This window comes from Nycticebus coucang, chromosome 9 (assembly GCF_027406575.1).
Source record: "Nycticebus coucang isolate mNycCou1 chromosome 9, mNycCou1.pri, whole genome shotgun sequence".
Taxonomy (NCBI): Eukaryota; Metazoa; Chordata; class Mammalia; order Primates; family Lorisidae; genus Nycticebus; species Nycticebus coucang.
The window spans coordinates 84,635,430-84,779,608 of record NC_069788.1 but is presented as its reverse complement, the minus strand read 5'-3'; the positions used below and the strand labels follow the sequence as shown (position 1 = coordinate 84,779,608).

Here is a 144,179-nt window from a genome sequence, read left to right as displayed (position 1 = left end):
TTCTCTTGCCTCAGCCTACTGAGTAGCTGGGACTATAGGTACCTGCCACAAGGCCCAGCTAGTTTTTGTTGCAGTTTGGCCGGGGACAGGTTTGAAGTCTCCATTTTTTATAGCTACATATGTGTACATATACCACAATTTGTTAATCCATTCTTGGCATATTAAGTCTTGAAATTAGGTCATATGAGTACTCTGATTTTGAAAAACTATTACCAGGTCCTTAGTATTTCTGTATAAATTTTAGAAACAACTTGTCATTTTCTATTTTAAAATCCTGTTGGAATTTCAATTTCATTGCTTTGAATTTACAGTTAAATGTAGGAAGGCTGAATAGTGAGTCCCAGAATCAATGAACATAGTATATTTATTTATGTGGGTAATATTTAATTTCTCTCAGCAACATTTCAAAGTGTTCTGTGTGCAAATATGCATTTTTGGGTGAAATTTATTTCTTAAAATTTATCTTTCATATAATTGTAAATGATATACTTTTTTTAAACTTTCAAATGAAAATTTATTGCTAGATATAGAAATATAGTTGACTTGCACACCAACCTCTTATTCTGCAACCTTACTAGACTCACTTATCAATCCCTGTAGCTTATTTCTATATTCTTTGGTATTTGGTAGAAGATTATATTATCTGGGAAGAAAGACAAGTTTAAAACCATTTTATTAAAAAAAAAAGGAAGAGCAGCGCCTGCAGCTCAAAGGGGTAGGGTTCTGGTCCCATATGCCAGAGGTGGCGGGTTCAAACCCAGCCCCGGCCACAAACTGCAAAAAAAAAAAAAAAAAAAAAAAAACCACACACACACACACACACACACCATTTTATCGTTTCTTTTCTAATCTGAATGCCTTTTATTTCTGTTTTCATTTTATGACATTATCTGGAACCTCACAATTATGAAGAATAGAACGGTAAGTGCAGACACCATTGCCTTGTTCCTGATCTTAGAGAAAGCAATTACTCTTTTGCCATGAGTCTGATGTTGTCTGTAAGCACATGTAGATTTAGGAAGTTCCTTTCTATAACTTGAAAGTTTCTTAGAGTTTTTAATCATTACTAGGTGCTGAATTTTGTCAAGTACATTTTATGCATGTATTGAGGTGACTGTACGGTTTTTCTTTTAAGTCTGCCAACACAGTGTATTACATTAATTGACTTCTTAAATTCTTGAGATAAAACCCACTTGATCATGATGCATTATCATTTCATGTTAATATATTACTAGATTCAATTAGCTAGAATTTTGTTAAGGACTTATGTCCAAAAGGGTTATTAGTCTATAGTCTTCTTTTCTTATAATATCTTTGTATGATTTGGGTACCAGGGTAATGCCAACCTCATAAAATAACTTATATTATTCCTTCCTCTTCTATTTTTAATTACTATTATTTCTTTCTTAAATGGGTGGCAGTGAAGATGACTAGCCCTTGAGAGATTTTTGTTTGATTGATTTTTGTGAAGAAGTTTTTAACTACAAATTTAATCACTTTAATACATATAGAGCTATTCAGTCTGTTTTTTCTTGAGTGAACTTTGATAGTTTGTGTATTTCAACGAACTTGTCCATTTCATCCGAGCATAAAGGTGTTTGTGGTATTCTCATATTATTTTAATATCTGTAGGACAGGTGGCAATGTCCCTTCTTGATAATTGACATTTTTTGTCTTCATTCTTTTGTCCTGATCAGTCCAGCTAGAGATCTATTCATTTTATTTCAATAAACTAGATTTTGATTTTTATTCAGTCTCTTCATTGTTTTTCTGTTATCTATTTCGGTACTTTCTTCCCTTCTCATTATTTCTTCTCTCTGATTATTTTTGGTTTAGTTGGCTTCATTTTTTCTAGTTTCTTAAAATGGAAGATTAGATTACCAATTTGAGACTTTCTTTTCTAATATAAGCATTTAATGCTCTAAATTTCTCTTTAAGTCATGTCCCACAGATTTTGATATGTTTTGTTTACATTCTCGTTCAGCTCAAAATATTTCTTAATTTCCCTTGTGATTTTTTCTTTCATCCATGAGTTATTAAGATGTCTGAATTTACTTACCAAATATTTTGAGAATTTTTCACATAATCTTTTTGTTACTTCTACTTTAACTCTATTAGTGTCAGGAAACACATTTGTATGACTTCTGGCCATTGGAATGTACTAATATTTGTTGTATAGCCCAAAATATGATCTCTGAATGTTAGTTATCTTTAAAAGAATGTGTATTTTGCCTCTTTTTAAATCAAAGTTAAGATTTTTTTTTTATTTCGATTAATATAAAGGTAATGAGAGAACCAGACCAATGCCATCTTGGGCAGCTGATGCCATCTTAGGAGTTAAGTTTCATTTTCTCCACCATTCTGTTGTGAAAGTTTCACTTTCCTGTAAAAGCAGGCGTTTCCCCGAAATCATGAGACAACCACCTCCCAATCAGGAACCGCCCTCTGGATCAGGCCATATGGCAGGCCCAATGGCAGCCAATCCAGAGGCAGCCCCTTTGTTTGAGTTGTACATGCCCCACTTGCTGCGCCGCATTGTAAAAATCCCCTGCTCCAGAGCTCGGGGCTCCTGGCTTGGATCTGTTGCAGCAGAGCCCCTGGGAGCCCAAGCTCAAGCTTGCAATAAAAAGGCTCTTTTGCTTTTGTATCGGAATTGGCTCCTTGGTGGTCTTTGGGGACTTCATGATCTGGGCGTAACATTTGGGGGCTCGTCCGGAATCCCCAAGACCCCCTGAGTACCCCCGACCCGAAGAGCTGTTGAGTGGTAAGTGTTTGTCTTGTTTATCGTGGTTATTTTTGCAATTGAAAATCTGTAAAAAGAGTGGTCAGCATGAAGTCAAAGTAGACGCGTTGGAGGCTGCCGGCCAAGAGTGCCCAGGAGATGTCCTGGCCTCTTCTGATAGAGAAATCCCAATCCCTCCAATCTGGGACATGGAATCCCCAGGGTGTGGAGGGAACTCAGATTCCGTGTTTATTGGGGAGATTGCCCCACCGGACTGGGACATGGAATCCCCAGGGCGCCATGTGGACACAGATCCCTTTGTGGTCCTTTTGCCTGGGCATAGTGGGTCGCTCCTGCAGCACAGTCAGAGACAGTCGGTTTACTGTCAGTTTAGTTTCCGCAGACCATCAGTCTTGTGTGTTCTTACCGTGTTGTGTGCTGTGTGTTTTATTGGTGTTTTAGTGTGGTTAACTTTTACGGGGTGACTTTGATTGTAAATATGGGACAGACTCAGACAACCCCTCTTTCTCTTTTCCTTGATCATTTTTCAGATTTTAAGTCTAGAGCTCAAGACTTGGGACTTGTGGTAAAGAGAACTAAACTAATTACATTTTGCAGGAGCGAGTGGCCGACCTTCGATGTTGACTGGCCTCCCAAGGGGACCTTTCACCTTCCCATTATCTTCCAGGTTAAAGACATTGTCTATCGCCCACGGACCAGTCACCCCAACCAGGTTCCATACATCACCACCTGGATGGACTTGGTGGAAGATCCCCCTCCTTGGCTGAAGGTGATTCTGCCTCCGGCAGACAATGTCCAAAACAGTGTGGCGGTTCTTGCAGTGTGCAAGAAGCCCCTCAATGAGAAACCCACTAAACATACTAGACCCAAACCCTCTGCACCACTTTACCCTGTTTTCCAGGACAGTACCGATCAGGATCTCCTTTGTCCTTCCCTGTATCGTCCTCCTCTCCCTCCACAGGTTGAGCCCATGCCTCCTGGGGAAGACAGCAGGGGAACCCGCTGCTGAAGCCAAGACTGCAGCAAGACCTGCCGCTTGAAGTCTGCCATACACCAAACAGCAAGCCCAGTGAGAGGCAAATTCCGACTCTACTGTCCTTCCCCTGAGGGCCACGAGCACCCCTGATGCGCACGGGGTGCAGGACCTTTACTATTGGCCCTTTGCCACTAGCAATCTGTATAACTGGAAAATGCAGAACCCTAAATTTTCTGAAAAATCCAGTGCCTTAATTGATCTCTTAGATTCTGTTCTTTTCACTCATCAGCCCACTTGGGATGATTGTCAGCAGCTTTTACAGGTACTGTTCACCATGGAAGAAAGGGAGAGAACTCTGTCAGAGGCCCAGAAATCAGTCATGGGCAAAAATAGAACTTTGACCACCAACTCTGCTGAGATTGATGCTGTTGTTCCCCTTACCCACCCTAATTGGGACTTTCATACAGATGGTCAGGTGAGTTTCCAAGCCTACCACCAGACTCTAATGAGGGGTCTCCAGAAAGCGGCCCACAAACCAACAAATTTAGCTAAGGTAGGAAACATGCAGCAGGAAAAGAATGAGTCTCCCGCTGCTTTCCTAGAAAGGATCATGGAAGCATTTCGTACTTACACGCCCATGAATCCTGAGGCAGAAGGTAGCAAAGCCGTGGTTATCATGGCCTTTGTTAACCAATCTGCCCCTGACATAAGAAAGAAACTCCAGAGAGTAGATAGGCTGGCTGAAAAATCTTTATAGGATTTGCTTGCAGTGGCTGAAAAAGTATATAATAATAGAGAGACACCAGAGGAAAAGCAGACTTGGGCTCGGGCCAAGAAAACTCAAGACCTGGCTAAAATCCTGTTGGCCACCACTGCTACCAAGCCTCAGGATTGGCAGACTAGGCTATGGAGACTAACAGATGAAGGTGAGAAAAAACCTTGGGAAGGGGGGTGCCAACATCTACAGAAGGATCAGTGTGCCTATGTAAGGAGATGGGGCACTGGGCCAGAGAATGTTCTAAAAGAAGGACTGGCAGGCCCACCTCCCATGATAAGGCCCACATCTTAGAACTAGGAGAATTGAGTCAGGGTTCAGCACCCCTCCCTGAACCCAGGGTAACCCTCAAAGTGGAGGGGACACCAATATATTTCCTGGTGGACACAGGCACCCAGCCTTCAGTACTTTTAAAGGATCAGGGTAAATTAGATACAAGAAAATCTTGGGTCCAGGGGGCAACTGGGATGAAACAGTACTCGTGGATTACCCAAAGAATTGTACACCTAGGCACGGGCCAGGTATCCCACACATTTATGGTCATCCCAGACTGTCCATACCCATTACTAGGTAGAAACCTATTGAATAAAATCAGAGCCCAGATATCCTTCAAGCAGGACGGACCTCAGGTCACAGATAATCAAGGATGCCCTATACAAGTTCTAACTATCCAGCTAGAAGATGAGTATAAGCTTCATCAACAACCACCACAAGTCCATGCTGACATTAGTGATTGGCTACACTCCTATCCTCTAGCATGGGCCAAAACAGGAGGAATAGGGCTAGCTATTCATCAGCCTCCAGTTTTAGTAGAACTTAAACCGGGAGCAGAACCCATAAAAATGAAGCAGTACCCCCTGGCCGCGGAGGTGAAGAAAGGCATACTTTCACACATTAGACACCTCCTACGGGCAGGAATTTTAATTCCTTGCCAATCAGCATGGAATACCCCCTTGTTGCCTGTCAAGAAACCTCTCACAAATGACTATCCTCCAGTACAGGACTTACGGGAGGTCAACGAGCGGGTAATGGATATTCACCCAACTGTACCTAACCTGTATACCCTCCTAAGTGCCTTGGCCCCAACTCAAACATGGTACACAGTTTTAGATTTAAAAAATGCCTTCTTCAGTCTGCCTCTAGCTCCATAAAACCAGGCTATACTTGCCTTTGAGTGGAGCGACCCGGAGGAGGGCATCAGCGGACAACTAACCTGGACCTGCCTACCGCAAGGCTTCTAGAACTCTCTGACTATTTTTGATGAGGCTCTACATGCAGACTTAGGTGAGTTCCATAAGTTACACCCTGACCCTTCTCCAATATGGAGAAGGCCTGACCCTTCTCCAATATGTAGATGATATATTAATAGTGGCAGCCGCTGAACAAGATTGCCTACAAGGAACACGGGATCTGCTCACCACCTTGGGAGACCTAGGGTACCAGGCATCGGTGAAGAAAGCTCAGATTTGTCAACAAACTGTAAGTTATTTAGGATATGTGCTTAAAGATGGTCAAAGGTGGCTGAGCGAAGCCAGAAAGCAAACTGTACTCAGAATTCCAAATCCCACTACTCCCAGGCAGGTGTGGGAATTTTGGGGAACAGTTGGATTCTGCAGACTGTGGATGCCGGGGTTTGCCAAAATCGCCAAGCCCCTTTATGAAGCCACCAAAGAGGGGCAGCCCTTCCAGTGGTCAGCAGACAGAGACCAAGCATTTAAAGATCTCAAGGCGGCCCTGTTAACCTCTCCTGCACTAAGCCTCCCCAATGTCACGAAACCTTTCCATCTATAAGTGGATGAACATAAGGGGGTGGCCAAGGGAGTACTAACCCAAGCTTTGGGACCTTGGACTTGTCCAGTTGCCTACCTATCCAAAAGACTCAATCCAGTAGCCTTGGGATGGCCTCCTTGTTTACGTATTATTGCGGCCACTGCCCTCTGAGTAAAGGATGCAGATAAACTCACCCTGGGACAAGAACTGTTAATAACAACCCCCCACAATATCGAGGGAGTCTTGAAGCAGTCCCCAGACCGGTGGATGAGTAATGCGCGGCTGACTTCATTATCAGGGCCTACTACTGAATCCATCGAGGATTCGGTTCCTACCCAGTGCAGCCCTGAATCCTGCCACTCTCTTACCCCACCCGCCAGTTCACAGCCTTCACCAAGACCTGACTTATGGGCCACTGCCTGACGCTGAGGAAACATGGTTCACGGACGGCAGTAGCTTCATGAGAAATGGACACAGGTATGCAAGGGCAACGGTGGTTTCAGAAACGGAAACACTGTGGGCCAAGCCCCTCCCAAGCAGTACTTCCGCCCAACAGGCAGGGCTCATTTCCCTCACCAAGGCCTTAGTACTGGGAACGGGAAAGAAAGTTAACATCTATACTGACAGCCGTTATGCATTTGCCATGGCCCACATTCATGGTGCCATCTACCAGGAGAGGGGATTGTTGACAACAGAAGGAAAAACAATAAAGAACAAGCAAGAGATACTGGACCTCCTGACGGCCATTTGGTTGCCGAAGAAGCTAGCCATTATTCACTGCCCGGGCCACCAGAAAGGGAATTCCCCAGTGACCAGGGGCAATTGCCAAGCAGACGAAGTAGCCAAGGACGTGGCCCTCAGTGGAGCTGGCCCTCAGTTTACCAGACCCAGGAGCACTAGTGTTGCCATAGAAACCCAAGTATTCCCCAGAGGACCTGGCTTGGCTCCGCACCATCCCTCAAGCACCCTGCCCAGCAAAATACAACCGTTGGTGGCGCACCGCGGATGGCAGAACCATCCTCCCAGCTCAATTAGGGATGGAAGTGCTCCAGCGTATGCACCAAGCCACCCACATGGGCAACAGAAAATTAAAGGACCTGGTCCTTTATGCAAAAATCAAAATAGAGCGACTACACACCAAAGTGGACCAAGTCATCGGGGCCACTCCTTGACCTGCTGCCCAAGGAACTCGGGAGTGGAAAAGTGGAAAACTTGGGAGCCTGGTGCATATTAGGAAGTGGATTTCACAGAAATTAAGCCAGGAAAGTATGGATATAAATACCTCTTAGTTTTTATAGATACCTTTTCCAGGTGGGTTGAAGCATTCCCAACGAAGCACAAGACTGCCCAGACAGTGGCAAAGAAATTGTTGGAAGATATCCTCCCCAGGTATGGATTGCCAGCCCTGATTGGCTCAGACAATGGCCCTGCATTTGTGTCTTAGTAACACAGGGGGTAGCTATGGTTCTGGGAACAACCTGGAAATTACATTGTGCTTACAGGCAAGTCCCCAGATATTCCCAAGAACAATGACCTGAGCCCCTGTAACTTCCCTGCCACCCAATTCTAGTAAGAGTCAATTCGAATACCTGGATCCCACCTGGGAACTGCTCACAAGCATGTATCAGGTATTGAATTTGACCAGGCCAGATCTGATGTCAGCTTGTTGGCTCTGTCTTAAAAAGTGTAAAACCCCCTTTTTATGAAGCTGTTGCCATCCTAGGACAATATACCACTGGGGACGCATCAGCTTACCAATGGCACCAGAACCACCCTAGACTTTCTGTTCAGACAGTAGTAGGGAAGGGCATATGCATCAGGAGGGTGCCTATCTCTCACCAGCACCTATGCAATGCCACTGTCCCTTGGAATGGGACTGGATATCTGATACCCTCAAGCAATGGCTGGTGGGCCTGTTCCACAGGTTTAGCTCCATGCATACATGCGGGAGTCTTAGATCAGAACCATGATTACTGTGTCCTAGTGCAGCTTATACCAAAAATAATTTATCATGAAGAAAGTACGATACTTCAGAAATTCTCAGACACCTTGAACCCAGCCCCATGCAGAAAGTGGAAGATAATCACTGCTCTCACCATTGCAGCCTTATTGGGGCTAGCTCGGGCTGGAACTGGAGTGTCTGCCCTGGTCCTCCAAGATAAGAACTATGGTGCCCTCTGGGACACGATTAATCTGGACATAAAAGAATTAGAAAAATCTATTAGTCTCCTCCAAGAATCTTTAACTTCCCTTTCCGAAGTAGTTTTGCAGAACCGGAGGGGACTGGACATACTATTTCTCCAACAAGGAGGACTGAGCACAGCCTTAGGAGAGGAATGCTGTTTCTACGCTGATCGTTCAGGTGTTGTAAAAGAATCAATGGCCCTTGTGCGTGAAAACCTGCGCAAGCACAAAATAGAAAAAGAAAATAATCAGAGCTGGTATGAGTCCCTTTTCAATTGGTCCCCCTGGTTAATAACCCTAATATCAGCCTTGGCTGGACCCCTGGTAATATTACTCCTACTCTTAACTGTAGGCCCCTGCATCATCAATAGGCTCATTGCATTTGTACAAGAACTTATAGAAGCTGTACAACTGTTAGTCCTCAAAGGCCAGTATTGGCCCCTGTCTGCACAAGAAACAGTACCGGGCCCATGATTGGGCCCTTGAATTCAGAAATAGAGGAGGGAATGAGAGAACCAGACCGACGCCATCTTGGGTGGCTGATGCCATCTTAGGAGTTAAGTTTCGTTTTCTCCACCATTTTGTTGTGAAAGTTTCACTTTTCTGTAAAAGCAGGCATTTCCCTGAAATCATGAGACAACCACCTCCCAATCAGGAACTGCCCTCTGGATCAGGCCATATGGCAGATCCAATGGCAGCCAATCCAGAGGCGGCCTCTTTGTTCAAGTTGTATACACCCCACTTGCTGCGCTGCATTGTAAAAATCCCCTGCTCCAGAGCTCGGGGCTCCTGGCTTGGATCTGTTGCAGTGGAGCCCCCAGAAGCCCAAGCTCGAGCTTGCAATAAAAAGGCTCTTTTGCTTTTGCATCAGAATCGGCTCCTTGGTGGTCTTTGGGGACTTCGTGATATGGGCATAACAGTACAAATGGTTAGGTTACATTGCTTGTGTATCTCAGGTAAAGTTCAAGTTGTGGTTGCTGTATACCCTCACACTGTGAGCTCTCACCTAAGGTGCACCATGTGAGGGTATGTATTTTGCTTTCAATTGAAGTGTTCTCTAAAGGTCAAGTTGATAATGTTAGTTGAAAACAATGTCTTCTACATCCATATTCACTATCTGTTTCATCAAGTATCAAGGGAGGAGTATTGGAATCTCCACCTGTAATTGTAGATTTGTTTATTTCTGTTTAATTTTATCAGCTTCTGCTACATATAAAGTTCTGTTTTTAGGTGCATGTGCATTTAGGATTATCATGTTCTCTTCATGAAGCACATTGCCATAGGTATGCTGTCACCGCTTATCAGGGTTCCTTTTGTAAGTGATGCTCACCTTTTTTGCCTGAGGTCCCCTTAAGTCAGCGGTTCTCAACCTGTGGGTCGACTGTATTAAAGGGTCACAGCATTAGGAAGGTTGAGAACCACTGACTTAGGTGGAGCAGATGCTCTTGCATTTCTTTATCTTACCCATTTCCATTTTCCAAAGCGATTACTGAGAAAATGATAAGATTCATAAAATTAAACCTAAAAGCTATTTTACCAATATATTTTCCAATATGAAGCTAGAAATACTTGAAATCCATGTGAATTCAAGATCATACTGATAATTCAGTGAGCATAAAGCATAATTACCCGAAATTAAAGAAATTTCACTCTTTGCTGAGGTATTTGGCAAAAAATAGATGATAAAATAACATCCTTAGTATACTCTAGTAATGTGCTAAATTTAATTTATGAGAGCTATATTTGAGTAACCTTTAATAACTCAGTGAGTTATTAATAAGTAGATATCAGTCATATATAACAACCAAAATAAATGGGATTGTGGATCATCCACAGTTAAGAACTGGATTCTGAATTATAGTTTTAATCAGTTTATGACTGTCCAGGAGTCTTGCACCTCCCACCAGTGGGCCATGGACCACACATAGAGAAACACAACTCCATATGAGGATATCCAAAAGAAAAAGTGATTTCAGATTAAAGTGCCAGGAAACACTTTGCTTCCTCTGAAGAACTACTCCTTTCCCCCGATGACTATACTCATTATATCCCTTTTCCCATTAATAGCCAGGAAGCTCAGAGCCAAACTTACAAATCAAGCTATAAAATCCAGTGCCTTGGGTGTCTGCATTTCAGTTCTATTCAAATTGACATTTGCTCTAATCATATTGTTCATATTCTTTTAATTTATTAAACATATTTCCTTTTTTTCATTATACAGATATTTTTATTGTACACATATCAGGATACACTTCTTATCAAACATTTCTCTTTTTCGTATGTATGTGTGTGTGGAACAAGTCACGGGCATGAATAAATAAATAAATGCATGTCTCTATCTAATGTCACTTTGGATGTTTCTACTGTCCACACTTGCTAAATTCCTGACCACAGATTTTCATTCTGTTAGTCCACTCAGACCCTTTTCAAATGGCTGAAAAATTACAGTTGCATATTTACAAGCCTAAACCTTTTAAATTAGGGGAAAAACAAAGTCAGCTTCTTGCCAGCCTCCAGATATAACAACACTAGGGGATTTCAGACACGATCTTCAGGGTCTGGTGGGCATGAGGGAACCATCCTGACTGCACCGCATCTCAGGGAACCCAGCTGCCATGGGACATTTTGTGCATTCTCCTAGAGCAGTTGCAGGGTCTGACGTCCCAGTGAACATGACATTGTAATCCCAGTTATGTTTTATTTATGGAGAGTGGTGCCGCAGCTAGGGTGTGTTAACAAACAAAGATGATTGCTTCTGAGCCCCTCTCTCGTCCTGAGGTAATTAACACAAAGTAATGCACCAGTTGGGGGATTCAAAGAGTCGACAACCTTTCCATAGGAATGGTCTACAATACTCAGGTCAAAGGGGGAAATCAAGGAAAGTGAAGATGTGTTTTATCTTTGGTTAAAGGTACATCATTAAAAGGCACTGGCATAATTATTCTTCCCTTAAAACAATCCGTATAACATTAAGAAAACTACAAAGTATAAAATGTCAGGGGCAGAGATGTGTGGATTTGCAGCTGTTAGCAAAGTGGGCCAGGGGGCTCCCTGCGTATCTTGAACAGCATAAATTAAAAATATTGACTGCAACCAAAATAGCATTTGCAATCAGCTCAATGTTGCAATGTGTTATACAGACCATTTGCTTTTAAAAAAATTAAAATATGAATCAAACTTGGATGACAAAGAAGTTCAACTTCTCGGGAAAAATCAAATACATCATCAAAAGGTCACAATTCGTAGACAAATTGCTGTTAAAATTTATTACTTGTTTGCAAAATGTACTGCTGATCATTGGTAACTGCTACATGCTTGGGCGCTTCTGACAAAGTAAGTAAGTAAATAAATAAATAAATAAATAGAGCATTCTGCATTCATTATGAGGGGGAAATGTGAAAAAGGTACCTGGAATGTTAACACCCAATAGGGGCAGATTCGGAAAAGTGTGGGAGGATGGCTGGGTGAAGCAAGGAAGAAAGAGCCTGGGAGCTCAGAATGAAAAAAACAAAAAAACAGAGAAACAAGCATTAGCACAACACACTCATTCCTTCTCCTTTGGAAAATCTGAGATGACCAATAAACTACAAAGCACAAAATCAGAGCACCTAAACCTTAAACATTAAGGTTCATGAAGTCACATGGGACAGTGCTGAGAGATTTTGTGTAATGTGGCCAACTGTCCTGAGGGCTCTGCCACTGATCCTCATGTGTGCCAGAGTCCTAAACCTGCTCATTTACAGGTAGGGCCCCCAGTAGGGCTCTGAATGCCCTGGCAGCAGAAACCGTGCTGCAGTCATATTTGCACCTCCAGGGCCCAGCAGAGCCTCCAACACAAAGCAGGGCACTCTGGGAGACTTTGTGATTTGCTCCCCAACATTCCTTCCACCCTTCCCACATGGGGCCACAACCACAGCCAATTTGCACAAGGCATTCTTCTGGCCAAGGAACTGCTTCAGGAGTAGCCCCGTGGTGCATTTCAGACCAAGACCTGTGAAGAGAAGTTGGCTAGAAATTCTAGAAAGGAGGTTTCACTGTCTTCTGAGAGGTATTCCAGCAACCAGGGCCCTCTCCCCTCGAGGACCACCCACCAGGGTGAGGGTGTAAACAGTGAACATGTGAAATGGACAGAAGGAAATCTGGATCCATGTGTAAAGGGTCTGAATGCCAAACTCAAACACTCTGCAGTTTCCCCTGAGTAGGCTGGGGCCACGTTACCACATCTTGGCCAAGTAGATGGGGGCAAAAGTGATACTTACCCCTCCAGGGCCTGGCCCATGAGGATCCCTGCATGTGCCCCTCCACATCCTCCATTGCCAATGGCTCTAAGCAGAGGACCCAGCAGAAACCCCCAAGGACACTCTAGAGCACCCCTATCTAAGACAGTGGCTGTCAACCTTCCTAATGCCGTGACCCTTTAATACAGTTCCTCATGTTATGAATCGTAATGTAAATATCTGATATGCAGGAGACCCCCCAAAGGGGTCGTAACTCACAGGTTGAGAACCTCTGATCTAAAAGAACTTTCTGCCGTCCAGTGTGGCCATCAAGTACTTGAAATGTGGAGAGTGCAACTGAGGAACTGAATTTTTAATTATGTTGATTTTTAACTAACTTAAATTAAAATAGTTCCTGGCAGCTACCATATTGGACAGCACAGCTATAGACAATAGCATCTAAATAAGACAGAAAGAGCCGGAATCCCTAAATCACCACATTATGGGACTGTGGCATTAGCAACAAACAAAGCTTTACTATGTCAAGTCATCAGAATTTTGAGATCGTTAAGCCCCTGGTGTGAATTACCCTACTACACTGATGCTTACTGGGTATTTACAGTGTACACTGTGCTCAGCACTTTACATACCATTGCTTATTTAATCATCTTAACAACTGGAGGAGGTAGGTACTGCTACTATCTACATTTCAAAGATGAGGAAACCGAGGCACAGAGTGGTCACACAGATGAGTAGAGGCTGAATGAGGCTCCAGGCCAGGGTGGTCTGGTTCTAGAGCCCCTCTGAGACTAAAACCAAAACCCATGAAGAACTCAGAGTGCAGGTGGTGACCAGATTGGAGATGAACCACAGAGAATCCCAGAATCTACGGGGCTCAAAGAAAGTAGGTGCCACATCAAAAGAGATGCCAAGCCTCCTGTGCAGCCCACAAGTGAATCCTTGGTGCTCTCATTTCCTGGCATGAAACCCTTTCCTGCCACACTACTCCGACTGTGCTGTCGGGGAGAAGGGCTGATTCTCCAGGTCTCCAGACAACCCACAGGAGGGTGTTCCCTCCACTTGGCAAATCTCCTCCTGCTTCCGAGCTTAAGCCCTCAGGACCCATCCTGCTGAAACTCACAGGGCTCAAGTGGGGATGGGGCCTTCCACCTGGGGGGGGGGGGCAGGAGCAGGGATAGAGCTGGAATTTGACGTGCGGCTGAAGATGCCAAGCCCCAGGCTTGCTCACTGCACCACCACAGGCTGCCCCTGCCTCTCAGCCTGTCTCCCTGGGAGTGAGGCCTCAAAAGAACAGGGAATGTGAGGCTCAGAGGCTGTCACAGCAAGGTGAGGGCTGAGTAGATGCAGCCCCAAGATGAACATTCAGCAACCGCCCCCCCAACACACACACACACAGGGGGCTTCCTGGGTGTGTCCTAGAACTTCTCAGGAGTCGTGTTGAAAATACACACTCTGGGCTGCCCCAGGCCTACTGAATCTAGTAAGGTTTTCTAGTGCTACATCTTCAGGGAGCCTGTATGGCTTTTTCTAAGAGATAGTCAGGTCTCTGCACAGGGTCAGTCCTTCCCTGGAGCCCCAGGAATGACCCGGGGAGGGTGCAAGGCAGGGGGATCGAGGTCTCAGTCAGAGAGTTGCTCCTGGCATATGTGCCCTGGATGCATCTTGCAAGAGAGAGAGGAGACAGGCAGGCAGGAGAGGACAGGTGCCAGCAAAAGAAGACCCTGAGAAGGTGGCCAGAGGCCAAGCTCGAGAAAGAGGTAGAAAGAGACTCAGAGAGAGAAAGAGACAGCCAGACAGGGTGAGAGAGTGAGGGTGAGCAAGGCAGTGAGCATGAGAAAGAGAGGAGAAAGCAGAGGGAGCCAAGGCCATGTAAGTTCCCCACTTCTGCCAGGTCTTCCCTCCCATTCCAGGCTGGCAGCCCCCTGGCAACCCTCCTCCAGAGCAGGCCCCCTCCCCACATGACACCCACCCCCTGCTCAGCTGCCAGATGCTCAGGACTGTGCCAAGTGGGTATCTCCATGCCTGAGTCAGGTGAGGTCCCCCCACCCCCAGCCAGGCACACACACAGTGGGAGAATGTGGGAAGGAGTGAGCCTTCACCAACTGTGGGCACACAGCCGCCAGGAGGTTTTGGCTCCCCTGCAAAGGGTAGGGGTGCATGGGAAGTGGGAGGCAGAGAGCAAAGAGGCTGGAGTGGCATAGGATAGGGTAAGGAACTTTCTAGGAACATGGAGGCTATAACTGGAAAAGGAAAAGAAAGGCAAATGGAATTTGGGGGGGCATCTTCCATGTTCCAGGTGCCTTATCTACATTTTCTTATCCTTCCTTCTGTGCTGGAAGGATCCTTGTCCCCATGCCATGTCACAGATAAGGAAACTGAAGCTGAGACATTGCACAAGAGGCAGAGTTGACTATGATGAATTAAAACATTCTGGTGCAAATGTCTTTGTTGTAAAATGATTTTTGTTCGGGCGGTGCCTGTGGCTCAGTAGGTAAGGCACCGGCCCCATATACCGAGGGTGGTGGGTTCAAACCCGGCCCCGGCCAAACTGCAACCAAAAAATAGCCGGGCATTGTGGTGGGCGCCTGTAGTCCCAGCTACTCAGGAGGCTGAGGCAAGAGAATCGCTTAAGCCCAGGAGTTGGAGGTTGCTGTGAGCTGTGTGAGGCCACAGCACTCTACCAAGGGCCATAAAGTGAGACTCTGTCTCTACAAAAAAAAAAAAAAAAATGATTTTTGTTCATCTGGGTAGATACCTAGTAATGATATTGCAGAATTAAATGGTAGGTCAACTTTTAGTTCCTTGAGAATTCTCCATACTCCCTTCCAAAAAGGCAGTATTAGTTTGCAATCCCACCAGTGGTGTAGAAGTGTTCCCTTCTCTCCATGTCCACACCAACATCTACAGTTCTGGGATTTGGTGAAGTGGGCTACTCTTACTAGAATTAGGTGATACCTCAAAGTAGTTTTGATTTGCATTTCTCTGAGGATATAAGATGATGAGCATTTTTTCACATGTTTATTGGCCATGCACCTGTCATCATCAGAGAAGTTTCTGTTCAAATCTCTTGCCTACAAAGAAATGGTACTGTCTGTTTTAAAGTTGTGGAAGCAGCCTAAATGCTAATCAACCCATGAATGGATAAATAAATTGTGGTATATGTATACCATGGAATACTATGCAGCCATTAAAAAAAAGACAGAGACTTTACATCTTTTATGTATACTTAGATGGAACTGGAACATTCTTCTTAGTAAAGTATCTCAAGAATGGGGAAAAAAGTATCCAATGTACTCAATACTATTACAAAACCAATATATAAACACACATTCATAGGAATGACAAAACACAAATATGGTCCAGAAAGAAAGAAGGGAGAGAAGAGGGGAGGGAGAAGGGCAAGTGGAGGGAGGGTATTTGGCGGAATCTCACCTAATGTGCACAACGCAAGGGTACATTTCAAAACAACTAAGAGTATATTATAAATGTCTTACCACAAAAAATAAGTAAGTGAGGTGATGGTTATGTTAATTAGTTTGATTTAAGCATTTCACATTGTATGTCAAATCATCACATTGTACCCCATAAATGTACACAGTTATGATTTAATAAAAAACAAGTAAAAAAAAAAGAGGCAGACTTGAGATTCCTACTCAGCCTCTGTGTGTCCACATCTAAAGCTCATCAGAAGACAAAGAACAATATACAAGATTCTTCAAAGCAGTATAATCTAGCAGACCAGAGCTGTCATGAGGCAGTTGTGACCACTAACAGCCAGGTAAGTTCAGCAGCATGGGCAGTGTCCTGGGATGGCTTTGTTTACTAATCATTCTCTACCTTAGCATCTTCTAAGACATATTCAGGAGGTTACTATAAGATTACATATACACTAAGGCTTTCAAAATAGTAAATCAAATATAATAAAGAAAAAAATTAATAAAACAGAAAAACTTTTTCTAAAAAAATTTTAAATGAATAAAGCTGCTATGATACCAACAATATTCCAAGTCTGAAACAGGAAGAAATAGAAACCCCAAATGGACCAATAATGAGCAACAAGATTGAAACATAATAAAAAAATCTCCCCCACACCAAAAAAAAAAAAAAAACCCAGACCAGATGGATTCACAGTCAAATTCTACCAGATATACAAAGAAGCACTGGCCAACCTACCTTACATAAACTGTTCCATGACGTTGAGAAGAAGGGGATCCTCCTCAATTCATTCTATGAAGCTAGTATCACTGTGATTGATAAAAGAACACACGAAAAAAGAAAATTACAGACCAATATCCCTTATGAACATAGGTATGAAAATCCTCAGCAAGATACTAGCAAATCAAATCCAATAACACCTCAAAAAACACATGATCTAGTGGGTTTCAACTCAGGGATGCAAGGATGGTTTAATATATGCAAATCAATAAATGTGAATCACCATGCAATCAGAAACAAAAACAAAGACCACATAGTCTTCTCAATAGATGCAGAACATCAAATTTAGCACTGAGCTTCCTGGCAGTCTCAGTCAAGAAAAAAGAGAGAGAAATGCAACAAATTATGTGATTCAAATGCAAAATTAAACATACTGACTTATCAAGAAAGTTATTCATAGGCCAGGCATGGTGGCTCACGCCTCTAATCCTAACACTCTGGGAGGCTGAGGCAGGTGGATTTCTTGAGCTCAGGAGTTCAAGACCAGCCTGAGAAAGAGCAAGACCCCATCTCTAAAAATAGCCAGGCATTGTGGTGGGTGCCTGTAGTCCCAGCTACTCAGGAGGCTAAAGCAAGAGAATCGCTTGAGCCCAGAGTTTGCTGTGAGCTCTACTAAAGGCAACAGAGTAAGACTCTTTCTCAAAAAAAAAAAAAAAAAGACATTCATTTCCCAGTGCTAAGTCCTATGAATCAGTGACAAGAGTCTAGTTGGATAAAATATCACAAACACTTGTTATCATGTTTTACATATAAATACACACACATGCATGCATGCACACATATATAAAAATTCATGTGTGCCTATAAATCCATACTCAAAAGAAAGAATCCCTAAAAACTAGAGAAATCAAAGTCTGAGTAGTAGAACTTACTCCCCAGTTAATGCGTTTCAGACTTAGAAATGGAACTCATAATTAGAGTTCCAATGATTATATGGGCACAAGCCCGTGTGTTCATGCACCTGGAATGGAATCTCTTGCACAAAACCTAAATTTATTTTATTTTATTTTTTTATTATTAAATCATAGCTGTGTACATTTTTTTTTTATTGTTGGGGATTCATTGAGGGTACAGTAAGCCAGGTTACACTGGGGCACCATACACTGGCTTTATAGACCACTTGACACATTTTCATCACACTGGTTAACATAGCCTTCCTGGCATTTTCTTAGTTATTGCGTTAAGACATTTACATTCTACATTTACTAAATTTCACATGTACCCTTGTAAGATGCACTGCAGGTGTAATCCCACCAATCACCCTCCCTCTTTTAACAGTTGCTGTATCAGCAAAACAGGACAAGGAAAGCTACACTCAACAGGACATGGTAAAGGAAGAGGATTCTCTCCAGGACGGGGCCAAGATGTGTGGGGTCCACATTTACACTCCCTTTCCAGACCAACCAGACGCCTGAGGCCCCGACAGAAGGAGTCATGAGAGTGCTCTGAAGGACATTTTTATAACCAGGACCCATCAGACACACTCCGATAGAAACCAACAAAGATGAGCTCACAACTTGAATTCACAAACCACCAAGGAATCAGATGCATGAGAGTCCTCAAAGAAAAAACATAAGAGAACTTGGACTAATGAAATGAGGTAAGCCAGACTCTAAAATGACTGGTTCAACATGTGCCAAACAATGCAATGGAAAGCATCTTTGACAAATTCTCTACTTATTTTCATTGGGCATAGTTGACAGACCTGCTAGATGACAATGATTCTTTTTGTAGCCAGTCCCATCAACAGCCATCAAAGGCAGATGAAAATAGAACATTGCAGTGAACCTTGTTCTAGATGTTGATATGGGGGCTAATGTACCCCTCCAGGGCAGCCTTATGATGTTCTTCCTGGAAATAAGGGTTAGAACTGAAATTCAGAAAGAACTGAAAGGTCCCCCAGACTATCTTTTTTTTTTTTTTTTTTTGTAGACAGAGTCTCACTTTATCGCCCTCGGTAGAGTGCCGTGGCATCACACAGCTCACAGCAACCTCCAACTCCTGGGCTTAAGCGATTCTCTTGCCTCAGCCTCCTGAGTAGCTGGGACTACAGGCGCCCGCCACAACGCCCAGCTATTTTTTTTGGTTTGCAGTTCAGCAGGGGCCGGGTTTGAACCCGCCACCCTCGGTATATGGGGCCGGCGCCTTACCGACTGAGCCACAGGCGCCGCCCCCCCAAGACTATCTTACTAAGAAACATAGGCAGACTCTGGTGAGACCCTGAGATTTGGTCCCCTTAAGAAGACAGAGTCTTACTAAGAAACATAGGCCGACTCTGGTGAGACCCTGAGATTTGGTCCTCTTAAGAAGACAGAGTTTAAGCCTAGTTATGGGTACTCAGAGTTTGCCAAGCGTTTTATTCACCAGATACAAAGGCACATCTACCAACAGGAATTAACTGAATCTTTATCGCTATGAGGTAGGAATTATTATTTTCCCATTTTTACAGATGAGGAAACTGAAGGATGACCAGATTGCCTGACTGGATCAAAATCTTACAGTTTGTAAGTGGCAGAGCCAAGTTATAAACCCAAGTAATCTGCATTGAGAGTGGTTCTGTTGGTGACTGCACTGTGCTGTTGCTTTGTGGATATTAATTCTTAAGTTCTCTTAACAATCTAAGGAGGTAGGTATTGCCAGCCTTAACTAGTGTCTCTAGCTTCCCATGCCAGAGAGAACTTTTGTTCCTCTTCCCTACACCCCTCACTCATCTCTAGTTTTCCACCGGCTCTATAAATGACCATTCATCCTAGTGCTCAGGAGGAAAGACCTGTAGTCATCCTTGATGGGTCTCTTCATATCCCCACCCAAGGACTATCAGCTCTTCTTTGCGCCCAAAGCAGATAGTGAATCACAGTTCTTCTTACCACCTCCTTCTTACCTCTTTCCATCTAAGTTCAAGCCACCACTCTCTCTCCTTGGGTAACTCCTACTTTAGCTCCGGTTATGACAGTTTGTCCTCATGCAGCCCAATGGGTCTTGCAATGCTGTCACCCAGAAACAGCTTCCACTATCCTTCCCCTGCATTTGATTCATATGTGTCTTCACGAGCTCCAAGGGCCTAACAGACCCTATATCATGCTTGTTTTGAAACCTAATATTCCATCATAAGCAGCTCTTCGATACCATTTGAATTGTTCTAGCAACATTTTTGATGACTGCCTAATATTACATAGCATCCGTACCCTTTGACTTGCTTATTTGATCGTATGGTGCTAGGCATCTTCTTTATCTCTAGCTTTTGCTGTTCTAAATACAGCTGCAGTGAACATCTCTGTGGCTCAATATTTTGTTGAATGACAGCCTCCTTAGGATGATTTTCTAGAACAAATTATTTCAGAGATTAAACAAAAGATAAAATGGCTTATTTTGCTGTTAGTGCTAGGTCATGAGGTAAGCAAGGTATTTCTTCATTGTCCAGGGGTGATTCTGTGCAGACCTTTATGGACCTTGGAAAGTCATCATTGGCCAGAGAAAATGGCTCCAAGAGATGACAGGTCTGGTGAGACATTTGTGAGAGTGCTTCTGGCTCACATCATTCACTTGAATTTCATCTCCAATTGAAAAGACAAAGACTAACTTCCTGAAAATGTGGACAAGGTAGGAGGAATACCTTTCTGGAGATAGTTTCCCTAAGCACTTAGTCTTCAGCACCCTCATTTTAGATAAATGTAAATATTCCATAATGAGTAAGCTCTCTTTCACTCATTTACTTGTGTATCGTTGAACAAGAGGCTGCTTCCAAAATGTTCCTAGTATGCATGTCATTCTCTGCCATGTTTTCTCTGTGTGAATAATACACAGTGTGTCTGTTTCCTTTCCCCCTTTGGATACCGAGAAGCTTAGATTCAAATTTAGGACTTCAACATAGCAATGGATGGCCCTCTCTAGTCTATATTTTTATCTAAGCGTATACATCTTACTCTTTTAATCTCTCTGACTCTGAGATTGCACTCCTTATTTATATCATATGAAGTTTCCTATTGTTTGCTCAGAATCTTGTGGAATGAGAAAGAATGCAAATTATTAATAAAGTAGTTAAGGAAATGCTGAAGTGACCAACTATAGGCACGCAGCTCTTCCTTTCCTAGGAATCACTAATTAGTTAGTATACTTAGTACAGATTCCAGTAATGACATCACCAGTTCAAATAGTCAGCATATCATTTGGGCCCTTGATTCACAATGCCCCAGAGCTTCCCAAAGGGAAGAGGGAAATGTGGTTGAAACATTATACAGGTAACAAAATTGAACCTTCAATTACATTTTACACACAGGGAAAGAGCTTATTTGTGCCAAGTGCCAAAGGTGGTTGGGGATCGGGGATGTCACCTGTGGTCTACCTCTTAATTTTTTCTTTAATTAACCAACCTACTGGCACTGCACAATTGCTTCCACCATAGGACTTGGAGTGGATACTTGGGACAATCTTGCTGAAAGGAAGGAGGAAGGAGGAAGGAGGAAGGAGGGCTGGGAAAAGACAAGATGAGATGAGGGCACTTTCTACCCTCAGTAGCTTGTTTTGCTGGAAGCCGGCTCACCTTTGCAAACTGCAGCCTGCAGTGCATTTTCAGCCAAAAAAGCCTTACAGGGCCTGGCCCAGGAGTGAGATACCAGCATCACTTTTATCTCTTGGCATTTTGACAGATAAAGGACCACTCGCATCCTCTGGGCAGGATCCTGGGCTCACATCCTGGGATGTGTCCTAAACTGGACATTTTTTATTCTTGATTTTTTTTTTTTTTGTAGAGACAGAGTCTCACTTTATGGCCCTCGGTAGAGTGCCGTGGCCTCACAGAGCTCACAGCAACCTCCAACTCCTGGGCTTCAAGCGATTCTCTCGCCTCAGCCTCCCGAGTAGCTGGGACTACAGGCGCCCGCCACAACGCCCGGCTATCTTGATTTTTTTTTAATATAAAAGATCCCAGAAACGCAATTCATTTTCTTTATGATCTGGGAGGAATAAACCACAGTACAGGGAAGAAGTTGGGCTATGGCTGGGCACAGTGGAACAAGGACTGGGTTTCCTCCTCTGTAAGGAAGAACATGGATGTTTTCCTCCAGCCTCCAGCTGGACCCTTGCTCCTGCCCAAAAGACTGAGCCCAGATATTCTGTTTACTCACCACCTACCCAGCTACTCAGGAGAGACTGTATCCCCAGGCCTTCCACTCAGGAAGAACCCCAGGGGACTTAGGGAACAAATGAATGGACAGACAGATGGCTATCCCATCTTGACCACTGAAAGGTAAACTCCTAGAAGGCAGAGGCAAGTCTCATTTTTTCTCTAGCTTCCCAGCAAGGTCTGTGACAGAGCACAGGCCTTTTATAAATGTTTACTAAATTAACAACCTTGTGGATGGATGGGTAAATAGGTAGCTGTGTTTAGGATTTGGGAAATGATTACATAAATAAATATAAAAAAAAATTTAAGGTGCCAGCCAACTCTAGGATTCTGTATCTCCAAGGGCTTGACTGGGCTTCTCCAACCTCCATGCACTTTCCAGTGTCACCTCCTCTGCAAGACACACACCTGCTCCCTTACTACTCGTCATCCTCCTGGCAAATCTTCATTCATCATTCTAGAAACAGCACGATTTCACTCATGCTCCCTATTCCTGGCCTCACAGCCCATATGACTCTGTTCTAAGGTCTTGCTTCACAGCATCTCTCTCCATAAATAGAGCCTCCTGAGGGCAAGACCAGGCCAGAGACCTTCCTATATGCCCATTCCTGGCATCTGGCTCAGTCTTCGCTTTGGGTATTAAATTGACTTCTGAGCACACCCTGTTATATTTTGAATTCTTTAGCGCATCTTAGATGGTCTGTAACCAGAATCCTACAAAATTGTTTTGAAGATTATTCAGGGCAGGCAATTAGTGACTAAGACTTTACCTATACACAAGAAAATGAGAATCTTTATCTTCACTGACTTGAAAGTTACATAGGACTCATTAAATATTTCCATTACATTAACATTAAAAAAGAAAACCACCAAGTCCTATTCATCTACTTTTATCTCCAAAGCAGAAAGGAATGTTTTCTAGTTTTAATTGCTGGACCTACAGTTCAAGAGTGAGATGTTCCACAGCCTGTTGGGATGCTCCAAGCCATGATTAGGATTGCTCGGAAAACGTGGAGACCTGTGATTTGCCAAGTGGCTGAAGATTCTGAGTCACAAACAGCAACAACATGGGATTTTCTGTTCTGGAGAACCCAATCACACTCTGATTTTTGTAACCTAAACAGGAAACATTTCCAACATTAACCTTGCCATCAAACCTTGTTACTCTGGGCACACCCAGCACTCTCATCAGGGTTCAACTCTTTGAACGCAGAACGATTCCTTCTGGGTCACCTTAACCCTCCATCCTACAGATGGGGAAACCGAAGCCCAGAAAAGGGAAGGAACTGACTCAAGGTCACAGAGCTGGTTACTGATGGGACAATGGTGAGAACTGAATTGAGCCTTTCCTTTGCTCCACTGCTAATCCCCAAATGTGGCCAGGCCGTAAGAGTGAAGGACAGATATTCATGAGTATTCACTCACTCATCCCAGGCAATTTCTGGTATTCAGACCAGGACTTTGCTCCTCATCCCTAAAATGGAGAATATCCCCCAAATGAGCATATTTCTGTATTCCAACCAGAAAGTAACTGACCAGATCAGTTCTGCTGTCTACACAGATGTCTAGGTGAGAAAGAAACACAAAGACTCACAAACACCTGTGTTTTAAAGCCAACTGGGGAAAAAGACTTGGAATAGAAAAGAGAAAGAGAATTTCCCCTTTGGGAATTCTTATTCCTTAAGCCCTTAGGAACCAGGGCAAGTCTCCCGAATGACTGTCAACCCCATTTTTGGTGCTAGCATTAAAACCCCCACTTTTTGTCCAGTGATTAGACACAGCTTTGGGAGCCTGGTGGCTTGCTTGGGTGAAGACAGGACATCCTGGAACATGCTACTCTTGTGTCTCTTATCCTTTCTGCGGGCAGAACCCACACAAGACTCAGCTAGCTTAGCTTGGTATTTTCATTCTTGCAAAGTTTCCTTCTGAAGACGATTGGCCTGCCTAGCTTAGCACCTGGTTCATGGCCACCGCCCAGTGAAAGTTTGCAAGAGTGTTTTGAGTGGAATGATCTTTGTCCCTTAAAGGGCAGGAAATATAGAAAGACAGTGGGTAAAACTGCAATGGATCCTGGATTCCTTGACATTCAGGGCTGCCTCTCACTCTACCTCTTGCTCACCTGTAGAAAACCACTAGTACCTTCCTGTTTCACTGGCTGGAACCCAACAGAGTCTTACCTTCTTCCACTCCCAGGCCCAGCACTGGGAAGAGCCAAGTGCAGACATTGACTATCCCAGAAGAAAATTTCTTCCAATCTGTTAACATCCAGCACACAAGAATAGAAGGAAGTCCTTCTTTGTGATTTTGTTAAAACTCATGGATGGTCAGAAAGGCTGTCTAGCCCAACAACCTCCTTTTGTAAATGAGAAAACCAAGGGGACTTGCCCAAGGGATCATTTACACCCTTGGAGCTGAGCCTCCTTCTCACTGAATTTTGACCCCTCTTGGTCTCCCCGTGGTTCTCACTAGGTATTAAGGAAACGTTAGCTGAGTTACACCAGACTAGTAGTCTGGTAATTCCTAGCCAAGTGCTTTTTCTTTTAGACCACTCATTCTGAAACTTAGCTAGGATAGGAGAATCAGCTGGATCATTTAAAAAATGCTGATGCCCAGGACCTACCTCCCAAGATTCTGATAGAGTTGATTAGGGGTTGTGGCTTAGGCACTGAGATTTTTGAAAGTTCCCAGCAGATTCCAGTGTGCAACCAAGGCTGAGAACCACTGTTCTAAATCACACTGCTCCTTAGGGGTAAAGAAAACTGCTGTTCTCTCGTCGTATTATTTCGTCTCTTCTTCCCCAATATGGACTTAAGGGTTTGGGTCAGGAAGGAAATGGACAAAGACCTTCAATGCACCCTTGGAAATAAGCTGCCTGTCCCCCACCTTTAAAAGACACAGAAAAGGACAAGGTTTGGAGATCAAGTTAAATGTCCAATTTATTTTTATAACTTGAAACCAGAACAAACTTGGTTTTGAACAAGCGTACAAATGAAATGGCAGACACATGCGGAACTCAACATTGTGACATTAAGGAAAAAAAGAGGCCCAAAATCTTGTACAGAGAATAAAAGGAACAATAAATATTTCACTAAGCCATATTGAAATGACCTCCTGTCATCTCAACATTTTATCCATAACAAAAAAAAAGTGCCTGTTTCTTAAACAGAGCACAAATACCAAGCAATAATAAATAGTTCCAAACTTGTAGTAAAAGACAAAACCTCCAAGTAAACAACAAAAGCTCATACAATAATAGAAAAGGTAATAAAAATATTTCGCCTTGCCAGTACAAATGCAAACAACTTAAATCAATGTAACTTTGCTTTGCAGGGCTAAGATACAAAGAGCACCAAAATCACGGGTTTGCCTGTGTTCAACAAAACCTTCAACTGACAGTTACTTAGGACCGGGATGAAAGGCTAATTTCCTTACGTTTCACATTTTGCTTAGAGTAATTCAGTCTCCTCTTCTCCTCATGAAAGACCCTCTCATGGCAAGTGGCGGGTTCCAATTTGGGGCAACTTTGAACAAAGTTGTGGCAGTGTGGAAACCGGCCTGAGGTCGGCTGGGTCACCCATGCTAGAGGCCTCTCTCACTGGGCCATCTGCTTCGGTGGTGGTTTTTTAAACACAAAAGAGAAATAAAATTCCCTGTTCTCTGCAGGTGACAGAGACACACAATCCTTGTGCTTTAGGATGGCTTAGTCCTGGCATTCTGGTGACTTTGTGTAAGCTGGTGAGCGCTGGCTAGCTTTTATGATTACAGGAGGCTCTTGAGGACCTTAACAGGGCATGCAAAAGGCAGGGCAGCCCCCGGGTCTTTAGGTCAAGCAGTAGGAAACTGAAATCTCAGCTTTATCTCCCATTCCCCATTCCCTCCCCCTTTATTTTAACTTTGCAAAGGTAAGTGGCAAGGAGGAAAGATCACATGGAACAGAAAAGCTCCCAGAAGAAAGATTTCTGCGTTTGGTAAAGAATTGCCCCAAAGGATGCTTGGTTATACTTTCATAACCTGAAATAATGGTTTCTTACATTTCCTGAAATAAAAAGATGGCTTTCCTGATACAGGTATTTTTTAAAAAATGTATTATTCCCTTGTCCAAAAAACCACCACTTTATCTTAAAGCTACGGCTTTACAAAAAAAAGAGAGAGAGAAAGAGAAGGGAGGAAGGGAAAGGACAGAGAGAGAGAAAGAAATTAAAAATAAAGAATAAAGGACAGAGGATAAAGGTTGGAGAGGAAATGCAAAGGAGAGAGAAAAAGATATGGAAAGGCACCAAATTCATCCCAGGCCCTCGCATTCAAACACTGACGGAATGTAGGTTTTGGAGAGCAAAGCGGCAAAGCAGGGAAGAAAACAAGAGGCCAACACTCTCCCGGGCACAGAAGGTCCTAGCTCAGATGGGGTCTCCTTCCTGAAATCCCATTTCCACCACTCTCAGTGGCAGGTACTTTGCCTATACGGAGCTGATAACACCAGCTCCTTCTATCACATTTTTATTTGCTTAATGTTTTCTTTCTCAAGGACTAAAGAAGCCCAGTTTGCATTCCCTTCTGCTCTTAAGGGCAGGAAAAGGGGTGGCGGTGGTGGTGACTGCCACCATAGTGATGGCAGAGAAGGAAGATGCTCCCTTGCTCTCTTTTCACTACGTCTGACATCTTACAGATGGCCTCTTACAGAAAGGGAGGACTCTGTGGAATGTTACTGACATCTTTACAAAAACTCATTTTTTTCCACTCAACATGAATAAAGAATTTCCCATCCGGTCTGCTGTGGCCACACCAAGGAGCCTTGATGCAAGGTTCAGGGCATTCAGAGTGAAGCCCAACGCGAAGGGTTCTTTGTGTAGGCCAATTCCACAAAAATATATACAACTAAAATGATTTGTGAACCAAAGCATTTAACTACTTTCTTTTGTTTCTTTTTCTCAAAGGTTGTCAAACAACCCTTTTTCTCCTGTACAATAGGACTTAACATACAAATTTTTTTTTTTTGCAATATTTTATCCTGCCAAATTAAAAAAATATATTATGGCAGCCTGTTTGTTTTTGTTTTTTTTTTCTTTTTATTTCCAAATTCACTAACAAAAAGGTACATTAAATCCCTTTAAAAGGACAAGCTTACAGTTAAAAAATTACAAGCTCCAGTAAAAATACAGCAAGTGCCTACATCATATGAACCAACCAATATATCCATTCCAGAGGGAAGTGGGAAGAGAAAAATAAGTACAGGTCAGAAATGTGATTTTTTTTTCTGCAAAGCAATAACAATATTAAGCACTTTTTTTTCTACATACTTTTTCTACATGGTGTAGCAATCCCCTTTTAATCCCCAAATACAAGTTTCTATACATTTTTTCAAATAAAAATTCAACACCCAAGGCAGAAAAAAATTTACTAAAACTCCGACTTTACAGTTACTGTGACAAGAACAAATTTATAGACCCACCATTTAAATTTTACTGCAACATTTTCAAGGAAAAGAAAAGGGTTTTTTTTTTTTTCTTGTTTTGTAAAATGCCCAGGCATTCTCGATTATTACAAATACTGGTCCACTTTTACAGTAATCAAGAAATTTTAATATATATAATATATACTAAAACCCCGTCACCAAAAGAAAACAATATACACGCAGCCACTGTGGCATTTTTGTATAACCTATTAAGCAAACTTTGAAAAAAAATGATCGCTCCAACACACATACACACAATTTTTTTTTACCCTTGTATGTATCCAATACTGTAAACGTATTTTTAAGACAGAGTGCACTAAATTTAACTTTAGAAAAAATTAGCCGTTGTTCCTGAATTGCTTTTGTTTTTTCATTCAACGATATCAACTTGTAACTTGTGTCACTTGAGTTTTAATTCAGCAGTAAATCACCTCCACTCCATATCTAAGCAGCGTTGTCCCAAAATCAAAAGGGTCTGAGGATAATTCAGCTAATGGATGTCCAAGGTTGTGCTGGGTTTATTTCTTCATTTGATTGGGTCTTATGGCATTTTCATATCCTCTATCTTCAACCAGGATTTTTTTTCTTTTTTACTTAAAGTAAATGTGGCTTTGTTAGTTTCTAAAGAAATGTACTTTTCTTGTTTTACTTTTTTAAAAAGTCTTTTCATTTTAAAACAAAAAGTTTTGCATTTGTCTCAAGAGACTCAAATAGGAAGATCAGTTTTCAAGGCACTCACATCAAATTGAATGGCAGTAGAAAAACTGTCCTATAAATTACTATTTTGTTCTTTATAGTGCCAGTATTGTGAATGCCACGCTTAGCAACACTGACACTCAATCTCAGCTGTCCCTTACAGTTTAACCCACCTCTGGGCCAAAGAGAAGAATATGCTGCAATTTCTTGTTTAGAAGCCATTTAATTTAAATGCAAACAAAAGCTTTAAAGTGCGGGTTAACAGAATTCAAATGTCTAATCTTAACTGTTTGATACTTAGTACCTTCCAACCTAATGAGATAGACAAAAAATTACTTAGGAAGTAGCGCTGGGCACCTTCAAATGGAACTCTTTCCCTGCTTATCCAATAAAAGGAACAGAAATTCCCATCCCTACAATGTCATCCGTGTACATCAAATGAGAAAACACTAACTTCCTCAATTCACCATCAGGGCATTTGTCTGCTTGAGAAGTGATCAGTTACCACTTGTAGCAACATACAACTTGAGATTTATGTGGTGGGGGGTGATAAAAAGAGAGAAGCTGCCAAGCCAGAAGAAGCCTGAAAGAACACTGCTCGTTTCTTCCTTTCTGTGTCACTGCAAGCCACTCCATCTACCCAAAAAAGGACCCTTAGCCCATTTTATTCAGCCTAATCTACAGCAAATAGCAAAGACAGCATCCCAGGGCATACCAACATTCCAAGAAAATGATAATATCTGCTGGTAATGCACGACTGCAGGATGCTTTGGGGACATTTCCTAGAGTAGCCCTCAAAAACTATTTCTCTGGTGGCACTGAGTTTGTGGGGTGCCCACCCCAACATCACCACTAAAAGTTTTTCTTATGCAATATGAAAGGTGAACTCAACACAGAAAAGGCCTCTATGACTCAGGACATCATCAGTGCTACATCTCCACTCCAATGCTGAAACAAAGTGCTACAACTTTAAAGATTGTTATCGCTGTACATCCAATCCCCCACCCCCAAAACAAAAACAAAACAGAACAAAACAAAAAATCGCATGCCACTTTTTATTTCAGGACCAAAAAATAATAATAATAATAAAGTAGGAATAAAAAAGTAAACAACTTTAAAAGTCATTTAAGTGTTGGCTTCTTCACAAGAAATTACACATGCTTAGCTTAAATTTCAAAAAAGCAGCGCCCGCCCCGCCCTCCCCCAAATTATAATTTAAAAGATATGCTTCCCCTCTACATTGCTCGCCAGTCATTTGCTCAGGCTACTACTGGGTTTAAAAAAAAAAAAAATGAAGAAGGGATGGATACCCAACAAAATCTTTTAAAGGAATTTAAACAGAAAGAATAATAATAAAAAGTACCTGCACATGCCAAAAAAATTACAAAACCCAATAAATACAGAAATTATTGCACAGTTAAAAGGCTCCACAATTTTTACTGCCTTAATCAACCCTCGGGTTTCCATAGGACTTCGCAGACACAGGTTACGTTGGAGTGCCGCCTCCCCTGGGCCCCGGGGACACGCGGGGTGCTAAGTGGCGGTGACACAGAGGCAAGTCAGGTCAGCATTCTCTCAGTTGGCAACGGTTCCACTGTACAGATGTGGGTGCCCGGCCCGCAGGCTTAGCTCCTCTCGGCCTGCTCGATTTTGACGTCGTTAGTCAGCAAGTGCTCGCCATGCCACTTTTTCATGTGTTTCTCCAGGGTGCTGTAGACGCTGAAGGGCATCTGGCAGATGTCGCAGCGGTACACCTCCTTGCCGATCTGCCCGTGCGTCTTCATGTGGCGCGTGAGCTTGCTGCTCTGCGCGCACGCGTAGTTGCACAGCTCGCACTTGTAAGGCCGCTCGCCGGTGTGGCTCCGCCGGTGCACTGTCAGGTTGCTGCAGTTCTTGAACACCTTGCCGCAGTACTCGCACGTGTCGCTGCGGCGGCCCTCCTTGGAGCTGGGCCGCCCCGGGCCCGGGCCACCCAGGTGCGGCGTGCTGCCCCCGCTGGCCGTACCACTACGGCCCGACAGACCGCCGTCCAGCAGGTCACCGGGCGGTGTGGAGAAGCGCAGGCTGCCGTTCTCGGATGAGTGCTCGGACGACGTGGCGAAGGGCGACTGGCGCGCGTCCGTGAAGCCCAGGAAGGGGTCCTTCATGAAGTGCCGTGACGCCGCGTAGCCCACGAGCCACTGTGAGTACACGTTCTCGGATGGGATGAGGGCAGCGGGCGGCAGCTCCAGGTCCTTCTCCACCTTGATGCGCTTGGCTGCGCTGTTGAGCCCGGGGCTGGGTAGCGGCGCCGGCTTGCGCGGGAAGAGACCTGGGAAGGGGTCAGCGCCTGGCGCGAAGCCACCGCCGCGCCCGTTTACCGCGCCACCCGTGCCTGCGTCGCCACAGCCTCCAGCGTCGTCGTCGTCGCCAGCATCACCGCCGCCCGCCCCGCGCTTAAGGAAAGCGCCGCGCTTCTGCTTGTCAGCCAGCAGGTCGCCATACTGAGGCAGCGCGCCCAGGCCCACGTTCTCCATGACCTTGCCCAGCACAAGCGCCTTCTCGTCAGCCAGTGCCTTGGCAGCGCCGCCCACGCCGCCCCCAGCGCCCGGCACCCCCGGCACCCCGCCGCCGCCGTTTTCGCGGTTTCGGCTCAGCTCCGAGTCCATGCTAAAGCTCGACTCGGGTCGGCTCTCGTTCTCAAGTAGCAGCTCCTCTTCCTCTTCCTCCTCCTCCTCGTCCTCCTCCTCAGGCTCGTGGCCCAGCGATGGGTCGCTCTCGTGGTGGCGGAAGTCGCCGTCAGCTGCCTTGAGGCCCTCGCCGGTCAGCTCGCTGGTGCCGGGCTCCGGGGAGCTGGCAGCCGAGAGCCCATCGTCGGAGCGGCCGGCCAGCGAGCCGGCCTTGTGCATGTGTGTCTTCATGTGGCGCTTGAGCTTGCTCGCCTGCGAGCACGCATGGTCGCACAGCTGGCACTTGTAGGGCTTCTCGCCCGTGTGGCTGCGCCGGTGCACGATGAGATTGCTCTGGAACTTGAAGGTCTTGCCGCAGAACTCACACGACTTGCTCTTGGCCGGCGGCTGCGGTGGTGGCGTGCCACCGGGGGGCATGGGCGGCAGCGGTGGCGTGCTCAGGAACGGGGACTTGGGGCTGGGCTGGAAGGGGTTCAGGAGCCGGTGCATAGGGTTCCCGCGGCCTGGCGACACGGGCGGCGGCGTGGAGCTATTGCCTGCCAGCTCGCGGAGCCGCCGCGAGAAGTCCATGGCGGGAGAGTCAATGGCCATGGGGTTCAGGCGCATGACTCGGTCAAAGGCACTGGGGTGCTGGGCGACGAGCCCCATCTCCTCCGCACTGAGGCGATGCGGGTCCAGGTGGTGGCGCGGCGGTGGGCTGAAGAGCGGCGGCGTACCAGGCAGGCGGCCCTCACCGAAGCCCGGGTGGTCTCGTAGGATGGGGCCCGTCATGCGCAGCAGGTTGAAGGGGTTGCTGTCGCCCAGGAAATTCATGAGTGGGGACTGCGCCACGGCCTCGGGCCCGAGTGGCGGAGGGATGGTGAGTCGCGGCGTGAGCGAGCTGCTGGCCGGCCCCGGCTCCAGGTAGATGCGGAAGCCATGCGTGTTCTGCGCGTGCTGCAGCAGGAACCACGCGCTGTTGAAGGGCTGCTTGCATGTTGTGCAAATGTAGCTGGAAGGCTCATCTTTACCTGGGGAGACACGGACAGAAAGGCAGAGCGTGAGAAGCAGCAGGGGCGCAGGCACCGTGGGGCCACCGGCCTGGAAACGCATGGTGGGGACGTGGCCCAGCACCCCACCACGCGGCTGCAGGGCTGCCAAATGGACGTCACCAAGTTATGTCACTTCTGTAAGCCTCGTTTTGCTCCCCTAAAGAAAAGATGTTCTGATTCCCTTTTGTCACTGAGGCCAAGTGAGATCTGTTTATGAGGATGTCCGCATCCGGCAGTAACTAATATGTCACAGGCTGGACTACATAAAAGTAGCCAGGGCAGATAGCATCTACCCGGGGCTCTCTTCACACTGGAAACCAAGTAGACCAGGAGTTCTTGTTCAAGACATTATCGACCCCAGTAATTCTGGGGAAAGTTTTCCTGTGTACCATGGGATGTTCAGCATCCCTGGCCTCCACCTAGGAGATGCCAGAAGCAACCTCTCCTCTGTTAGTGAAAACCAAGTGTCTCCACATCTTGCCAAATGATCCCTAAGGGGGTAAAATCTCCCCCACCCCTTGAGAACTAGATTCAGAAAATATTTGATTCAAGGAAGTGCTACCCAAACTCAAACTGTATTGTCTTATAAACATTTTTTTCTTTCTTTAAGGAAATGGCTGTGATACCTCTCCAATCTTTGGGGATTTTAGCTAAATCGTAGAGTTTCATACACTTGTGTTCAACTGAACATGCATTTTCAGGAACAGGAGAAATATAACACACTGTGAAGACCTATTACTTTGTGACAGCTGCCCCCACTGTGGCCTCAAACACCTCATGTACTGTTCTGCCTCCAAATACCATGGGGTGGGGGAGGGAAACTGGCCCAAATGGGTATTTCAAGTCCTTCACCAGAAAACCAAGGGATAAAAGAATGTCCTCAAATCTGACAGGGAAGTCAGAATGAACAGCAAGTGCTGATCTGCTAGAAACTGGCTCTGGTGACACAGCAGCAAACTGTAGGGGACACTTGTGGCACATAGCCAGAATGTCACAATCTTAGCCCACCAGTAGTCACAAAATGGAGGCTGAACATTTCATGTGGAACCCATCTTATGAGTGCCCTCCTCAGACTTCAGGTGATAGTGCTTTCCAGCCTGACCCTACACTTTACATAAAGGAGGCAGTGCAGTCAGGCCTTGTCTTCTGTCACCAGACTCATTAAGGCAGTGGTTCTCAACCTGTGGGTCATGACCCACAGGAACTGTTTTAAAGGGCTGCGGCATTAGGAAGGTTGAGAACCACTGTATCAAGGGAAAACAGGAATCCCACCCCAGACTCTGTGCAAGACACGCCATTTGGGAGCTCGAAATGCCCCCTCCCCTTTTTTTCCCCCAAACTTTCCTGTACCTGGAAGATCTTGATGCTGCTATTAAAGTACCATAGCTGCAAACTTCCTGGTGAAGCCAGACATGCACATTAATTAATATCCCCAGTATCAGTAATGTGAGGTGGGGGGTGAAGAAAACAATTCTCATCTTAGACTCCACCAGTCAATTTAAGGACTTCTGAAATCCTGTGCACAGAATTTCCCACCCACTAATTATGTTTCTGGAAGGCTGCACTCTTAGCAGTGTTTATAGGCACATAAAACTCCATTTGGAAACCATCTTTTCCAAACCAAGTGACTTGGGAACCAAGTGCCCTGAACTCCATCCAGTTCAGTCTTGAGTGTGGTGTACACCTCTCTCCCAAGTTAGGCTTGCCAACTTCTATGGGCCAGGACCTCCCCAAGGCATCCCTGTGTGCAGTGTCACAGAGGGCTTCATGCTGCCCAAGGGACAGGGCAGAGATCTGCCTGGACCACAGACCCAACTGGACCAGGACGCTCATACTGGAAACCAAGCCAAGCTCTTACAAGTATTCCACGGAAACCACATCACTCTCCTGTTCTGTCTGTGTGTCCGGTGGTGAAAAGGCAATAGGTAGACAGGACAGAAATTAAAAAGGAATTCTGCAGTTCAGCCTCTCTTCATGTTTAAAAACGTGAAAGAGAACTTCTAAGGCTATTTTCTTCCTCCAGAGCGTCTGGGTCATTCCCCTCTCCCAGTTCCCCATGTGGAGCCCCTGACTGGAGACCTTGGCAGGGCAGCAGTGCCTTCCTGAGGCCCCTGGCAGCCACGGTTCTCACTGGAAGGCCCCAGCAACACCCCAGCCCTCCTTTCTGCTAACGGAGAATGCACCCAGCTGCCTCAGAGGCCCCATTTCTGTCCTCAGCTTATTAGCTAATGTACTTGGGGAACAGAAAGCCTTTCCTCACACAGCCTCGTAGGAGAGCCGGCCAGAAGCCACATTTACACTCTTCATTGCATCCTTTTTTGGAACTTGGTGGAATAAATAAGTAATAAATAAGAAGATAAATAAATGTCCCTTTCTGACACAGGAGCTAATAACACAAATGAAGCACCACGTCCTACAAGGTCATAGATCTTCAAATTAAAGAGTGTTTCTGTACCCTTCACCTCAGCTTCAGCCACTCTAATTAATCGATTTATGGCTCACAGCTGCTCTGTTGCTCATGTTTTCAAGATAGACCACCTCCCTTCCCCCAATCTCTTTTTTCCTTTTCATTGCCTTGTGTAGCTCCAAAGTACTTCCTATTTCTTGATCTGGTGGCTACACATTTTCTAGAAAGTTCTGTGCCCGATGTTACACACACACAAAAAAAAAAAAAAAAGAAAGTTCTGTGCCTAATGAGGAATGTGCAAAAATGCAGAGAACTCCCAGGCAGGCCAAAAATGAAGACTGCTCTACCGCTGAAATGGCCGAATAATTTAATTTTTGTTTTTACTCAAAATGGCAGCTGCTGGGAATCATGTAGCTACATGTTCTGAAGGGCTCAGATGTTTCCACTTCTTGTTTAAAAAAAAAAAAAATGCTTCTAAAACTCTAACTTGGAGCAGTGTTAGGGAGGAAGTCACCTGTCCACAATTCACCATGAGGCAGGGACGAGAGTTGTTTCTTCATCGAGTTGGATTTAGGGTCACTCGTCATGCTCACACCCTGGACTACCACTCTGGTTCCAAGACTTCCCTCTGCACAGTGCAGCACTCTCTGCAGCCACAGTCACCCCAGGATCTGACAGCTTCCAAATTCATAAAAATCTCCCAGCTCTCAAAGGCCTTCCCTAGATAACTCTCTTTTCCAGTTCCCCCTTTCTTTTTTAATAAAATGTTCATTTCCATATTATCATTTTGTGGTTATCTCTTACCTAGAAGTAGCCCTGAGCATGGGGCTGCTGACTTTTTAAGAACCAAACAATGTCAAAAAAATCTTTGAAGAGCCACTTGGAACATTTTTCTATTTGAGAACTCACTAAATATTTTAAGGACATAGTAACGCAGTCTCAGACGTCTCATTTTTAAATGCAGCAGAAGACACTGGTGAGCAGGCTGCTTCTGCTTAGGAATGGCCCACTCCCCTTCCCAGGATCCACGTCTCAATCTCAGGGCCACCTGCCCACAGGTGAGCTGGAAGCTGCACTGCAGCAAAAGGTGACAACTTCATGCTAGTGGCCCGGACAGGCTGCAGTAGCTACTGAGATTCCAACCGATAGGTCAAGGCCTATATTATTTAGAAGCGATTCACCTGTCAATGTCAAACCTGGCCTACAGACCTAGAAACATCGGCTGTATAGGCTCAATAAATCCTACTTGGTGACTCAGAACCCAGGGTCCATGTCTTTCCTTACTTCCTTCTTTCTTCCTTTCTCAGACATTTTTAGTATCAATCAACAGAAACCCACACTGGATCTTCTTTGCTCTACTGGCTCTAAAGTGACTCCCTGGATGTCTTTCCCACATGCAAACCCCTCCCTGACATCTCTCCATTATGAGGGCCCTAGGTAGTAGCCTAGGTTCATCCCTCTACCTCAAGGTCCCCAGAAGGGTGAATATAATCAAGTCACTTAACCTCTCTGGGCCTTCATTTCCTCACCAGAGAGGGCTGCAGAGACTGAACGGGATCCTGTATACAAACACACCCTATAAATCGCACCTGGCAAGGCAGGCATTATGGTTGGTTTTGGCACGTTTTTTTTTTTATTACCCATCCTTAAACCTGACTGTGGATGTCTCAGGAATGCCTTTCAGTATAACTCTGGCAATATGAAACCCTGGAGGAATTTTAATGCAGCCTGCCTCATGTAGTAGAGGTTCCAGGGAAGTAGAAACATGCAAACGTTGAGGAAACATCATTTTTTATTGTGATGTGTGGGATCCAACACACAACTGGACTCCTGCAATGAAATGTGACTTTTCCTCTGCAGTAGGATTTTTTATGAGCATTTAAATAATTGTTCCTCCTTATTGTGGCAGCTACTCTAATACCAATAAAAGTATCAAGGATGTTCAATAAAAAAAACACCTTTAATTGAATTATTATTCAAAGTAAAGTCCATAATTGATAGCACTGGTCCTCCCCTAGCCAAGTGATACCAAATGGAAGAGGATTCCTGTGTGAGAGAACAGCAGGGAGGCCCACTCCTTTGGATTCAAGCGGGACTTGGGTGATGTCTAGGGGTGGGAGTGTCACATAAGAACTGCATCTTGGTTCCACATGTCCCTATCCAGGTTACAAAGCATTTGCTTATGTCCCTGCAACTCACCACAGCCTCCGAGGGAAGCCAGGTGAGGACCACATCCCTGCTGGCACCTGAGGAAACTGCCAGAAAGGGCTGGGACCTCACTCCTCCTCAGGCTTTCTGACCCCCAAGCAGGGTACTCCTCCCCACCCCAGGATTCATCATTCTGTCTATACCTATCAAGGCTTGTTTTACAACAAAAACAGCCAGGAAAGGACTTCTCCTGTCATACTGTACATATCCTGTGAGTGAAGGGCACTGACTTATCCTTGCGTATAACAGAGTCAGGGCCACCGTGGGCCTCGACCTTGGAGAGACACAGCAGGCACCTTTCACAGAGCTAGTGAGCCCATGGGGTGCAACACACACATGGGACTGAAAGAACAGAGGCAGAGGTGGCTGAACCCAGGGGCAGGAGCTGGGTCCCGGGGTCCTTTGCAGCAGCTCCCTGCCCTTCTCAGGACTTCAAGGCTGCCCAGCTCCCAAAGAGAGGGCTGGTTTCACCGGCCAACCACTCAATCCTCCTCCAAAATATATGACTGCTAATGGTATCTCCTCAATTCTGAAATGATCATAATTATCAGTGTTATCCCCTAGATAAGTATACTCTTTATTTGTTTAAAAACTAGTTCCCCTCTCATGATGTCAGAAAATATCCCCTGGGCACCCTGGAGTTGGTATGAGTTATTCCTGAACATGGCCATCTGCAAAACCAATAACCACCCCTGCTTGCTCCAAACGCATTCTGTCAAACCTCTCCACAACAAAAGGCAGAATGGAAAATGATTACCACAGTCGTAACAAGAAACTGTTATGAAATCCTCACCACCAGCGAATTCCTGAGCCAAGAACACCGAGGACCTCACAGATGCTCCTGACAACCTGAGGTAGCAACTGTTGTCATCATCACCATTTTACAGATGAGGAAACTGAGGGTGAGAAGAGATAAGGGGACCTGCCCAAGGCCAGACAGCTGGTCGGTGGCAGCACCTGTGCTCATTATGTTATAATGTTAAAACTAGGTAGGAGTGGGGTTCGGGGTAACTGTGTGTGCCTCTAATTTTACCTTTCATTTCAGCCTGGGGAACTAATGAAAATATTGAGATGTGTTGCTTTGGGCTAGAATTACAGTAACTCAATAAAACTATGCCGATTATCTTGTGGAAAAGCAATAGATAGATGCAGTTTGGAATAGGAAAGTCTTTCAAAGCAAGTGATCCATGGAATGGTCACCCCTGACATACTGAGCCATTACCCCTATGCCAGTACTTATGGCAGACATTGCTAATCCATCCCTGCACTCTTGCCCTAGGCTTTGGAATCCTAGTTAACACCTGGGTTCCAGACATCCAAATAAAGTATCCTGGCTGTTCCTGGATCCCAGCACAAGTAAGCCCAGTAAATGCAGGATCAGAAAAGATGGGGTTGAACAACTTGGTAGCATGGTGTGTCCTGCTGAGAAGTGACTGCCTCTGCCTTTCTTTCATTCATCATTGAACAAATAGGAGCTGGGGCCCCTTTATCTGGTAGGTATTCTGCTGGTAGCAGGGAATACAGCTTATATTCCAGGGGGGACAGGGAACACCTAATAAGCCACTTAACTGTTCAATGAAAATTATGAGTGATGCTAGGGAGATGTTCAGGGTGCTGGGAGAGAGAAGGCAGGGGCTTGGCTGGACGTGAGGGTGCAGAACCTACATCAGTGATTTTCAACCAATGTTCTTTGAGAAGATCTTAGGTGTGTGGTGAAAATTTTTAAAGAGTAATTAAATCATTTTTGAAAGAAGTTCAAAGCACAGAAAGTATGTTCTTTTTTTTGATCAACGTAATTTAAGTGTGCTGTGGAAGTTTAACTATGGGTTCAAGTGTGCTGTGAGATTAAAAAGAGTTGAAAAAACGCTGACCTGCATGATACCAGGCCTTTTGCCCGCGTCCCTTCATTCAGTCTTCATAGTAGACTACAGTGACCATTTACAGAAGAAATAAAGGAGGCTCAGAGAAACTAAGTTGCTCGAGAACACATTATTGGCCTTGCATTATTTATTTAAAATTCATCTTCTGGATTCTAAGCTACGTAAGGACAGGGACCAGACTGGTCTTGTCGAATGCTTGGCCTCCAGCCACCAGCATGGTGTGTCTAATGAAGATGTGCTTCAGAACTGCCATGGCCCACAGTCGTGGGGGCACCAACAGACTGAGTGTTTTCTCAGCCTTTTGCCAGGACAGGCCTGTGCTCCTTCCAGAGTGAGGAGGACACTTTGGCCAAGTTGCTGGACTTTACAGAGTTTCAGGCTCAGTACAGTGGGGGTCATGGAGGGAAGATGTTAAGCTGTGGACACAGAGATCTGTAAAGCAGAGCAGAAGCCACTGACTTGAAGCACCCAGGGAGAAGGCAGGCAGACAAATCTGCACAGTGAGTGATGCTCACACCAGACAGAACTGGATGAGCCCAGGCAAAGGAGGGAAAGGCCTACAAGGCAGAGAGCTGCGCGAGCACCCTCGGAGTATGGGACCAGAAACAGAAAGTAGGTCTGTCTGCTACAGAATGGGCAGGTGAGGGGAAATGGGAAACACAACTAGAGAGGCCTCCCGCTCTCTGCAGGGACTTCCATGCAGGGCAGTTCTCACCCACACATGCTCACCCTCCTGACCGTCCTGATGCTAAGTGTGAAGAAGATGCCCTGCCCCCAGTGTACTTTCCCAGGGAAGAACAGGAAGAGTAGCAGGACAACGGAAGGCCACAGTCCATCTGACAACCCAGAAACAGTGCGGAGATGGAAGAGGTGAGAGCAGCGTTTATTCCTTTGCTCCTCCCTCTCTTCCTGCTTTTACACCACAGATGCAGATGTGTCCACTCTGTGCCAGGCTGTGTGCTAAGCAGAAGGTCACAGAAATACAAGTTTGTTTTCCTGAAGCCTGAAGCCTAGAACGAGAGACTAATCACTCCAGGAATAGCTAGGAAAGGTTCAAGCCACTCAGTCACTGATGAAGGGTGTACCACAGGGCACGGGACTCAGAAGGGGTGGAGACTGACAGCCTGGGAGGAACAGGAAAGACTCTCTGCGGAAGAGCCCCTGGTACTAAGTCCAAGGCGGAAAAAAGTCTGCCATGTAGACAACGGAGTAAAAGGGCACCCCTGGCAGAGGACACTGCCTGAATGAAGGATCCTAGATTCAAAGAGGGGAAAACTGAAGGTGGAATTGAAAAGGGGGCTTGAGACTCATCCAGGGAGGCTCTGAAAACACACTGAGAAACACTGCTATAAATTCTATCACAGTGAAAACTTTCATATTAAAAAAAAAAAGAAAATCTATAAGCCCACAGTCAAGGCCTACTCAAGTCAAAAAACCGTTTGGTATAACAAAATCTCAATACAACAAAACAATGTAGGTAAACCCCTCAGAGATTTGTTTCCAACAAGGCACACCCTTCCCAAACTGTGAAACCATAAGTATAAAGGAATGAAACTTAAAATCTAATCTATGAAGATCTCTAGTGTAGGAGGTGATCTTTTATATCACCCTCTGGAGCAGGAATTCAATTATTCCAGCAAGCCTCTTCTCTGAATACCCTGGGCCTATGAATCTGCCTTTAGGAACAGGGTAGTCCAGCTCTTAGTACAAGAGAGAACTATTAAAACTGAACTACGGCCATAGGAACAGTGCACCCTAGATTTCCCAAAACAGTCTCCAGTTCAACCGCTTAATTCTGTGGTCAGACCAGGTGTGCAGTTTCAGGCTCAGGAAACTGCCACCCAGCCCTGAAACAAAGCAGAATCGCTGACCGCGGGCATTCTGAGCAGGGTGAAGACAGTGGTGTTTGTCAGTAACATAGACAGGCGGGAAGGCAAGATGCCTTGAGAGGATTTTACTCTTGGCAACTCATTTGCAGCATTCGTGAAACACTACAGCACATTTCTCAGAGTTGTTGCTCCCTCATCCCCCAACTTTGGTAAGACATTCAAATCCACTGGAAATAACATAGAACATGTTGTTGGATTCCTTGAAAGCTGCTTTCTGTAGACTTCCCTGAAAAAGGCCTACATTTCCTAGTGGGCTTTGGTGGGCTGACAGCTGAACTCATTTTGGTAGGTTTTGTTCCCCACTACCTCAACCAGCCCAACATGGGAGTTTTCTGAAAGGATTCTAGAACTCTGGGGACAGGAATCTTGCAAAGAATGTAAAAGAGAAGCACAGGGCAAGACATCCTTAATGGACCAATAAAGAGGGAATTAGGAGGCCAGGTGCAGCGGCTCATGTCTGTAATCCTAGCTCTCGGGGAGGCAGAGGCAGGCAATTGTTTGAGTTTAGGAGTTCGAGACCAGCCTGAACACAAGCATCTCTACTAAAATAGAAATAATTAGCTAGGCATTGTAGTGGGCACCTGTAGCCCCAGCTACACAAGAGGCTGAAGCAGGAAGATCACTCAAGCCCAGGAGTTTGAGGTTGCTGTGAGCTATGATGATACCATGACAGTCTCTACCCAGGGCAACAGGGTGACGCTCCATCTTAAAAAGAAAGGGGGTGGGGGGGAATTAGAAAGTGTGCAGGCAAAAGAAGCCAGGAGTTGGCTGTAGATATTAGAGAAAGCACTGTACCTTGCGTGCCTGTGTTTCACACTCACAGATGGGGTGGGTCTCAGGCTCCCCCTGTTCCTCCGAGCTAAGCCTCCCTTCTCCATAATTCACGACTTCCTTCTCGAAGCAAGCCTCCATACTTCCTTTCCTTAAATCCACAAAAATCTCTACATTCCGCCCCAAGAAGTGTGGCAGGGGCAGTAAATCTCCTTTTAATGGAGTGTACGTTTAGCTCCGAGGAGATAATTGACGTTATGGAGAGCCTCAACGCAGAGTTATATAGGTTAGCTAATGCAGAGGGGACTCATTACCGACGCACCACAAACAAGTCATAATATATGTATATTGTTCTGAGTGGTGTTAGAGCAAAAGTGTTCTGGTCCGCGGGGATTGATAAAGCACAAGAAAACAGCAGATATGCACTTGTAAATTTGTCTCATTTGTCTCTGAAGTTAAAGGTTATTCCCTTGTTCTGAATTTGTAATAAAAACATGCTAGCCCAGGGTTTGTGGAGAATGTTTGAATATTTAAATTGTGTATAATGATAGGCAATTATAGGGTAAAAACTGGACCTTATGAATGGGGGAGCGCTATTTGGATCACTGAGTGTTTTCCCACTGACAACTCTTTCATCTTGAATGCATTTTGCAAGTCATTTCCCCTGCAAAGGGGTTCAGGGAGCATTATCAGGGCCCAAGGCCACCAACCAGTGCCCAAACAAGTGTGGATTTGCCTGGGTGGGTGAGTTCTTTTCCTTTTCCTTTCCTTTCCTCTCCTTTCCTTTTCCTCTCTCTTTTCTAGTTTTGCTTCCTTAAATGTGCATTGTGCATCTCTCCAACTAAGGACAGAGGCTGCAGCAGCCGCTGAGGCAGTGGCCCATCTTTCCCCAGCTGCTCAGCACTTCTCTGTCATTGGGGGGAGGGGGGGGTGAGGCCGGCATAGGAGAGGCCTGTGGGGTGGAGTGTGAATTTCTGCTGTTCCCCCCACCACCCATGGGCACCTTTCTCTGCACCCTCTCCCACGGAGGGCAGGGCGCTGGCAGGGAGCCCCAGCTGTGCTGGGCCCGCTGGGGTGGGGGTGGCGCTGTGGCTCCTGCGGCTGGAGCCCAGGTGCCCGCCTGGCCGAGGCTGCCGTCAGCCCAGGTTAACCAACTGCAGTGCTAGAGTAACTCCAGCCAGCTTGTCACCGAGCACAAAAGTCATCAGCCAGTGAATGTTCTTTTCTGCACCACAATTAAGACGAATCAATACGACGTGCCACAAATGGTATTTTACTCTCAATAAGAACTCGAGCTGAGTTTATTCAGAATATTTTAGTGCTTCCCCGGGGGATTTTGGGCCAACGCAGATGGCAAATAAAGTACTCAGCCTAAGGCTACAGCACATTATGGTAATTCTAATGTCAGATGTACTTTAATATACAGCTCTATTTAATCACCCCATTATTTCACATTTCCATATGAAAAACCTGCGGCACTTCTGCGGTGCTTCGCCTCTGCCACGGTGCCAAGCTTCCTCCAGCCCGCTGCCGGCAGCAGGGGATGTGGTCATCCTCGCCAGGCACAGCCTGACAGTGTCGAAGTTTCTGGGGGCCCGGAAGCACGCCTGAGCTGCCTGGTGCGATTAGAAAATCAGAGGCCTGGGAGATGTACCAAACATACCGTGGAAGGTCACAGAAAAGAGAAAGTACACATCCCCACCCACACACAAAAATGCAGGAATGTGTGTGTGTGTCCATGTGGTCACACACATGCACACATGGGGGGTGGACTAATGTCAAGGAGCAATCACACCCATGCTCCTAACACCAACAGCCCCAGCACAGCAGCTCTCTCACTACCACTAGGCCCAACCGTGGCACCAGCCCCAGCCTGTGACCAACAGTGTCCATGCCAGCTGGCTCTCATAGTACTGCCCACCCACCCCATGAGGGCAAGATGAAAGTGTAACTGAAACCAAGGAGCAAGAGGAAATGTGCAGCAGCATGGGAGGCTGGGCTGGTGACAAAGGAGGTGGCGAGGGCGTGGGGAAGGGCTGGAGAGCTGCAGCCCTAACTGTATGGTCTGGAACCAGAGGGACCCCTATGGAGGCCCTGTCTGGATGAAGGGATGAGCACTAGAGAACCCCAAGCTTAGAGGCCCAGGCCCCAGAATTCATAGAATTCTAAATGGCTGGAGCACCTCAAGGCTGGTCAGGCAGTCAGCTGGCAGAGAGAGCCACAGAAGCACAGGTGTTGGCTGAGCCAGAAAATCATCCTTACACAATCATGGGGCATTCCAAGGAAGCCCAGCACAAGACCTGCTGACCACCCAATTCTAGATTTCTCAAAGATGGGCTTGCTGATTGATGCAATGACATCTGGCACCTGACCCTACTGGGAGCTCCTGTAATGAGTCAACATTTAAAGCCACATACATGATTCTTGTAAATGGTTAGAGCATACGTCCTTTAAATGAGGCACTTGCCTGTAAGCAGGCTATGTCTGGGGAGGTGAGGAGGGAGGGAGGAAGAAGGGCATTAAAACTGAAAAAGTTCCAGAGCACATTGCCAAAGTCACTGGCAAATTCCTCAAAAGTGCTCCGTCACCAGTAAAACCATCAGTAACTAATTCTATCAGACTTGTCTTATAAGCTCAGCACAGGAAACTTTTTAAAGGAAAACTGTTTGAGTGCTCAAAGGTACAGATAACTGACCTAGCTAACCGTTCCAACTCCTGCAGGTAGGACTGTGAAGGGATAGCTCACCACCCTGACTCCTGCTGCCCTCATTGGTCACAGGGTCATCCTCTAACTTCTTTCTAAAATATTTCTGAGGTGCTGGCTGAGGTGGTGGATCACGAGTTAGGCTACTCGGGAGGCTAAGGCAGGAGGATCACAAGTTCGAGGCCAGCCTGAACAAACCAGCAATACCTCTATCTTCAAAAACAATAAGTAAAATATTTAAAAAATACATATTTTGGAGGTAAAATAAAACAGTGGAAATTCATTCCTAATTTCCAAGGCCTTTGACTCCATCCTGTAATTGTTGGTTATTCTTAAACCTAAAAATAAATACTAATATTCGCCAGGCATTTTTTTCTGGCATTTTTTTCTGGTTGGAAAAATAGGGTAGGCCAGTGGCTCTCAACGGAGGGCTATTTTGCCTCTCTAGACATTTTTTTTATTTTCAAGACTGAGGGGGCTTGGGGTGCTACTGGTATCTAGTGGGGAAAGACCAGGGACACTGCTACACGCCTACAGTGAGACAGCCCCACAACAGAGAATGATTCAGCCTCAAATCTCAACTGTCCTGAGAGTGGGCAGCCCTGGGCTAGACTCTTCAGCTTAAATGCTGGCTTCCTTGTGGGCACTGCCCCTAAATCTAACAAAATAGACTAAAAGGAAAATACAGGGACTAGGGAGTAAGAAAAAAAGTCAGAGAAGGGAGAAGAAAGAGGTGGAGAGAACTGCAAAGACAGAGGAGGAGGGGCCCACAGCGTCTACTTGTTGCCAATAACTCAACTGTGGAATCCCAATCAATTTCATCATTGTTGAAATCATTTGAATTCCAGAGTTGCCTGGAGCCTCCAATTCCAGGGCACCCAGGGAGCTCCCTGCCTTGAGAAGGGGAGTGGCAGTCTGAACCAGCAGAGGGAAAATAGGAGCACTGCATTTGTCAGCACCCCTTACCCCTAGCCTGCCACTAAAAAACCCTCCGAGTGGCAGACACCTCCCTCCAGAGCTGGGCCCAGCCAGTAAAGCCAGGCTGTCGGGGGCTGCCCTAGATTCAGTGGCTCAGCTGTGAGCCCTGCAACAGCGGCTGCGGGAGATGAAAACCCAAATATACTTCCTGAAGTCAAAGAGATAAAAATACAGTTTCTGCTGCGTACACTGCACTTTCACATTGCAGCAACACTTGTGTGTGGAGGGGGAGGGGGGATGACCACACAAGCTTAAGCGGATTTTTTTTTTAAGACACGATCCAGCGAGATTACATAAAAAGTACAATTAAGGGACGCTCAGAATCCCAAGGCCTTCAAGAACGTGCTGCCTCTGGAATATTTTTAGAACAATCACTGAAGTGATTCTTCTTAGTTGTAGAAACACTCCAAATCAGAAAGTCAATTTTTCCTCTATTTGCAGAAGTGAGCTGGCTCCACTGGACGGAATGCGTGTGTTTTGCTTGGCGGCTGTTCATAATACGGTCTTGGCAGCGTTTCCTTGGAGCGCGCACGGTGAACCTGGCTCTCGCATACAGTAGCACTTTCATTTTAAGCGCCCCAGCCACGCTTCCCTAATAACAGCCTGGGAACTGCAAAACCCCTGTAAGCCCAGCCCTTTAAATGGGGAACAGAGCAGGGCTTTCGGGGCCCGGCTTGCCACAATAGCGACTGTGAACTGGGGCTGGTGCTTTCAATCAAGAAACGTGTCTCTCGTTAAAAAGGCAGAAAATAAAACAATGCCGGCACGTTCTGGGGACAGCAGCATGCCACCTTTCACCTCACCCTGGCCACACACACAGGCCCAGCCCTGGCTGGCTGCTTCCACCCTCTTGCCACCCTATCAGGCACCAGGTGTGTCCAGACCCACTGAATTTTTGATGGGAAGGAACACAGCTACTTTGGAATCCCTCTGGAGCTGTGGCCTGGAAAGATCCAATTCTCCTGCTTTCCTAGCCTTGGCTGAACATGAATGAGCAAGCTCAACTCTGAGCTCTGGACTCCTTATCCGCAAATGCAGACAACACCTGTATGGAGGATGATGGGAAGATTCCAGAACATGCAAGTGGGAGAGGCTTGCATCTGGCTTGTGCTCAATGGAGGAAGCTGTTTTATGGCAAGAAAGTAAATGAGTGAATGAATGAATGAGTGAACAAGTGAATGGGTGAATGAATGAGTGAACAAATGAGTGAATGTATGAATGACTGAGTAAACAAATGGATGAATGAATAAATGAGTGAGAGACAGCAGGACAGGGCTGGGAGGGACAAAAAGAACACCACCACTGATGACCAAATCCTTCTCCTTCACTGTCAGTAGCCATGGCTGATCAGGGAGCTATCAATCAAAAAGGGGACTTCCAGGTACAATTTCCGCCCCTCCCTGGCATCAAGAAATGTAGTTATTTTGGCCTCTTGGAACTAGCTCATCACCACTGTCTCTGTTTCACACGTTCCTCTTTCTTTCTCTCTGTGTTGTTTACAAAGGTTTCATTATGTTTTCAACTAATCAGAAAGCCCCGCTAATACACAATTAACATGTGATTATAAAAAAAAATTAAAATAGCTTCCAGAAGAAGGAAATGTAATTAAGTAGAGAATGCTTTTCAATAAGTGCTTGCTTTAACCCATTGTCAGAACACAGTCTACGTTTCGTCCACAATGCCTGGAACAGATGCCAAGGGCAGAATGTTAAAAGGAAGTAGAAAAAAAGGGGACATTATTTTCTGAGGGAATAATAACCATCAACTTGGCACAACATGCCAGAGAACTCAGATTCCAGCTGCAAAGGGGTGAACTCCCCCCAGTCCTCTTACCACTTTTTTCTGTAAAAATGTTTCCCTTCTCAAAAAAAAAAAGTAAAATAAATGATTAAAACCAAATCTAAGATAATAAGTGTAACTAAGTGGAGAAACAATAGTCAAACACACACATGTACACTGTTAACAGAAGTTCTAGTCCAGACCTCGAAGGGGGTTTGCTATAACCGCTTTTTAATCAAGTCTGTGATAATTGTGTTTCAAATCATTTTGGGTCACATTTCAGGAGGAAATCTGTCTTTTAAAAACTCCAGATCTAAATGGATTTTTTTTAGATTTATGTTCAAGAAGCAGGTTGATACATCAGGAGGACTTTGTTAATTTCCCTACAGCCATCCCACATCAATCCTTAGGCCAATGAGATAAAGCCATTTTATCCACCGATACTTGTCACATGAATGGGGGCACTAGAGGTTTGCATGGTTTCTGCCAATCAAAAAAGCAAATGGCAGATGCAACGATTTCCAAGGAAATGGGAATTTTGTGAGGAACATATACTTTCTCATACACAAAACATCTGGTTTTCACAATTATCCCAAACATGGTGAAGAAGAAGCAAAATCAGATAACTGAGGGCTAGTGGCAGGGCACCACCTTGGGATAAAGCAAACATTGCTGTCCCCCCCGTCCTCCAGCAGAAGAGCTAACAGTCTGTGAACAGCCAAAGCCCTTTTTATGCTCTGCTGGCTTGGAAAACATACACAGGTATGGTAAGACAGGTCTTTAAGGAGCTGGGGCTTCCGGACAAACCTTCCTCACTGGTGTCAGGTGGACATGACCAGTGCTCTGTCCTCTGGGCTTCTGCCCTCGGGCCACTTAGAACCCCATCCAGGATTGCTCCTTGCACCTTGAGTAAAGGACTCAACACTACAGTTTTCTATTCCAAACAACTCAGCAGTCATTAGCTGGGCATCTCTAGGCAAGGCACTTAACTTCTCTGAATCTGTCAGTCTATAAAACAACCCCCAGGAAAGCTAATATTCTCCCTGTCACTTAGGAAAGAAAAGTGAGATTCAAAGACATTCCCTGGCTGGCCCGATGTGAGGGCATCAGTACCCAGGCCTGGATGACTGATCCTAACCATGGAGCAGACCTCAGATGAGAACAACCCCAAGGAAACAGGCCCACACCACGGGCACCTGATCAGCCGGGCTGTGAATGAGTGAATGAGGGTATCCTGTGTCAGACCATTCTACCGAAGTTCCTAAATGAGGACACAGAGTAGGCTCGGAGCACGGTGTGTTTGCTGAAAGAAGTTACAAAATAAAGGGCAGACCACACGAAGCCACCACAGCCAGCCAGCCAGCCAGCCCCAGTGCCTTCCACCAAGTCTCCTTAGCTCTCAGAAGCCTCTCCTCAAAGTGCACAATGGGGAAACTGAGGTTTCCTGGTGCATAGAACAGCGTTCCCAAGCTCTAACAGCTCAAGCATGATGCTGGGGCAGGAACTCGAGTCTTCAGGCTCCTCTTCTGCACAGGTGGTAAGAAGACTGAAAAGCACCTAAAGCCCAGATGTGTTCTCAGGACACATCTGCCAAGTGAGCAACCCAGGCTCCTGACCTGCGCTTCTGAGTCCCACTTGGCAAACTCACCACAGACACTGACATGGTGTTCACTATGACCCTGGGCAAAATACAAAGGGAAGCTACCAATGGTTCCCCAACATTCCCCAGCCCCTCTCTGTGGGACTCCCTGTAGCAGTCCCATTTCACAGATGAGACCAGAACACAGAGTGCAAATGGCATGCCCAGTGTCTTATCCTGACCCCACCTCACAGCCAGGACACTTCCCTGGGCTCAGTACCCCCAAAACAATGGCCCAAGCACTTCCTGAGTGCCTAAGAAAGTCTTCACTAACCCCTATGAGGACTGAATTCCAGATGGACGATATAAGCTCAGAGAGGTAAAGCAACCTGCCTGAGGCCATATAGCTCACAGCAAATAAATTTCCTTGAGATAGCATCCTGCTCCCCAGGTAGGACAGGCCTCCCCAGAATAGGAGCCTCATCTTAGGCATCCCTATGTCCCTTCACCACCCAGCACCATCTAACTCATAGTAAATGCTCAACCAACACCTGCTGGACTGAAGTGGCCCTCCCACCCACTGCCCAGAAGAGCCGTTAAAATTCTGTAGCTGGCGCTCGCCCCTCGCGTCTGCCTGGCGCAGCAAGAACTGACAATTCTTCCTAGATAAATATCTGGAAAGAAGTCGGGAAACAATTAAAACTAGAAGCTAATAAATGATGGAGAAGCCCATGAGCCAAGTCCTGGCCCACTTCCCAGTCTTCATTCATGCGTCAAAAAAACCCCAGGGTCCGAGGCTTGGAGAGGGCAGCTGGGCAGTAGGGCTGTCCGGCACAGTATAAATGGGAATTAGATATGATCAAATGTACTCACTGCATTCCCAACAGCAGACACTATCTCCCAATCCCACCCCCTACTCCCGCCCAAATCTCCCCAGCCAAGCCCCCTTCTCGGGAAACACGTGACAGATGAGCTTGTAACCAGGCAACCAGGGGAAGGAAGGGTTCCAAAGTTCCTCCACACAAGCAGGGACAGAGGACAGCCTCACTGTGTTCATGGTGGCTGCTGAGACACAGCACCATGATACCCTTTTCTGGACCTTAAAAAAAATAGAGCGTGGGGAGATGCCCCAGCTTTTCCTCCAACACTAAGACCTAACCATCCTGACATTCTCCCTGGCCCTCCCGACCAACGCCAGCCAGACAGCCTGTTTTGCAGGGAGACAGCTCCACATCCTCTCCTACAGTCACAGTCAAAGCTGGTTACCGGTGGCCTTCGACTGAAAGGTCCTGGGCCACATTCTGTCTGCTCCCACTTCACAGCAGCTCATCATCCCTGACCATTCCTTCTCTGCAGCTGCCTTGACCAATGCTCCCTATACTCTAGGGAACTGAGGCCTCAGAGGTTCGACCTGATCATCCACACTTTATTTTAGCCCTATGTCCCCTGTGAGAGAGGGGAACATGGTCAAGGGATCTCATGGACCTTGCAAAGAAAACAGAAGCCCTGCATGCAAGGAACGTGTGCGTCCATCCGCTCAAAAAATGAGGCACCTTGAAAGCCAAGCACTTTCATTGTAGCACCTCATAAGCCAGCTATTTTCCAACCAAGGTTGCAGGGGATCAGCACCAGTTAGGTGGCTCTTACAATCACCATGCTAATCCTGGTTAATAATGGGGCTCGGAACTGGAAGGAGGAAAGGAAACCCTTACCAAGAACCTACTATGTGCTAAGAACTTGGCCTGAAAATTTCCCATACATAACCTCGTGAAATTTATTCTCATACTTGGAACTATACCTATTTATTTTTAACAGCTGAAGGAACTGAGAGCCCTGAGACCTGGAACCAAGGCCCATGCCAAATGCACACCTTTCCTCCTCCCAGCCTGCACCCTTCTCAGGCCACACAACAGAGTCTTGTTTTAGGTGACTGTCTAGAGACACAGTTGGTGGCGGCAGGTCAGAAGCACGGAGAAGTTGAGTGAGAAGAGGACCCCAGGGCAGAAGGACACGTCTTTGGGAGCTCAGTGTGTGCCAGCCACTGCCTGGGGGTCTAAAGACCCCCACACATACCCCTCTAACCAGTCAGCTGAAGTCAGTATGCAAAGTAGGGTCCCACACTCTGAATTCAGGGGAGAGCTGTCATTTTATTTCTTTCTTTCTTTCCAATATCCATAGTGCACTTAATAAAGAAAATGAGTGAAGTTGGAAAATTGAAAATTGGAAAGAGAGTGATTTTTTTTCACAAGGCAACCCTCTCATTCCTTTAGGTGTCAGAGGATGGTAGGGGGCACTTCAGGGAGGAAATGAAGCCCTTGCTGCAGGGAGGGGGGATTATCCTCATATCTAATAAGACTCTTCTGACAACACCAAGATACATACCCCACTCTCGCTCCTCCTCAGAGCAGGAATAGAATATGATTATTTCTAACATCTCTATCTGAATGGAAATAACCACAGCCAGAGACTGGATGGATGGCTGGCTCATGGACTCACACTGGGGCTGTCAATTCAACAGCTGGGTACAGGGGGCCCATCCTCACCAAGTGTCCCCTCTTCTGGACCATGCACTCTCACCCCCAGAAGAGGAGGGTCTGGGCCCAAACAGGCCCCTGACTCCTAGTTTGGGGCCACAGGCAGGGTTTGGAAATCATGGCAATGAAAAGAAGGTGCCTCCCAAATACACAGAGATGCAGAGCTGTGTGGGGAAGCTACCCAACACAGCCAGGTTGCCACCGGCATGCTCGGCAAGTATCCCCCTGTTACACCAAAGGGCTGAATAGTTTTCTGGGAAGCAGAAGGAGGAGCTAGTGAAACCACAAGCTTGACAGGGGCTATGATGCAGAGTGCCCAGCTAGAATCTTCCCTTTCCAATGAGCAAAAGTCACTACGACTTTTGAGATCCATGTCACAAAGTTTGCTTATTTTCAAGGAGTGCTGTCTTCTTGTTGAAGACTATACAGATACAGACAAGGATACAGAAGAAAATATAACCCACCGAAATAACTTTTGCTAACATATTGATGTATCCTTCTCATCCCTTTCCTATGGATTTTGACAGAAGAGAACACACAGATATCAAGCATTTGAGCTCTTACTGCATATAGTTTTGATGTGTGCTTTGCTCTCCGTATTTTCCCATATCACTCGAGATGCCTTGGACAGGATTGTTTTTAATTGCTGCATAATGTCCCTTCATATGCCTGAACCAAAGTTCATTTCACCACTCTCTTCCTATTGGAACCTACTTGCTTCCAATTCTCCACTATTTTAAAGATGCTGTAGATGTACGCACATGACCCTACGCACACTCCCCGGGTTAGTGTGAGGGCTGGCAGCCTGGGAATTGAATTCCAGGGCCCAAGGGTAAAAAAAGACCTCACTACACACTTCCAGCTGTACCCCCAGACCTCCGAATACTGCACCACTCTACACTCAGCCTGGTTGGGCCAACTCTAACAGAATGAGAATACCTGTTTGATGCTACCTTTGGTCATCACATCAAAAAAACCTTTATATTTAATCAATCATTGTGGAACAATCTTCCCAAGCTAGGGCTGGCAGGCTTTGACTCTTTGTCCCTCTCAGGCTGACTCTTGGCAGGCATCCCCCGAGTGCACCCCAAGAAATATGCCCAGTGCCGATAACACACCAGTGTGCCTCTCTCAGACGCCCTGGACGCTAGCTCCCTCACCACAGGACGAAGCTCTTCATGGGGCTACTTGTCCACAATCATTTAAAAAAAAAAAAAAAACAAACAAATAGAAAGAGGGCGTAGCTGGTACTTTTGCGATACTTGTCCGCTTCCTGAAAATGTGAGATAATGAATAAAAATGTTCATTACTGAATTATTCACTTTTCCTCCCTGATTCACGTCCTGGTAATTACCATGACCAGCCTAATAAAAACTGCTACAAACCGAAGGTCAACTGGCAGTTAGAAGTGTTCATTTTCATTTCAATGTATTCATCTCTGGCTCCTAATGGCCTCATTTTCTCCCATGCTCCTTAATAAATACCACTGAATTACAGGTTAAATAGCTAAATTAAATTATTGCAATTACAGCGTGCAGAGCCCTGAATCTGGGTTTACCTTTCCCAGTTCAATTAGAGGCGAAGTTTCAACAGCCGAGGAATTCTGATTGCTGTCAATATTCTCAGTGGCTGAGAGTCTGCACAGACGCCCAGATATTTGGTGAGAGGGTTCTTTTTCCCCCTTCTTGTTTCTGAGGGGCTGATTGGAGCGCTCTCGACTGAAACAAAATCACACAATCAAAAGTGGTTTTTGGAAAGCGACCACAAGGCATAATTGATTCTTTTCGACTGAAAAGGGAGATGACTTAGCAGGGTTCTGGCTAAATGCTCTGTGTGCGTGTGCGTGTACACAAAAGGAAAATAACCCATCTTCTGACAAGGAAAAGTACATTTCAATAAATACAGATCCTCTCTGTTTAACACCACCGGCCCACAATTATTTTACGGGTCCACATTAAAGAACTTCCTCATTATTTAAATATATTCCAATGCTTGTTGCTATTACCTCGCCACAGGATTAATTATTCAACATCCCTTATAAGACAGAGTGTCTTAATAATACGAGTGCCTGGGAAGGAAGGAAAAAAAAACCTCGCCAATTCTGTTTCCCCAAATCCCAAGATATGAGCATCTATTTCTTGTGAAAGAGCTCCCCCTGACTTCTCCATCCCTCGGCTTTGAAAGGCACCAAATTCCACCACAGATGGGAACTCTTGTCTTCTTTTTAAACAATCTTATTAACACGCAGCACGGGTGTGCGGTGAAGCCCTGGGAGGCCCACCTGTGAGTGTTTGGAACGCCAGGGTCCTTCGGATCCGAGGCAGGGAGAGAGCCCACTCCCCGGGCACCAAACCCAAGCCAGGTCAACCTCGAAGAGGGTGCCAGTTCTACCTCACCGGCAGGGGAGGGGGTCGCAGCTGAAACCTCATGCACAGCTTTGTCATCTGTCATCCTAGCTCAGAAAGCCCACGGCTGAGCAAGCCCCAAGCGCTAAAAGGCCAGCAGGAAACACAGCCGGAGCCAGAGGATATGGGCAGTGCCTAAGATCTCCAGACAAGGGGTATACCAACATCTGGAAACCCTCCAACCAAGACAGGTCTCTTTTGAGAGAACCAGGCATCTGTCCCCTAAACAGGTGGGGAAAATCTCTGCCTAGGCCCAGGGAAGCAGCAAGGCATGGTCATCTATGGTTCATACCAGGGCCCTGGACACCCCTGCAAATACTTATTGCAGGGCCTGGGTCAAAGCACAGTTACATGTCCCTGGCACAGCTGCTGCTGAAGCTAACCTGGAACAGAATCGGAACCAGCAAATTCTGGAAAGAAGCTTCCAGAGAGAGGGCAGAGCCTGTGTGTGGCTCACCTCCAGGGCCTGGGGAGTGGCCCTCAGCCAATATTTGCTGACCCAAACTGAATGTGCAGTAGCCTCCAGAGGTCCACAGGCTGGCCAGAGGACAGTCCAACCTCCCCATCCTGTGTCCTCTTAGACCAGACTTTCCTTTGATTTCCTTTGATTTTCCTAAGACTAGAATCAAAGCCGCAGAGCACCTAGCTCCCCCAAGGGAAGTGGCCAGTGGCCCAAGAAAAAAATATTTCCACAGAGGAAAACACAACGTTAGCCAGGAATTTCTATCCCTGAAACCAAAACCAAGCTTCATTATAAAGAACGGCTGAGGAACAAACTGACCCTCAACTGCTTAAAAGTGATCAGGGGTTGAAAAGTTGTCACACAAGATTAACATTTAAAATACTATGCTCTCTAAAATAAAATGAAATAAAATACTGGCTCGGCACCTGTAGCTCAGTGGCTAGGGTGCCAGCCACATACACCAGAGCTGCAGGGTTCGAATCCAGCCCGGGCCTGCCAAACAACAACTACAACCGGGCGTTGTGGCGGGCACATGTAGTTCCAGCTACTTGGGAGGCTGAGGCAAGACAATTGCTTAAGCCCAAGAGTTGGAAGTTGCTGTGAGCTGTGACGCATGGCCCTCTACCCAGGGCAACAACTTGAGACTCTGTTTCAAAATAAATAAATAAATAAATAAATAAAAATAAAATACTATACTATCTAAAGCCATACATGTTTTATGGGAAAGGGGCACAAGGTGACAGCGTCACCCTCCTGTGTACTAGAAACACTCCACTGGACCCTGATTGAGCTTTGCAACAACCTGATGAGACAGGTGTTCATCATCACCATCATCTCACCCCCTGGAGATGCTTCCTCCCCACTTAGAAGAGGTGACGACACTTACTCAAGGTCACACAGCTAGAAGCCCCCCGCCTCCGAGACAAGGCTGCTTCCTGGGGTCTGGTCCTGTGTTCATTGGAACCTGTGCCAGCAGTCACCTCAGCCTCATCTCTGTGCCCTGATGTTGAGCCATTGCTGGCTACTTTGAGGTCCCAGAAGAGCCTCTGCCCTCCCACATTAGGTGCTGCACCTTTCCCCTCCATATTCCTGGGGTCTAGAACAGTTCCGAGCTCTAGGGGGGTCCTCAAGCACACGCCATGCAGGAATGAGCAGACAGCATGAACCAGACACACCATCCTCTTTTTGAGCACCAGAGTCACTTGTTTTTCCTTGTGAAGCCTTTGTATGTGGTTTCTCGTTTAAAATTTTTTTTGTTTGTTTTTTTTGTAGAGACAGAGTTTCACTTTATGGCCCTCGGTAGAGTGCCATGGCATCATACAGCTCACAGCAACCTCCAACTCCTGGGCTTAAGCGATTCTCTTGCCTCAGCCTCCCGAGTAGCTGGGACTACAGGCGCCCAGCACAACGCCCGGCTATTTTTTGGTTGCAGTTCAGCCCGGGCCAGGTTTGAACCCGCCACCCTCGGTATATGGGGCCGGCGCCCTACCGACTTAGCCACAGGCGCCACCCCTCATTTAAATTTTTTTTTTCTTTTTTAATAGATCCATCCCAGAAGAAGAAACAGACATGTCCCCTTTCAGCTTGCCAAGGCACTGTGAAGGTGCTGGGTGGCAATTCAGTGACCATACGAAAAAGTACCTTGGAGTGGAACAGGATAGCTCAGCCTGGGCAGGAAAATAACTAAACAGCTCCCTCTAAAGCCATATGACTTAAGGGGCAGAACTGAGGACAAACAGGGCTGGGAAAGAAAGAGATGGCTCTCTCTGGAGCCTAAGTCCAATAGCCCCACTGCTATAGGGCACCCTGAACTCCCAGCCCAGCCTTGCTCAGCCTCACTCCCAACCAGGGAAAGCAAGGTGTCCTGCAGCCAGTGGAACACACCTGTTCCACTCAGCTCCTCAGCTCCACCTGAAAGAGTCTCTTTCCCCACTCTGGGTTTGGATCTCTGGCTAGGAAGAGACTTGGGGGCTCTAATGCAAACCTTGCACAAAAAAATCCAGAGCCTCCCAGCCAAGTACTATGGGGAAGGGGTGGCCAGTGGAAAGCTGTCTCTGTGAAGAACTGCATGGGGTCCTCTCATCTCCACCCTCAGCCATCTACTGCCCAACCCACTTGGCACATGGCTGAGCCTTTCCACATGTCACCTCAACTTCCATTCCTAGAAGAGAAACTGAGGCCCAGGGTCAGGAAGGAGCTCTCCCCAGCCACAGAATAGGAGGGCAGCAGCCACTCCACTGCCCCATCTGGTCCTGTTCTCCTCCCATGTTGCCTCAGTGAGCAGAACAGTCTTTAATGACCACCTGAGCCAGCATCAAACAGAGGGTCCCCAACTAGTTCAGCTTTGCTCCTGTAAATCCTGCCACCTGGGGGAAAACAGCACACACAACTCAAGGACAGAGATGCTTTTATGATGAAAAGATCTCACTCATCACCGAGACCTTCTAAAGCAGCTTGATGGTGACTGACACGCGTGTCCAGGATGAACAGCACACTGAACACTGAACCCCTGGCTGTAATTTCTCAAAGGCAGGTTCAAAAACATTAACAAAAGAAAAAGTACACAAATTCCATCAGTGAGGATCAAGAAAGGGAAAGAGAGTTCTTTTCTTTTTTTTTTATTAAATCATAGCTGTGTACATTAATGCGATCATGGGGCACCATACACTGGTTTTATAGACCGTTTGACACATTTTCATCACACTGGTTAACATAGCTTTCCTGGCATTTTCTTAGTTATTGTGTTAAGACATTTACATTCTACATTTACTAAGTTTCACATACACCCTTGTAAGATGCACCGCAGGCGTAATCCCACCAATCAACCCTCCCTCCTCCCATCTCCTCCCTCCCTCCCCTCCCTTTCCCCCTTCCCCCTATTTTTAGGTTATCACTGGGTTATAGCTTTCATGTGAAAGCCATAAATTAGTTTCATAGTAGGGCTGAGTACATTGGATACTTTTTCTTCCATTCTTGAGATACTTTACTAAGAAGAATATGTTCCAGCTCCATCCATGTAAACACGAAAGAGGTAAAGTCTCCATGTTTCTTTAAGGCTGCATAATAGTCCATGTTGTACATATACAACAATTTATTAATCCATTTGTGGATCGATGGGCACTTGGGCTTTTTTCATGACTTAGCAATTATGAATTGGGCTGCAATAAACATTCTGGTATAAATCTTTGTTATGATGTGATTTTTGGTCTTCTGGGTATATGCCTAGTAGAGGAATTACAGGATTGAATGGCAGATCTATTTTTAGATCTCTAAGTGTTCTCCAAACATCTTTCCAAAAGGAATGTAGAGATGTTGGCGTGAATGTGGAGAAAAGGGAACACTTCTACACTGCTGGTGGGAATGCAAAGGAAAAGAGAGTTCTAATAAATTCACTGGCTGAACAAGCATTTCCTAAGCACCTACTAGATGGTGGGGATGTGGGGATCCTGGGAAGGGCCCTGCCCATAGGAAGCTCACTTATTTGTTCATTCATTCATTCATTCACTCATTCTTTTGCTCTTCCATTGCATAAATGGGCCTACTAAGTGTTTCTTCTGTGCCAAGCTCTGCACAGGACAGAGGAGGATGCCGTTAGGAAGGGAACCCTCCCCATCCCAGACAGGCAGCATCACTACAACCCAGCACAGCAGACCCTTTAACTCAAATAGGATCAGGAGCTGTGGAGGCCCGGAAGGAAGCAGCCACCTCTGCCTCTTGGGGCCTAATCTCATTGCAGCACCCCTAGCCTCTGTGAGTGCCCCCCACCTATGAGCCAACAAGCACCACTAGGAGATCAGCAGCACCCAAGTGCCACTGTCCCCCAGTCCTCCCTAGCTCTCACAAAGCTTTGCAAAGCTTTCCTCTTGGTGGTTTTCCAGACACTGCCTCTACTCAGCCTTCCAGGCTCTGTCCAGTGCCCCAAAGTGCAGGAGATCTGGGACCATGCTCAGTTGGACCCTGGTCTTGTAATGGAACAGGCTATCTTGGGGGTGATAATGGGGGTATGCCAACCACAGAGGGACAGTTACTGTGCAGGTTGCTACAGATAAAACCAGGCATGAGCTGCCTGGCAGACCCTGCTGAATCTTGTGGACTGGCCATTCCGGGGTCTGGAATAAAGGCATCTCTCTCTCCCTGGGGTTGGTGCAGAGAGGTTAAGGTATTTGATCCCCCACCACCCCCCGCCAGCCTATTCCTAAAAACCTGAGCTCTCCCCATCTGCAGTGGCCCAACAGCTAGGGGGGCAGACAGGAGACCTAGAACTCTGCTCACTCAGCCCCATCACTTCACCCCAGCAGTACATACAGTAGGGGGACTCACAGACAACACCTCCATTATTCCTGCTGACAACCTGCCAACATCTAGGGGCACCCCCAGCTGCTCATCTGAGAGATACTCTCTGAGTACTTTTTAGGAGCTGGAGCCAGTATTGGGCAACTGGGGGCCTAAAGCCTAATAAGGGTCTAGAACCTTCTCCCTTACGTGTAACTTTCCTTTTTACCTGTACTCAGGCAGAGTGGGGGCTGGAGCCCAAGTGGTGAAAGGGATATATCAGTCAAACCAAGCACCAGCATCTTAGTTCCATCCTTGGGTGCCTGAAGGTCATCATGAAGGGTGACCTGCATTCCTTATTCAAAAATGTTAGAACCCTAAGAAATTCATAAACTTACCCACAGTACAGCCACATGGGCAAAGCAAATCACAGCTATGTAACTTGGTGTCTAAATTAAGCCCACATGGTATGGCAACACCATTATAACCCCCACACCTACTGCTCACTGACATGGGGTACCTGGAACAGAACAGGTGGACCAGGTCCCAGATCATCTGTGGGCAGATGTTCAGAGGATGCACCTCCAGTTAAATTACTTCCAAAGGGAAGATGAAATGATTATCATTTAATGGAAATAAGACTCTTTTACAGTGGTGGGAAGGGGGAATTAAAATAAAACAGCCCTTAAAAAATGATAGCACCTCCTAGGCAGTTAAGAGAAAATTCTAGAGTTGGCAGCAATGGTGCTTCTATCCTAGGCCATTTCTTCATAGTGATGTGGCCAGAAAGTCCAGCCCTAAAAATGAACATCCAGGGCAACCTTAACTAAGAGAGCCCAGGGCAACCTTAACTAAGACAGCCCAGGCCAAATGGCCAGTGAAGCACTCACATCCCTTCCAGGTACCCCAAAGGCTGCCTCTCCCACTTCTACAATTATTGGTTAGATGCAGCCAATAACCAGGCATTGGCTACATTAACATTAAAGAATAAAACTGATCTTAAGCACCTCCTATGTGTCCTTGGGTGTTTTGTGAACCTGTGACAGCCTGAGATGAGCTTCCTTTTTCATAGCAGGAAAAAGTAGCTCAAACTTTGGCAGCACATTGGATGCTGTCCTCCCACCCTGCCCCAGCCTTCATGGAATGAGGTCAGGAATACGTAAATAAACATATTGAGAGTAAGTAGTAATGAGAAGAATTCACAAAAGTTTCTATTATTCCCACCTTTGCTTCCAACAATTAAAAGAAAATATCAACACACATATCTGTTCCTGGGAGCAGTCTGGTTCATAACCACTATAGAGCCAAGGTCCAAGTAGTCATAAAGCTGGTAAGGCTCGTCTGTCAAAGCCAAGGCCAGTGGCTCCCTTGACCAAACTTTCTCTCCAGGGACAGAGGCAGAGGGAGGTCCTGGGATTCAGAACAAGATGGCCAGACCCTCCACTTCATGTTTTGTCCCAACTGCTATCAGGGTAAGCATGAAAAAAATACCTGCATTTTTTGTATGATAATGTCATAGTCATCTGTCAGTGTGATATCACTCTTGTTCCCAGGTCCAAAAACTATGGGCCAGGGGCTAGCTGCCTATTTTTACAAATCAGGCTTTATTGAAACAAGAGACACACTTGTTCCTTAATTGTCCGTGGCTGCTCTTACACTACAATGGCAGAGTTGAGGATTGCAGCTTCCTGTTATCCATGGTTTCATTTTCTGGGGTTTCAGTTAACTGAGGTTAACGATGGTCCGAAAACATTATATGAAAAATTCCAGAAATAAACAATTCATCACTTCTAAACTGCATGCCATTCTGAGTAGTATGATGAAATCTCATGCGGTCCCACTCCATTCCACACAGGCCATGAATCATCCATTGTCCAGCACAACCACGCTGTAGATACCACCTGTGCATTAGTCACTCTGCGGCCCTCTCAGAGCAACTGTGGTGCTATCTCAGGGCTGGTGTTCAAGTAATCCTTATTTTACCTAATAATGGCTCCAAAACACAAGAGTAATAAGGCTGACATTATGATAAATGTTGTATTTTATTATTCATTATTGTTGTTAATCTCTTACTGTGCCTAATTTATAAATTAAACTTTATCATAGGTATGTGTGTACCGTGTAGGAAAAAACATAGTCTATGTAGGGTTTGGTACTATCTGCATCTTCTGGGGGTCTTGGAATGTATCCCCAAGCATAAGGGTGGACTATTACAGTTGCAACAGAGACCATTCTGTTCACAGAGCTCAAAGTATTTTACTCTCAAAAAAAAAAAAAACAGTATTTTACTCTCTGTTCCTTTATCGTAGATAAAGGGCCTGCTTTATCTAAAAGTCCATGAGAATGGAGCTTACCAGGCTTGTGGTTGATCAAAACTCTTTCTATCCTAAACTATTACTCTCTATTACATAAATTAATCAGAACTCACGATGTGTCCCTTTTTGCCATGGCTGCCAGGAAGCTCAGAGGTAAAATGTATGCTACATTGTAATGAAGGTTACTGGAACAACCTTTCCCATCCCTTGATGGGAAAGCAGGAAGGACACTGGAATTGACTGGAGTGAGTGCTGGAAAGAATGCTTCCCATTTTTTCATCATCGTTTAAATACTTCTGTTACTGATTTAGTTCAAGTTCCTTTCATGATGAAAGCAGCTACAGTATAAATAACAAAGAAAGAGAAAAGATCATGAAGACTCAATGGCTACTCTATCTCAGGGGTCACTCTGCACTGTGCTAAATGAGACTCTGCAGGTCCCTCTCTCAGAATTCACCTGGCCAAGAGCCCCTCATCCCTTCCTTTCCTTGGGACTAGGAATCTCCACATCAGGCTGGGGGTTCCAGCACTCACTCCAGTCACTTCCAGTATCCTTCCTGCTTCTGGTGGGAAAGAGGGCTCTGAAAACACCTCCCATTCACCCAGACCTTCATTGACCCCTCTTAAGCACCAAGGTCTGCCCTGGTGGTAGGACCCTGAAACAGACACACAAGGCACAATCCATACCCCAGAGGGCCCTGCATTCCACAAAGGAGGATATAACATGACCGTCTGGGCCAGAGGTGTATACACGTGCTGCCCTGGGGAGCTTCCCCCAGAAAGCAAACAGGAGGTCCCATAGCTACCAGGAGCGGTTGGGGACTTGCTGGACAGAGTCAGGCCAGGCCAAAGGGCAGAGGCACCAAGGCCTGGCAAGAAGCCCAGTGGAGCAGAGCTCAGCCATCCAACAGCAACAGCAGCCCTGAGCAGCAGTGTTGCGGCAGAGCACAGCTCCATCTGAAGGAGCCCCTGGCTGCTGTGGCCTCGAGCGGGTTACACAGACTCCTGAGTGTCAGCCTCCTCATGCCAACAGGGCAGCGTCACCAGGAAGACTTGAGACAGCAGAAGCACATACCTAGCACAGACGAAGCACTTTACAAACGGTGGTAGGGGAAGCGCTGGGAGATAAGTTTGGAAGGTCCCAGAGGCTATGAATGCCACAGTGAGAGTCTACTTCCCCACGGGGGTACCTGAGGGCTCAGATATTTTAAAACAAGAGACAAAGGATTCAGTGCCTTGCCATTCTGAGCAGCACAGTTTGAACTTGAGATGGGCTCACTCAGGCCTGGCATCCCTTCTCCCAGTGGGAAAGCCTGTCATGCTCAGCCCAGGCCACAGCCACGGGGCCCTCAAAACTCACCGAACCTCGATCCCACGTGTGGACAGGGACCCTTCCTCCGCAGAGGCCAGCATCCCAGGGGCTGCAATCCTTGCTAATCACCATGTTATTTACTTGGCGTTTATTAGGCTGTCGCTGCCACTGGCTGCTGGTAGGCTCTAATATTTACACCTAACTTTCTCGAGGTCTCCTGAAGTGCTCCAGTAATAAAAGGGCCATTCCTTCTAGCTGCAGACAGAGAAGCCAACCGAAGCAAGACTGAGCGCAGGGTTGCATTTAACAAGAGGAAAGGGGGTTTTCAGGTTCCTTTTGGCCTAGGACTTTATGTTTCTTAATAATGCTGCCTCCATCCTGTCCAGGGAGGCTGGGGGCAGAGGCTCTTCCCAGAATGCAGCCTGGCCCTTATTTGATTCATTCGTGACCCAAGACTGCAGTCAAGTCCGTGTGAAGTGGTGGTCCCGGAACAATCACTCGGGGTTATCCACTCACCCAACCAGCAGACAATGTCAGGCCTCGTTAGCAGGCCAGGCACTATGCCCACATCAGAAGCTCAGAGGTCATGAGACAGTCCCTGCCCTCAGCCAAAGTCAGAGCTGGAGAGGGAATACTAGAACAGCCACATAGGCTACAGCCAGGTCAAGGCCAACATGAACAAGGGCACCTCAAAACACAAGAGAAGGGAGAGAGGAAAGGAAGGAGGAGGCCAGGGCCCCTCCCAAGGTGGCACAGCACAACCGCAGCAGATGAGGTTCTGGTTTGCTACACAGGAAGGAGCACTGTGTCCAGAAGGGCTGGAGTCTGAGCCTGGTGACAACCTTCTTCCGCCACTTCAGAGCCCTGAGGACCCACAAGAGGGCCTCAACCCTCCAGACCCTCAGTTTTCTCATCTGTGAGGCAGGAGTGGCCCTCCCACTGTAGAGAGCTGTGGCAGGACTCAGGAGGTAAAGGGAGAAAGACTCGGCCTATGGTCAGGGGCTCCCACACCTGTCCCTCACCTCATATTCCTTCTGGACCCCAAAACTCCACCTCATGTTTACCAAAACAGACAGCCTCCGCTGACATCAGTAAGGAACTCCTGGGCGAGCAGAGAGCAGAGCACGGCCCTGGGGTGGATCCCGTGGAGACCACAGAGGCCATGTGATGGAACAAGGTCAGTGCAAGTGCTGGCCCAGCCCAGAGCTGTGAGCAACAACAGAGCTGCTGGTGACACCTGGGACAACCAGGGAATAAAAGCATGCTCGAGAAGAATCTCAACAAGGTGCCAAAGAGGACACAGGTCCCAGCCCCTGGGAAGAACCTCAGCCTTGAGCTGTGCCAGAGCCACTGGCTCCAGGTAGCCAAGAGAGACACTGAGAAGAGGTGGCTTGGGGTAGAACCCCAAAGAGCATAGTTTGGATGACAGCTGAACATCCTGGGGTGAACCAGCTAAGCCGACTGTCTTTTCTGCCTCTTTCCAAGTCTGAGATTTCAAACCAAAGCCTTACCTTCTCTGCATCCTGGTTGCAAAAGCATGAAAATGCAGTGTGCCCAAGAGCACCAGACTGAGCCTGGCACACATCAGTACTCAGTAGGGCAACTGTTATCTCTGCAGCTGTAGCACGTAAGCTGAGGCCTCTGGCTAAATCCCCACAATGATCCAATAACTAGAAAGGACCCCCAAGTTCCTAGGAATTTGAGTAAATAGTGTGAGGATGTGCCCTCTTCTACTGCTCCTGCAAAGGAAAGTCATGCCAGGACAGAAATAAAATTTCAATGCCAAGGCCAATGTGATTGATTAGCAGTGGCTGCCCTGCCCATCAGCTTTAAGTGCCCAGGCCAAGGCCCTGGAATTGCTGGGATTGACAAGTAATGTCTGTCCTGGTGCAGAAGGGAGCAACTGAGGCACACATACCAAAGCACCAGCCTAACCCTAATGAATCTCTGGGCAACAGCATCCTATTCCTTCCAGGAGAAACAAACAAAAACAGATAAAACAAGGACTGTACAAAATAAAGTTGGGAGAGCTGTTCCAAAGAATAACTGAAATCAGGAAAGGGAGGAAGAAGAGTTGCCTAGAACTTTACTAAATCCTGAGACTTCACCATCCAACAGTAAACATGAGGCCACAGGTTTTCCAGTCCACTCTGACTACAGAAGTGTTTACTGAGAAGGTTTTCCCCAGGGAGAAGTCACTGAGAATAGATCTCTCTCCTCAGCTAGCCTCCCCTCATCGCTCCAGCCTCTTTGTTCTGGGTCTGGAACAGGCTTCCATGAAAGCAACTTATGACTGAGGTTTGGATAGACAGAGAGGCTTTTCCCTGCTCAGGTGCAGAGGGCCACTCACAGAAAAAGAAACATACAGACCAAGAAAATCCAAATTCTGGCATGAGGCAGGGGCTACTGGTGGCCCACATGGAGAGGCTATGGCAGGGCTTCACACTGGGGGACAGGGTGTCTCCAACACCAGAACCAAGCAGGCACTGCAGTCCCACAGGGCAGCTCTCACTGGTCTAACAGGGCAACCCAGACACTCCCAGACCTCTGCACCTAGAATGTGCTGAGGATGTCAAAGGGGGAACCCAGCTGTCACTGTCACCCCTCCGCTTACCTACCCACAGACACCTGCTCTATCTACAGAAGCAATCATAAAATAAGAGCAAAACAGCTCAGCTTGCTGAGGCCTACCCAGCGGGAGCCCTGGTCTGAGTCTGACACTGCTCACACCTACATAACACCATCATCTCCATTCAGCAAGTGAGGAAACTGAGGCTGGAAGGTTGACCTTCCAGTCAGGGACCACAGTCACCGAGTTAAGAAGGGGAGAGCCCCAGGCCTATAGGATTCTCCTGCCAGGCTCTCTGCCACAGAATGAGCCAGTCAGGTGGCAAGGCCTCAGGTGCCCACCCTAGTCTGTGAGCAACCAGGCAAGTAGGGCAGGGTCCACAAGAGCCTGGGCCCTGAGCAGAGTTGGTGCATGGGTACCATGCCTATGTATGCCTTCATCTCTCTGTCACCTTCTCAAAGTGTCACAGAGCAGCTGCCACAGAGCAGGGGGGAAGGTGGGGGACATCATTCATACACACACAGAGATATACACAGGCACACACTCACAACATACATACATGCACATGAATACATGTGTACCCATGCACATATGTGTTTGCAGAAGCACATGTGTGCATGAGCATTTATGTACATGTGCATGCACTTGAGCATGCACGCAGGCACACGGACACACACACACACACACTCTCTTTCTTCTGGCCATTGGCATCCATTGTCCTTACCTCCCAGGTTTCACCATAAAGACAGGGCTCTGACCTGCTGGCCCATTTCCCACTCAGACTTCACACAAAACTCTTCCTTGCCCTTCAGAGTCCTCTGCTGCTACTTCCTCCATTATAAACCTTTGTTTATTTTATGGAAAATTTAATGAGTCAACAAACTGTGCTTTTGCAGCCTGTGTTTCTCATCATCTGCATGGGCTTCTTATTATTCATAAAAAAGAGGAAACTTCAACTTAATACAAGTAAATGAACTTGAACCTCTGCCGTCCCTAACTCCCCCACACACAACTCCACAGAGAAATGCTGGTTCCAAACTCAGAAACCACATTTTACATCAGATCCAAACCCAAAAGCCTTCTTCACCCTGGTCATAACTTCCACTCCTTCTCATCCTATATATCATCTGTCTTTCCAAGTAATGCCACCAACCGAAGGGATGGCTCCCCCTACCAAGGATTCACCTGAGCAGTGGGCAGCTGGAGTAACTTGCTAAATAAGGAAGCAAAAGCAAAATGGATTACCCCCACTAAAAAATTTTCCAAAATCAAATGGTACACTCAAAATCAGAGAGATGGAATTCCAGGTTGGTCTGACAATAGCACCTTACAGAATTCAAGCCCCATATTGTTCAAATATGCAAACCTGCATTTTTCCCAGGCCTTAACAGGCAGCCAACACTGTAGGAAACTGAGGCTCTTAACCATGCCTGCCCTGAAGTCTCTGGCCACATGGGGCCTCTGCTCAGTTAGCTTCATTTGCTTAGACTCAACAAGTGCTCACGGACAGCCTCCCAGAGGCCAGACCACCACCGAGGTATGTGGGGATAAATAAGACCCAGCCTGCCCACAGTCCAGGGCAGACAGAAACAGGAACATAGATCTGAAATTAGCATGGGCCCCATGACAGGTGTCACCACGGAAGTGCAGAGACCGGGAGTGGAGGGCAGAGGTGACACCTCTCCACCCCTCATGCCCAGGAGCTGAATCTAGAGCCGAAGTTCAGCTTGCCTGTCTGGCCCACAGTGAGAGCCCTTGGAGATTGCACATCCAGGCAGTGGTCCCAGTTCCACGTGCTCTCTGATTCCCTAGACCTGCCAGCCAGGCTCCTTCTCCCCAAAGCAGGATGAGCAGCCTGAAGACAGGGAATCTCTTGGTCTGTCCCTAGACCCCAGGAACTGGCCCTCCCTGCTTTGGTCTCTGTCTTGGTCTCTGGAAGCTTCCAGGAGGATATAATAACATCAAATCTACAGTCCAGGTTCACTGAGGGAACAAAACTGAGCCTGGCCCACCCTCCCCAGAGCAGGACACCCACTGGGGCAGAGGGCTCCCCAGATTCTGTGCTAAAGCCAAGTGAGAAGCAGGGACCCACTCCCATCTGCTCAGAATTCACGGGAGCAAATGGACATGGAAACTTCTCAACTGGACATTAGTCATTTGTCGCAATTAGACACCCAAAACTGTGCAAAGGCATTCTAGTGAGCCCTGGGAAGGAATAAAGCCCGAAAGCGCTGGACAGAAAGGCTCAGCCAACTTGGGCATGCTGACACCGAAGGAAACGCAGGCGCCAAGCGTGCTCCCTCTCAGGTGCTGTGTGCACGGCCCCAGCTGTGATCAGATGGCAGAGGGCGGCCACACAAAATGCCCAGTGGATTATTCAACCAGGAGGTATAATTGAAAGGATTAACATGAATGCGATGTTTCCCTTCCAAAAATTCGAGGAACGCCAAAACGACTCTCATCTGGGCTGGTATGACTCATGTTTTTAATAGAAGAACTTAATTTTCACTTCTGAGGAATTTGGGCTCAGGGAAACATTGTCTAAGAAACACTCATTTTCCTCCACAGTCAACAGTATGTACTATCACCCCAAGAGTAAAGATAAAGGTCCCCTAGCCTGTTCCTTGTCTCCCAGACTTCTCTGTCAGCCACAGGATGCATACTCCATGGGCTTAGACACAGCACAAGCTTCTAAGAGAAAATGTGGACTCCAACATCAGCCAGAAGTGCCTAGCTCATCGGGGTAGTTGGGGCAAGTCTCATCCCCTCTCTGGGGCACAAGGCACAGAGGAGCCCGGCAGGGGACCCCGAGGAGCTTCCCAGCATGACCATGCACAAGGGCACAGCTGGGGTGGCACCTTTCTTCTCATCCCAGAAGGCTCTGGTCTGTTGCTGGAGATGGATGACTCCATATTCCCACCCTCTGGGTGTTTTTCCTCTCAGCAGGACTGAGCCTCAAGATGCTGACTCCTCCCTCTCCCCAGGCCCAGTCCTCAGGCCCCACAAAAGGCAGAAGGAAGTAGGGCTCAGGAGTCAGAACAACCTGCCGCCACTCTTCCTAATTAGTGAAGATGGCATTATCCACCTCTGGATGGAACAGCACAGAAGCTCCCCTCCCCTCCTGGCACAGTCAGCGTGCCCCAGTCCACACCCCTGTCAGCCCCTAGCCTGAGTCCCCATGGGGACCTCGCCTCTCAGGGACTTCCCAGACCACTGCCCTGAGTCTGGATTCCAATGAGTAGCAAGTTTTACATAAAAACCAAACCCAAAACAAGCATCTGGGATGCAGACTTCTTGCAAGCATCGGGACCTGGCAAGACACTATTTTTTGCCTCTTTACCTTTCCAGTAATAGCTTCTTATTAACATGGGCCCCCAGCCCCAGGGCTGATGTGCTTCCAGGGGTGGGACCACAGGGCCAAGAAGTAAGTGCTGCCTTCAGGCTGCAGCACCGGGTACTCCCAACACACACCTGTACCACTCCATAGGTAAGTCTCCCATCAAACATGCAGGGATGGGATACCACTGCTCCTACTAACAGCACTACCACCTGGACAGCACAGCGGCATGTCCCTTCTAAGCACTGCTGACCATTCACCAAGGCCTCCATGGGAACCCTCCATGCCCAGAACAGCCCCTACCACCCCCAGACTCCACTCTGCAATTAAGAACAAATATCCCAATTCTTCCTCCCCAACTCTTCCCCACCCCTGCTCCGGCCAAGGGAGAGACATTAATTTATAAGTTGCAGATAATGTCACCCACCATTCATCCAAATGTGTCACTAACATCCCATTAGGCTGTAATTATTTTTTAATTAAAACTAAGAAAACTGGCATGCCTGAGCCGACTTTATGCATCTGTTATGGGTTAAAATAGCTTTTAAAAAATGTTTCAGAGACCGCAGTCTATTGTGGCCGTGGCCTCTGCCAAAGAAAACGCAAGCTTGCTTATTTTCTCCATGGGGCGCAACAGTGCCTATGTGTGCCGGCACAGAATCGGCTGGCCGTGAAAAGAATTCTAAATAAAACACAAACATGGAATTTGGCAACGCCACAGAAGCAAGCTTAAGACTAATTCCAGCATGCGGACGGCTCTCACATAGTAAGTCTGGCTCCAGCATAAATGAAACCAGGCACTGTAAAATACCAAGGCACGTTGGAGTTTCAACTTAAAGGGACAGAACACTGATTCCAGGTATAAAGGCTTATTAAGCCAACTCGTGCTGGCTCCATAAATTCATAGGTTATTAGCTGTTTGCTTTCAGCCAATCCCTTCTTAAGGAGATATATATTAAAAAGAGAGAAGGAGAGAGAACAAATGAAAACCATCACTTTGCACTTGACTTTTAGAGCAGTGGTTCTAGAAATACTGTGTTCATTATCTCAATTAGAGGAGAGAGACTATCTGAGACCTTAAATATACACAAACTCAAAACAGAGGAGAAAAGGCAAGGGAGAAGGAGTCAGGAGATGGGAGGAAGGGCTCCAGCAGAAGGAAGAATACAACACGGCCCCCAGAAACCAGAAGGACGATGTGGCGATAAAGGAGAAAGACACGTGGATGCTGGAAAATACCTCCACCTGGGGAAATGGCAATGATAATGATTGTGATAAAAACAATTATAGTTATAACAACAATAAAAATGTAATAGTAATACCTGTTACTACTCGCCACCTTTCATAGACCAGCTGCTGCTGAAGGCAGATGTAACGAGAAGATCCTAAGGTGGAATAAAGCAGTTAAGATTCTGCACTCAGACTGCCTCAGTTTCCTCATCTGCAAAATGGGGGTAATAAGAATGTCTTCCTCACGGAATTGAGGTGAGGGCTATTGAAGATGAACACTTAGTGAAGTGCACCATTATTATCGATAACAGGGGTGAAACAGTACTATTCCCACTTCACAGATGAGGACACTGGTGCTCATAAAGGCCAGGTCACCTGCCCAAGGTCAAAGAGCTCATGAACATGGAAGCTGGGATTGAACCCGGCTCCAATGCCCTGTTCTCTCTGCACACACTCTGAGTGGGTCACACATTGGACTGGCTACATGTGCCAGGACTGTGAATTGTAGGTTCCCTCTGGGGCATGGGGGAGGGGTTCAGTCTCCCGGAGAAGGTATTGAGAAGGTAAATCCATCTACAGAGAAGTGGCCTCAGCAGGTCTCAGTGCCAAAAGACCATAACCCAGAAAGATTTACAAAGTTCAGGGAGGAAAAATAATCAGAAGGCTTCTATCATAAACGCCCAGAATCAGGTATGGATAGGGTGGGAAGTTCTATGCTGATGCTGGTGGTTTACCTCAATGCCACATACATGTGGACATGCACACACATACATACACACTCACACATAAACACACACACACTCCCACTAGTACACACACACACACACACACACGCACACACATACACATATAGGACTTTTTTATTACAGGGTCTGTGCCAGGCCCAAGGACCCTGGCAGAGGCAATGGGAAAAACCAGGGAGAAAATTACATGAGTTAATGTTTGGCTCCAAATGAAAAAGCCATGGAATGTTTTCCCTCAAGTCTTGGTTATTTCTTGCAGGTCTGCTCAGACCCGGTCAGGTCCGTCTCACCCAGGGGTACTCCCCACCCCCTGGCCTCTAAACTGAACCAGCTGCCATTGTCTTCTCTTGATACTACCAGCCACCTGAGCAGGTGTGGCCAGGACATCTCAGGTCACCAACACTCAGGAGAGCCACAGTCAGGCCTCTCGTGGACTATCCTCTCATCAAATACCTGCTCAGCAAAATGGAACTAAGAGCTAAGCTCCTACATCTCTGACCCCACCACCTGGCACCCCTCTGCAGGCCTCTGTTGGGCTCTGACTTGGTGACATCACACTCCAGTGGCTCTGAGCTGCTCTTCCTGAAAAGATATGCAATGCCTTAGAAGATGCAGATTAAAAATACTCCTGGCTTCTCAGAGCCAGTTTACAAAAATAATTATATTTTCTTTTAAAAAAAATGGATTATAGACAAGTGTGTGTCCAGCTATTTTTAGCTCCTATTCAGCTCTGTTAATTTTTCTCTCATAATCATCATTTCAGATTCTTTTTAAAAACCTTCCCCCGTCTTGTTAATAACTGCATTCTGACTTGGCACGGGGGCAGGCTTGGGGGGCCACATGTGCCCACACAACCATCCACAAACCACAGAGGTTTGAGGGCTGGCCAAAGGTGCCAGGCATTCAAGGATCACCACGTTCCTCAGGAAAAGGAATGTGTGTCCATCTTGGCAGAAACAAGCTCCAGGTTCGTTCAACACAGGAGACACTTGGAGAATGCCCTACAAGTGCCTCAACCTGTCCTTGACCTCAGGAGTTCACAGAGGAGGCCACATTGGGGTTTCTACATTGGAGGGGCCTAATATCCAGCAAGAGGCATGCAGAGAGGTTCGAATGGTGGCCCCTGAAATGACACGTACAAAACCAAATCCCTGGGCATGTAAATGTGATCTTATTTGAGAAAAATCCCATTGTAGATGTAATTAAGGATCATGTGATGAGATCATTCCAGATTATCAGAATGATAATCCAGATAAATTGGATAAATCCAATGACAATTAATTATGTTTTTACATTTTAATTGTCCAGCACAGGAGACATCAGACTGGGAGAAGAGGCCATGTGACCACAGAGGCAAGGATTAGAGTGATGCTGCCACAAGCCAAGGAATACCAGGAGCCATTAGAAGCTGGAAAAGGCAGGAAGGATTCTCTGCTAGAGCTTCCAATGGGACGACAGCCCTGCCCACACCTTTATTTTGGACTTGTCGCCTCCCAAGCTATGAGAGAACAAATTTCTGTTGCCTTAAGCTAACTGGTTTTTTGTCATTTGCTACAGCAGCCCTGGGACACCAACACAGGGCACCAGAAAAGAATCACAGCCAAAAACAATCCTCAGGAGATCTTCCAGATAACTATCCCCAATCTACAAAGGACCCCACCCACCCCTCCTAGCTCAGCCAAGGAAACAAGTCCAACACAGGGACTCACCCCAGGACACCCCATGAGCTCTACCTTGCTTCTAGGTGTTCTGATTCTAAATATGGGGCTCTTTCTGCAAAACTGTACTCAAATCAATGCCTTAAGGACACAGGAGAAAGGACAGTGAAAATTTCCCATTTGTAGAATTTTCTTCTCCAAACTTTCAAGGTAGCTAACTGTTTAGCTGGCTGTTAAAAACCAGCCATCATGGGAGACAAGGCTGTCATGGGGAAGCACTTAAAAGAGAACTTGGGTTCAAGACCCTCAAATAAAACACACGTAAGACCTTAGCCCAAGACAGTGGATACAGATGCCACACATAGATCTGGTGAAGCTGGGTTCAAATTCACCCTCTCGAGTTTATTAACTGCATGAATTGGGCCAGTTGTAGTTGTAAGGATCTGAGGTATAAGTGCCAACAGTCCAAAAAAGAAAAGAAAAGAAAACCCCACTGTCAGGAAAAGATGTGGAGAAATTAGCATCCTTGTGCACCATTGGCAGGAATATAAAATGGCCAAGCTACTACTATAGGAAATACTTAAGCAATTCCTCAAAATATTAAAGACAGAACTACCCTGTGATCCAGCAATTCCACGTCAGGGTATATACTCCAAAGAACTGACAATAGGGGCTCAAACAGATACTTGTACACCCATGTTCTTGGCTGTATTATTCTCAGCAGTCAAAAGGTGGAAGCGACTCAAAGGTCCATCAGCAGAAGAATGGATAAACAAAACGTGTTCCACACATACAGTGGAAGAGTATTCAGCCTTGAAAAGGAAGGAAATGTTGACAAGTGCTATGGCATGGATGAACTCTGAAGACACTACTCTAAGTGAAATAAGCCAGGCACAAAATACTGTGATTCTACTCATATAAGGTACCCAGAATAATCAAATTAAAAAAGACACAAAGTGGAATGGAGGCTACTAGGGGCCAGGGGAAGAATGGGAAGTTTGTGCTCAGTGGGGACCTAGTTCTATTTGGGATGACGGAAAAGTTCTGGAGATGGATGGTGGTGACAGTTGCACAATGGCAATATACTTAATGACAGTGAACTGTACACTTCAAACTGGTTAAAATGGTCAATCTTATGTCTATTTTACTACAATAAAGGAAAAACATTCTGATCATATCTTTCTGCCATTCTGAGAATCAATGTAGCTGAAGCACATAGTGGCCCCTCAACCAATGGTTCCTTTTACAGTTAAATCAAGAATAAATGAACTGGCTAATAAAACACAAGGAAATTCAAAGCAAAAGAATTTGAATCAGAAACAACTGGTTAAAGACCATGCCAACAGCAGGCTCACAAACCCTCCTCCCCAGCCCCTGCCAGCCAATCCTCACCTCTTGTTAGAAAAGGCAATAATTAAAAATGTCTTGTTTTATGAAAAGATTTCAACAGCCCCTATTTCTGCAGGTGATGACTCCGTTTTTGCATTAACCTCCTCAAAGGAGTCCAGAACCCTATGATCCTTCCTCAGGAATCATAAAATACATGCGTTCTTATTACCCAAGGCCTGGCTGGCCCTGCAGCAGCTCTGTGAATCATGAGCTCAATCCTCAGTGTTCCAACGCACACCTGCCAGGTAGCAGGCCAAGTGGAAGAGGCAGCTGGAGAGCCAGATACAAAGAGAGGAGCAGTCTGCAAAGGGCCAACTCAGGAGCCCTGGGTTCAAATCCTTCCTGGGCCATCCTCTAGATGTGCACTTTAAGCAAATCATGTCACCTCTCATCGGAGAACTATGGAAGAGGTTATGCTCCTAAGAGAGAACTTTAGGGGAAGCCTAAACTCAGAGCTGGGACGGCCCCTGCAATGGGGCCTACAGTGTAGTGGCGGGCTGTGAACCCCACACAAAGGGACCCCTGCCCACCGAGGGCTCCTTCCCAGTGCCTTTTGGATTAAGTTGGCCAGCCTTGATTATGTTTGTATAAACTATATTTCATGGTTTAAACTATTTGGATTTGATTGTGAAATATGTGCAGTACGCAGCTCCTCCACCCCTACCCTGCCATGGGGTTGAAAAGTTAAGTACACTTTGTTCCCCCTACCAAAAATGCAACAAAGAACACCTCAAGGTTTCTTAAGAAAAATGAAAATGGGCTTCTCCAGAGCTAAAAGAAACTGATTCTATGACACTGTGCCCCCAAACGAGGAGGACTATCAGCAGAGAACACAACTAATAGCACTCTCTTCATCTCCTTTTTCTCACAGGTGTGGACATCACTTTTTCTGGGCCTTCACTGCCCCCCAACAACCAGCATTTTCTGGGCATCTATTGGGACCAGGTACCATCTGGGTGCTGAAGACACAGAGATAGGCCTTGAAATCGACCCGGTAATGACAGGAAGGGGGCTAGAGGCCAAGACCCAACTCCCAGTGAGACCACTAAAGCCCAGTTTGAGGGTGATTTGATGAGAAAATCTTGTCCATGCTCCCGCTCACTTCTTCTAGATCAAAACTTCCTTCTGGTAGTCTGAGGTTCATCACTCTGTGTCTCTAAGTTCAGCCAAGGCTGGAGCAGGCTCCCTGAATCAGCAGACCCCTTCCTAGAAGACACCCACATCCATACCTGTCACTGACCCACAGTGGACTACACTTTGGGCCTCGCCTTCCCAGCAGTAAAACCCCAGCCAATCTCCCAGCACCTTCCCAACTCCCACAAACTCAGTCCATTGGTTAATTTATTATTTTTAAATAAAGAAAGGCAATGTGGAGTGGCCATTTCATATTCACTGTGCCAAGGGTCTTTCATGGGGTACCTCCACCATGGGTTCCTCTACAGCAAGGACCCCTGTCATGCTTATTTCTGGATCCCCCCCTTGAATCTAGCCTAAGGTCTAGCATAAGTATGACCAATGAAGGAAGGAAGATCTTGAGGACCCTCCCAGGGACCATGTCCATGTCTAAGTTTGATCTAGTTTCCTATGTTTGATCTGGCAATCCCAGATCTGTCGTCCATGTCCAAGCAGCCACTGCAGCCCAACAGGAAGCTGGAATGGAAAGCTCCAAGCACAGCTTTGAGGCTGGCCAGGCCTCAGTCCAAATCTCAATTCTGCTACCTGTGTCCTGTGACTTTGTATGGGTTGTTTGGCCTCTCTGAACCCCAGTATGGTCATGAGCAAAGGGGGGTGTGTCTTAGTTGTGTTATGAGGATGAAATGCCATGCTGGTACACAGTAGCCCCTTAGAAAATTGCAACAAGACCTAAGGACATGAATGGCAGTAGCCCTTCCACTCCTTTTATTCACACCAAGAAGCTCTCCCAGGTGAGTGAGTGACTTTCAAAGATAGGCAGCTAATACTGGAGCATAGGGTATCCTGACCACCACGTAGAAGTGCTTTCTCCTTCCCGTCTTTCCCTCCACTACGTGCTAGTGATTGACTGTGATTAACCACATCACGCCAGCAGCTGCCCAGTGGAGGGCATCTCCAGTAGAGCAGGCATCTCCGGTATCTCATTTCACAGGTGAGGAAACTGAGGCTTACAGAGTGGAAGTGGCAGGCCTCGGTAACATTTTTACCCTCATTCACTTTGAGAACAAGGACCAAGGATGGTCCCCTCTCTGGAACAGCCCCAAATGCCTGCAGCTCTCATACTAATGTATATATCATGATATTTAATTCCAAACACACACCTATGCCACAGAGCCCGGAGGGCATGGGGCAGCCAGCGATCAAAGCACGACCACAGAACATTTCAAACCCAGGACACTCGAGGAGTGTTCCAATTGCAGATGACAAAGCCGAAGATCCAAGGAGTCAAATGGGGGATTCCTCAATGTAAAAACTCTATCTGCTGCCAGATCTAATTGCAGGTTCCACACTGAACCTCAAGAGTAATGCAGAAATCAATTTTTAAGTGGATTCCAGCAGATAATGAATTTCCTTTTCTGGTTTTCAATAGGAACTCAAGACGGGCAGTATGGCCTGCTGGGCAGAACCCAAAGGACCTGGGTCTGAGTCAGCTCTGCCCCCTACATGCTATGTCATCATCCCCACTCACTGTCTCCATTTCCCCATCTATATAACGAAGGAGTCAGCTGGATGAAATGATATCTTTGGGGCCCCCTGGTCTTGGATGGTTAAAGATTAATGTGAGCCTCGGGTCACCCATGCCGAACCCATTTCTAGACCATTCTGCTCCACATGGAGGGCAGCATCCAGCCTCCTCTGCCACTTTCAGGTTCCCTTTAAAGGAGAACGTGGCCGCCCTGCTCTGAGGTCTCTGATGTCTGTGGCCACTGCTGGTTCTTCACATCCACTAACTGCTTGAAAGCGCTGCATCTAGCGCTGCATTAAAAATTAATTACACATGCTATTTTATTGCCAGTGCATAATATAATGAGCACCAGCTGTGCTAAACAGCCAAACTCCTTTTTAAGACAGCCATAAAAAAAAAAAGAAAGAAAGAAAGAAAGAAAAAGAAAGAAAGAAAGAAAGAAACTGTACTTCCAAATGCCTCTCCTGTCAGAGCAGAAAAACAGCAACATCTTGTACGGATTTGAATAGAATTCTTTGATTTAGCTCTGCCTTCAGAACGTCTGAAGGACCAGCTCAGAGAGTGAAATTGAATCTGGCGAGGCTGCAGCGGTCTCTGCTCCGGGATGTTGCTGGGGCCTCTTTTATCTGAGGACAGGCAAGCTGGTAGGTGCACCCCACCCCCCCACCCCCACCCTGCCCCGACTGCCCAGCAGTGCAGTCCTCCTGCTGGCCCGCACTCCCCAGCTTCTCTGGCCCCAGTTGGTGCTGGAGAAGCTGTCACTTTCTAGCTTTCTGTCATCCACCAAAGCCCTGCCACCCTAGGCCACCTCCACTGCCCTAGAGAATCAGCTCCCCCGGCCCTGGCCTTGCAGCTCTTCTTAGCTTCTCCTGGCACTTCCTGCAGCCACAGAAGGAGGCATCTGGAGTCTACAGGGAGGCAGTTAAGGCCAGCCACTGCAGCAGTGAGATCTCAAGAAACAGGCAGATGACAGGGTAGAATCCATAGTGCTTGCTTGCAGGAATCGCCAACAATGCTGTACATGCTGGGCTGCGAATGCAGGGCCACCAGCCCCTTGGGCAATTTAGACATCGCAAGGCATACAGATGACTCTCTACATTTTTAATAACTCCCCTGAAATTCCCTTCTCTATGGTGAACCAACCCCCGTGGACCTGGTCAGCACAGAAAGACCTTAACAGACACTACTTTACAGATGGACTCCCATAAGCATGTTCACCAACCTGCCCACTGTGGAGTTCTGTCCACGCACACTCGCTCACTCTCACAGTTCTTTTAGACTTCATCCCCATACTCACCCCTCCCTCCAAAGTCTTAATGGAGGCTCTGAAACCCTCCTGGGGCACCTCTGGGACCCCATGCACCAGAATTGAGGCAGCGCATCGGCGGGGGCCTGGTGAGCTTGCCATCTCTGTCCACATCGCCACTCGGGTTCCCATTGATCCGCCAATGTTAATCAAACCCAGTCCAGAATGAAACTACAGCTTGCTTCTTGTTCTGGTATGAAATGTGCAAAGCACAGACCATATCATTAACATAAAACTTCCAGAAATAAGGCCACTTTCCAGACAGACTGTATTAATTGCATCAAGCTTCCACAGCTAGGGTGGTCTAATCCACGGCGTCCCATTGGACGGCTCCGGTTGTAAAATGAACACAAAATGAACACTGGGATATAATTGAAGGAAGAGAAAAGGATAGATTCTACTGTTAAGCCCTACTATTTACTTACAGGTATTCTTTTATCTTTATTGTCCCTTTAACCCATGCCAAGAAACCCCAGACTAGTTAAATAACACAGCAAGCACAATTTCAGTAGAAAAGTAAATTGAATTTAACTTTACAAGATTGCCCTGTGATTTCAGCATATACTAATGACTGCAACTGACTCCCTCTATTAAATCCAAACACTTCCACTTCCCTGAGCTGGGATCCTGTGTGTTCTTGCATGAGACCTTGAACTTCACCAAGCACACGTATTAATCACTCCAGCTGATGACCATTTGCAGCTTTTAAATATGCAATGAGGTGTCTCAGCTCCTTTTCCACTTCCCAGTGGTGGCACATGATCTGAGCCAGCCAAGAGGCTAAACGTTCTTAAGAATGGAAACAGAGTGCCCGCTTGAAGTATGATCCTACAGGATGCTGGACACATAATGATGTGACGTTGTGAACCCCATTCTGCTGGAGCATGAATCACAACTTCTATGGGGCTTGCTCCAGACAAGGCATTGTTCTCAGCCCCTGGCCTATATGACCTCATGCAGTCCTCAGAACACCACTTCAGAGCAAGTATTATCTTTACCTCCATCTTATAGACAGGGGGATTGAGAAATAGAAAGAGGGGAAATCACTTATCTGAGGTCACACTCCTGTAGAAAGCAGAACATCCTCACCACCCCTGCAAAAGTCTGATACATTTTTACAACCAGAACAGGGTAAGGTCTGGAGATGGGGGAGGCCAAAGCCCAGTGATTTTCAAACTGTTCTCTGAATACCCTACTCCCTGCCCTGGGAAGTCTGCTAAGCCCATGCTCAGTTCACCCACCGTAGCTCCACTTTGATCTGTTTCAGAGAACAGGAGGAACCTCGTTTTCAGATATTACACACATGCAAATATACATCTATATAATTTTTACCAAAAGGGAAACTGAGGCTGGAAGAGGGGCAATGACTTAATCAAGGCAGCTGGCCAGGCAGAGTCAGAGCCAGGACCACAGCCTGAGACTCTGGACACCACAGACACTTGGCCAAGCCTTGATGTGGAATTTCTCAGGGATGAAATTTCTGTTCCCAGGAATGCCTAGACTCAAAGCCCAATATACTTTCAGCAGAGTCAAGAAAAAACAGGGGCCTCAGATCCCTTCTCCCCACTGTGACCACCAGAAGGAGGTCTGGGGCTAGAGTCCCAGGAGGTAGGACTGACTGGCTGCAGCCAGCCCAGCATGTACACAGACACACATACCTGTGCAGTATTCTCCCCTATAAAATCACATCCCTCTATAAATAACTGCAAATGCATTCACGGGCATGCAATTAACCTGTGTGAAACACATTTACACTGGGGTTTTCCATATTAATTTGAAGTGATAGGTTCAGTGCATCCTGATCTGAAAAGGGCCAAAACCAAGTAGGGACAGTGGGCCCATTCCATCTTTATAGAGGACTTCTCCTTCCTAATGGGGTACTGGGAATTTAATGACTCTATTCCAACTACTAATTAAACAGGCCCTAAAAACACTTAAGCAAACAGCCCAGTGCCAGGGACAGAAACCACAAAAGGACGAAAACCACTGGAACAGAAGATTTTTCAGGTATTGAAATTGATATAAAAATATGGTGGGACAGGCTGGTGCAGGCTGACAAACCAGGATGGAGCAAGGAAACAGAATGACACTGGACACTGAGGCAGACGGTCAAATGTAAGAGCTGGCTCTCAGAAGGAGCGCAGCCCCTTGCATCCCTCGCCCTCCTTACACCCCACCTCAGGCACTGCAAGCAAGGCTGCTCACAGGCTCTGTGCTCTCAAAGCTCCTCAATCCTACAATCCAAAAAGGCCTCTAAGCCAGGAGATAAATCAACATCAAAGACCAAGCAGGTGGTGGATGGGAACCTGGGATCGAATCCCACCTCCACCACTTCCTCTTCCTGCCCTGTCAAATCACCCTGGCGGTAAGTCTCCATCTGTCTCCTCCCCTCTTCAGGCTGCACACTGAAGGAGGGCAAGACCTGCCCACCTGACCATCCTTTGCTTGTACAGAGTCTACAATCAAGTTGCCCCAGATATGGCTTTGAGCTGTAGAATGAATGAATGAATGAATGAATGAATAGGGGGATGTGAGCTGTGAGACTTCAACATCTCTGAGTCTCATTCTCTCATCTGTACAGTGGGGAGAGGAAAGCATTAGGTTGTTGTGATCAAGAAAGCACATAAAATGCCCAGTGCAATTGAGCACATAACAGGCCCGCAACACATGATCCTTATTAGGAACCTGGGAGAGTATGTACCAACGTGCTGATGGCGATTCACCAGAACCCAAGATGGAAACCTCATCTGTCCCCTGTGGATATAAGCAGAGGCAGTGTGGTTCAGTGGAAAGATGAGCAGCCTTGGCGAGAGGCATTCCCAAGGACAAATCCCAGTTCTGCAACCTGGGCCCAGCCATTGATCCTCTCTGAGCCTTTACTGCCCCATCCACAAAATAGTGACAGGGACAGGTCCTGCTAAGCATAGTGGGAAGATGATGGGAGGGCTCCGGCACACGAGGAAGGAGCTCAAGCCCCAGGCAGAATCTCATGTACTTTAGCAGCTTCTAAGTGGGGGCCAGAGACAACAGAGGGTTAAGCAAAGTCCTGGGTGAGCCTCTGGCAAGGAGATCATATTTCCCTGCCTCAGAACTTGACCGAGTCCAGTCATAAACACTCAGACTGATCTTTGATAGTGTGGCCCCCCGAGTGGCTGCAGTGGCTGCAGCACTAATTACAGGAAGCCACAAGAGCAGGGCAGCCGCCCAGATAGAACAGTCATCCCTTGCACAGCAAGCAGGGTCTCCTACAGACCCCCAGAACAGAGCTACGAAGCCAGGACAAGAGCCCTGGGCCCAGTGCAGCCCAGAACAGGGAGTTGGCCACTTTGCAAGTGGTTTCAACTCCTTCCCAGGTGATTTGAGGTTCTTCTCTGTGCTTTTAAGGCACAAGCCCAGTAAGAAACCAGAATTTTCTCTTGGAAGCCAGATCCTATAATATTACCACCTACCATGTGTGAGAGGAGATACTAAAAGCTGTAGATCACTCCACCAGAACAAGGCCCAGGGAGCTCTCAACCTTAAAGCAGAGGCTGCCTGTGGCCTTCTGCTGACCTGTGGCTTCAACACGGACTGTCCTTTGGGACAGCATCAATTAAAAGCAAAACCAGCCCCAACAAAAATAGTTTTTTCTTTTCACAACTCAAGAGAAAGCCTGTAACATGCCTAGTGACAAAGCAGGAACAATTTGAACACACCCCAGTTCTGAACCCACCCTCTCCTTTCCTGGCCCCTGCCACAGAAACCAGGCCACATCCACTTACCACGTGCAGCTGTGTCAGCATCCTGGCTTGTATGGCCACAGTGCCTGTCACACCATACCCTGCCAGAGGCTGGGAGGCGAGCCCTCTATCTGAGAGTTCCCAGGACCCAGACAGACCAGGAGTTGGGTTTTGTTTGGAGAGGGGGGCAGGTGTGTATGGCCACACTGCCCCTTCTGCCCATCTGCCTCATAGTCAGCCACACCACCCTCCCGGAAAATTTGGGGGGGGGGGGTCAGGCCACAGAAACGTGGCCTTTGAGTCCACTCAAAGCCAGACGCACAGTAGGTACTCAGCCCCCACCCCTCCTCCTCTAGGCCATCACGATGCATACCTCCCTCTGGTGGCCACAGCTTTTTAAAAGGCTCCTATTGATCAACTTTTTTTTTTTTCCTCAAATGGGCAACACATTCTCCCAAAGAGAAATTCAGCATTTTGGACGGCTCTGGTGTTGTACACAGACAACCAAGGAATCTTCTCCTAGCCTTATGCTGGGAGAGGTGGGGGGCCGGGGTAAGGGGGAGGGGATGGCAGTGGCATGGGCAGAAGAAAACCTCAGATGTTAAACATTATTCAATTAAGCTTTAGCTAAACAGTCCAAAGAGATGGAACTGGGAAGCTAGGAATGCATTCTGGTAGTGAGACTCAGAATGGCTGGGGTGATGGTGAGAGGACCAATGGAGACTAGGCACGGGTTCACAGTTTTGTGAACATCCTTTACCACTTCCCTTAGCACCCCAAAAAGCCTCTTGGGTGGGGTGTGCGCCTCCTCCCTGGGTCCCCACCTTGGCCCAGCACTGTCCATGCCTCCACAGCACACCCCGCCATCCCGGGAGCCCGCCCCACCCCCAACGCGCCGTCTGTTACCTGACAACTGACACTGGCATCCAAAGGGAGCCTCCGTCTGACCCTCACCCTGAGTCCCGTCACCCGAGACCGGGCGCGCGCTGCAGCACGGCATGGGGAGGCAGGGCGGGAGAGCGCCCAGGGCACGCAGAGGTGAGGTGATCACGGATGAGTGAGGGTGGGAGGAGGCAGCTATGGGGGCCACCGCTGGCAGCTGGGCAGGCCTGCACGGCCCTGGAGAAAAAACAATAGAAAAGACTGGTCAGTCGGGCCCTGGACTGCATAAGGGGGCCAGGGAGCGGGGTGGGGTCTGGGGTGGGGGCTGCAGGCCACCCTCCCAGGTTGGGCAGCCCTGGTGGTGCCAGGCCCTACAGGGAACGTAAATGGGTCAGAGGCAAGGGAAAGAACTCAGAGAAGCAGATGGGGTCACTGAGGACGGCCCTACTTCCACAGCTGCCAGGCTGGGCTATCTGGGAGCTAGGACCCTGCCTCTGGGGGCCTAGTGCCAGGAGAGTGTTAGGGCCCCACTATCAGAAAGGACCTCCCATGTGGGGGCTTCTGGAGCAATCTGAAGTAAGCTCCATTTGAGGGTTTGTTCCCAAAACTCCAGACCACCCCTTTCCTGAAGAGCAAGGAAACTCAGAGCCATCAGGATGCTACATGCTGGTTGCTACGTCAGGATGGGCTATTTGTACAGGCCTAGGCACTGGTAGCCTCCTGCCTACCATTGGGGGTCTCTCTCCAGCCCCCAGCACCAAACACATAGCACTCAAACTTCAATACCTTCCAGAAGGCTCTGATGGCCCTACCCCACCCCAAGAAAACCCTGGCACACTGCCCAGACCCCTCTTACCGTCCCAGCCCTGGCTTGAAAAGCTTCCCCATGTGACAGCAACAATTCGAGGCCAGGGCCTCCTCACCTCCACCCAGCCCCTCGGCTCCCCGGCAAGGCCTGCATTTGATTTGGTCGTTTATCTTAAATGGCTAAGAGACCACCAGGGCAAAACATTTGTGTGAAGCCGTTGCCAAAACCACAAGTGAAGAAGCCCAAATTCCCTGGGTAAATAATTGAGCAGGGAAGCACCAGAGAGACAAAAAGGAAACATCAACAGGAGGACGGGCAGCTGGGACCCGCCAGCCCCCCCAGGAAGGCCAATGATGCCTCACCCAGTGCAGGTCTACACAATGGGGGTCTGCCCACTCCAGGGCCCCAGTGAGATTCCTCCATCCCAAGAGAGCCACAGGGCCCCACAAGCCCACTGCTGGGCGGGAGCCTGTCAGTCTCCATTTGATTGGGATTCCTAATATGCCCACAGGGCCAGGGGCTTAGAATACCTATTGCACAGACCAAGAAACTGGTGCAATGATGACTGCGGAAAACCGCAGATACCAGCAACACAACTCTGGCTGCTGGGCTTCAGTACCAGTGCTCTTCCTCTGAACCCCCAGCTTCTCTAAAACATGGATTATCTAGGCTCAAAGCATGGGGCACATCAGGGGACCCCTAGTTAGGGCTTGGACGCTGACAATGTCTTGTCAAAAGGCCAAAGTTAACACTGCTGGGTCCCCTCTGAGCCAAGAAAGTCTTCATACCAGGCGAGGCTGAGGGCCCAGGGTGTTTCTGAACTGCAGACAGCCCCTAAAGGGCTGAGGAACACCACGAGCAGTTTCAGCCACAGATGCTGATCAGAAGCCACACCCAGATTTAGTGGGATTCCTCAAAGAAAGTCTGCCCCTGAGGTCAGTGTTGCCTTTTGAGGAAAACTGCCCTAGCCTGAACCACTCCCCACATCCCACCAATGCTAGAACTGTGCATTTGAGCCTGTCTGCTACCAGTCTCAAACCCTAAGGGGCTCCCTGCTTTGGACTACAGAGGACTCTGGCTCATTCACAATCTTGATGGTAGCTTTGTGCTGAGTACACTACAACCACTCACTTAGCAAGGGGACACCATTCCACAGGGGGAAATTGAAGCTTGGTGAGATCTGGGACTCACACTCCACTGTGTTTCCAAAGCCACACTATGTGCTGCTTTCCCTGCAGGGCTGCAGCTGGGGTAGAGTGAGCAGGGCGCCCCAGGATCCCAATAGCAAGGGCCATGTGGGATGGAGGAAGCCTGTGGGTCCTTGGGCTCAATCCAGCCATTGGTGGATCCAAAAGGCAAATCCAGGCTCCAGCTCCTGGGCTTTAGGTGAGGTCACACACAGCCAGAACCATTCCTCATGGCTGAGAAATCAACAGATGTACCTCGAGGACTGCAAAGTGTTGTCCCAAGTACTGAGGGCTGACTCTGTCTCTATGGGGGAAGAATGACAAAAAGCAGTGGGTAGAAAACAGCTATCCAGCCACACCCTTCTGGAAAAGTCAGAAGTGAAACTTAGGCCAAAGTCTGTAATGGTGAAATCCCACACCAGGTGATGCTGGGAGGCAGGGCAGCTGGCCCACCCCTGGACAGGCTTCCGCAGGGCCTCATTAGGAATTCTGCCCTGCTGAAGCCCACTAGCTCCAGAGACAAGCTCAACGGAGGCAGGGAGGGGAGCAGCAGGGAGGAGGGCTTCAAACCCTCAGCTGTGCCAGGCCTCTCTGGAGCTCCCAGAGCCATCTCCACTACGTGGGGGAGGGTGTAGCCTCCTTGGGATAGTTCAAACTCCGAGCTCTGTCCAAAGGTAGAACTCAAGAAATCTTCTGAATCTATCACAAAAGCCAAAAGGGATGAAAGAAGCCACATATTATATGATTCCGTAGATACAAAATGTCCAAAACAATCACATCTATGGAGCCATAAGGTAGTGGTTACCAGGGGTGGGGGAAATTGGGGAGTAGGGGTGCCCAATGGGTTCAGGAGTTCTTTTAGGGGTAATGAAAATGTTTTGGAATAAAGACAGGGGCAATGGCCTCACAACATTATCGGTATACTCAAAACCACTGACTGCACACTCTGAAATAGCAAGTTTTACATTATGTGAATCTTATTTCGACATTAAAAACAAAGCCTAGTACCTGTCCCAGATCTCCTCCCAGCCCCCACCCCTCCTCAAGAAGGAGTATTTGCCTTTGCAAGTGCAGACAGGAAATCCAGAATGCCCTTCCAGAGCACTCCAGACCCAGACTTGTACAGAGGAAGCAGTGGCAGCTAAAGGATGACAGCTTGGGTATAAAAAGGCTTGGGTTCCAATTCCCCCTGTGCCATTTCGTGGCCCTGTGACCTAAGGTGAGTCTTTTTTTTCTCAGAGCCTCAGTTCCCTCACCTTCAAAGGAAGGCTCAAGCCAACTGTAACCAGGGCCGGGCAGTTAGTAAACAATAAATGATGTTTGTATTTGACCTATCATTCATTTATTTTCAGTTGTAGAGTTTCTCTGACTGCCTGCGGGTCATCCCAAGGCAGCATAGCAGCCTGGGAAAGAAAGCTTGTCCAGGTGCTCACAACTCAGGAAGGTACCCTACCTAGCCCTGCAAAGCACTCATTAAAAACGCCTTCTTTTGAAGTCTACGTACACACACACAAACAAAGGTCTAAAAACGAAGTCCTTAAAATGTTTCTTATGCTTGAAAACAGGGCATAAGATCATTTTTAATGCCTTCCTGGGTTGCAGCATTCCACGGGGTCTGTAACTTATCTCCCTTCTGGAGGGCCCCGGCAGATGCTCCCGCCTCATTCCTCACACATGCGCACTAACCCAGCAAACACGCCCACCGCCCAGGAGCCCGTAGACACAAAAACACCCAGAAAAGCCTCACCCCGGTTTTGAGAGAAACTGGGAGCCTTCCCAGCCACTGAATCTCTTGGGGCATTCCCTCCCAAATGGGTGGTTTACAGATTCAGTGCTCAGAACTACAGAGAGGTCTGGAAGACAACTGTGCAGGGGATGTATATTTTTCTCCCTACCTGTGCCTTTCAATTGATACATTTTTTTAAAGCTGAGAACTCCTACTGATAATGCAGAAATGAGTCACAGATTGAGGCAGGAGACAGACAGGGAGCTAGTGCATGTGAGTGAGGGACACTGGCAAGAGAACCTGACAGTCCCGGCGCCCCCTCCCCCCATGCCAAGACATTAATTCTCACAAGTCGGAGAAAATTACTATGCATGAATGCAAAAAGCATGATCAGGAGTAATTAACATGGCTTCATATGCAAATTTTATTAATGCAGAAGTACAAAGTCATTATGCAAATGAAACTTACGTCAACTCTCTTGACAAATATTCATCTCTGAGGCTCAAGTTTCTCCCTTTTTATTTATTTAATTTCCCCCCCCCATCCTTTTATCCCGTTATCCTGGTTTCTTTTCTTTCTTTCTTTTTTTTTTTTTTTTTTTTTTTTGGTGGAAAAGGATGGACTCTGTGAGGGAGGTGGTGCTGGTGGCGGCTATAGGGCGGCAGCAAGCCACACAAGGGCTGTTTGACAAGTTTGCAAAGTTGTTTTTCAACCAGAGAAATTTATTTTTGCCTTGTTGATTTTTGTGGGGTGAGGGGGTTGTTGGCAGGTACAAGACAACTCATAGGAGAAGGGGGAAAAAATTAAAAAGAAAAAAAAAAAAAAGCTCTGGGCAGCAGGCAGCCAATCAAAACGCCAGAGCCTGTAATGAGGGCGATTGATGGCTGTTTGGCTTTTACTGCAGGGTAATGAACTAGAATCCAGTCTGAGGAGGGGGAAAAATATGAATATTCATGAGACTGTGCTCCTGCCTTTGATGATTAAAGAAATTTTTAATATTCAAATAAGCGCTTGCCAAGTGATTAACAAAGAACAAGCACGCAGAAATATGGAAATGGGAGCCGGCAAAGATTTGAGAGGCGAACATACTGTGCAGGAAAGGCAGCCCCAAATTTCATAAACAAGATAGGCAGATAACCCAATTCGCACTCGGGCAAATACAAACATTTCTTTCTGATCACTTAAATATTTTGCCAGCTACTTTGTCTTCAGGATGATAAAAAAAATGCTACGTATTAAGAGGGGGGGAGAAATGCCACGAAGTCAAATGCATGGCTCACATTTAAGAATCATTATCCTGATCCCAGCTTCCCTCCTCCCACCCCAACGGGAAATTAGGATTCTTTTTCCGGTTTGCTAGAGAGGAGAGATGAAGGGGAAAGCCAGCTCAGACTTGAAAACCCCGGCCTGCCTGTTCTGGGTCATTTGTTCTTTCTAAGCTGGTGCAGAGACTCAAAGACAGGGGAACCATGAAGTCCAGAGGGACTGGTACCCACAACCTGGAGAGCTCGGGGCATCCTTAGGACTCAGGTCCTTTAACACATGAAGAAGGCAGTAATCAGGGAAAACCAGGGGCTTGTCTGGAGAGATTGAAAGAACTTACACCTTCAGCACAGGGCCTGGTCTGAGGATCTCCTGGGCCAAAAACACCATGGTACCAGCTGCCACTGAGGAAAAGCGCCTCCACCAATCCCACAGGCTCCGTTAGCTATCTGCTAAGACCTCGTGCTCATATTTTAACAGCTCCACCATGGGTTCACATTGAAGCACATAATAACAGTATTAGCTGGTAAAATGATCCTGCAGTTAAAATACATCTAATTAGCAACCGATGACATCCATTTTGGCAATTTCCTATTTGAAAGAAGTGGAGTGCTACCTTAAATGAGACAAGCACTGGGTACTCACCCGAAAAGACTGGCCTTCCCATCAATTTGTCTCTTTCTCTCCCTTTTTTGGAGTGGAGGTGTGGGCTGTATGGGGGAGTGGCTCAGACAGCAGGAATAGCGTTCAAAGGAGCCTTCTTTGTTGCTCAGTTTCAGAGCTACATGGGTGGGGGCGGGGGGGTGGCTACTGAAAAAATAAATTCCTTCACTCCACAGGTATCATTTCTTTCTTCTCTTTCCCTCTTTCTTTCTTCCTCTCTCTTCTTGTTTTGTTTTTAATTACAAAGGTCTGGGAACCGGCAATGACTGGAACTTGTTTTTCATTTCATTGTAAAAGCAACTATAATAATAATAAAACAAAGCAGAAAGGGAAATCCAAGCATTTATGCGAACTCTTTAAGTTGCCTCGAAAACCTGCAAGTCCCTAATCAGGCTCAAGACAGTTCTAGAGGGAGTAGGAGTGTGGCGTGGCTCCATGTCATGCAAGGAGCCGGGGCTCCCCACATCCCACTCCCTACTACTTCTAGATTCTGATTTTCAGGAGCAAATCTTCTGTCTGAGCACGCAGCAGGCCCCACGAGTCTGCAGGCCCCACAAGTCTCAGCCCCTTGCTGCAATGGGTTTTGGTTAGGGAGTAAATGTAGAAGTGTCCTTTGAAAGAAGAGCAGCAAAAGGGGGGAAATGAGGTCTCATAAGGGTTAGCACAGCTGTATTTACGAGTTCCTGCACAGTCATTACATAGGAGACAGGAACACATAGCTCAAAATCCACGTCTGGCCTTTATGCAACTGCCTGCTTGTACCTCTGCTGCCACTTCCCAAATGACCACCCAGAGACCTCCCCTCCACCCCCACTTGTCACCCAAAGCCCTGTATGGGCACCAGATCATCTCCCTGCACCCACCAAGAGAAGGCTGGGTCCCTAAAAGGAAGTAAGCAGCACATACCTAGGAGCACCCTGAGCCAGGATGCCTTCCTCCACCCCCCTCCTCCTGGAGCACTCCTGAAATCTGTCACAGTGAATCATCACTTCAACTATTTTTGCTCCCCGACATGCTGTCCATTTAATGCATCCCAGAAAAGAGAGAAGCGAGGTGAAGGAGTGATCATGCTCCCCAACACTACCAAAACCTGTTTTCCTCCTTCCACCAGAGTTTGGAAAGGGAACATCCTCCCCAGCAGCTGCATCTTGCAATTAGAAGCAGGCACACTCGGCCGCACCCCTTCACCAGGTCCAAAAGCACCCATTTCAATGGCTGCCAACCCCAATTTCCTCATGATCCAATCAGATGAAACACTCTGCGGCAGCAGATGCCCTTTCTGTACCCAGAGCCAAAAAGAGGTGAGGTTGTGTCACAAATTCCAACACCTCGTATGGCCCTTCTGCAAGGTCCCCAGTGAGAGATTCAGGTGTTGCTTGAAAGGAAAAGTGTCCATCTTCCATGAACTACTGAGGGTAAGGTGTAGGGAGCTGACCGTTCCAATCCCTAAGCGGGCATCTGCAGGGGAAAACATGCAGCTTGCGCTCTTCTTTTCCCCATCTCTCAGGAAAAACCCTGGAGCTCTCTGAACTGCTGGAATGAAGACTATGTATCATGGCTTCAAGACACACACAGGAAAACAAATATGACTGCTCTAGGGTGACCTCAGCAGATAGGGTCCACCAAATTTGGACCCCTAACTCTGAAATGGGCAGGCCTGGGACAACAGAAGGTAAAGCCATGTGTCTCACTAGTTAGAAAGGTGTGTGTGCACATTTATTATATATGAGAGATTATGTAAACATACATATATACACGTACACACACACAAACACACATATATCAGCACCATGGACATGTTAAAATGTCTGCAGGCATCCCCCAGAGTCTACAAAACCAAGGACAAACTGCAGCTGACAGATTATCTGAATCTCACTAACAAAAACAGCAAGCTAGTACCTAGCAGAAGAATTCCCCCTTTTCCTCTGACTTGGGTCTTCTAATGGAAAGAAGCTGGGTAGCTGCTGCAACCTTCAGCAGCTTCTGCTTCCCAACACTACTTATCCAAGATCCTTCAGCAATTTTAAATTTGGTTGTGTTCAGAGCCACAAAAACTATACGGCACGTAATGTGCATGAAGCATAATTGGACGAAAAGTGCAGTGTACAAATGAAAGTAAAAGGCTGGATAAATCATTTGGATTCTAAGCACGAAGAATTTGTGACTTGGGCTGAAGACTATACAAAGATAGAACTTAGGGGCCAGGCTCCAATGACAAACTCAGCCAGGCATCCCTTAGGTACAGTCCCATTTCTCCATTAATTTAGAGCTGGTGGGAAAGGGAAAAAAAAAAAAAAAATCCACAGCCAAGACAAAAGTCACGTGTCTCAGGAGAAAAATAAATGCATCTTCACATTGGTGCCTACGGTGAGTTTTAAACTAAAGACACCTTTTGCTCTCCCCTCAGCATCCACTGGGCCCAACCTCTGGGGAATAACCTGGAAACACTGGATCGGGACACTCGTTAAAAATCTGGTCCTCTATAAAGCATGTTTAAAGACTGGCGAGTTCAGGAAGTTGTTGTGGTTGGAAGGTCCCACAAACTCCAATACTGGCTTTTGCTCAACTACCATGTGCAGACAGCAAAATGGAATAAATAGGAGGAGGAAGTCTGAACTTTGAGAATCCCAGAGAATTAACAGCACAGCCAGTGAAAAGAACATAAAGAAAGTGGAGTGCTCAGCAAGGAGGTTACTGCAATGATTCCAGCCCGAAGCAGTCAGGAATGGGGACTGAAATTTCAGGTGCAGATGGGAGTTGTAGGTTTGAGGAATTCAAGTATCGTCGACCTTTTTAAGATCAGACCATAAAATTCTACCTAGGAAGTAAGGGAACACATCAGGATCAACAGAATTTCTTGTTTTAGACAGCACAGAAATAAACGTGGTTAGTGGAAGGTTAAAAACAAAAAAGAAAAGAAATAAAATTGTAAAAAAGGAGACCCTGCTCTAGTTTGACGCATATTTTGGTTTTAGTTGCACGTATTAGAGTTATCGGCAATTGGTCTCTACTATTGCAATTAAAAAATCTAGCTCTCCCCTGGATTTTGTTGATGATTAAATTTCTTTTTATTCCCTTTCATTTCTTTTTACCTTTTCTAATGGACATATAGAATGCCGAGGCTCAATGCTTTGCATCTCATAAGAACAAAATCTTTCTATGGCCTCTTTATGTTTCTAAGCCAAGTCTGAAATGTCACTGACTAAAAAATTGAACAGGCCTGTAATTACTTTCAACAAAGTAGTTCCTTTAACTGAGTGTTCTGTAGGTAGATGGCATTTAATATACATATTGTAAGCCTTCTTTTCAACACAGGTAATAGTTGATGGCAAAAAATCACAAATTTTCTTCTAAGGGAGCAGTCTGACAGCCACCTTCTTACTTATTTTTTGACATGAAATCCATTTTCACCTCCTTACACACCAGCAGTAACATGCAGTGTGTGCACAACAAAATTTGTAAAAATTAACACTTCGCAGGATTAATTTAATAAAGATTGTTAGCACATTAACACTGGTAACGTGATTCATCTAGCCACGGTCGAGATGCCGCTGTAACAGAGGTTTACATTCAGCTGAGGTTTATACCACTATTTAATGTAATTAAAGAAACCGGCAGCACAGTTCTCAATGGAAATATCATTTCTATTGCAGAGTATTCCCTTTAGAAATTGGGGGAAATCATAGCACACTGGCTTTGATTTTGTTGTAATTTTTTTTCCCCTTGGCTGTCTTTGAAACGGAGCCGATGTACTGGACCTCAGACAGAATTTACTAAAGAAACCCTGCAAAGATTCCATGATAAGACAAGTTTCCCCTCCATACAGGAGTGCCCAGCATTCATTTGCACTCACTTGGTTTTGAAAGTGTTAAAAAAATTATTTTTAAACTACAAACTGGTTGTAATTACCCAGGAAGTTCTCCGACCAGCACCCTATCATGAAAATGACTTTTCAGATACCCCAAAACAGCACCATAGATAATAATATCAGGGCAATGAGGCCTCTGTGGGTATTCTTATATATAAACAATGATGGTGTAGCTGGGATCCCAACAAGCTCCAAACCTAGATCGTGGCCAGAATCGAACTGTAACCCCACAGGAAGAAAGCAGCAAGCACTGCTCAGGAGCCCTCAGCTCTAAAGAGGCACAAAAACCAAAACGGAAAAAGAAAAAGAAATCTTTGTACCACATCACCAAAATGGCAGAGAAAATTAAGTCTTGGGGCTGAATGGAAGGGAACCTGACTCAGCTCTCAGGGCCCAGCACAGCCTCTCCGCCTCTGACAGCTGCCTCCTGCCCTTCCAGCCGCCAAGTGCAAACAAAAAAACAAAACAAACAAAAAAACAGACCTTTCTTCTCTAAACCTGCTTGCTACATATCCCTGTGCTATATGGGTGACTGTGTAGTTTTTTTTCCCCTTCCCTAAGTACATTTTAATATCCTTGCTCTACATCCTAATTTCTTTGAAAAAAAAAAAACATCAGTGTCACTAAAAAAACGTCACTCTGTTTTGCAAAATCCAGCAGCTTCCTTGGCAGCGAGAAAGGCTGGCTGGCATTATCCCCTCGTTTGACAAAACTACTATTTCTGGGCATGTGCTCAAAAACAGGTAGGAAGCAAATGCTGAGAAATAAGGAAGTAAAAACAGCCAACAGATTTTTCACTACCAAGAACGCCAAGCGTAAACATGATTTATTTAGCTGTGTAACGTGTCTGTTCTCCACTCAACTACAAGCCCACTTGGGTTTAAGGAAAGGGTGGGTAGGAGGGGACAGGAAAGGGGGAGCGGGGAGGACATGAGGAGAGGGAAGAGGCGGGCAGCAAGCCGTACAAAGACTTCCTGAACAGTTCGGTTCAGAGTTTTTAAAAACAAGAATCTTCTACCCACAAATATATGCATGTGTCAAAAGAAGGCAGCACTAATCTGCCGATTAATTAATGAGCTGCCACTAACAAAAGATAGAAAACCCAGATCATATAAACAATATTTACACGAGCATAGCATAATCTTCTCACCCACCTCCCTACCTGTCCTTGCAAACCATGGGGGCTGGGTGCAAGGACAAGCAGAGATGTCCATCAGACTTGGAGGTCACAAGCTACTGAGTACACTCATGGAGGGGAGAAGAGAAATATCACTGCCTTCCTTGCCCATCCTTGCATGCCCATGTGAAATTTACTTAGACCTCTATTCAATTAAGGAGCACCAGACTGCTTCTGGCTCCAAGCCTGCACCAACGGGTTTGGGGTATCTGCTGTCCCCTACTCCAGCCCCAATGCCAGGAAGCAAAGGCTCCGTCAAGCCTAACCAACCCCTAGGGAAGGGAGAGGGCCACACTCCCACCCCCAGAACTCTAGCCCGACATCCTGTCACTGCTTTACAACCAAATATGTAAAGGGAGCATCTGTATTTCCTAACTAGCAAGGGGGAACCCAGAGGTTTTGGGCCTTGCCAGAGATTATTTTTATTAAAAACCTAATTCAAGTCATCCAGTGTTTTCCGGGAAAAAAAAGAAACCAAGTCTCTTCTCCAAAAATGCAACAACAAAAAAGAAAAATGGAGTCCAACAGGACACTTGAGGCCTCCCGTTTCCCTGGTGAAGGTACCATTTCGTAACAGCCAGCTGTGTATTCTGTGGGGATAAATGCCAATTTTTGTTAGCTTTGAAAGGCAGTGACAAAAGAAAATGAGAATTTCCTCACCATTCTGCACTGAGTTCCTTCCTCACCTCCACCTAGCAAGACTGTGCACCTAAGGACTGCCTGCTGTATGCACTACTCCCCAATTCAAGTCAATATACCCCCTGTCTACCTTCTCTCCTTCTGGGGCCAGAAACCAAATATTAGGAAAAATGCCTTTTGTGGGATACTCAGATCAAGGGCAACAGTAACACTACTTGCTGTTAGGATTCAGAATCACGTGACAGTCCCCAGCAATAACAAAAGGTCAGTCTTCTGAAATGAATGGGGTAGGGAGGTGTTTCTTATTGGTATTAGGTTACTTAATTGAAAACCCAAGTCCTCCCCCATAAACCTGTCCCAAAGCCCCTAATTCTTCCTCCTTGCATTAAAAATGACTCCGTCTACAAGAAGCTATCTGATTCCTTTCCCCTTTGCAAATTAGTCACCCTGCCCCACAGACTGAACAATAACAGTTCTCCACTTTGATGATGTCTTTGAAATCAGCAGTTGCTTCACTCCTACCGACTGGTTCAGAGACAGGAAAGTAAACAACTGGCTATCCCCATTTTATAGATGAAGGAACTAAAAGATGAACTGGCTTGCCCTGGGTTGTTTAGGAAGGAAATACATTTGAGGCCATGCAACCCTGTAGGCCAACCTCTCCACTACCATTACAGTGCTCTTACAGTGAGATGGCCCGTGACACTCCAACAACAAATATTTATTGAACCTGTAACCAGGACTGAGGTGCTACTCTGGGAAGCGACACTCACAGAAATACTAAGAAAATCTAGATTTCTCAAAGCAATAAAAAAAATTGAAGATGCTTAACAGCGCCTCCATATGAGGCCTCTCTAGGATCCCTTTGGCTACCAATTCCACTGGTGTTTCCACATTGCTCCCGAACAAAGAGTGAAGTGCCCTTGCAGACACCTCCCAGGGCTCAGAACAACAGCACAAGGCAGCCCACCAGGCCCTTTCACCATACAAAGATGTGAGCACCCTGGGGGCTTCAGGCTCCCCTCCAGGAAGACTTTAGACAAGGATCTTCCACCACTCTGCCCAAGCTTTAAACCAAACCACGAGAGAGAAATCAAGCATAATTTTTATCACTAGTGAGCCGACAAAATAAAGAAAACAGAGAAGAAAAGTCGGCCTCCTCCTCAATGAACCATCCAATACGTCAGCCAACCACAGGTTACCTGTCTTCCAAGCAAAACATAAACAATTACCCCATACACACCCACCTTGTCTCCAAATATCCTAAAATGTACATCTCTCTAAATGAACTGCAGAGACGTAGGACGGGGCCCCTCAAACACACACACATAATTAGCGTTTCATCCTTCTTTCTATAAAAGAATCCAGCAACATAAATATTAATCAAACCCGAGAATCAGCCTGTTCATTTTGGGTCATTATGACTTCCGGATTGTGATCTTTGAATATCTTCAGATATTCAAAGACAGATTCTATCTTGTTAAAACTGCTATAAATGGACGTCTGAGAAATCAAGAAGCAAGTTCAGGCAGATATGAAAACCTTTCTGTCCAGGCCTGGCAGTACCTCTGAGTTCCCAAGTGTTGAATTCGTTACCTTTCAAAAAATAAATTGACAAATATCTTTGGATTCGTCCACCAGAAAACCTAGCTGCTCAAAGTTCAGGTTAGCTAAATCTGAGATTTTAAGATCAACTCTTACTCAAAATGTCAGGAAGACGATGTTTACATAGTATCTTAGCCTTGAGAGAGCAGAGGAAGTGTTTCTGACCCAAATCATAAATATATATGTATATACATATTTTTTTAACTACCTTGACTCTTGTTAGAGCAAATCTATTCTTTTTGGTTCAGACTTCCTTCTGAATAATGGAAAATAGAGATGTAGTTCCAATTCCAGGCTGAAAAAGCTGTCATAGTGAAGGTAAACTTTTAATCTTCTATAGCCAAACAGCATACACTTTTATTTCTAGCACAACAGTTTTGGTAAAATGTTTGAACATTTTCTTTAAGAACTTTGTGGTAGATACATTGGTCATCCAACCACTACTTCCCTGAGTCTTTAAAGGCTTGTTGGAGTTTTTCAAACAATTGGAAGCCTATTTTGAAGAAATAAAAATACAGACTCCTAACAAGGTGACTATTTGCATACAAATTCTCTTTGGGAGGAGTTATTGTAAGAGAAATCTCGGCTGGAGGGAGGACTGCCATTAATTCCCTGTAATTCCACAAGGCTTTATGTCCCACTCTAGTGGAGGGTTTCATTCTCACACAATTGGGAAAACACTTTTGTCCTTGAGTGTCTTAAAATCCCAGCCCCAGGATTTTCCTCTAGAAGAGCAAGCTCTCTCTTCCTCTCCCTAGTGGGGAAAAAGGCTCTAAAGAAAAGCACTTCGAGACGGGACCCTTGTCCCAGGAGCACCACAAAATGGAATTTCTGTGAGGCTCCTTCTGCCGAGCCTCACGTGGATCCAGGGAGCCGCCCGGCTCTGTCCCGCCAAGGTGGGCTGAAAAAGACGCGGCACTCCTCAGAGCAATGGCGGCGGGCAGAGAAGGGATCCCAGGTGGCCCCAGGACAGGGGACAGACGCTACCCCGGAGAGACCTGCTCCTCGCGCAGCGGTTTCGAGTTGGGGGGCGCTAGCAGGAGTTTTCAGGTGTCCTAAAATGCAATTCCCCATGCCCGGGAAAGTCACCCGCCTGGGCGCGCACCCAAAGGCCTGGCAGGAGGCGACTGGTGGAGGAGGGGCGGTCCCGTGTTCACAAAGGGGCCCGGGCCGGCGGGCTCCCAGCCCTTGACCTTGGGTCTCCGCCTCCATCCATCTCCGCCGGCTGCCAGAGAAGGGGGCTGGCCTCAGGCCAGGGTCTTGCTCGCCCCGCCGCTGCAGACCTAGGGACCGACAGGGGGCCGCCAGGGGGCGGCGGGGGGGAGAGACCTGGAAAAAAAGACTCGAAGCCAGCGGAGTGCAGAGGAAACCAGCATTCCAACTCCTTCGGGAGCCGGTCCCGAGGCGGCTACGATTCGGTGCACGAACCCCGTCCTCCAAAGCAAAAGTTGCAAGGATGCACGAAGGAAATTTCCCCACAGCTAGCCCTTAGACTTGCCGACCCTCCTCCCCTTAATCCCGGACCTGGGCCGAGAGGGGGAGGGGAGGAAGCAGCGCGCGGTCCCTGAGAAGCCAGACGTGGGCAGGGTCAGTTGCGCCTCGGTCCGCCCCTTGCCGCCCAGCTCAGGCAGCTGGCCCATTAAGGCCCCGAATTATGCAAGGGCTTGGAGTCCCCCTCGGCCCTCTGGACCCACGAAGGCACAATCAACGTGCAACGCCGGGCCGGAGTCCGGAAGAGCAAGAAGGAGATGGCCTACGGGAGCAAAGCCGTGCGCCCCAGGCGCACACTGGAAAGGCGGTGGGGCGAGTCGGCGAGGCCCGCGGCCGGGCGAAGCCCAGGTGCCTGCGAAGGCCCCGGAGTCCTCGGACGGCACCAGGGCCGGCGGGGAAAGGACACCGCCCGCAGGAGAATGCCCCTGTCGCTGTTTCCAAGTTGGCCAGAGTATCTGCTTCGTGCCGGGTGTGGGGTAGGGAGATGCGGGCCACCCCCGCGGAGCTCAGGGCTCCCAGCCTCGGGGAAGACCTTTCTTTGTATGCTCAGGCTTGGCGACGAAGGAGAACTAAAGGACCGCCACCTCTGAGCACCTGGAGGACGTGTCTGATGCCCTCCAACCGCCAGGGCTGTAGGAGCTCGGGTCCGGGCCCCCTCGCTGTCGGCGGGGAGATGAGTATGATTTGCTATGGGTGGGCGCAGTGGGGAGGGGGACAAGGTGGGGGAAGGGCTGCAGGAAATCTGAGAAAGGAACAAGTCTTGCAAGTTGCAATCGTCCGGGCGCTCGAGATATTGCATTAGTGGGGAGGCAGGCGACGCCTGGTTTCATGGGACGGGGAGAAGAGGTTCGCTCTCAGAATTGAGAGGATTTGGATGTCCACCACCAGACTGAGCCCCAAGCCCTGAGGGCTCCGAAGCCACGGAGCCCGCGTCCTGCCCACTGCGCCCCCTTTGCAGCTTTCCAGACTGCTGCGCTCCGGTCAACTGTGTGCGACGAGAGACCTTGTTTTGTTGCCTCAGGACCCGTCTGTTTCTGGAAATGACTTCTTTCTCTCCTTCCCTGTCTCCCCAAAGCAAAGGCCAGGTCACGGAAATTATATACTTCTTTTTCCCAAAGTATAAAGCCGCCTAGTTTGCAGGGAAAGTTTTACAAACCAATGATGTAGAGAGAAGACCACACTGTTTAGGTTTCTTAATTGTCTGGCTTTGAACTTGCTGTGAGAGGGAAAAGGAACACGCTCTGGCTCCAGGGAACTCAGTTTTGCGGGATCTGCCAACCTAACCGTTTCTAGTTGGTTACAGGAGGTGGAAAGGAGTCATCGAAGGTTTGTCCTACTTTCTCCTTAACGGAGGAGAAGAATCCAAAGAGTTGCTGTCTCTCCGAGCCCAAGACAGGCAATCTTTGGCCCTCAGCCCCAAAGCAGAACCCCTGAAACTCCTGGTTGGTAGGCTACACTTTCCAAAAGGTGTGCTCTGCCCTGAAAAAGACTTTGAAACAAAGCCACTTTCTTTACTACTTTCAAGAATGCCATTGGCACCAGAAGTCACAGCAGGTGGATTTGGGTTTTCTGGCCACTCTGGGCAGATGGCCTTACTTGCGCTATATCACTTGAGGCCGAGTCTAGGCACTGGTACTACCAGCTGGCAGGGCTCTGCATTTGGGTTCCTTTTAAGTAGACACTGACCCACACACCTGTTGACCTGCATCTTTGAGGCAGTGTCCACACCTGCAACCTGAAGCCCATGGAAGCTGTCCCCCTAGCACTCAGCTCTGGGGTAGGGGAGAAGGGGAGACTTGAGGGGACAGCCCTGATCAAACATCACCTCGGCTTACAGAAAGAGCAGCCTGTCTTGAGCTGGGTGGTGGTGGTGGGGTTTACCCTGCCTTTGTCTTGGCCAGTGTATCAGAATAGCTAGCTGTCTTCTCCTCTCCATACAAGGGGTAGGGGAGTATGATTTTTCACTTCCAGCAAAAGGCCATTTGGTGGCTATTTTTCTCCCCTGAAGAGTCCAGGGTCCCAGTTTCCATGCTGTCTGAGCAGCAGGCTAATGCTTTCACAAATCTATTGCTCATCAAAGGGGTCCCTCCTCTCCCCTTCCCCCATGCTCCACCCACCCTGAGCACAGACTCCTCTACTCTGAGCCACCCCAGGGCCCTCCTAATCAAAACCAGAGAACTAGCAAGAGGGCACCAAGGAAACCACTTCAAAACAAAACAAAATGAAGCCTGGGACACCCTGCCTCTTCCAGCAAGGCCTCCTCTGCCCTAGGTCCAGCTGGTCCCTGCAAGTCCTGATCACACCCTGCCCTTTGGAGGCTCCCACTCCCTGTGCTCCCACAGGTCACTGCTCAATCCCTAGCAGCCTCTGGGAGCCCCTTGGCCAGGCTAAGTCCAGATTTTGTTGGGGCCTGAGTTTTATACAATTCCAGGGACTTTTATCACAAAATAACACACTAAGTGCCAAACTCCACAGCTTACAACATCGAAAACTGGGGGCCTGGGCACATGAGGGATCCTGATCTTAAATTCTGTCAACCTCACAGTGAGCACACTACCTTCTCCCAGAAGAATCTTCACAGCAAGGAGCAGAAAGACCCTATTGATCTTTTAGGCTAATAGTTTTCATTTTCACCATCAATTTCTTCAGAGAAAACTTACTTCCTAAACCCAATATGTAAAAAATGAGCAAAGCCTGGGCTTCTGGGTAGAAAGGGAATTTAGGTGGGAAGCTGAGGTCTCCTCTAACCCCCCTGCCTGTTCTTGCAGCTGTTGGAAACCACTGGTGGCTCCTTCTCACATTTCAGCTTAAGAGGTTCAGGCCCAGAGTGGGGGGAGGGTCTGTTCAAGGTCACACAGCATGTCAGCCCCAGGAGGAGGATGCCCAGAGTTCACTGAGCCTGTCCCTCCCCACCCTGGACTCAGTAGGCCTCCCTGCCTGTTACTCTACTCCGGACTGGCTGGGGGTCAGCTCCTCACAAGATGTATAGTCAACACACAATCCACAGGCATGTGCAGGACCGGGTTGGGGGGAGTCTACTGTCCTAGCCCTTTCATCCCACTCCAGACCCCTACGTCCCATCATGGAGATTTGATTTCATCTCAGAGTGGAAATCACTCATTGCCTGGCTAGGAGGAAGAAGGGCCCTGCACTCCCAGGAAATGACCCAGTGAAGGCCCACTGTCTCCCAGTATCTAAGCATGATCAAGCCACCAACCCCTGGGATGGCTGTGTAAGGTACTTAACTTCTCTATGACTTGGCTGCCTCATCTACAAAATGAAAGTAATATCTGGTTTACTGTCTTCATAGGATGGGGACAGTGTATGGGAACATTAAGAGGAAATAAGACCACAGTGAAGAACATGACTGCTGGAGCTGACACCCTGGGACCCTACTCATCGCTGTGTGACCTTGGGCAAATAACTTAACATCTCTGGGCTTCAGTTTCCTGTTCTATAGAATGAGACTGATATTAGCACCTACCTCGCAAGGGTGTAGAGAGGATTAATCAGATAATATTTGCAAAGCCTTTACAACAGTGACTGGCATATAGTAAGATCTAATAAGTATGTGTTAAATTAAAAATCAAATTATGAAAAACTCAACCTCTTTGTTTCCTCAGTGAGAAGATGACCCCAGGGGCACAGCGTGACAGCCAGTCTGCCTTATTTATATAGATTACTGATACAGCACTCATTCCTAACCAATTCTATAGTTGGTAGTTACGCATTAGTCCAGCATGAAAATTAGCAGCAGCAACAACAACAAAAAACCTGTCAAATGCCTAATAAAAAACTTAAGCCAACTGCTAACTATTTACTATCAAATAAAATGCCTTATATAATAACTGAAGCCGAATGCTGGTTAAGTCCTCCCTTTGAGAGCCCACTTGCCTTTCTCTCCCTCTCTTCTCTTACTCCCCTTCCTCCTTGCTAAATTGCTGCTAAAGGTATAAAACTGCTTATACAAATCTATAAGGTCTCAAATCTAAAGGGAAAAAAAGTACCCTTTTAGTTGACCAGTATTTTTGTCTTTTTTTCGCAATCCAATAAAACTTTCAACCTGAGCTCAGTGCCAAGATCACATATCATAGCCACTGACACACTGCTCTGGTCTGCAGTTTACACAGTAGCTTGGGTCTTCCCCCCACCCCTACCTTTGGCAGGCCAGCAGGAAAGGTATTGCTCACCCACATGTTCAGGTGAGGAAATTGGTTACCCCCAAAATAAAGTGGCAGCTTACGCCACTGGCCTGGGCAGCCTGGTATGACAAAAAGTCATCTGTCCTGACTCAAAACTATTGGGATCTGGACTCTGCTGTGCCAGTAACTTGCTAAGTAAGTCACTGACCAGGTGAGAATGAAAAGGCTGGCAATGAGATCCTTCTAGCTTACAATAAGAGGCCAGTATAGGGTCATTATTAATACCAGCTCACAGCCCATAGGGACCTATTACACGTATATAGTGTCTAAATTGAACCTTACAATAAGCCTGAAAGACAAAAAAGATGAGCTCCATGGTAGAGGAAACCAAGATTTGGAGAGGTGAACAACTGGCTGAGGGTCATACAAGTCACTGGCAAAGCCAAAATTCCTCAAAATAAAACAAATAATTTGTATTAAAGGAGAAAAACTGTAACAGTGAATACCAAATAAAATAAATAATTTGTACATATGGGGAAAAAACAAAAATTCTAACCCAGGCACATCTAAATTCACTTTCTATTGCTTTTTATGCTGCCACCCACCTCTCTAAAACCTTCACCAGGAAGGAAAGTCCAGGCAGATGCCACAGACTATGGGCAAAGGTCGCCAGGGGCCTGAGGACTCTTCCTGAAATCCACAGGGTTAAGGTCATCTCTGCGATGAACCTCAAAGACCACCTTGGCTGGGGTCCGAGGTAGTGCCTACCAACAATGGCTCCCCTGCCAGAGTTAGAGTACCTATCCCTAAAAGCCCACAGACACCTTGCTACCCAAGAAACCCACGTAGACCGAGTTCTAACTCTGCTGTATGACCTTGGGCAAGTCCCTTAACCTCTCTGAGTCCTAACTCAAAGAAGAAATACCTATTGTTGAAAAATTAAGGGAAATAATGTACAAAAAGCACCTAGCACAAGCGAGGAGGTACCAAGTAGTGACCTTCTTCCACACCAGCAGCCAGCCCAGCCTAAGCTCTGCCTGGTCAGCCCTTGTAAAACCAAGTCCCCAGGCCTGCACCCCAGGCCATGTCCCTCAGACACTATTCCTCAGTGCAGACAGAACTAATAATTAGCTGTCACGATTTAATAATAAAAAAAGATAATCCATGCCACAACACACATGGATTTAACTAATCTTAATTTGAAGGAAAAATAACAACTCCAAATAGATCAAATGCAAGTTTTTTTAGGACAACCTGCAAATGGGGTTTATCTCCAGTTTCCAGCACAAGCAAGTTATTTAGTTTCTCCCACTGGCTAAGCTAGTATTTCTTTTCATTTTTATTTTATTTATTTTTAAAAGTCTGAAGTGAACATTCTCAGAGTAGCATGTAAATCCTCACCAGAAGCCCTTTTCTCCAACACATTTTCCCTAGCAATGGGGTACTGGGACCCCAGACCAAACCCCATCTGTGCCCCGCCTGCTATAAGAATCCCCCCAAGTGCATCCCTTCTTCCCAGGCTCCACATGAAGACGTATAAAGTGGCAGGGACATTCAAGCCCAGGGGGACCTGCCACCTCCTGTCACCCACTGCCTGTCTCCTGCACTTTCCAGAAAACTGACGTTCAAAATTGGGAGTAGGGGGAGACTAGCCTACCAGTGACGGCTGATGGTTAACTCCTCCCATTATAGCTTCATTTGGTTATGGAAAGGGTGATAACATGCACACCTGAATTCCCTATGATCAACACCTCCCCTTCCATGGATATCAAAAGGGAATTCTGCAGAGAAATCTACAAGAGATAACCAAGGGAGATATCCCAGGTCAGTTTTCACAGTTTTGACGGAGAAAGGTAAGCACCGCATGCTGCCAAGCAGGGTCCATGTTTTCCTGAGCTTGGCTTTCTAGAAGCATTCACTTCTCAGTCCTTTACCACCAGCCCAACCTGTGCGAGGTAGGCATCCTTACCTCATCTCATTTAATCTCCAGCATAAGTCTGAAAAGTAGGTCCACATGAGGAAATTGAGGCCCAGAAAAGTGAAGTGCCTTGTTTGGGTGGCCAGCTCAAGCCAGGGCGCTGGGATTCAACCTGTGCTCTCTCAACCCCTAAAATCCCCAGCCAGCTCCCCAAGCCAAGAAAGAGCTGTCCTCCTGTGACAGCAATGGAACGGGAGACGGAACCAACACCAGCAAGAGTCTCTCTCGCTCTGACATTGCTCTGACTGTGGAACTCCTAGAACCCAGTGGAGGTTTTTCCCCAACCCTAACAGACACCCCAATTCCAAGCAGGCCAGTGCTAGCTCTTTTAACACCTGAAAATAGGATAGAAGTAGGAAGAGAAAGCCCTAGGAAAAGCTCATATTTGCAGCACACCTATCCCTACCATGCATCAGACACAGGTCATAAATGTCACAATTATCATTAGGGACATGCACCGATGAGGAAACTGCCTGAAGCTGGCAGGGAGCAGGGTGGGCTCAGACTTAGGCAATGTCCTTTCCCCATAGAGCAGCATATGGCCTTCAAACCCCAAACACTCCTAAGCCCCCTCTCTCCTCAAAATGCCCCTCCTAGATAATAGCCCGACAGCAACACAGGTCCTTTACAAACCCAGGACAGCTCTCAGCTCCTCAAGAAGGATGAGTCTTCTGATTCCAATAGAGCCCCTCACAGAGGCAAGGAGGATGCCGCAGGCAGGGATCCTAAGAATGTAAAGAATGTAAAGAACATACAGATAGATGTCTAATACCAGAGGCTCCACGCCAAAGACCTTACCTCTGACCAGCTCCACCCCATCCCCAGATAGGCCTTGAAACAAGCCACCAGAGACCTCCTCTCTGCCCACAGCAGACACTCAGAAAGCAGGACCCCAGACCTAGACCACACAGGTCAAAGGCAGGGTCACCACCAGCTCACACCCGGGCCATGCACCCACTCCAGACATCCTTTCCCTCCCCTGAGGGCTCCTGACCTAGGGAGCCAAGAGGCCATGCCCAGACAGGAAAGTGGGCAGTTATAGGAACTCAAAGCTAAATGAATGAATGAATGCCCTCCAGGAAACAAAGCTCCAGAAACCTTCTCCTCTATCTTCCTATTTCTCTATCATTAAAAAACAAAGAAAGAAAGAAAAAGAAATAACTCCTTTCACCCCCATCTGCGGTATCATTGTCCCAAGAAAAGAGCTGACACTGGATCTGTACACTAGTGCAACGACTGACAGAATTTCAACATACTTCTCACCCTGAGGACTCCCTTAAAGGTGGAAGGAATCCCTTTGGATCTATCTCTGGAACCTCCACCTCCAGAAGCACCTGGTAACAAGGAAGACCTGGGGCCTATCTGGGCATGGGAAGATTGCTGGACCCTCACAGCCCCTCACCTTGGACTCAACCAGGCCTGGGCAGCCAAATCCAGAAGCAGAGTCCCAAGAATGAGGAGCAGGAGCCTGGGCATGGAAGGGCTAGAGGATCCCTCAGAGCCACTGCTGGGAAGCAGGAGCCCATGAGGACAGCAGGGCCAGGGGTGCGAGCAGCAGCTGTGTGGGTTTCCAGAAGCCCGGGCAGAGAAGCGCTGTGATTCCTAGTTTCCCTCTTAAAATATAAAGACTCAATTATCTTTGAGCAGCTTGCTTTACACATGAATTGACACATTTATTTTACAATAAATAACTGAAAGTTATCTGTGTTTCCTTTACTGTTAATCTACACAGAGAAATAATAAACAGGGCTTGTCTACAAAAATGCAACTACTGCAGTCCTCAGAATTCAATTAAGCTAAAATAATTAATGCTCCCACCATATTAAATTACTTTATACATTTGGGCCACTGAAGTTTTATACTTTAATCTTTCCTTTTTTATTAAACAAAAAGAGAGAGAGAGAGAGAAAAGTTGGTACCCAAGTAGGCAGGGAAATAGGAAAAATGGGAACTAAAAGGAGAGCACATGATGTGTTGTTAAAATGGAATGGTCGTCTTCAGCTGACACAGCATGTAGACTGTTTTGTGCCTTTGATTAAAATAACATTTTAAATGCTTTGAACAAATATATCTCTTTAGACTTCTAAGGGATTATTTTACATATTTCTTCTAGAATGAAGCAATCCATTTGTCCCGTTGCTGAACAGAAAGGCCAAGAATATCTTTCGTCACACATAAAATAAAAATACTGCTGCTGCAGTATTACAACCCAGGGGGAAAAGAATGGGGGGGGCAGCGTGGGGGGTGGGATGGAAGGATGAGGACAAAGCTGCCTTGGAGATTAACTTTGCCTTTTATGAAATCGTATCTAGTCACTTTCTTAAACAAACCTACCACCATGATCCGCAGCCTCTCATTGGGAAATACCTTCAATGTGAAATGAGGATTGAGATGTTATTGGCAAAAGCTAGTCTTCCCATTGAAACATAAATAAGGGCCTGAGTTTCCCCAGCCAGCAGAGGCCACCCCTGAAAGGTCTGTGTGGATTAACGCCGGGTGTTGACACCGCAGGTGAAACTATCCCTTGAGTGTTAACCAGCACAGACAAAGGGACAAAGCACCTCTCCTGCCTGACACCTTGGCCCAGTAAAGGAAATGCCCTTTGGATCTGCACAGCACTCTGAGAAGATAGTGTTTACATGCCTGTGGCCTGGACAGATCAGATATTTTTCTCCGTGTCCTTTGTATCTTGGAGAGATTATGAGACACTGCATGCAAGGCAAGGAAAGCAAGGAAGGCCCAGAGGCCAATCTGGTTCACTGGAGTGTCCCCAGTACCTAGCACGTGCTGGCAGGAATCTGCAAGCCACCAGTCTCCCCCAAGAAAAGTCTCCCTAATCCCCTGTACAGGCGGGCGAAGTGAGGCCCAAAGTCACGGAGCTGCCACGTTGGTAGGGACAGGCTTGCAGCATCACCCTGACTGCCTCCTGGAGGATGGGGGTCCCTGCTCTTCTCACCCTCCTAGAAGCATCCAAAGCCTCAGTCCCTTCCGGGTCCTCACTAGCTTCCATGATGGATACACAGTGGGGCAGGGGAGGGGGGGATCAATCCAGCTACCACTTTGCACACTGCAGAGCCAGAGAGAGAAATTCTATTGGCAAAGCACTGATGGAGCCCCCGCCCATTAATCCTCACATCAGACCTGCTGGCATTATCGCTTCCTATTGACAGTTGGGGAAACTGAGGCTCAGACTCATGAAGTGGCTAGCCCAAAGTCAACCAGCAATATTTGAACCCTCATCTGCAGGAACTCTGATGCTCATTTTGCTCTGGAACAGGTTGCTGTTCTTAGGGAATACAAGCTGACCAGCCCTTCCTTTCTCCCCTAGGCCTGCTGGGATTAGATGTATAAACCAGAAGAAAACACCCTGGTTTGAACAGAAAGCAGCAGCTCCCTGGAGGAAGCTCCAATGTGCATGGCCATGGCCAGGAGGGACAGACTTAATGCAAACTCACTGCGATGAGCAAACCTAGTTGGAGGATGCAGACTGGGGCAAGAGGGACCCACACCTGTTCTCAAGGTGGTAAAACCAGCTGTCTCAAGATGAGTGAACATACCAAAGGCTCCCCCAAGGGCTCCAGCAAGTTCCCACACCCTTCCTTTCCCAAGACCTACTCACAGGGTCGGGCAAAATCAGAAGTGGCCACTGGGATCAGAGAGCCTGACCCCTCTTTTTGCAGATGAGGAACTGAGTCCAGAGAGAGGAGAGGGGAGAAAATGAGAGCTTCCATTCTTAAGTGTACTGCAACAGGCAACATCTCAGTAATCCTCACAACAACCTTAACAAGGTAGGTTTCCTTAGTTCCATTTCACGGATGGGAAAACTGATGTATCTAAGTTGTAAAGAACAGATTCCAACCCAAGACTGTCTGGCTTTAAAACTAGGGACAAAGCCAACATCAGTAGCAAAGACAGGGTCAACCAGACTTCCACATTTCCATCCTGCGCTCCTAGCTGCCTCTGTATCAGACCCCCAAACAGAGTCCACTATACAAAAGCAAAGCAACTATCAACCATTCAAACCTTCCTGGGCCCCCAGCCTATCTCCTCCTGAAGGTCACCTGGATGGTGGGCCCTCAGAAAGGGTTAGCCCCAGCTGGGGGTCCAGAGCCATCCTGGAAGCTCTAGGCCTTCCCCCAGCACCAGCACTCTCGGAGTGTGCAGGACCTAGGAGGTAGCTTCAGCAGCAACCAGGCGAACGCAGTGTCCCATACCTGCAATGTTCTCCTGCTTGGGGCAGATGCCTTTTGTGGGTGAGAGCAGGTGGTCATCTTCATCAGGGGTGACCTGGATCCCGATCTCCACCGGCTCGGACACTTTCCTGAGCTCGGAGCGTGAGGAGGGCGGCGGGCTGCTTTTGTCCAGGCCTTTGTCATAGCAGGCACTCAAGCTGCCACCACACTGCTTCCTCTTGTGCTCTATAAAAACCAGGATGTCCCCCAGGGGGAAGTTCATCTGACACTGGCCACAGGTGAGCAGGTCAGGGTCGGGGCCACCCACCATCAGCCCCAGGCCACTCGGCTCCTCTATCTCCAGGCCCTCGTCTTCCTCGAGGATGGCGGCCTCCACATGGTCAGCCTCTGCTGGAGACAGAAAGGGAAAAGGGAGGGGCAGAGAAGACAGAGGTGGGCTTAGGTGATCACAAGCACCCGTGTTCATTCCAACCCTTCCCCACCAAGAGGCAGTGCCCTCCACTGCTGGCCAGGGAGTCACCAGGTCTTCCCCCAGGGTTGGGACAGACAGCCCCACTGAGGCTCTGGGAGCAGTATCGTAGTGCCCAAAGGTTGTCACATAAGTGGTGCCGATACATTGGACCCTAGTGCATTTCTGCCAATTTCTCCCTAACACAGCATGAGAACACACACATGGACACACACTCGTGCACACACACACATATACATAATCCTGGCTGCTAATAGTGTCAGGTAGAGACGTATCTCAAACTTTACAGTCTCTGAGAATCACCTGAGGGGCTTTGAAAAACTCCAGTGCCCAGGCAGCACCACCAACCAATTACACTGGGAACCAAACATCAGTCTTCCTTAGACTCTCCAGGTGATTCAAATGGCTAGCCAGGGCCAAGATAGGTGAGCTGGAGCCCCTGCCCCCCCTTCCCTACACCTTCATTCATATCCTCCCCATTCATGGGAGTCCTACACACATTCCTCCACCTGAGACCTGGCTGCACACCAAACTAGAAAACAGAAACCCAGACAGGCGTCAGAGGGCCAGGCCTTAGGAGAGAAAGAAGCCCACATGCTCAGAAAGCAACAAGTGAGTGTCGGGTTCCAAAAAAATATCAAAGGAGAAAACAATGCCGCTGAAGGGACGCTGAAAGCAGACTTTCCTGCCAAACACCCTGGTCCTGGTCAGACTTTCATTTCTCTGCTGATTTCCCAACACACATCAACTCCCCACTGTCCGCTTTTGTTTGTTGGTTTTATTTTTCACTCTCAAGAAAAGAAAAGAAAAAATAGTCTTCAGACTCCAAAGTCATTCCTTGTCAGATATCAAACCACACTTCCAATGAGCTATATGTTTTTACATTTCTTTAGCGGATTTCCTTTTGGAGGGGCAGGGGGAATTGAACCCAAGTATTTTGAAGCTAATAAGTGTCTCCAAAAGCAGCAACCCCCTCAAGGGAAAACTGGAAAAATCAGCAGCCAAAAGTGTCATAAATAAAGGAAAGTGGACGATGGGGAGGTTTCATATTCCCCTTGGGGTCTGAGCAAATTCAGATTGAAATATTTCAAGAGCAAATGTCAGTCATTGTACCGAAGGCACAAGTGGCCTTCAGGGAAGCAAGGAGCAGCCAAAGGCCTGAAACTCAAGGAAGCAGGTAAATTTTATGTTGTATGGTATTTAGGAAAGGATAATGAAAACCACAGCAGAACAGCAAGAAGGAATGGAAGAGAGGAAAATACATTCCGTGGCAGTGAAGTTATTGACGGGCCAGAGCCAAAGAACAGATAATTTAAGGAAAAAATTCTGTGGCATCTTCCATCCTACATATAAATCACTGTTCTATATTTTCTGAACACAAAGCTTCTTCAGGGCCTAGAAGAGTCCATGTATAAAGCTGAATGCAGAATATACTATATATGTAATGTACATCCATGAGGTACACATGGGTGGGTAGAGGAATAGGGATGGCTAAGGAGGGAAATCACAATTCAAAATCCTGCCTGTGGTCATTGAAGAGCAGACACAGCCCTCAATGAATTACACGTAGAAATGCATCAGAAATGTGGCAGTGCAAAAACACCCTGCAGATGAGGAAATCCTAAATCTGTTGTCTGTACATCTCTAACAAAAAGAACCTACAAGGTAAAGAAACAGTCCTCACAAAGCCAGTCCCAGAAACCATTAATTATTCTTTAAAAAGAAATCAGAGTTTACTTAAAAAGGAGTTTGAAGACAATGCCACATAATTAATTTACCAATTTATTTTATGAAAAGATGCTTTGCCACGGTTAAAACGTAATCACAACCTTCCCGCTGAACAGTGGTTCCAGGGAAGACTGGATTCCTGTGAATGGTTTGTCAGAACGTAAAAGGTAATTATTTGGTGCCTCTTTTCCCTTTAATGATCTAACATTGAGCAATACTGTTTATATTGAAAAGCTCGCACCTTTAATTACCAATTACATATACATAATTTCAGAGCCAAAGGAGAGGGCTGTAAAAACAGTTCTTTAGAAATGTAAGGATGTATTGTGCACCATTTTTAGAGAAGTAGCTCTAATAAATGGGAGGAGGATGTCAAAATATTGTTTTGTTAAAAAAAAAAAAAGAGGCACAAAGGAAATGAGCTGAAAAGCAAAAAGGGACATAAAGAAATTGAGAATTCAAAAGAAACAGGGGCGAGGTGCTATACCTGGTACCATTTTAAATGTCATCCCCGTGCAGGCCTGGCAAACTCCTGCATAAGTACAGCATTTGATAAAAACAAACCCCAACAAATCCACATGCCAAACCTGACCATCCTTTGCGAGGGCGAGGAGGTGTTTACTTTTTTGTTGTTTTTTATTAACTTTTCTAGCCATGTCCACCCTCCTAGGTAGCAGTTCCAGCAAACACAAATATTTCCTCCCTGCTAGTAGGTTTTAAGCTACATAATTTCAAATTTATTTTCTAATTCAAAAGAAACACAGACTAATTTAAAAATTAGCAAAGGTCACACATGCCTGTTCACGGCATCCCTCTCTCTCGGCTCCCTCTTTTGCCAAGACTCTGTACTAGGACTTTTTTCCTTTTCCTTTTTTTTTTTTTTTTTGTAACATCTGGTATTCTTTCCTTTATTTGGCAGTCTCTGCCTTTTCACTTTCCTCATGCAGCAAGCCCTGTGAGCCCCAGTAATTGAGTCTGAAGGTGTCCAAAGCCGTTTAGTGTGCTGCAGTTCTGATTTCTGTGTCAGGTCCTTCACAGCCAACCAACGCGAAGAGCCAGGCTCTGCAGGCATCCGGCACACAGTCTCCGGATCATCCAGGGCTCCAGGGCTCCACTCCTAACTAGGATCTCTACCTCCCAGACAAGCGATCCAACTAACTGCCTATAAGCAAATCTTACAGGGAGGAAAGGAACCAGAAGGAAAAAAAAATTCTCCTTCTCCTCCCACTTTCAGCATTGAAAGTAAAACCCCCTAAGATGACAGGGTGTTCCCCCAACTCCAGAGAATGGGGTTTCCTCTCCCCACCCCCAGGCTACGGAGCTCTGAGCCTTAGCCTGCTGTGTTTCATATTTCCCAGGAAGGTGGCAAGGTCACCCCAGCGTTCAGACAACAGAGTCACCCCGCACCCAAACTTCTGTGTCAGAGCAATTGGACCAGGCAGTTCGCTGGGCCTGAAAGCTCACGCTCTAGGCCTTTGGAGACACCCCCAAAAACTGTGGTTTCATTTCCGCTGGCAGGCGGATACTGAGCTGGGTGTATAGGGTGTCTGTGTGTGTGTGTGTGTGTGTATGTGTGTCCCTTCTTAGAACTGTATTGATAATGGAAGAAATAAAAGGAGATTGAGATATTTAGCCAAGCCCTGAAAAGGCTAAAGTGTGAATATGTCTCTCCCCCCACCCAGAACCCCTTTTCTCTGCCCCGAGGATACATGAGTCTCCTGGATTCAGAGACCCAGGACTCTGTTCTGACAAAGTGGTCTGACCAGCCACCCAGAGATGAAAAAGCATCAGAAAAGGGAAAAGACAAATAAAAACAGCCTCTCAAATCCCCAGACCTTACAAATGAGTCTCATACAGACTTGTCCAGCAAACTCAGGGCTTAAAAAAATAAGGCAAAGATGAGGTTTTCCTCTGAGATAATTTCTGTTTTTATGAAAATCTCCCGCATCTCAGGCAGTCCTGCAAAATACTGCTATTCTCAATATATTATGGGCTGAATAAAGTAGAGCAATTGGTAAAATGTTTGACTCATTAAAAGGGAAAATGAATGGATGCAGCAGGCAACTTGTTCAAGTATCAGATACCAGAAGGCTGGAGTGAATTCTGGAATGCTAAATCCTAAAGTACATGGACAAATATATATTTACACACACACACACACACACACACATACACACACGAGTTATATTTTCTTTTACAACAAAACCACATTTTATTTACAAGGCTGGGCCTCCTCACAGCTGGTAAATGCATTTAGAAGCAATGAAATCAGGCTTCACAAATAATAATGGGCATCGTTAAGTAGAGAGGAAGTACTTGATCCTAAGACAAACTTCCCCATGCCTGAGCTTGGCTGGGAAGGAATTTGGGGCAGAAGACAGAAATGGAAAGACACTATTGACACCGGCCCAGCCAAGCAGCCAATAAGCACCCAGCAGCTTCAAGGGCTCAACAAAGCCTGACCTGGCCAGTGATCCCCCTATGTGAAGGACTCCAAGGATCCTGACTGCCCTGGTCCATCTCTATCTACTGCCCCTGCACCTGCCCATTGGGAAATTCTACTACTGTCCCCAGATCACAGGGCAAGTGCCGTGCTGAACACATCACACACGAGCTTATGTTCCACTTTACCCTACATTGATTTAAATCCAAATATCTGTCTTAAATAGCTAAGTCACAGTCCATGAGAAACATATCCTTTCAGTGATGGGGGGCAGCAATAAGGGGATACAGGGATAGGGAAGCCGGGCTCTTAAAATTGTGTGCCACTAACGTCACAGCCGGCATCATGATGTGTACGCATGTTTACAAGAAATGTTCAGCAGCCATCGGTCGAGCTCTGCATCCGACTGGAGACATGACACCTGCTTCCTACGAAGACGGAGGCTTTGCCAGCAAGCCCAACGCTCACCAATAATCTACGAAGGGATCTTTTCATTCTCCTCCCGGTGAACGTTTGGGGAGGGGCTAAGACTCCAGGCAACACTAAAACACGCACACTCGATGAAGCACAACACTTTCTGAGCTGCCATCAATTTTTAATTTATTGGATCCAAGAGAAAATAACAACTGTGGGGAGGAGGGATGGAGAAGGGTGGATGGGAGAAAGCAGGAATCAATTCTTGGGAGAGAAAATAATCTATGACTAGATGACGCTTAAAGGCACGACAAGAGATTTTATGAAGTTCCCCTAACAGAGGGAATAATGAAGTGCCAGGCACAGAAGGAAATGAAGAGTAAGGATAAGGGCTACTAGGACAGAAGGTGTGGGTGGGGACCCTGGGCTGAGAGGCAGCATCATACATATGAACTATCTCTAACACCCTGCCCTCTCAGTAGACACCCTGGGTTACCCAGCCTACTTCAGGTGCCAGAGCCCAGCACCTCCCCGAGACCCTCCAAAAGCTACCTCCCTGAAGGGACAGGTGCACACCACAGGCACCATCCCATAAGGCCCTCTCTGCTCCACGTCAACCGCAGTTTACGCCTCAGTCGCCATTTCTGACATCTGGGAGGAAGATGAGAGAAGGCAAAACACATCACCAATGTGGGTTTCCCATTCCAGAAAATGACCAGGATCCTGGCTGACTCAGCCTTCAGGGGAAAGTTTTAGGCCTGGCCTGCCTTCCAGCAAGGTGAGACTCCTGATCCTTGAAGAGGAAGAACAGCTCACTCACACAGCCCTTGTAGACTCAAGGTGGCAGAGTAGAATGTCGTAGACATATGTGCAAATTGTCCTACAAAACTCCAGCCTGGTTTTAGGAAATTTAGGCAGATTAAAAACAGCTCCCTGAAAAATATCCTAACTTGCTCCTCAGACTTAGTCCAAACTCCTTCCTTACTTCCTCCACCACATACATCTCTCCAAAACCCCAAAAGCTAAGCTCAGGAGTCTGGGTCTCACCAATTCAAGAGCAGAAAAAGAACAAATGAATAAGCAAAACAGCAATCAGGTATATTCCTAGAGCCCAGCCATTACCAAAAGTTTAGAGATAAAAAGCTATATTCACCATACCAAAAAACATAGTGATGTGTGTTTGATAAACAAAATAGTTGCTTTAAAGAAAAGGAAAAGATTTACCACTACAGAAATCCTTTTAAACACATTCAGCAGGTTCCATAAAAATACAAATGCCTTAAATCTTCAGAGCCACACAGGACTTGTAATGATGTGATATAAAAGCATGCTTTGTAGCCCAATGAAGAAATCTGTTTTCTTTAACATTACGCATTATGCTTTTTCAAAGGTATGGAAGGACTTCCATACAGGATACTGGAGTTGGAGGCTTTATCTGGAGAAGTTCAAATTCTCTGAAGCCGACAGCAAAATAGCAGGGGCAGGAACTGCTTTCAACATCTCTTTTCCAAGGTAGGAATTTAAACATGACCACATTTTTTTTTAATTCTTAGTAGTGCATCTATTTGTGAGGCACATGTTAATCACAGTAACATTGGCATTCAACTTTCATGAGTTGTTTTTCTGTACAGTTTCAGTAGAAAACTCATTACAACATTTCACAAATGTATTTGTATTTCAGCAATTCAGTGGAAGGGGGTCATAAAAAAGTTATGTAAAACAGAATTTTTTTTAATGCATTTTTTTCACTTTGAAGTTACTTAATTTTGTGTGGTCTGGGATTTCATTACAGTAAAATAGCTTGGGCTGGCTAATTCAACACCCAAGCAAATTATCAGCTGTCAGAGAAAAAGAAAAAAAGAATACATTTCTTGAATTTCAGCAACTACACAAAAGACTTGCATATGTCAAAATGCCGGACGAAAGTCCCTGTGAATGTCGCACCATTAATGAAACCTCGAACTAGTGTCACTTTTGCCAGTAAAAAAACGAGGCCTTTCTGCTCACCCCCTCCCTCGCTCGTGCAGAAGACACATGAAGTGTGTCCTTCTGCTTCTATATGTCTCCTAATAGCCTGCTCTCGGCACTTTTTATACCCATCCTGGGAAAACCTACCGCTCCAGGGAGGCAGTCAACAGACAGCTTTTTGGGGGGAGAGATAGGGAAACCAGGAGCAAAAAGTGAGCAGATCTCCCTGCCGTTTGATTCCCCAGAACCTGATGGAAGATTTGTGGGATCAGGAAGCAGGAACAAGACAGAACACACAGGACCCAAGGCCAGATCGTGTGAGTAAATAAAGAGTACCGCAAAGTGACAAAGCCATGCTTAGAGCAGTTGGATGACACAGACATTCATTCATTCATTCATTCATTCCTGGTATTCTTCTGTGTCCCAAATGCATTAAAAAATATGCAAGTGTGTCTACAGCGAACACTGTCTTCAAAAAAGGATGCTCAACCGGCATCTGTAACTTGACCATGTGGTGCAGGGTGCCATCTTCAAAGAGCATTTATTTTTCCCTTGTCCTCCCTAGATTATGACACCAGCATTAACCTAGAGGCTAAAGCCCCTGGAGAATTTCATCTAAAGGTGAGGCCTAACCAGGCAGCCATATGCTTCTTTATCTTCCACAGGAGGTAAAAAAAAAAAGAGCCTCCAACAGACAAAAATCAAATTCCCATCTTTTCCTTCCCCCACATATACACATACATACATATATTATTTTTTTCATCCATTATCGTATTATATCTGTGGTCTGTGTTTAGTTACAACTTGTGAAATTCCTTCAAATTCCAAAGCAAAGGAAGGATTGAGGATTTCTCAACTGAATTTTTTTAACAGTTTTCTGCATGACAGAAGCCTCTGCCCACCTTGCCCAAGGCTGTAAAGTGACCATACCTCTTCTCTGATTTATCCAGTAAGCTCACTGCCACTATATGCTTGCAACTGGCTCAATTCAAACATTAAAATGAAGTAGAGAAATCATCAGATAAATTGCTGGCCCTCTGTACTGGAGAGTGAGGGCTCTTTCTCCAGCTGATGACAGCACTAGGCTTTTGTCTGACCTAATTTATTTCTCTTTCAGGTTAGAATAAAGCACTCTTTCCTGTCGCACGGTAACCTCTTTAGCTCATATATTGAACTCAGGCATAAGAGGCGAGGTTACTATGCTGTCTGAATATTTCTCGAACTTGGAAAAAAAGACATTATAAATCTAGAAATCCTATGATCAAAAGCACACATATTCTACAGCACTAAATTTCATGTTTAGGGAAGAAATTGTCTCATTAAAAGCCATCCATACAGGGCACTGTTTGGTGTGAAAGGTATTACCAGTGCTGGTTCAATCAGACACACTCTCCTTCCAAACAAAGTTTTACATGTTATTTGAGTTGGCATTTTATATCTTTGAGGAACAGTGCTATTTCCTTAGTACAGTGGGAATATTACCTAATAAATGGGATTGAGAATCTATGTTTTATAAAATCTAAGCTAAAGGATTTCCATTCATCAGGCTGTCTTAGGTACATGACTCCCAAAAGCAGTGATTCTCTGCTGTCCCTAGGTCTCTGACGTGTGAAACAGAAGGGGATAGTACGCTTTTCCCCCCATCCTCCCTTGGCCTGGTCACACATGCCTTCACAACTCAACACGATTTTCGGAACGTCAAGACCACAGACGGATGGGGAAAAATACACCATTCAAAACAAACAATTTTAATTGTTAAAAAGAAAGAAAGAAAGAAAAAGAAAATTAAAAAGAAAGTGCCAAGTGAGGACTTGTAAATCAATGGCAATAGCTTTAAAATAGATTTCTCAAACTTATATTCTCATTTTGTCCTGCACAAATCTCTGCAGGAAAATCAATATTACAACTTCACACTTAAGACATTTTGCAGCAACGTAAACTGCTGCCGCCGCGGATGGAAGCCGCTCCCAGCCCTTTGCGGCGGCGGCGGCGCCAAGCCATGACACGGGCTCCGAGCTCCCCCTAGCTGCCAAGTGGCGTCAGGTGCGGCTCGGTATCTCAAGCTTGCCATCACCAAAAGCCAATTCAACTGAAAGTTTATTTTGTAAAGTATTTTATCACAACAAGCAACAGAAAATGCAAAGCAATCGAGATAGGAGACGCAAAGGAAAGGAGATAAGTGAAGGCTGGCGCAAGCCGTGTTCTAAGCTGTAACGGGGTGCCAAGAGTCCAATTCTGATAAGGCGCTAGAAACCAGTACACTCCACAGACAGAAACTGGTTATCATTAATCCGACTGTTGGATATGCTTCCATCTCACCTGAGAAATTATTCTAATTATTATCATTTGACAACCAAAAGTTGGCCTTCCCTTGGGTCATGTGAGAACCATTTAGCCCTGCACAGAGGTCAGGGAAGCATCACACTCAACCATCTCCCCTAATATTTCTAAGGCCAGTTTCACAAAAGCAACTGCATTTACTCCAGCACTTTTCTGTTATTAAATATTTGGAAGGCCAGACAAAATTCACCAAGCTTAAGGCACAAGCAAACACCAACTTTCCCCCTCAAAAAGCAAAAAAAAAAAAAAGGAATATGCATATGTGCGCAATATTCAGGTAGAGGAAAATATCCTTTAAAAATATTAGGGATTGTTAAAATATGCTCACGACTGTTTTCTCTCAGTTGTGAATTACAAATGAATAAAGTCAGCCTGGCATAACACCTTTGATGAACACATTTTTATTCTCCCATGGAATCAGAGCAGCTGACTTATATCACACTTCTAATGATATGGGGTTCCCTTCTGTGCAGAAGGGAGATGAACTTCACTCCCCAACCAACTACCAAAAAAAGAGGGCTCATGTCTTATGAAATTTATCCGAGTCCCAATTTTGAAGGATATGTGGACCACTATGCCCTAAAGAGTTAAGATTATTGTAAGCAGCCACCTTCAAAACACAGCTATAGCAAAAGCTAATTTAAAAGTAACCATGGAATTAACAGTTAGCCTAACTTCTACATCAAATCTTGGATCTCTAGTTGTTTTACAAAATCGTGAATTCATACGGAAAATTACTAATCTTCCAAGGAAACCTGTTGATGGTTATTGAAAATCATCTTAATTGGGTTTATGTAATTTACCATACACATTTTATTTCCTATGCTTTCTTTGGAAAGCCTCAGGCTCCTTCGGGGACTCGAATCTATTTCCCTTCACTCTGGCCCTGTCTGGTACAGCCTGCTCTGGCCTTACCCTCTGCCTGGCCAGTGGCTCTGAGACCTTAAACTCCCTTTTCACTATTGTCACTGCATTGTTTGTGTTTTTTTTATTAATAGCTGTATCTGTCCTCCAGTTTCAAAAGCCATATCCATCTGGGTCAAACATTTTGAAGCAAACCAGAAGCCCAGGTTTCCATCACCAGCTGTCTTCTACACTCTTTTTTAACCTCGTTCCTCTTGTCACTGGCCCCGTCTGTAAATTTAACTATCTCATTATGGAGCCCTTCTCAGGCCCCTCTGCCAACACGCACACAAAGATCATCAATGCTATTTGCGTGCGATTCTTGTTTCCCAGGCCATCAGTTCTTCTCAATTGCATCATCCCTAAAGAACCTAAGGCTGTCACCCCACAGGCCGCCGGGCTGCCACCTAATTGATAAAGATGTACTACATTTCAGGTGGATTTTGTCATATTTAAAACCTAAAATATGAACCGCTGGTAGGGGGTGTGACAGCACCCGCTCTGCTAGCTGGAACTCTAGAGCACTCTAAACCCATGACTCCTGTGTCATTTGTGGAGAGGCACTTTCAGAGGCCACACAGTCTAAACTGCATCAATTCCTGCCTTTCCCCTGCCTTCTCCCACGTTCCTCCCAGGTGACACAGGACAGATGAAAAGCCAGCAGCTTTTGGATAATAAATAGTCTTGTCTGAAAACTGGTTGGACCACTCTCTCCCAGCTTAAACCCACACAAACGCTTGGGCCCATGTGCCCCTGGAAGGAAGGCAGGCTTCCCTTAGCTGGCCTATCTCTTTCCCTCCTTCTCCCCACCTCTCTCCTCTTTTGCCTGTCTCTTCCCTCCCTGTCCCTGCTCCAGTGTCAGCTGGCTGCCCCAGCCCGGCTCTTAGCAAAGCTGAGACAGAGAACAAATGAAGGATTGAAGGACATTACAACGGGCACCCTTCACCCCCACCCCCGTGCCCACCTGCCACCCATCCTCTGGCCAGGGCTCTCTCCTGACGTCCCAGGAATGCCAGGAGAGGGACACCCAAGGCAAACCAAACCTACCTGCTTCTTCCCCTCATACACAACTGCAAACGCTCCTGGCTCCTGTAGCTGCTGCCAGCTTGGCAATGCACCCCCATCAACCCCCCCTTCCCCACCCCACTCCCTCTTCCCCCTCCTCAAAAACAACCCTTGCAATTAAACAGAGGATATGTGGGGCAAATTGCCTCCTGGAGAAATTAGGCATCTGCAAGTGTAGACGTTTTAACAACCGCCCCATCTAAAGGTGGTGGGGGGGGGAGTAGAACAAGCGATTGCTGTGGCTTGGTAAAAGGATGGAAATGTCAACTGGCGAAAAAGACCTCGGTCAAACCAGGCTCAAATCTGGCTGCAAAACATTTTGTTTTAAATGCTACCAGCGAGTCTTCTTTGATATTACAGTGGAAAAATAAATAAATAAAAGAGAAGTCTTCTTCCCTCCCTCCAAAAGGCATCCTTCTCCCACGGCAAACCCCACTTTAATATCTGTTCCCCTCCCCAAAAATAATAATAAGAAATCCAAAAATTCTTACTAATGTCTCTGCTGTAACAAAGGAGAGATGGCAACAGCAATTGCTCCGAGCAGATGGTTCCTATGCTGGGTTTTCAGGGGAGGGGAGAACCCCTTTATATATTTATTTATTTATTTAAATTTTTTAAAATATAACATAAATATTCGGCTCTCGGCCGCTCCGCAGCCAGTCCTCGGCGGCGGCTGGGCGCGCAGCCCTCTCCAGCTCCGCCGCAGCAGCCCGGCCCCAACCCGGTGAAGTGCGCGGAGGACTGCAAGAATACAACCTGCCCGAGGTCTCGATGGCACCCAAAGGATGTTTTATTTCTGTTGCAATTTAAAGGGGAAAAAAGGCAACGGCGACCCTGACCCAGGCACGCTAGAGAAAGAACGGCGGGGAAGTGTTCGCGCGCAGCGAAGCGGCGGCCCCACGGGCTGCGGCGGGCGGGGAGCGCAGCGAAGCGACCTTCCCGGTGCGAGTGTGCGGAGACCGGGGCGGACTCTTCTACAACCACGGTACCTAGCCCTCTCGCGCTCGCTTTTTCCCTTTGCTAAATAAACCCAACAGGGACGTTGGATGCTGGGTTGTCTCTGCCCAGCTGCCTGACTTTGCCCTCCCCGCCACTTGCTTGAAATCTACAGTATTTCAGCCGGTGGATTTCCATTACGACCCGCCTTGTTTATTTTAAATAGGGAAGATGAAAGATACTGAGATAGAAAGATGGATAAGAGATTGATAGGTCTCTTTTTTCTTTTCTTTCTTTTTTTTTTTTTTTTTTTACTATTTTACAAGCGCATCACTCTTCCCACTCCTGACAACCTTTCCCCCTCCCCACGTGGCGGGGATTTTTCACCAACCCCAGTTCCCCCACAATTTTTTGGAGTGGGGGAAAGAAGATCATCACAGGAGACAGACGGAGGTGGGGAAATGGGGAAGGGGGGCCTAGAGCCAGGCAAACAGCCGCGCAGCTGGATTCTTTTTTGCAAACAGCAAGAGGAGGGGAGAGAAAGACCGCAGCGGAATCCTAGGACCGGCGTGGCCGGCGCCCTGCCCGGCTGGGCGCAGCAACCGAGGACCCGGAGCTGGCGGCCGCCCTTCGCCCGGCAGCTCCCCGAATCCCTAGCGCACCCCTCTCTCCTCCGCCCGCGCCGTCAGTGCGGACCCACGCGCTCGCCAACTTTTCCCCACTTCCCTACTCCCCCCTCCCCCCTCCGCTCCCCTAGCCCCCTCCCCCTCCTCTCCAAACCCCGCCACCAGCGCCGCCACCACCACACACGCCGCTCGGAGGGGCGAGTGTCCAGCCGGGCTCGGCGCGTACACACACCTCCTCCAGCCTGCGCACCCCCTCCCTGGCCCGGTGGTGGCTTCGCAGGCCCGAGCCCAAGTCGCGTCTGGCTGCTCAGGGCTGCGACTCCCTGGGCTGCAAAGAAACTTTCCTATGCCCCCCCCCTCAACTATGCTCCAGGCCAACGCCGACTCTGCCAGCCTGCGGGCGGCTCGGGCTCACGCCTGAGCTCGGGTGCTCCCGGCTCGGTGTCCCCAGCCCCGGGCGCCCGGAGCCCCATTCTCCGGCCCCTCGCGCACACATCGCAGACACTTACGGGTGATGAGCTCCCTCTGAGACAAGTGCTGCGGGTTGCCCTGTTTGCGGCGGGACATTGCCCCGGCATCTATTCTGGCATCGCCCGGAGAGCTGCACTGATGGGGGGAGCCGGGGGAGGGGGTCCGAGCCGCTGCCGCGCCGCTGCCGCCGCCGCCGCCGCCGCCGCCGCCGCGCCTCCTCCTCTGCCCGGGTTGGTGTTTTTTTCCCCTTCCTCTCTTGCCCTCTCTTCCTCCTCCTCTTCTTCTTTATTTTGCTCTTTCTTCTATGCTGTTTTTTGTTTTGTTTGAGAGAAGGAAAAAAAAAAGAAAGAAAAACCTCTCGATCTAAAATAAGAGAAAGAGGGGGGAAAAACTGCTGTTGCTTGCCGCAGACTAGCTGTTTTCCTTAAAAATATATTCTTTTGGAGGAAAAAAAAATCTCTTACACTTCTTCAAACTGCTTGGCCTCTTGGACTTCCAAATGTCTTCTTGAACTTAAACCGGATTTTGCACCGGCTTCGGACACTTTCTTTCGGGGTCTGGTAGGTGGAAAGCGCACTTCTACCAGGAGGGGGAAGAAAACAAAATGCAAACAAAAAAAAAAAAATAAAAGAAGAAAAAGCAAAGAAAACTTGGGGACTCGTCTCGTATCCCCTCACCCCGCCCCCTCAAAAAACCTAAAGCAATTGTAAAACTGCCCTGGTTCGCTTGTTTCTGGGTTTTCTGCGGGCTGCCTGCTTTTTTTCTTTTTCTTTTTCTATTTTTTTTTTTTTTTTCTCGGAGACTGACCCTTCCGAGGCTCTGGGGGGACTCCAAGAGCGGTTCCTTCCCAGTTCACCTGGCAGGCTGGCGCCGGCCGGAGGGGCTGCGGAGTCCCCTCGAGCGCTTCCCTGTGCTCCCCCGGCGCCGCGGGCCCAGGGGAAGCGGGACTGCGAGGCGGCTCGCCCAGTGCGCCTGGGTCGGTGCGGGCGCGGACTGGGAGCTATAGATTGCAACGTGAAGATGGCGGAGTCCGGGTTCTCTGGGAGCTCTCGGTCTCTCTATGGCTGGGGCTGCCTCTGTACAATGGGATAAAATTCAAGTTCAAGTGCGGACGTGACGTTTAATCTGCACTAGAGACAAAAAGACCCAGAGAGTCGGAGCACTGGGGGCGACTAGCGGTGGCTTTTTAACACTGTACCCTGTAAGAGAACAAGAAAGCACACACAGAGACACACTCTCGCGCGCGCGCGCGCACACTCACACGCGCGCACACACACACATTAGCCCGTGCGCACACCAGCAGCCCAGACCGGCCACACGTGCAAACTGCGTTTTTGTGCGCTAATCTCCCCGAGCACCCGCGGCGCATAAGCGGGGTGGGGGGGGCGGGGGGGGTAGCGGACAGGATTTTTTAAATAAAAGCAAATCCTCAGCCCTCCTCCTCTCCTGGGAGCAGGACCCCTTGAGAAGGGGGGCGGGGTGCTGTGTGAGTGAAGTAAATTGAATCAATGCAAGTCCCCACCCACCGAAAAGCTCTATCGGACTTGGGGGAGGGAGGTTGGACTGTGGAAAAGGGTTGGGGTCGACTTGGGAACTAGGGTATATTATCAATTGCTTCATTTCCCTGGAAAAGTAGATTGGTAGTTTTTACTTTTGTTTTACTGGGGAGGGGGGGTCGGAGCTCAACTTCCATAAAGTGTCTCCATATAAATACTACTATCACAGACTCTGAGAGTGTGAAGACAAAATAAAACATACTAAGAGAAGAGAATCAAGAGCACGTGGGAGGGGGAACCTTGCTCCAGTCCCATTCCGGAAGGGATTTTCACCCTAATCCTTGCTCGTCCTCACCTCACTCCATTAACTCCTAGGGGTCTAACACGGTCCCGCCCCCTAATGCCAGGATCTACAATAAGGCAGACGGTGAAGAACAGGGGCGCTCCACGTGGGAGAAGGACTTGCTGACCTAGAAGTAGGTGTGGCCAGGTCTTGGCGTAAACTCGGGTGGGTGAGTTCTTGAGGCCCCCGTTCCCTCCCACCCCCTGACAATCACTGCAACCTGGAAGTCACACCCCGCACCCGCACCCCCCCACCCCCACCCTCCGCTGTTCTCCTTGGCTGCCCAGGGTAGGACCAGAAATTGCCTGTCAGACTAAGAAGGACACAGCTGCCTTGTAAGCTGTTTGATCTACACTGGGCGAGGACAGGAGGAGTTGTGGGGGCCTATCCGTGGCCCGAGGACAAGGCCAGGCTGTGGCCCCGTGGACACCACCATTCCCCCAGCCATGGCCAACTTCGTCCACTTGATGACGCGGCTGGACCCCTCTCCTTTCCCAGGGTTTCTCTAGTCTAGGCCGGGGTGGGTCGGGGCCTGGCTGGGGCTGGGCTCCCGGGCGAGTCCAGCTGCATCCACCCTACTCTGCCCCCAGGCCTGGCTCCAGCAGCTTCACCAGAGCACGAAGAGGCGGTGACGCCTCCCTTGGGGTCTTTTCTTGGAGGGGGGAATCACGTGAGGGTTTTTGTTCTCCCCAAGGACCTACGTGGGGGCGGTGGCACCAGCAACTTAACAGCGCTCAGCGCTCCTGAGCGAGGACAGAAAGAGCTCTACCCCTTAAAAAATAATAGCAATAAAATGTACCCGAGCTTGCAGGTTTGCAGACTGTGGGCTATGGGGTTGGCGGACGCCCAGGCCGAGCGGATGAAGGCGGTGGCGAGAGAGGAGGCTGTTGGGCTTTCACCTCCTCCCCACCAACCCTCTACAGGGAGACTGCAGGCAGCCGCCCACCCACACCCACACACACCTCCACGTGGTCCAAAGTCTAGAAGCCTCCCTCTCTTCCCATTCCACCCCACCGCGAAAATCTTTCTAGGAAAGTGGACTAAGTAAGGGGGGGAAAGTGCCAAACACCTTTAATAAACTTATAAAGATATCTATAAACTGGCTATCCGACCCGCCCAAACTCTGAATTTGAGAGATCAATTTCTGAAAACTGGACATTTGTGAAGCCCAGAGAGGGTTAGTACTTTGCCGAGGTCACACAGCACATCAGGGACAGATCTGGACTCAAAATGCCGCCGCGTGCCCACTGCCTCGCGCTGCCCTTAGTCGGGAGTCTGAAATCCGGACACACGGCCCTCACCTTCCCGGAGCTCATCACAGGGAGGGAAGACCCGGCCAGTGGCTAGGGGGAGCGAGAAGATGCCCTCAGGAAAGGAGGCCCCTCTGCAGGCTCCGAAGGGCGCTCGAGGCTCCACAGCTGCTGCTACCAACTCGCGTGTGCCCTGGAGGGCAGGCTTGAGGAGGGGGCACCCCCGCCGCACCCTCAGCAGGAAGTGGCGGGCAGGGGGCGGCGCGGACCCGGGCTGACCCCAGGAGCACTTCCTCATTGGGCCCGCGCTGCCCCGACGGCGGGAAGAGGGACGCGCGGGCGGGCGAGAGCAAGGCTGGACACGCTGCCGCCTGCCGGCGCACTCCACCTCGCGGCAGACGGGAGAGGCTGCCCTGCCCCTGCCCAGCCCTTCACTGGCCCTTTCGCCCTCCTCCTCCTCCCCTACCCCTCTTCCTCCTCATCTTCTCTTCCTGGCTCCTCTTCCTCCTCCTCCTCCTCTCCAGAGAGGCGGCTGGGCGCAGGCAGGGAGCGATCCCAGCTGCCACTCCTGTCTCCTCTTTTTCCCTCTGCCCGTCTGGCACGGGCATCATTAGCACAGAAAGCTGTTAATGTCTGGTCTCACAGCTCCCCCTTTAGTCTTGCTGAGCTCTCTGTCTCGCGTTCCAAACCAGATCAATAGCCACCTCCCGGCCGACCTTGACCTCTCCCTAGACCCTGCCTGGCTTCCGCAGCTGGCCCACACTTACGTTTCCCCCACTCTCATGATGCCCAGACAGCAGGCGGGGAGGGAGGAGGGTGGCCAAGTTTGTGCCACGACCCTTTCCCCAGCCTTTTCTCAGCACCCCAGGTGGCAGGGGGAAATCTAGAACCCTTCTGAGAAAGTCACTGCACCACACCACACTACCTCTTCATCTACCAAGCCTTTGTTTAGAATAAAAGCCACTCTCAACAACCCCCCCCAAAAGAGGGTGCAGATGGTTAACATATGAAAATATAGATAAGAAGAAAAGTGCCCGTACAAATGTGGTCCTGAACTAATATCACAAAACTTCGAATTCATTTCCCCAACACCAGCTGCAGGCCTACTGTGTGCTCTGCCCAGAGCTGGAGCTTTGTGCATGCTGGAATCAGATGGAAATAAATGCCATATTTTTTGCACAATCTTTAAAACACACACACACACACACACACACACACACAAAGCAGATGTCAAAAAGCTTTTTGAACTCACAAATATTTCCCTGCTATTCTTTTTCTAGCTTCACAGTGCATTCCAGCAGATAATCCCCCATATTCTCAGTCACTTTAAATTTCTTTATAGAGAAAGGGTTCTGAAATCAGAAATCATTTCATCAAATCAGAGTGCATTTTTATTAACCTTGTGTGGGGCTTTAATTCCCTGTGTGTGCTGCATGTAACACGCCATGCAGTGGGGGCAGATTAAAAAAGACATGTGACCCCCCACGCCAGGCTTTTTGTTTAAAATTCTTTGAACGATTCTCAATACTTAACTCCGCTGAGGTTGGACTCTATTTGAGATTCTACAATGTTATCTTTGCCTTCTGAGCTGTTATATTTTATCTTATGTCTTTACAAAAATTTGGAAAGAATCAAGATAAGAAGTGTCAGTGGAAATGGGAACTCTTAATGTTTCTGCAGAAAGAAAACTGACATTTCATTTGTTTTTGTTGTTTTCTTTTTAACATAGGATCCACCCTCTAAAATGTAGTCAACTTTGTAGCAGTACAACAGCACATCTTACCAAATTACTTTGGGCTTCATTTCTGGTGTTTAGGAAAAAGAAAAAGGAAAGGGAAGGGAAAAAAACAAGAAACCCATGCAAAAAGAAGGCAATTTTTTTCATATTCACAGGTATAGGGCAAACTCAGAAGCAATCCACGTCTGCTAATTTCTATTCCTCTGGGCTTATAGACACTATTGACCATGAAGATGAGGATACATACAATGCACTGATCTGATCAGTGGATTAATTGACTTACTCTAACTTTTGAGGAAACCACTGTGGAGGTAGTAAGCAAATCATATTATGTATATAGTAATAAAGCTCCCACGATGGTCCTTCTCTCCTTCCTTACAGTTCTAGAATCTTTAGGAGCTATCAAATCCAGAAGTATATAAAGACACAAGAGTCCTTTTGGGTTTCCTGGCATATCTTCTAGAATTCTTTCCCGTCATTTCTGAAAATTACAGCAAATTTCTGGGTGCCATAAACACTCGATTAAGGCTTTACTGGATTTGGAGGGTTTTTTGTATCATCACCTGGTAGCAGAGGCAGGACCACAAAACTTGCCTTTCAACAATTGTTTGAGATTCTTTCTATGTACTGAATTTAACATTCTTTTGTTAAAAGATGACATCATTTGCATCTTATTTTTTTCTGCAAGTAATACTTGGGCTTGATATAGTAGTAGCTTTCTGATTATTGTTTAACTAAGCAAAGCTCATAAGTAGCCTTTAGGAAAACGAAAGCATCATGTCTTGCTATCTTGATATCTGCAGCCTGCAAGGGGTTAAATCAAATTCACTGTTCCTGATTCATGTATTATTTTCCCTCAAAAATACCTACCCAGCTCCCCGTACATGAAAAAGGCTCACACCCACATTGAATGTTCCTAGCTCTGTCCCTGTCATCAGAAATGATATTGAATGGCTCAGTACTAGGGGATCTGGAACTATTTCTACAGCTTTCTCACCTCATTTGGAATTTTCTTGCCTTGCTAATTTTAATTCTTTAGTTGAGTCATCAATTCAAATTTGGTAGAGACTGGCATCACCCAGTTGGTCGACTTGGGAGAAATATTGTTCATGAAGATAATCAGACACCACCAAATCTCACCCCAACCCCTCACATATGTAGAGATCAGAATAGCCGATGCCTGTGTGCACATGTGGTAGGGGGCTGCCATGCAGAAGGGTCTCCCTGCTGCTTTCCCTTTCATCACTGAGGCTCCAAATTGTATAACTAAAATTGCAGGGGGAACCACTTTTCTCAAGAGGGTGAAAGCTCTATTTTGAAAATACACACACACACATCCATGAGTTTGAACTCAGTGGTCCAGTGACGGTCAGTCTGCCCCATGTAAAGCTCAGACAAGGAAGAAAAAGAGCGTTAAAATCATGCATCTGGGAAAAGCACTGTGATTCGGAAGGGAATTTTCAGTTCCGACTCTGGCTGTCAGCTGCTGTCGTAGAGAACAGGAGTGACAATGAGGTGTCTGGTGGTAGGAAATGGGGAGGGGCTGGGATGGAGGCAATAATGATCACCTTCCTAACAAGGGTTTTATGAGGCTGTGAGGATTAATTAGTTCGTATCCTTAAGCAGTTTGAGAAAGAGGAAGTTTCAGTAAATGCTAAGCTGGAGTTGTAGACAAGTCTGACTCAGTTGAGAGCTCTCCCCTACCCCCAATCCCAGACTCTGAAAACTCCTATCTGTGCTGTGATACACCACAAAGGAAGTGAGGGGGAAGAACAGAGGAGAGAGAGGCATGAGTCAGGCTAGCAACTCTCCGAAAGGCTCGGCTAATGAGAACGCTGCAAGGGGGCTCTTACCAAAAAATAAAAATAAAAACCAGCCAACACCTTGTTTCAGACATGCCTTCCAAAGCTGGAAAAGAAAGAGAGCTCTGGGAGATCTCATCTGTTGTTTTGTAGTTTCAGAAACAGCCACGTATGCTTTCGAGTGAATTCAACAAGGTGATTTGTATCCTCGAAAACACGTAAGTGGCTTCCCCTCTGTCTAATAGAGAAGGGTTAAGGTTGTGAGCTGCCAAACAAGGCTCAACGGCGTAAAGTTTTAACTGCAGGCACATTACTGAAGATGAAATAATATTTCTATAGTATGTGGAAGTTACGAAAGTTGTTCCATTATGTACATATTAAAACATTGCATCTGCTTGAAGATGCACTTTCAGTTCAATTTACAAGGCAGACAATTTGCTACAACAAAAGATAATTAATGCCGCCCGGGGAAAACCGAGACGCTGGATTGCTGTGCATTCTGATATCAGTTTAATCTAGGTCCTTTAAAAAAAATGACTTCACTGTGATTTTAGGCCTTTGGACTCATTGAGACAACAATGGCTTCTAAAATATGGATGCAGCAATAACATTTTCCATTTGAACTTGCGACAAAGCCCCTCTGCTTGTTCTCCTCTCTCCTCATTTCTCTCCCCTGCCACCCTCCCTATTCCTCCCACATGTATCATGAAATACAACCCTGGACAGAAGCAAAAGCCCGTCTCTGACCTGTCTCCAGATCACCTCCATAATCTGGAATCTAAAAAGGGGCAGATTTATGGTCAGTTTTTTTTTTTTTTTTTTTGTAGAGACAGAGTCTCACTTTATTACCCTCGGTAGAGTGCCGTGGCCTCACACGGCTCACAGCAACCTCCAACTCCTGGGCTTCAGCGATTCTCTTGCCTCAGCCTCCCGAGTAGCTGGGACTACAGGCGCCCGCCACAACGCCCGGCTATTTTTTGGTTGCAGTTTGGCCGGGGCCGGGTTTGAACCCGCCACCCTCGGTATATGGGGCCGGTGCCTTACCGACTGAGCCACAGGCGCCGCCCTATGGTCAGTTTTTAAAAATCTGTATATGGACCTCCAGATTCAAATGGGTAGATTCATCAGCTGTGGGGATTTAGCACAGGCATCTGCAGTTTCATTATTTGTATCTGCTTAACAGGAACAATTAGAGAACTGAAGAGTGAGGACGCCTGTTTGGGGACTGGTTCAGTATTGTACCCAGACCACACATTCCGGCTGGGAAGGAACACAGTAATGTATAAAGCATTAGTGGATTTAACGCTCTGCGTTGTGCTTGGGGAATCGAATTGTCGATGTTTCTGGCAAGAACTCATACTCCAGTTGAAATCTATCAAACACCTTAATTAGCTCCGGGTACCTAAATGCACCCAACCCAGAGGCAAGTTGGAAATCAGGAGAAGCCAAGGACAGGAGTTAGCACGGAAGCAGCACAGGCCTCTCTCAGCACCCCCAGGCCCTGTGGCCTCAGTTTCCAGACCAGGATTCATGGGCCATGTGTGTAGTCAGACTAGTAGTGGTTCTCGCTCCCCAAGGACATGAATGAGGGTGTTTGGATGGTCTGACCAGTGTTGACGAAGGGATTGAGAAGAGGCCACAGTGACACAGATCTGTTGCCGACAATAACTAGAGCCTTTTCCTGAGCCAACTGTTCCACCTGGACCTCAGTACAAATTATTGTTTTCAATTACCACCTGTGTATTCCTTCCCATGCAACTTATTGATGTAAAATTACAGCTACACTGGTATAAATAAGTTATGCTGCAGTTGTAAAATGGAAGAAATTTTGTTGTAGCAATTATGTTCAGCAAGATGACAAAATAAATTTCCAGAGCTGTGCCTGCAGTAACCTGGGGAATTTAAACCTCATAATTTCCATTCATTTCAGATAATTTGGAGTAATTTCTATATGTAATAACTTTGTAATGAAAAACACAGCGGTACTGAAGTGATTTCGCTCTGTTTTTTTCTCCTATGGTATACATGGCACAAAATAAATGATAAAAATATTATTTCCTTTTTATATGTGTGTGTGTTGAGTAATTCCTTCAGTAAAAATCGTAAACTAATACCCGGACTAAATCTCTGTCCACAAAATGAAAAATAAATTGAGTTAAAGAAAGTGAAAAAGTATGAAAGGCTTTGGATGTTTTATTGTGACTTTATTGAAGTGTTTTACTCCCATGCTCTTTCTGATCTCTAAAGGTTACAGTTCCCAAGTAAGGGGTGCATGGGGCTGATCCCCAGAGTGCCCAGAGGGGTGGCAGGAAGACCCCCAAAAGCTAGAATACCCTCACCAGGTGGTGACTTCTCCCCAGAAGCATTAGACTTGTTCTCCTCTTAAGAAGTGCGAGGCTGCACTGAGCTGCTGATTCCCATCAAAGTCTTTAACAGCAGCAGGCTGGGCAGTGGTCATGTAAGCTCTGACATATTTCCTCCTTTAATTAAAGACAAGGTGAGGTGGAACTATGTTCCCTGCAGCACCAGTGCCCTGCCCGACCTCTGACAGTGACACCTGCAACTGATGTACACAGCCCCTGAACACCCGGAGTTATTCATCGGAAGCTCCTACTGAGTTGTGAGAAGGTGACAGCCGCTGCATTAGCTCCAGCTCTGTGCAATTAGCTCCTGCCGTGGCGGCAGCACCCATCAAAGGCTTCCTCTCAATGAAAAATGGAACCTGGATCTGGGTGAGGTGTTCACCCCCGAAAACCTGCCTGCCAGCAGGAATGGCCAGTGACTGTCAGCCCGCTCCCCATCAGCCGTGAACAGGCTGCTGGCAGCCTTGAACTAGAACTGCTCCCCTGCCCTGCAAAACCCAGCCCACTACATGAGGCCAGGGGTGCAAATCTAGAGGTTCAGGCACTCACTGGTAGGTAGGCTGGGGAAAAGGTGTTCATTTCCTAAGCTCAGTAGTCTCTCTTGTCAGATGGGTTTCAGAGCAGACTTACTACCAGCAGTGGTGAGTGGACCTATGCAAAGCACTTGACTGGGTCTTTCCCCCACAGCAGTCACTTAATAAGCATTGCTGTGATTCATTCCTTCACACACACACACACACACACACACACACACACACACACACACACACAGAGAGAGAGAGAGACATATGAGCCACCTACAGTGCCCAAGGTGATAAACCCAAAGGTGGCAATATTGTGTGATGGTTGGTACCCACATTCCAAGATCAGACCAACATGACTTTGTCACCCATCCCAGCCATGAGGAACAAAGCAAGGTAAAGCAAAAGCAGAGGACATAATTTTACTGTCACTATAGTGACAGTACAGCCCAACAAATGGACTCTCGTCTGTGTCCCAAGTGTCAGGGAGCAAAAGAACAGGGCCAGGTGCTCTGATTATGGAATACAGAGTTCCCTTGAGCCCCCTCGGACTGCTAAGTCAAAGAGAAGCTGTCTAATTACATTGTTAGGCATTTTACGGGGAAAGAAAGAAGCCTGAGGCCAGTGGCCAGGAGGTAAAGCCAAATCAACCCTATGCAGGCCTCTGTGTAACCACCAGGCTGCTCTTCACACAGATTCAATTTCCATCCATCCTGCCTGTAGCAGCCACTGGAAACATCTGTAGATGTGAAACTAGAACAGCAAAGACAAAGTCAACCCTGGATCAGGACACAGAGAACAAAAGAGAAAACTACAAAGAGAAGCAAGGTCTGAAATGAGGAAACAGGAATATAGGTCAGTAGAAGAAATTTTTTGTTGTGTTTGGGGCGGCAAAATCTAAGAAGAGATGACTACGATTATGAAACCAAATAATTGAGGCAGAGAGAAATGGGGTGGGAAGAGTCAGTTTAGACAGAAGGTCTACTGGTGAAAGTTTGGAACAAACAACTCATATTAGTACAGAATTTTACAGTGTGCAAAGCCCTTTTGCTTCCCTGACTTAAGTTTGTCCTTCCGGCAACCTTATAAGAAATGCAGGACAGGGTATAGGGTTTGGGTCCCCACGGCACCAGCTATTAGCTGGGAGGCCTCACATGGGTTCTCTTCTCAGCATCCAAGGCCTCTAGGAGGATCACATCAGATAATCCATCAGAGCCCCAAGCACAAGCCTGGCACATAGTAGGACTTCATAAATTATAGATATGATTATTACAGAGGCCGCATGCTTGGCCACAGAGCAGACTCACATTAGATTCAATCTACGGTACACACTTCACCATTTCATTTCAGGAGTGAAATGAAAAATTTCCACAAGATTTTATTTACTAACATATTCTACCAAGTCTTGAAGAAGAATCTTGTCTTAGTCTATTTGTGCTGCTGTAACAAAATACTTAGAGACTGAGTAATGTATGAAGAATAGACATGTATTTCCTCACTTTCCTGGAAGCTGGGAAGTCCAAGATCAAGGCACTGGCAGTGTTTGGTGTCTGGTGAGGGCCCTGGCCTCTGTTTCCAAGATGGTGCCTTACCGCTGTGTTCTCCAGAAGGGACAAACTCTGTGTCCTCACGTGAAAGGAGAGCAAATGGGCCTCAGCTAGGTCCCTCCAGCCCTTTCATAAGGCACAAATCCATCCATGACAGCAGAGTGCCTACAACTATATTGCATCCCAAAAGGCCCTGCCTCTTAATACCACCACAATTGGGACAAAGTTCGGACATAAATTTTGGAGGGGACACATTCAAACCATAGCCCAGCACTGTGGAGGGCCCAGGCTAACCTTGAGAATACCCAGAGAAAAGCATCACAGTCTTTATCTGCTAGTAGCATGTCACTGGGCTCTGAGCTTCTCAAAACAGACAGCCCGTGGAAGACACAGAGTAGGGTATCAATGACTGAGCCAGCTAGACCTCGATCCAAAACCTAATGCATCAGCAAACTAGAAGAAGCCACACCCCAGAACAAAAACTGTAAAGAAGGCCCTTAGCATCTCAGAGACAGGACCGGGGTGGGGGTGGGGGGGTGCAAGAAGGATCATCATTAATTTTCTTCTCTTAGTCTCTAAATTTCCTATAGTCCGAACTGATGTTTTTTATAATCAGCCAAAAAAAAATCAAAAATTAAAGATTGTAGCAGCTGAACCTTTTGGCTAATTATTCAGGGGAAAAATAATAAACAGACTACATATGAAAAAATGTCTAGAAAGAGATTGGGAAATGACAGCCACTATTGTGTTAGAATTATGAGATAAAAGGGGCTTTTAAAAGAACTTTATTTCCCAAACCTCCTAAAATGTCACCGAAGACTTACCATATAAATAATTCTGTAAAACTCATCTTTTCAAAGAATCAAGGGAGCGATTGCCATGCTATGAAGCACAGTTCCACAGGGGTGTCCAGCCTTGAGATTCGGTGTCCTGGTGTGAGAGCATACTGGATGCAAGGAGGACCTTGGGGACATGGTAGAATGTGGCCCTTTTTAAGAAGCTGCCCTGTTTTTTCCTTCCTTTCCTTCTGTTTGGGGTCCTCCGTCATCAGAGGCTGCGTGCACAGGAAAGATTCTCAAAGGCTGTCTAACAGTGTCCAAACAGGCTGGTTTTAAATGCTACCTCTGCTGGCCCTGCTAGGGACTCTAACCAAACCTTTCTGAGAGCAAAAAAGCAGCCTTGTTGGGCTCTCTGCTGGGAATGTGCTAAGTGTGGGGCACTTTTAGACACTCCCAGTAAAGAATGTCCTCTAGAAGCTTCCCCCTCCTTCCCACCTTCTGTCATCCGGGGAGATAATTCATTTATGCAGCTTTCACAGAAGACTGACATTTTCGACTTTTTTAGCAGAATAAATTTATAAGGTAAATTAGGGGGTGGGAGCCCTAGTGTCCTAGGCAGATTCAAACTGGTAATTACAGAGGGCCTAATTATGTATTCACCACAGAGACTTCTGGAACAGCAAAGGCTACAGGATGGCTCTTATTCTTCCTGCAGAGGACGTTCTCCCCTGGAACCCTCCCAGGCAGCCCTGGACTGGGGTGGAGAAGTGCTCTTATTGTTGGCTCCCACGCCCTGATATTTGCAGAGAAAATCCTTACTTAGCCCCAGAGCCCAGATTTTCCCCAAGAGTCATGAGGTCAAATACTCTTCAGATCAGGGGTTCTGACTTGGATAAAATAAAAGTCTTTTTTTTTTTTAAATCTCATTCTGCCCTGTTTCCCCTCAATTTCCCTCCCAACCCCAGAGAGTTCTAGATCTACGCCTACCAGCCCATAGTATCAAAAGTATGGTTTCCCCTGCTTGGCTGTGAGTACCTTACGGCAGAAACTATATTCTTTACTTCTCCATCTCATCACAGGCTGGCCTGGGAGCTGGTCTCAATGTAATCACTGAATGAAGGAACCAATTGATAGCCAAGTGCATAACAGCCCTAGGAAGTGAAAGACCCTTGAGTGAAAACTAGGCCTTTGCCAACCAACACAGCACACCACAATGTTTGGATAAGTAAGCCCATTTTATATGCAAAGTCCTCCTTCCTGGGACCTGCCTCATTTTCCAGTGTCCTCTCTTCTCTGGGAGCATTCACTTGGTAACTGTGGATTGTACTCTCTTAGGGGTCAGATTGTGTCCCGTCAAAATATGTTGGAGTCCTAACCCCTGTATCTGTGAATGTGGGTCATTGCAGACATAATTAATTAAGATGAGGTCTTCCAGGGTTAAAGTGGATCTCAAGTTCAATGACTAGTGTCATAAGACAATAGGTGAGGCATAGACACACAGAGAGAACATCACTCAACAAGGGAGGCAGAGCTTGGACCAATCCAGAACACCAAAGAATGCTGGCAACCAACGGAAGCTGGCAGAGGCAAGGAAAGATCCATCCTTGAGACTTCAGAGGGCATAGGGCTCTGGGACACCTTGATTTCAGACTTCTAGCCCCCCAAACTATGAGACAATGAATGTGTGTTGTTTCAAACCACCTAGTGTGCAATACTTTATTATGGCAGCCCCGGGAAACTAACACATGCTCCTGCTCTGTGCTGGGCAACGAACTAGGCCCAGGGCATGCAGCTAAACAATATGGGCATCAACTGGAAGTGGGGAGCCCAGATGCCACAGGCATTTTCTACCAAGCAGTAAAACACTGTGACAAGTTTCCCCTGCTTTTTGTACCTACAAAAAGAATGGTGACAAGAACTCTTGGCCCTCCTTGTCAACCTCAGGAAAGAGCAATAATGACTGCATTGGAAATCTCTTGAGATCAAGACTATGGCAGGTTCACCCTGAACTCAGATGTCCCACACCAACCTCTCATCCTAGCTTGGGACTTTGCACATAGCTCAAGATTCAGTTATGAAGACAAGATTTGGGGTAAAGTAACACTCCAGTGGAGGAAATACTTGGGGGCTGAACATTTGTAGTGGCCTTCGAATCTCACCCTCTGAGTAACCACATGCTCAGCATCTATGTAAGGTGAACCCTAAAATAAGACTGCACCCCTCTGAAAGCCTTGAGCCACTGACGTGTTAGCTCAATGTGTGGCTCGGTTTCATTTTCATTTTTGCGTTTAATAAATAAAGAATAAAAAACAAGAGGCAACAAAGAACTAACAACTCTTTGTGGTAGTAGTAAATCACCACACAAGGAAAATGGAACTGGATAAAAGACATGTCTCCTTGGTGCTTATGCAAAGCTTTCATGGATACAATAGAAAGAAGGAGCATTGATCTCGCTCCCCACTCCCCACATCTGAAATCATTTAGGCCAATAAACCACCTCTACTCCTGCAGATGTGAGATCAGAAAGAAACTTCTTTACCTTAAGAAAACTCAGGCTGAGGAAGGATCTGGCTTCTGGCTGCCTATGTCCCGGCATGTGCAATGGTGGAGAGGCAAACTGAGAATTCACACTTCTGAGAAGTGCCGGGTTCACACCCAGACATGGACTTGTACAGCTTTGACCAAACGCATGCAGGGCTGGTGGGCGTGACCTTGCGTTTATGTCTCTCACAAAGACTGTGAGCCTCCAGAGGGAGGAGAGTTGTGGGGCTGGGGTCTCAAACAAGAGGTAGCCCAGACTGTGGCCCTACTATGCACTAGACACTGGCTGGACATTTGACATCTACTCTCCCAACACCCACCCTGTCAGTTAGACATTGGCATCTCATTTTATAGGAGGGAAGCCAAGTGTGCAACTTGCCTAAGGGCATACGGCCAGCAGAAGCAGAGCCAAGGTTCCAATGACACGGCTACTCTTCCTCCTCTTATTAGTCAGGATAAGCCGAGCTGTGCTGCTTTAACAACTTAATCTCCTTATCTAAGAGGTTTGTACAAGAAAATATTGTTCACATTGTCTCTTTCATCTTAGGCTGTTGTCAGCCCTCCTGCCCCTCTAGCTACCTTTTATGGTTTCCAGAGCCACTGTGGCAAGGAATGAGGAGACAGAAAATTACCACTGGCTCTTAACAACCTTAGCCCAGAAGTAACAAATGTCACTTTTCCTCACTGCCCCATGGCCAGAGCCAATCACGTGACCCAAACTAGCTACACAGGCATCTGGGAAATGCACACGAGCACCTGAATGCTGGTGCTGTGCTGCCACTGACCTGTCCAAAAGAAAGAACATGTGTGCAGTGACATGTTTCCTTAACTGAAGTTTCCTCACCAGTCAATTTGGGGAGTAGGACTTCGTTCTAGGAAAGACACACCTGGGCGTGTTACATAACCATCCTTAGGGCTCCTACTCTGAATTGATTGGCTTTTTAAATTCTATCCTCTGATATTCACTGGTGGTGCTATATCTTTATCCACACTCAAAGTGTTTGCCCCCATCAGACTGAAGAAGTGTGGGGCCTTCCAAGTAATACAGAAGCAATAATTTAGGAGACTTGAGTCTTCGTTGTATGATTTTTCCTTCAGAAGCAAACAGACCTGCAAGATTGGAGGTGAGCAGGTAACTCCTTGGCAAAAGAGCCTCACAGACTGGGGCCCTCCAGTCCAGAAATGTGTCCACTTGACATGCCAATCAAAAGAGATGTGAGAACTTCAGAAGGTGTGAAGTAGGTGTGTAGGATAAGGTAAAAACACCCAGGCTTCACTTCAAAGCCCTCAAAATAGTGTTTGATGGATGGAATTAGAACATGGAATTTTTAAGCTAGAAGGAACCAGAAGATAATGCAGTCCACCTACTTCAGGAGGGAGTCTGAGGCTGGGGGAGGCAAAGGGGGCCCACACCCAGGCTAGTGCCTGAGCCATGGGGTGGGTCATCATGCCTCTGGCTCACAGGCCCAGGACTGTTGCCCCAGGCCATTCCCCAAATCCCTTTCAATCTGTCAATCAACAAGAGAAACAAGTGGTTGGGAAATCATAGACCTCTTTCTCCAGTGGGCCTGGAAAAGGCTTGGAAAAGGCTCATGAACCTCAGTCATCTAGGATGGCACTGGTGACTGCTACCTATAATGACAGGCACAATGCTGTCGCCATTCTTAAGGAAGGGCAGTGAAGCACTTTGAGCCTTTTCTAAGTTCTGGCTGCTTTAACAGAATACCATCAACTGTGTGGTTTAAACAACAGGCATTCAAACAGGCGTTTATTTCTCACAATTCTAGAGGCTGGGAAGTCCAAAATCATGGCACTGGCAGATCCAGTATCTAACAAGGGCTCTATTCTCCATTTGCAGACTATCTTTTTTGCCATGTCACCACATGGCAAGGTGAATGATCATCTCCCTGGTGTCTCTTCTAACAAGGGCATGAATTCCATTGATGAGGACTTCACCTCATGACCTGATCACCTTGCAAAGGCCCTAGATCCAAATACTATCACAATGAGGGTAACAAGTAAATGGGGGTGGGGGGGGGCACAAACATCCAGAGAAGAGCTTCCATGCCCCTTGCTCCTAGTCTTCATTGTTGTGGCCCTGTGAGTTCCCACTGTGCCCTTTTTGAGGCCTAAGAGGCTGACCCTCACCCCACACAAGGTGTCTCCCTACAGAGAGGTCACTGCATTCTCAAAGAAACCAGGGACTTTCTCATGAAGAACGTGGACATCCAGGCAGTGAAGAGTATCATGTCACTCTCTGTGAGCACCACAGTGATAAATGTTGTGGTCCAGTTAGGAGAGAGACTTCCCGGCAGGCAAACAGCACCACACCATGTCTCACTGCTCTGCTATGCTGTGCTCTTGGGGGCCATGAGGTTCAGCCTGACCCGGAGCAAAGGAAACTGAAACACCCTGAACTTCCAGGGACCCGGGAACTATATCTAAGAGAACTTACTCTGAAAATGAGTCCAGATGAATGTGTTTCCACAGTGCAAATTTGATGTCAAAGGAATTCTGGGGCTTGTCAGATTACAGTTGGGGAAACTGAGGCCCTCCAAGGGGCAGGTATGCAGTGAGTCCTGCAGACAGGGCAGGAATGCAGACTAACCACTTCAGCCAGCGAGGACTAAGAACCTTCAGATAGCCTGTCACCCCTCTATAAGGCACTCCATGCTCCCCACCACCTCAGTGCAGAGTCTGGGGCAGTAGGAGGTCCCTGGAAGCTGGGTCGCCCTTTCCACTGCATCTGTGACCCTAAAAACCAGGCACTATGCTCACCCTTCCTGGGAGGCTCTGGCCAGGTTTCTACTGGGAATCTGCAGCTGGGTGTCCAGGGCCCAGCCAGCCCAGGGTTGCCTCCTCCAGGAAGTCTACCCTCCCTACAGCTCCTTCTCAGCAGACACTCTGTCCAGCTCATATACCACTTCCTCCTGCTCCTGCTGCAGCTCCACAACCACCACCAGGTCCCAGGCTTTGCTGGGTTTTCTTTCTGTCCCTCTCCTGGACCATAAGTAACTGCCAGCAGAGAGCACAGCTCACTCACCTGCATGTCACCTGCTCCCACTCCAAGGAGACTCCTAGGAAATGTGGATGAATGCACAGACCAGCAATTCCACTAGTTATGTAGATGAGAGGATGACCATGAGAACAATTGAGGGTGGATGAGTGCATGGTCCCATGCCTGCTGTACCCCACCTCACCCCCAGGTACTGCCTCCTTTAAGGAAGATATGGAGCTGCCTCCCCACAAGGCAAGGCCAACAGGGCACAGACCCAAGTATACCCCATGATCTCAACCACACAAAGAGAGGCCATATGTGGTGGCTGACACCTCTGGTCCCAGCATTTGGGAAGGCCAGAGTGGGAGGATTGCTTGAGGCCAGGAGTTTGACGCCTGCCTGGGCTACATACAGAGACCTTGTTTCTTAAAAAATAAAAAAAGAAATGAGTCAAACAAACAAATAAAAAGACTTTGAGGTGGAGACAAGGGCTTCATTTACATCGCTAAGATTCCTTTCTTAAGAGGAGTGCTGGGCACACAGCTGTTTATGATGTGGTTATCTGGCTTTGTTGTAAACCTGAAAATGCTTCATACTTTTTTTAAAAGACTTTTTTTAGAGCAGTTTTAGGTTCACACAAAATTGAGCAGAAGGTACGATTTATGTTCAACTTGTTCCCATGTGCCCATTTGCCCCACATACAGAGCTGCCCCCACTGCCAAACCCCCCAGAGCATTGCATTTGTTACAACTGATGAGCCCCACAAGTGCCCAGTGTCACCAAGTCCACAGTGTGCACTGGGGCTCACGTTCACTGCCATGTGTTCTGTGGACTTGGACAAATGTATGATGACATGTATCCACCATTAGAGTATCATATTGGACAGTTTTATTAATTTTTTAATACTTATTTAGTTTTTAAATAAAAGGATTGGGGAGGAAGAGAGATAGAAGAAAGGGAGGGGAGGAAGGAATAAAAAGGTAAGAAGAAGGAAAGAAAGAATGAAAAGAGGAGGGAGAGAAGGAAGGAGGAAGGAAGAAGGGAGGTGCAGAGGAAAGGCAGACAGGGCATCCAGAAAGGAGCTGTGCTGGGCTCATTTTCTTGAACTTGATACTGGAGGGGTTTAAGCAGACATGGGCCACAGTAGGATCTGGGTCAGGAAGGTCCCTTGGCGGAAATTCTTGGAGAGGCAGGCATACCTGGTCTAGACAGAGAAGGTGAAGCCCACCGGAGCAAAGGCCATGCCTTGGGGTGGGGCACCCAGCTGAGGTTGTCCTCTCTGCTCTAGCCACCTCCCCACTGCCCTCCCAGAGCAGAGCCCGTCCCACAGCCCAGGCAACCAGGTACAAGCTGCACAGATCCTTGAAGCAGACCCGAAGGTGCCCTCACAGGTGCTCAGCCCCTCTGAGCTGCGTCTGTGGAGTTAGCCAGGAGATAGTCTCCCTCTCTGGCCACTACCAAACCAAGCCTCATTTCATTTCTGTGTCATGTCCAAAAATGTTTTCTGAGTCCTTATTGTGTGCAAAGGCCTCCAGGGGAGAGGTGCTGGGCAAGAACCAAACAGGATTCAAGTCAGAGCTCAGATACTGCCTTGCAGGGTGACCTTGGGCAAGGTACTGCAACCCCAGCTTCCTCCTGTGCATGGCAGGAGACACAGCAGGGCCTCCTTTGAGCACTTCTTCTGAGAACTACAACAATGCAGGAGAAGCACCCAGGTCAGCCTCTGGGCATGGCAAGCTTCAGACAGGTAAATGGAATCCAGATGAATAGCCAATGCCAAGCAGAATGAAGCAAGTTCTAGAGAAACAAAGAGGGATGAGGGATGTCACGAAAATATATCATAGAAGACTTTCTGGGGGAGGAGGCCTCCTCACCTCCCTCCCAAGGCTCATCTAGGAGTCATTCCCTCCAGGAAGACCTCCCACTATGGGGCACCCACCAGCACATCACAGCTATAAGTCCCTGCAGACCCATTGCTGTCACTGATCTAGGTGGCAGCAGGGGTGGTGTGACTCTGCAGTGGGCTGGACTCAGCAAGTGGGGTAAATGGCTCTTGTTTTACTGAAGGGGATCTCCCACAACTCTCCAGGTACCACCCATTTCTCCAAGAGGAGCTAAGTATGACAGGAGTTGTCTTTGCTCACTCTGTGGGGTCATGGTCTTGCTCTCAGGCTCCCCCAAGTACCCTTGCCAAAGTCACAGTGACCTTCCTGCTGTTAAACCCAGTGGTCTGTGCTCAGGCCTCATCTTACCAGACCCGGGGTCTTACAAACAGCTGGGGGCATGTCTGATTATTTCCTCCTTTCATGGAGCTTCAAAGGCGGCCAGGTGTCCCTGGCTTTCCCCTGCATCGCTGGCCAGCAATCTCTCTTCTGGTTCCTCCTCATCTCTCAGGCTCTGAAGGTATTTCTGCCAGAGCTCATCACTTAGACCTCATCTGGGGATGTCCAACCTGTAGCCCACAGGCCACATGTGATTATTTGAGGACTGTTTTGCTTATCTGTAGTGTCAGATACAGAGAAAAGTATGCCTGGACCTTTTCTTTTGCTCATCAGCTGTCCTTAGTGTTTGTGTATTTAATGTGTGACTCAAGACAACTCTTATTCTTCCAATGTGCAGCAGAAAAGAAAAAGTTTGGACACTCCTGGCACTCATCCTCTGGTGATATCAGCCTCTCACATGGCTTTAAATGCCATCTGCATGTCAATGATTCCCAGACTTATGTCTCCACCCCTGAATACTACCCTCCATGTGTCCAACCACCTGATCAACTTCCTCACTGGCTGCCTGGCAAATACAAATCACTCTTAACCTCTTCCAGATGGAGTTCTGAACTTCCTGCCCCAAATCTGCTCTGCCCCAATGTTCTCTGACTCAGGAAGTGGTTATTGCTCAGGCTGAAGCCCTGAGAGTCACCCCTGACCTTTCTCTCTCTCACACCCAGCGTCCAATCCGTCATTAATTGTCATCCCATCTGCTCTACCCTTAATGTCTGTGCAGAACAGGAACTAGTCTCCTCACCTCCATGGCACCTCCCTAGAACAGAGCCTTCTACAGGGCCTTTTTGTTTCCATCCTTGAGTTGATTCTCAAGAGCCAGTCTGACCTTTTGAAACATAAGTTAGAGCATAGCACTGCTCTGCTCAAAACTCTGTGTTACTCAGAGTAAAACTCACAGTTCTCTGATGGCCTAGATGGTGAAAGGTAATCTATTGCCCTTACGTCTGCAGCTCTCTCCCTTTCTATCACCTCTCTGGTGGGCTGCTTATCATCCTGCAACACACCAGGCATGCATGAGCCCCAAGGCCTTTGCACTTCTATTTCCTTTCCCTGCTACTCTCTTGTCCCCAAAGTCTGCATGGCTTGCTTCCTCCCCTCCTCCAGGTCTCTGTTCAAAATTTGCCTTCTCAGCAAAACATCAATGACTTAGATATAACGGACTAAGTCCTTGAACAACACCATTTACCAAAACTGATACAAGTAGAAACAGAAATTTTTAAGAGTCATTTCTAAGATTGAATCTGTAATTTAAAACCTTCCTTTCTCTGCCCATCCCCATCTCTACCCCCAGCAAAAAAAAAAAAAAAAAAGGAAAGAAAAGAAAAAAGTTAAGCCTAGATGATTTCACTGATAAATTCTGCTACACATTTAAGGAAAAAATACCAATTTTACACAAACTCTTTAGTAAATAGAGAAAAAGTAGACACCTCCCAACTAATTTTGCGAGAACAAATAATAAACCTGACAAGGATATGACAAGAAAAAATTACAAACCTTAATCCCTCATGAATACATATGTAAAAATCCTAAACAAATTAATAGAAATTTAAAATTGCAATGTATTAAAAAGATAATGTATCATAACCCAGTGAGTTTATTCCAAGAATGTATAAAGTCTGACAATTAAATTCATGAACTCATCCTAGAAAAAGTGCTACGTACCTAATTGCTGAATATCACTATGGTTACCTTCAAAGTCCTCCCCTTGGGAAGCTTTGCACTGATGCCAGTGTCTAGTCCACCCTTTAAAGCACTTTTGGAAGTCTTTTTCTGAAATGGCCATCAAAGCTGTTGTCATGTTATCCTGATGTCCTGAATGTCTTCAAAATGTCTTCCTTTCAATATTTCCTTTATCTTTGGGTAAAGAAAAAAGTCGTTGGGGAACAGATCATGTGAGTAGGGAGGATGTTCCAATAGTTATTTGTTTTCTGACTAAAAACTCCCTCACAGACAGTCCTGTGTGAGCTGATACATTGTAGTGATGCAAGAGCCGTGATTTTCAGTCAATATTTTTCTAACTATTTCTCTATCGATGTTTACTTGGTCTGCTATGCCTCTCACAGTCAGGCGATGATTTTGACACACAAATTGATGAACTTTTGCAGTGTTTTTATCAGTTCTGCTCATTACTGTTGGCCCTGACCTCTCTTCGTCAGTGATGTTTTCTCTTCCCCTTAGAAAAATGTTTAACCCATGCCATTTTCTTCGTGGCATTATCCCCACAAACTTGGACTAACGTGTGCCTGATATCACTTCCACTCTTGCCAAGTTTAACAAGAAATTTACAAATGTTTGTTTGTTGCTCTAATTCAAGCCCCAACATTCTCACTACAGCACATAAAAACACACAACAACAATAATGAATATCACTCAGCAAGACACCACCACACATCAACACAAGCACAACTGTGAGACACTGATACACCAATGTTATGAAATCCTACCGAATTGTTTGTACAGCACCGCCAATGTCAGCACATGGTGGCAAGGTCATGAACTTAATTGTCAGACTGCGTATGGTGGACTTACTATTCAGCAATTGATGTACGTACATGGGATAGTTTATAGTATTAAGTGAAAAACTGCAACTGTCTATAGTAAACTACATTTGGCATAAGAGAAAAGGTGAAAAAAGAAAATGGATATCGATCTGCTAATTTGAACAAGAAGAAACAGGGAAGATAAACTAGGAACAAGTAAGGTTTGTTGCTATACTAGTTTACGAGGGATGCCCTAAGAAAGTGCCAATAACTGGATGACTTAAACAATAAAACCTCACAGTCCTGGTTTCTTCTAGGGCCTCTCTCCTTGCTCTCTTAAAGGACCATGGGTGATACATGTGCTTTGATGGGCTGGTGAGTGTCCTGCAGAGGGAAAATGGCCATCTTCTCCCTGTGTCCTCACATGGTCTCCCACTGTGTGAGTCTGTGTCCTTATCTCCCTTGCTTACAAGAAAGACACCAGTCAGATTGGATCAGGGCCTACCCACCTGACCTCCTTTTACCATATTTACCTCTTTCAAGGCCCTATCTCTAAAAACAGTCACATCCTGAGGTATTGAGCGTTAGGAATTCAACATATGAATTTGAGGGGGGACACAACTCAGCCCTGGATGAGGAGAGGCTGGAAATGACAGACATGACAGGAGGCAGTGGAATAACATTTCTCTGATTATATTCTGCATATATGTTTCACATGCTCAGAACGAGAAAAGAAAATCAGTTATGAGTAGAGGGGGGCCCTAAGTTAGGATACCAATGCTGTATTTCAAATAAAGAATATAACTATACTGAAGGGGAAGAACTAAGTAATTTTTCTTTTTTTGTTATTATATTTTCTTTATTTTTTTTTAATTTTTTTTTTTATTGTTGGGGATTCATTGAGGGTACAATAAGCCAGGTTACACTGATTGCAATTGTTAGGTAAAGTCCCTCTTGCAATCATGTCTTGCCCCCATAAAGTGTGACACACACCAAGGCCCCAGCCCCCTTCCTCCTTCCTCTTTCTGTTTCCCCCCCCATAACCATAATTGTCATTAATTGTCCTCATATCAAAATTGAGTACATAGGATTCATGCTTCTCCATTCTTGTGATGCATTACTAAGAATAATTTCTTCCACGTCCATCCAGGTTAATGCGAAGGATGTAAAGTCTCCATTTTTTTTAATGGCTGAATAGTATTCCATGGTATACATATACCACAGCTTGTTAATCCATTCCTGGGTTGGTGGGCATTTAGGCTGTTTCCACATTTTGGCGATTGTAAATTGAGCTGCAATAAACAGTCTAGTACAAGTGTCCTTATGATAAAAGGATTTCTTTCCTTCTGGGTAGATGCCCAGTAATGGGATTGCAGGATCAAATGGGAGGTCTAGCTTGAGTGCTTTGAGGTTTCTCCATACTTCCTTCCAGAAAGGTTGTACTAGTTTGCAGTCCCACCAGCAGTGTAAAAGTGTTCCCTTCTCTCCACATCCACACCAGCATCTGCAGTTTTGAGATTCTGTGATGTGGGCCATTCTCACTGGGGTTAGATGATATCTCAGGGTTGTTTTGATTTGCATTTCTCAAATATATAGAGATGATGAACATTTTTTCATGTGTTTGTTAGCCATTCGTCTGTCGTCTTTAGAGAAAGTTCTATTCATGTCTCTTGCCCATTGATATAAGGGATTGTTGGCTTTTTTCATGTGGATTAATTTGAGTTCTCTATAGATCCTAGTTATCAAGCTTTTGTCTGATTGAAAATATGCAAATATCCTTTCCCATTGTGCAGGTTGTCTCTTTGCTTTGGTTATTGTCTCCTTAGCTGTACAGAAGCTTTTCAGTTTAATGAAGTCCCATTTGTTTATTTTTGTTGTTGTTGCAATTGCCATGGTAGTCTTCTTCATGAAGTCTTTCCCCAGGCCAATATCTTCCAGTGTTTTTCCTATGCTTTCTTAGAGGATTTTTATTGTTTCATGCCTTAAATTTAAGTCCTTTATCCATCTTGAATCAATTTTTGTGAGTGGGGAAAGGTGTGGGTCCAGTTTCAGTCTTTTACATGTAGACATCCAGTTCTCCCAACACCATTTATTGAATAGGGAGTCTTTCCCCCAAGGTATGTTCTTGTTTGGTTTATCAAAGATTAGGTGGTTGTAAGATGTTAGTTTCATTTCTTGGTTTTCAATTCGATTCCAAGTGTCTATGTCTCTGTTTTTGTGCCAGTACCATGCTGTCTTGACCACTATGGCTTTGTAGCACAGACTAAAATCTGGTATGCTGATGCCCCCAGCTTTATTTTTGTTACAGAGAACTGCCTTAGCTATACGGGGTTTTTTCCGGTTCCATACAAAACGCAGAATCATTTTTTCCAAATCTTGAAAGTACGATGTTGGTATTTTGATAGAAAAAGCATTGAATAGGTAGATTGCTTTGGGAAGTATAGACATTTTAACAATGTTGATTCTTACCATCCATGAGCATGGTATGTTCTTCCATTTGTTAATATGCTCTGCTGTTTCCTTTCTGAGGATTTCAGAGTTTTCTTTATAGAGGTCCTTCACCTCCTTCGTTAGGTATATTCCTAGGTATTTCGTTTTCTTTGAAACTATGGTGAAGGGAGTTGTGTCCTTAATTAGCTTCTCATCTTGACTGTTATTGGTGTACACAAAGGCTACTGACTTGTGGACATTGATTTCATATCCTGAAACATTACTGTATTTTTTGATGACTTCTAGGAGTCTTGTGGTTGAGTCTTTGGGGTTCTCTAAGTATAAGATCATGTCGTCAGCAAAGAGGGAGAGTTTCACCTCCTCTGCTCCCATTTGGATTCCCTTTATTTCCTTGTCTTGCCTAATTGTATTGGCTAGAACTTCCAGCACTATGTTGAATAGTAAAGGTGACAGAGGACAACCTTGTCTGGTTCCAGTTCTAAGAGGAAAAGCTTTCAGTTTTATTGCATTCAGTAAAATATTGGCTGTGGGTTTGTCATAGATAGCTTCAATCAGTTTTAGAAATGTGCCACCTATGCCTATACTCTTCAGTGTTCTAATTAGAAAAGGATGCTGGATTTTATCAAATG

General features: G+C 46.8%; 2 protein-coding genes across 8 annotated transcripts; one reads left to right on the top strand and one right to left on the bottom strand.

Annotated features, from left to right (window-relative positions):
- Nucleotides 1–24,933: 24,933 nt before the first annotated feature.
- BCL11B (BCL11 transcription factor B) lies at nucleotides 24,934–120,121 on the bottom strand. Of its 7 annotated transcripts, XM_053603069.1 has the most exons (5): nucleotides 119,427–120,121; nucleotides 119,001–119,325; nucleotides 105,621–105,989; nucleotides 80,884–81,096; nucleotides 24,934–31,850 (listed from the first exon to the last, which is right to left on the bottom strand). In XM_053603069.1, the coding sequence occupies exons 2-5, from the start codon at nucleotides 119,056–119,058 to the stop codon at nucleotides 29,797–29,799; spliced, it is 2,694 nt and encodes an 897-aa protein (XP_053459044.1). In that variant the 5' UTR covers nucleotides 119,059–119,325; nucleotides 119,427–120,121; the 3' UTR covers nucleotides 24,934–29,796. The 7 variants fall into 7 exon arrangements, with proteins under 7 accessions (XP_053459044.1, XP_053459043.1, XP_053459045.1 ...); XM_053603068.1 differs by having other exon boundaries at nucleotides 119,001–120,121; XM_053603070.1 differs by having other exon boundaries at nucleotides 105,621–105,986; nucleotides 119,001–120,121.
- LOC128594360 (translation initiation factor IF-2-like) lies at nucleotides 117,610–118,562 on the top strand. The gene is made up of 2 exons (XM_053603076.1): nucleotides 117,610–117,914; nucleotides 118,390–118,562. Exons 1-2 carry the CDS (start codon nucleotides 117,715–117,717, stop codon nucleotides 118,520–118,522), a joined length of 333 nt encoding a protein of 110 aa, XP_053459051.1. The 5' UTR covers nucleotides 117,610–117,714; the 3' UTR covers nucleotides 118,523–118,562.
- Nucleotides 120,122–144,179: the final 24,058 nt, after the last annotated feature.

Excerpts from the sequence above, each read along its gene's own strand:
- LOC128594360 (XM_053603076.1), top strand. The coding sequence starts at position 117,715 with ATGTTTTATTTCTGTTGCAATTTAAAGGGGAAAAAAGGCAACGGCGAC. Across the intron at positions 117,915-118,389 it reads CGGACTCTTCTACAACCACG|CAAGAGGAGGGGAGAGAAAG; the intron begins GTACCTAGCCCT and ends TTTTGCAAACAG.
- BCL11B (XM_053603068.1), bottom strand. The coding sequence starts at position 119,058 with ATGTCCCGCCGCAAACAGGGCAACCCGCAGCACTTGTCTCAGAGGGAG. Across the intron at positions 105,990-119,000 it reads TCAGAGGGAGCTCATCACCC|CAGAGGCTGACCATGTGGAG; the intron begins GTAAGTGTCTGC and ends TTCTGTCTCCAG. Across the intron at positions 31,851-80,883 it reads ATGCCAGTGTCAGTTGTCAG|GTAAAGATGAGCCTTCCAGC; the intron begins GTAACAGACGGC and ends GTGTCTCCCCAG.